Source organism: Geotrypetes seraphini, chromosome 1 (assembly GCF_902459505.1).
Source record: "Geotrypetes seraphini chromosome 1, aGeoSer1.1, whole genome shotgun sequence".
Classification (NCBI taxonomy): domain Eukaryota; kingdom Metazoa; phylum Chordata; class Amphibia; order Gymnophiona; family Dermophiidae; genus Geotrypetes; species Geotrypetes seraphini.
Window position 1 is genome coordinate 3,258,842 of NC_047084.1, and position 144,179 is coordinate 3,403,020.

The window sequence follows — 144,179 nt, forward strand, 5'->3', positions numbered from 1 at the left end:
GTAATGCATAGTGTTTGCGCTGCCATTGGGGGTGAGTGGGGGGTGCAACCCCCCACATTATAGACAAAACGGAACTTTTCCTGAAAAAATCTGAAACTGTTCCATTTTCTCCATAATGTGGGGGGTTGCACCCCCCACACCCCCCAACAGCAGTGCGAACACTGTGCATTAAAGTGGGGAGGGGGGTTCCCCCCCATACCCCCTGTTGGAGCTCTTAAAAAATAAATTTTTTGGCAGCGCGCTTCTGTCTTACGCTTATTTGTCAGCGCTGGATTGCTGGCGCGCTGATGTCTTGCGCGCCACTGACTATGAACCCCTAAAAATTATAAAAGAAGCAGCGACATGTCTCCCAGAACAGTCTCTGAAGCAGCAGCAGTGAGGGGCCTCCCGAGCATGCTGCCGGTAACATGGCGACTGCCGCGAAGAAGCACAGCGCTTGCTCCCCCCTCTCTCCCAGCTTCCCCTCCCTCCAGCTTTGGGTGACATCGCTCTCGATGTTAGCGGGGGACCCCCATCCCCATTGGAGGAGTTTGGGGAGTGGGTGGAGCAAGGCACAAGTGCCACCAATTTAAAATTTAGTTGATGCTGGGAAGCCCTGGTCTTTTCTCGGGCTCCCAGTGGCATGATCGCTCCCTCCTGCCTGCCCCCCAGTTACTTGTGTGTGCCCCTTTTGGACCTCATGTGGGCTCCCGCGTCTCCAGATGACATGCGCTACATTGCTGCAGGCAGAAAACTGAAGTTAGTAAGAAGTATGCCATTAAACTGTACTCAAGTGATTAGGAACAAGTTTTCAAGTTTAAGTTTCAAGTTTTATTCAATATTTGATTAATCGCTTATCGTAACTACTAAGCGATTTACATTTACAGAAAATACATAATAAAAAATTAACAATAATATAATAAAATCTAAAAATCAATTTAAAAACAGACTAGACAAATTTGGACAGGAAACATTGGGAAAGAGGGGGAAGAAATACAATTTGTAATAGGAAAGGAGGGATAAATAAGGGTCAATACACAGAATGGATGGGAAAACAAAATTATATATATATATAGCTGACTGAAGTGAAAGGGAGTTATAAAGAGTAATTGGCAATTCAATTAAGGATTAAAAGCGTCTATAAAAAGAAAGCTCTTGAGTTGGCTTTTAAATTTGTCGAGGTTTTTCTCCTCCCTTAAATAAAGTGAACGAGCAGGTATGCCATGTTAATTAGTAGGATGTGGGCCAATAAAATGTACTCTCTGCTGTTGCTGTTATCACAACTGTGGAGGCACCCGAGGCTGACATTTTCTGACAAATAACTGAGAATGGACTCTAGGGGTCAGAGCTTATCAGCCCTATGGACAAGAGATTGTCTGCCATTGCAGGTGGACAGAGAACTTGGGGACAGCTTTGGAACGGACTGATGCAGTGGCCTCGCTGGTAAGATAGCATTGTGGGCCACAAAAGGTGCTGAAGGTCCCCATTTCAAGGCGGGGAGCAAGACAAAAGGAATGAGACAGGTTCAGGTTCTTCCTAGGGTGTTTTATTTATTTATTTATTTTAAACCACGAATGTTTTAATAAAGTTGTGGCCTTTTGTTCCCATAACGTAATTGTTGCACTTATTTCTGAACAATTGCGTCTGGAGGTCCTAATGTATGCAGCATGCCTATGTTGGTGTTCTCTGCCGGTCTGACCTGCGCACTACGGGTGCGTTTTTTAAAATGACTTAGTTCTCACCTTTTTCAGTACAATTTGAAGGTGAGATAATAGTATTCTTACTTTGAAAGCGGTTGTGTCCATGAGTTGAAGGGGGGGGGGGGGTGGGCTGGTCCTTGTGCTGGGAGGGAAGGAAGGGGATTAGAGCTGGTGCTAGGTGGGAGGAGGGTTGGGAGCAGTGGCAAAGCGAGGGTGAGAGGTGCCCCACCCCCACCACTCCATCTGCTCCTTCCCTGCCCCCTCTTGCCATGTGTACATGCGCCCTTCCCATCTCCGTATCTCGTTAATGGTCACAGCGCAAGCAGCAACCCCACATTGCTGCTCGCACCAGTGTCGGTTCTTTCTCTGACATCACTGTTGAGGCGTGGGTCCATGACATCAGAAGTGCCTGGGACGGACCGCCTCCCCCCCTCCCACAACCCCTTTACTGTATCACTGGTTGGGAGAGTGATTTGCACACTCCATTAATGTGGGTTCCAGTCAATATTCAGCTGGGATGTACATAAGTAACTTATGTGATTCTTGGCTAGATATTGGCTGAACAGGCAAACAGAACACTTTGCCTTGGGATATAAGCAAACAGAAAAGCAAGGGAGGTGTCTTTTCAACCAAAGAGTGTGTTGTACTCGGTGACTACTGTCTAACCTCCTGTTTTACTAAGGTGCGCTATGTGTTTTAGCGCATGCTAAATATACGCGCGTGCTAACCGCTAACGTGTCCATAGACTACCATGCACGTGTTAGTGTTTAGCGTGTGGTTAGCGGTTGCTAATTAGGATGCACTAAAATGCATAGCGCGCCTTAGTAAAAGGAGCCCTAAGTGTCCTCTGAGGAAGGCGTTTGTTACGCACCGAAACTGGGACCCTGGTGGGGACCACTTGCTTTCAATAAAGACTCAATCATTGGTTGAAAAGACACCGCCCTTGCTTTTCTGTTTGCCTGTAGATATGGGCTGGGACTTGCATAATAGCTAAGTCCCTGACTGTGTTGGATATAACAGCGTCTGGACATTGAATATCAGAGAAAACCAAAAAAAAACTCTGTGGAGTGATGATGTTACTAAATGGACTCACCACACAATTGGACCCCTAAACATAGTAACATAGTAGATGACGGCAGATAAAGACCCGAATGGTCCATCCAGTCTGCCCAACCTGATTCAATTAAAATTTTTTAATTTTTTCTTCTTAGCTATTTCTGGGCAAGAATCCAAAGCTTTACCCGGTACTGTGCTCGGGTTCCAACTGCTGAAATCTCTGTTCAGACTTACTCTAGCCCATCTACACCCTCCCAGCCATTGAAGCCCTCCCCAGCCCTGGCCTTAGTTCAATATTTAATATTGTTTTCTGATTCTAAATCCTCTGTGTTCAGAAAATAATATTAAATATTGAACTAATGTCAGTACTGGGCAGACTTGCACGGTCTGTGTCTGTATATGGCCGTTTGGTGGAGGATGGACTGGGGAGAGCTTCAATGGCTGAAGAAGACTTTTTGTCGAAATGCGGACCGTGTTGGGTCCTGTATCCCTAGCGGACTAGGTCCTTTAAGGCTCTTATGTGGATGATTTATTTTTATGTGGATGAAATTATTTTATGTGGACGATTTCAGTGTACCTTTGGAACTTTGACACTTTCAAATAAAGTCCATTTAGGAACATCGTCACTCCACAAAGTTTTTTTGGTTTTCTCTGGATTTTCTTCTTTGTGGATATTTCGGGGTCAATTCCTTTTGTTTTTTTGCATGGAATATCAGAGCCTGATTCTGCCTGCAGTGGCCAGCATTAAAAAAACCAAAACCTGCTTTTCACCTCATGCTGAATATTGAGCAGATATGCACATTCTATTCCCTCTGTTTCTTGCTTCACAAAACTGTAATGAGATTTAATCTAATAAATGAAATACTTATGCAATTTGGGCCAAAAAGTAAAGCACTGACAAAAGATGACATATTAGGTTATTGCATGGATTCCTCTTTAAAGTATTTCTTGTAACAGAAATATTTAAGTACTGTAGTTGATATCCAGTGACATCTGCTGGAGAAACCTCTTATTCTTTCTGTACTCCCTTACACAGCAATCATTCTCTCGACCATCAAACCTTCACAGTTGTCACTTCCTCCACCATTTCCTGGACCTAGCACTGTAAATTTCTTCTCCACCCCCATCCCCAATATAAAATCAAAATCTAGAGTTAAAGAAACACACACACACACATACACACCAATCCCCAATATAAAATTAAAATCTATTAGGAAGACTTAATACTAGAGTTAAAGAAACACACACACAGACCAATCCCCAATATAAAATCAAAATCTAGAGTTAAAGAAACACACACACACACATACACACCAATCCCCAATATAAAATTAAAATCTATTAGGAAGACTTAATACTAGAGTTAAAGAAACACACACACAGACCAATCCCCAATATAAAATCAAAATCTATTAGGAAGACTTAATACTATTTAAAGAAACACACACATACACTACCAACTTTTTAGTTGGGGAATTCTAGCTTAACTGCTCTCTCCTATTGCTCATACTGGAAAAGATATTGCTGTGGATCTAGAAATGATGGGCTCATTTGGTTTTTACCATTTCTTATTGGCAAACAAATTTAGACCATTCCCTGTCAGCTTTGTAGAATTCAGCCCCTGGCTGTCGGGCGCTGTCCACCATCACTGGTGCTAATTTAACAGGTGGCAAAATTTAAACTCACAGACACGACTGCTTTCAAAGCAGGATCACTTCTAGGATGCCAAAGTGTTCTTCATGTTTTCTATTTGTTGATTATGATTTTACAGTAAGACTTTTTCACTCCTTGGATGTTTACAGATGATAACCGTTCCAAGTGATAACTATCCAGGCTTACCTTGTCTTTGAATTTAATGTCCTACTTCAATTTTTTTTAACGTATCTAACTGGGGCTCATTTTAGAGGTAGGCAATCTTCAATTCATCTTCAGGCCAAGATTAATTACTTGTTTTACTAAAACACTGTGCTCAGTCTAGTAGAATTCTGTTTATATTCTTTGTCAGATTTCCCGAGAACCCATTTTCTCACAAAAAATCTATCTAAGAAAAAGAACCATTAAAATCAAATCATTAAATTATAGAGTGCATGTTTGGGCAGACTGGATGGACCATTCGGGTCTTTATCTGCCGTCATTTACTATGTTACTATAAATGGAATGCATCCAGTATCTGTTGACCTTCTTATTATCTACGGTTATGTTAGAAGTAGGGAAACAAATACATAAATATAAGACGAATATAATAATAATAATAATATAAAATGTGGTCTACTCCCTCACAAACACCCTGCCTCCCTTCCCCCCCTTTTCTATTATTATATCTTTTCCTTATGTCTATGCTTTTGTTTTCCTCTTCTAATATAACCGTAAACAAGAAGGTGAACAATTCCCGAAACATTCACACCAGTTTTCTTTAAGCGCCCTTGAGTCGTGCTATAATTGTGCATAATCACGAATGACTATAGATAACACCGCACGGCTCTCAAGTGCGTGTAACGAAGACAAAAGATCTCATTCTCTCTCTCACAAACACACCCACTGCCGATTGTCAATTAGGGACGATCATCCTATACAAACAACCAGACAACCGCATGCAAAACCGGTCCGTGGTCTCTGTTGCACAGAGCATGTCCAAGCGGCTGTTTGTTCGGGCCGCGTTCCATTTCCCCCCCGACGCGCTCTCTCTTATTATAGCGTCAGCCCACGCCCGCCTTTGGGAATAGCAGCCCCGATCCGAGAGAGTCCGCGAGGCTCTGACGTCAGGGGCGGCTTTCGTCATTTTGACGCGTACATTTTCATTTGCGCGCAGGCTGGGGAAAGGCTCTTTTTTTTCTGCTTTTGGTGTTTTCACTCAGCCCCGGCTCTGCGCGCTGTGTCGACAGGTGGGAAAAGCCTAGCAACAAAGAGAAAGAGGCGAGCAGCCCCAGCACAGACCGCTGCAATGGAAAGGACACACGGGCACCTGCGCGGCGCAGTTTGGGCGCTCGTCGCTTCCTGCTGCGCAGTGCATCTTGCCGTTGGCGGCAAGCAGTATGTCAACGAATGGGCGGCGGAGATCCGCGGAGGTCCGGAAAAAGCGCGGGCGATCGCGGAGGAGCTGGAGTATGATTTCTTGGGCCAGGTAACGGTGCACTTTCCATGAAACTTGCTCATCCTCACTGCTAACTAAGCACTAAAAAAAAAAAATCTTATATGGATATTTTATTACATTCCGGGAATGCTATTTCTGATTTAAACCGACACCATCTACAAGTAATAGGAACGCACACCTTGGATTTCTATCCAGACACGTTTAGATCCTTGGGGGCATCCCAGTAAGGGGCTTTTTAGCATTCAGTTCTATTAAGGGAGTGGATCCCCTCTCCTCCCTCTGTGTGTTCCTAAAGTTGTAGCACTGCCGGAATGGTCTGCTCTTAAATTATTCACCTCAGTCTCTGCTGCCTGCGCCAAGCTCTCGCTGTTATTTTCCTACTTTCAAAATGGCAGCGCCAGAGCCTCTGGGGTGCCGAATATCTGCGCTGACATTTCAGTGATTGCTGGGATACACGCCGACTGCTCTTCCAGCACTGGGGATAAGTCCAAGGCTAGTGACTCAGGATAGGTTTAGGGTCACAGCACTAATTACCAACCTGTGTAAATGGAGAAAGTAAATTAAAAAGATTTCTAACTTTTCCAGGCATGGGGGCTGCCGTGCAATCCAACGTTCACTCAAAAAATAGACTTGGCTGTTATAATGCTCACAACCATAGTGATGTATTTATTGACCTGTAATTCATCTTAACGCATAAAGTTTTTATTTTCTTCCAACTGTGTAAAGTCATTCATATTTATAAATCGTGCCACATAATCACAGAAAAAAAAATGCACAGATTTTACAAATTCCAGCAAATTTGGGAGCCACTAATTACTCATTGACCTTTCCACTGTCTCAGATATATATACCACTGACTTGTCTCCTACTTAGTGTGCTCTGCCTTGACCTTTCTATAAGATTTACTCGATGGTTCCATATCTTGAACTTTAAATGTATGAATATGCTATAAGTTATCTTATCTCAGTATTTTCTGCATGTATCCATGCAATAGACTTAAGATTCTGTTATTGGATCATACTATTTCTGTACCTTATGCACCCGTGTACTTATTGCTGCCTGTACCATTAGTCATATCTATACTGGTTATACATATTTTTCATTATTGTTTTCTATTAAAACCAATAAAAATAAATAAATCGTGCCACATTTCTATTAAAATAGGTCATTTGCACTTGAATTAAGCTTCTCATTTCTCAGAATAGCATAACGCTAGTGTAGCCAGGGATGAGTAATTGGTTTTGTGCAAATATACCAGCATTAATGCTTGCCTTGGTTTATAAAAATAGCAGCATGTGCCACTTATTGCTCGGCACTGCTTGGAGACGACGAAATTGCAAGATAGCTAATCGCATTTTACAATGGAAGAAAATACATTATAGATGAATATAAAATGTAACCCAACCACCAGATAATCTCATTCTCAGCCACTTGGAAATCGAAAACCGGACTGTAAATGTTATAGCTAGAGGCAAAATTAAACTTTTGGAATGCATAAAAAAAGATGTGTCCTTCCTAGTAAAAAATAATTTTATTCCTTCTATATTCTTTTTGAATTACAGTTAAGGTCTGTGTATCATGCTAGCTACCTCTCTCACTGGGAACTTGAGTTCTAGCTTTTCTCTGAATCCTTCCAGGGTAGACTGGTTCACTATTTACTTTTTCTCTCTGATTACAATTTATAAAGTACAGTGCAGACCACGCTTGTGTCACTTCTCTGATATCTGGAGCAGGAAAGTAATGGTTACAGCAGTGGGATGTAAACCAGTCACAACCCAGCTCAAAATCCACTGCAGCTTGTTGTCATCATGTGCAAGTCACAGTAGGCTTTTTTTATCGCCAACCACGCCGGTAAAAGCTCCGACGCTCATAGAATTTCTAGGTGTGGCAAAGCTAATACCACCACAGCTGGCAATAAAAAAGCCTAACCCAGCTTCATAAAAGGGGTGGGGGGTTAATTCTCTATTGCCCCCAGTACAAACTTAGGGGTCTTTTACTAAAGATTAATGCATGTTATCTGCCACACAACCCATTTTATTCCTATGGACCCTGCTGCAGATAACATATGCTATGCGGGGTTTAAAAAAGGTTTGGATAATTTCCTAAAAAGAAGTCCATAGGCCATTATTGAGATGGACTTGGGGAAATCCACTGCTTATTCCTAGGATAAGCAGCATAAAATCTGTTTTACTCCTTGGGACCTAGGCTGGCCACTGCTAGAAATGGGATATTGGGCTTGATGGACCTTTGTTCTGTCCCAGTATGGCAGTTCTTATGTAATCTTTAGAAAAAGGCCCCCCTTAGATTGTAAGCCCTTTGGGAACAGTATCTTGAATGTAATTTGCCAACTGAAAAACTGCTTCCCTCTATAAGTTTACTTCAAGTTTAAGTCCTAAAAATAGCAACAACAGATCAGAATGGGCACAAGTGGGCTTTGGTGGAAACTCCAGTAGATGGATAGCTGAGAAGTAAGGCCAGTGCCAGGCAGACTTCTTCAATCTGTCCTGAAAATGGCAAAGGCATGTTAGGATCAAGTATACACATTTTGTTTGACATTTATGGTATTGTGGCTCCATATATAATTGCCTATATGTGATAAATTGCCAGCTGCCCTAGCTGTGATGCCAATGTGCAATCATAGAGGAGTGCCACCTCAACAAAGTGGCAAGTTGATAAAGAGGGGAAGCTGTCCTTTATTAGGGATGGAGGGGAAGGGGTAAAACGCGGATCTTAACTGCACATCCTTAAAAATCTTCATTTATTGACAGCTGAGGTTTCAGATTTCATGTCCGCAGGTCGGCGTTTTAGCCCCTCATTCCAACGCTGTAACTGTTGCCGTTTCCGACCCCACGGATCTGTGCTGACAGTTTTATTAATAATAATTAATTTGAGGAAACACTTCAGCTGCGTTTTACCCCAGAGCTGCGACAGGAAAATGTATTTTTGCTTGGTTCAAGCTGGTCTTGAACCCAGATCAGCAGTGCCCAAGACAGCTACCCTAACCTTCAGGCTACTTTGGTAGCTTGTGAAATAATAAAGTTTTGCCACATTTTGTCTCAGCATAGGTCATAGCTCTGACAGCTCTCCATGACACTTTAGTTTTGTCGGATCCTAATGCTTCTCCCTCCCTATGCTGAGACTAAAAGTGGCACAGACCTTAGAGCAAAAGTTTTGCCACTTTTAGTCTCAGCATAGGGAGGGAGAAGCATTAGGATCCGTCAGAACTAAAGTGTCATGGAGAGCTGTCAGAGCTATGACCTATGCTGAGACAAAAAGTGGCAAAACTTTATTATTTCACAAGCTACCAAAGTAGCTGTCTTGGGCCCTGCTGATCTGGATTCAAGACCAGCTTGAACCAGGCAAAATACGTTTTCTTGCCACAGCTCTGGGGTAAAACGCAGACCTCCCTTAGCTGAAGTGTTTCCTCAAATTAATTATTATTAATAAGACTATCAGCACAAATCCGTAGGGTCAGAAACGGCAACAGTTACAGCGGTGGAATGAGGGGCTAAAACGTGGACCTGCAGACATGAAATCTGAAACCTCAGTTGTCAATAAATGAAGATTTTTAAGGACATGCGGTTGAGATCCATGAGGTCCACGTTTTACCCCTTCCTGGCTGGAGATAGATTGTGAGCCCACCGGGACAGACAAGGAAAAATGCTTGACTGCCTGAATAAATTCATGTAAACGGTATAAAAAAATTGAATAAATAAATAAGTGTGGCTCCGGCTGCCTTGTTAGGCAAACTAGATGAACTAAGTAGGCCTTAACCTGCTGTTACATGCTAGGGAATTCTATTCGAGGGGGTGCTGAAAAGTTCTCTGCCCAACCAACTAACTTCCTAAATTCTGAGCGTTATTTTGCCACTGTAGCTGAAAAGAGTGTTATCTTGTTTTCTTAAGTGCCAATATGCAGAAACGCAATTCTGTGTTTTGACATTGTTTTTGATCATTGATTGATAAACAAGCAAAAAGGCAAGGGAGGCGACTTTTGCAACCAATGATCGGGTCTTTATACGGTCTTATAAAGCGTTAGTGCAGTTTCTCGCAGATCTGCCGTTTTTGACCCGTTTAGGTGCCTTCAACACTTTTCAGTGCTGAAAAATTAGAACAGAAATAGCACATAATGGTAGGTGCCATATACAAGCCCAACCATGAAACGGGTCAAAAATGGCAGATCTGTGGGAAACTGCATTTACATGCCAAGTTATAGAATAACATCTAAGTTTTTCCACATGGATCTAAAAAGGGGGCATAACGATGGGGGTTTTTTCCCCTTCTTCACAAGGCAGAGTAGTTATAGCTTATATTGGAAAATTATCTTTTCAAGCAGCTCCTTTGAGTCAGGAGTTGCTTCCATTTATTTGGTCAGCTTCATCTTACATGCACTTTAGGCATAGTTTGAAGACTTATTTGTATAGAAAATTTATGAAAGAACACTGAATTTTATGCTTGGATTTTTGTATTTGCACTGATTATGTTCTTTCTTTTTTTTTAAATTTGTTAACTGCATCAAACTGTTTGATGTATTGTGGTATATAAATAAAATATTAAGTTATGTTACATGGGTGGGTCAAGGAAATTTCATACAGAATTAGGGGGATCTGCCCCTAATTTGTGTAGAGGGATTTACAGTTGGTTTTAGTGGATATAAATCCTCATGCCCAAAGTTGGTTGTGGACAGTGGCGTAATAAGGGGGGGGGGGGCAAGGGGTGGACCACCCTGGGTGCCATCTTGGTGGTGGCAATGGGACCTCTCCGCCCCCCATACCTCACTCACGCACTCCCTTCCCCACCCCTGTACCTCTGTATAATCTTCACCAACGCAAGCAGATACTCTATCCTACTGATTGCTCTGGCCTGACTGCCTCTGAAATCACTTCTGGGTCGTACGGCCAGGATGTGACATCACAGGGAAAGCCAAAGCCAGTGTGAGCAGCAGGGGAGAAGCTGCTCGCATTGGTGAAGATTTAAAGAGGTACGAGGGTGGGAGGACGTGAGTATGGCATAGGGGTGCATAAGGAGTGGGAGAGGGGGAACACCCCTGCCCCTGCCCTGGGCGCCTCCTTCCCTCCCTACACCACTAGTTGTGGATTCTAATGTTACATGCTATTCTATAAAGGCACTCATCCTTAGGCACCCTTTATAAGAACATAAGAACGTAAGCATTGCTCCTGCCAGGTCAGACCAGGGGTCCATGGTCCATCGTGCCCGGCAGTCCGCTCCCGCGGCGGCCCCCTAGGCCCATGGCCTGTAAGTGCTTCTAACCTAAAACGTTCATACCCTATTCGTCTAATGTCCTGTAAGTAACCTTCTATCTGTACCCTGCAATCCTCTTCGCTTCCAGGAAGTCATCCAGTCCCTTTTTGAACCCCAGTATTGTACTCTGTCCTATCACCTCTCCTGGAAGCGCGTTCCAGATGTTCACCACCCGCTGAGTGAAGAAGAACTTCCTTGCATTCGTTTTGAATCTGTCTCCTCTCAGTTTTTCTGAATGACCTCTTGTTTTTGTTGTCCCCGCTAGTCTAAAGAATCTGTCCCTCTCCACTTTCTCTATGCCTTTCATGATTTTATAAGTCTCTATCATGTCCCCTCTCAGTCTCCGCTTTTCCAGGGTAAAGAGCCCCAGCTTGTCCAACCTTTCAGAATATTGTTTAGAACTGACTTTTTCAGTGCTGGTTTTTTTTGGGTGTGATACACTGACTTTAACCTTTACTGTGTTACTGTGTATTTTATAAGCCTTCACTCTCTGAAAGATTATTTCAAGTAGGAACAGCTAGTCATCTGTTAAAACAGTGATCCCATTAATATGTAACAGTGCGTTCTCTCTCTCTTTCATAGAAGACTGACATAATAGTGATATTAATAATGTCATATTTATTTGACTACAAATCATAAAGGAGTGAGCAGTTAGGAAACATATCGAGAGAATAGATGTTAAGTTTCCCTATTACTGTAGGGGTTAATGGTATATTTCACTAATAGATGCTTGGTTAGATCCTAAAAGCACCACACAATTGGACAAATTATTAACATTTCGAGAAAGGTACAGTACAGGAGGGATTATCGTAGCATGTATTATAACATCATTACCGAAGCTCATATATTGTAACATCATTATAGAAGCTCTTAAAACATAGCTCATGTATAGTAACTCATATATCATAACACCGTTATAGAAGCTACTGTAAACCGCTCTGAATTGACTACCAAGTCATTAGTAGCGGTATAGAAGTTTTCAATAAACAATAATGCAAGTCAAAAGGATTGAAACTCATCAGATATTTTAAGGGAAAATATGTATACCCAATAGGTTTATAGGCTACAATTTTGATTGTGGTTCAGCAGATCTGACTACAGTCCTCCTTAAAATATGACTTATGCTTATACAACGATCTGATCCAGTGGCGAGGGGAGGGGGGGCGGTCTGCCCTGACTGCCATCTTACTCAGGGCGCCGCTACCCCTCCTCCTCTCTGCCCCCCTTTCCACTCCTCCCCTTCCCTTCCCTTCCCCCATACCTTTTTAACTTCAGCATGAGCAGCCACCAACATGCTGCCCACGTTGGCTTCGGCACTCTCTCTGACGTTACTTCGGGACCCGCACCTAGGAAGTGACCTCAGAGAGAGCGCCAAAGCTGATGCGGGCAGTAAGTGGGCTGCTTGTGCCGAAGTTAAAAATGTATTGGGAAGGGGGGGCAGGGAAGATTGGGGGGAAGGATGCCACTGCCCAGGGCACTGCTCACCTTAGCTATGCCACTAATCTGATCCATTGATCATCATTACTTATAATAAAGACCAAATACAGTAAAACCTTGGTTTGCAAGTGTTTTGCAAGCCAAGCAAAACATTTTATTAAATTTTAACTTGATATACAAGCATTGTCTTGCAATCCAAGTACATACAGTTTACACACATCACAACTGAGCTGATGGTTTTTCTCTCTCTGACACTGCAAGAGTGTAGTGACTGTTCTAAACGAGCGAGGTCTTGCAATATAAGTACTTATAATATTTTGTGTTAAAGTTTTTGGGTTGTGGAACGAATCGTCTGATTTTCCATTATTTCCTATAGGGGAAATTTGCTTTGATATACGAGTGCTTTGGGTTACAAGCATGCTTCTGGAATGAATTATGCTCGCAAAACAAGGTTTTACTGTATTTACTTCATGGATTGAATAACATAGTTTGTTTCACAGTCCAATATGGGCCAAGTTTTTGTTTGACAACTATAAAGCAGGGTTTCCCAACCTATCTGGGAGACCCCAAAGCCAGGTAACTTTTCAGGATATCCACAATACACATGAACTAAATTTATATAGACTGCAGACCCAGTGGGGTGGATTCAGTAAATGGGGGACGTCGTTCTGATAGGAGACTTCAACATGCCTGATGTAGACTGGAACACACTCGCAGTGACAACTTGTGATAGCAGGAGGATATTAACGTCCATGAAGGGAGTACGGCTCAAACAAATGGTACTAGAGCCCACTAGGGCCCAGGCCATCCTGGACCTGGTACTTACGAACGGGGAAAGCGTCTCGGAGGTCTCGGTGGGAGAAACGCTAGCCACCAGTGACCATAACATGGTATGGTTTAACCTTAAGAAAGGCTTCCCTAGGTCACAAACAAAACCAAGGGTACTCAATTTCCGAGGCACTGACTTCGCACGCATGGGAGATTTCGTCCATCAGAAGCTGCAGGTTCAAGAAGTAACAGATAATGTGGAAGCTGTGTGGTCAACCTTGAAATCGACCCTTCATGAGGCAACTAAACGCTACATAAAATCGGTAACCAAACAGCAAAGAAAAAAGAAACCCCAGTGGTTCACTGATGAGGTCTTTTACCTCGTCAAAGAGAAGAAAAAAGCATTTCTCTCATACAAACGCACGGGGAAAAAAGAAGCAAACATTGAATACAGGACAAAGTCTGCAGCGGTCAAAACAGCAGTCAGGGAGGCCAAACTTTGAATGGAAGAATCTCTAGCGAAGAACATTAAGAAAGGGGACAAATCCTTCTTCAGGTACATTAACGACAGGAAAAAGAACACAAACGGGATAGTACGCCTTAGAACGCCAGAAGGGAACTATGTGGAAACAGATTCTGATAAGGCCAAACTACTGAATGATTACTTCTGTTCAGTCTTCACCTGCGAGGCACCAGGGCACGGGCCATGGCTGGAAGCAAAGCAAAGCATGGAAGACCCATTTCAGAATTTTGAGTTCACACCAACTGATGTTTACAGAGAACTGTCAAGACTCAAGGTGAACAAAGCCATGGGTCCGGACAATTTGCACCCAAGAGTGCTCAGAGAGCTATGCGGTGTTCTGGCGAAACCGTTAGCCATGCTCTTCAATCTCTCCCTAGGTACGGGGAGAGTCCCCCTAGACTGGAAAACAGCCAACGTTGTTCCTCTGCACAAAAAGGGTTGCAGAGCAGAGGCTGCGAATTACAGGCCAGTGAGTCTCACATCAATAGTGTGTAAACTCATGGAAACTCTACTTAAAGGTAAATTAGACACGATATTGGATGAGGGAAATCTGAGGGATCCCTATCAACATGGATTCACTAGGGGCAGGTCATGCCAATCCAATCTTATCAGCTTCTTTGACTGGGTGACAGGAAAGCTAGACTCGGGAGAGTCTCTAGACATAGTGTACTTGGATTTCAGTAAAGCTTTTGACAGTGTCCCGCACCGTAGACTATTAAACAAGATGAAATCAATGGGGTTGGGTGAGAAACTAACTGCATGGGTCAATGATTGGCTGAGTGGAAAACTTCAGAGGGTGGTGGTCAACGGCACCCTCTCTGAGACATCGGAGGTGACTAGCAGAGTGCCGCAGGGATCAGTCCTGGGACCATCCCTTTTCAACATATTCATAAGGGACTTGACCCGGGGGCTTCAGGGTAAAGTAGCGCTGTTCGCCGACGCCGCCAAACTGTGTAATATAGTAAGTGAAAGCAATCTCAAGGATAGTATGACGCAAGATCTGATCACATTGGAAAACTGATCCTCGAAATGGCAGCTGGGCTTCAACGCTAAGAAGTGTAAGGTCATGCATCTCGGCAGCAGAAATCCATGCAGAACATACACCTTGAATGGAGTAGCACTATCTAGGACTTCAGAAGAACGGGACTTGGAAGTAATCATCAGTGCAGACATGAAGGCTGCCAAACAAGTAGAGAAGGCCTCATCCAAGGCAAGGCAAATGATGGGATGTATCAAGAGAAGCTTCGTCAGCCGCAAACCTGAAGTCATAATGCCACTTTACAGATCCATGGTGAGACCTCATCTGGAATACTGTGTGCAATTCTGGAGGCCACATTACCGTAAAGATGTGCTTCGAGCCGAGTTGGTCCAGCGGATGGCCACTAGAATGGTCTCCGGACTCAAGGGTCTCTCATACGAAGAAAGACTGGGCAAATTGCAGCTCTATACTCTAGAGGAGCGCAGGGAAAGGGGTGATATGATTGAGACATTTAAATACGTCACAGGTCGAGTCGAGGTGGAAAACGACATATTCGTTCCCAAGGGACCCTCGGTCACAAGGGGGCACCCGCTTAAACTCAGAGGAGGGAAATTTAGTGGTGACACCAGGAAGTACTTCTTCACAGAAAGGGTGGTGGATCATTGGAACAAACTTCCGGTGCAGGTGATCAAGGCCACCAGCGTGCTCGACTTTAAGAATAGATGGGACATCCACGTGGGATCCCTACGAGGGTCGAGCTAAGGAACTAAGTCATCAGCACTCAGACTTAATGGGGTGGGTCAGTAGAGTGGGCAGATTTGATGGGCTGTAGCCCTTTTCTGCCGTCATCTTTCTATGTTTCTATGTTTCTAAAAGATGCCAGAAAGAGCTGCATGCTCTTTGCAGAACACTAGCTCAGTGTGGATCTTTCAGCTAACTTTTGGCACTGGATTTAAGCCTGCTGAAACCTAGTGTAAAACCAGTGCCCAGCTTAGGTGCAGATTATGACCTTATTCTGTAACATCGTGCCTAACTTCTGGGAATGCCCCCTGATCCGCCCATACTCCTGCCATAGCTACACCTCTTTTGGAGTTGCACACTATGAAATTTAGGCCCTCTTTTACAAAGGTGTGCTAAGTGTTTTAGCGTGGAATTAGCATGCGCTAAATCAACCCGTGTGCTAACTGCTAATACGTCCAAAGGATAACATTCACGCGTTGGCATTTAGCACGTGTTTAGCGCACGCTAAAAAGCTTAGCACACCTTTGTAAAAGAGGGGGTTAGCTACAGAATTATAAAAGAGTGACTAGGGCAGATGAGCATGCAGATTCAAATTGTTACCAATTAACTCCAATTATTGATTGTTGATACCCCGTTAACTAATTTGCTTGCCTCCCTGTCCTGGGTGCCCAAATTTAAGGGACCTATGAAAGGGTGCTGCAATGTTCTCAGCCCAACCAAGAAGAGAATGACATGAATACGGTTCAATCAACGATCTGAAGCACTGTCAAAACATAGAATTTTGTTTCTGCAAATAGACACTTAACGAAATAAGATAACACTCTTTTCAGCTACAGTGGCAAAATAACGCTCAGAATTTAGGAAGTTGGTTTGTTGGGCTGAGAAAATTTCAGCACCCTCCCCCCCCACACACACCCCACTCCATATATAGAATTGTGTGTGGGGGGGGGAAATAAACCTAGGAGAGGAAATTACTTTCTTTTCCAACTCAAATGTTAACATGATTTCTTTTTTTTTATATATATATATTTATTTATTGAATTTTCAATATAATCAAGCATAACTTGTACAGAAAGGAAATCCAGCATGAAAGTTAATAATTAAACATAAAACATCAAAAACATCAAATATAAGCTTAATCTCTACTCAAGTCCTCAAGTAGGATCCAAGGTGGATGATGGGCAAGTAATAAGAAAAATTAAATTAGAAAAATATACTAGTAGGCTGAAATAGTACACCCTTTTCTTAAACTAAGCACTCATGTTCCATCTTTCTCCAAACATGAAGTTGATAGAAAGGTTGTCAGTTGAGATGGCTCAAAGAAGACAAATTTATGTGAACGATAATTAATTACACATTTACATGGATGTCGCAAATAAAATGTAGCCCCTAGAGCCATAACACCAGGTTTCCTTAACAAGAATTCACGTCTCCTTCGCTGGGTCTCCTTGGCCAAATCTGGAAACATCTGTATTTTACAACCTAAAAATTATTTTTGTTTATTTTTAAAGAAAAGTCTCAGCAACCAGTTTTTATCTGGAACATGATTTCTGATAAGGGATGCTGCCTGCGTCTGAAATGAATACGGGATGGAATAAGGAATCTATTTAACCCCATTTCTTTTCCTATAGATCGGATCCCTTAAAGATCACTTCTTATTCAGATGTAAAGATCATCCCAGAAGATCTCGAAGAAGTGCAAGTCATATCACTAAGCGACTTTCTGACGATGACCGTGTAAGTATGGTTCATTCTCTTACCCATTACTTCATTTTCCTGTGCATTGGGTATGGTCGGATTCATGTGCATATTTTTGAATTGCTTGCTTTTTGTTATACTTGATTTTAAATGAGGACATACAGTGTTTGAATTTATACCCTGCTAAGCAAGTATGTACAGTGTATCACATGAGTTGTTGTTCCTTAGTATAGCACAGCTTTGTACCTGTACGGTGAATTGTTTTCAACTAATATCTTCACACCTACAGCTGATTTATTTATTTATTGGTTTTCTATCCCATCCTCCACAGGAGCCCAGAATGGTTTACAATTGTACATTTACAGTAAGTCCAAAGACATTAGACAACATAGGTGAATATTAGACAGGAAAATATTAGACAATATACAAGTTATTTGGCCAAGGCAACCGTATACATTAGGGATATACCATGACTGGCTATATAAGCGCCGAGTCTATAAAGGGCACCTAAGTCATGCCTAAAGTTAGGCATGCTTTAGGCATTCAATCTAAGTAGTCAATGAGCCAATCAAGGGTGATAATTGGTACTTAGGCATCCAAAGCACGTAGACACCACTTTGTAGACGCAGTCACAATTTCATAGACGCCCATGGTTAAACTCATGCCTAACTCAATAGGCGTTGGCGTGGAATGGGTGGGTTTGGGCAATGACTCAATTTCAGTGTCCTTTGATTCATTTACATAACACTGAGCGACATAGGGTGTCCATATGATGCCTATATTGTAGGCAAATGAAAACCAGGTCTACTTTTGAGCTTAGTTTGGGCTTCAAATAGATCTGAGTTCTATGGATGGAACTTAGGCACTCTTTGGACGTTCTTAATGCGGAAGATATTTTTGTTGACGGCTCTGCATGGGGAAAAGGAGTGTAGGACGATCGCTTCTGCCCTGCTTCACCGCTAGACCACCAGGTAAGGTGTGGAGAGGTCCGGGAGGCAGGAGGGAGATGGGGGTGGGTCAGAGTCTGCTAGGTTGCATGGGAAAGGTATAGCCAGTAGGAAAAAGGAGGTATTGATGGCCCTGTATAAGACTTTGGTGAGACCTCATTTAGAATATTGTGTACAATTCTGGAGGCCGCATCTACAAAAAAATATAAAAAGGATGGAGTTTGTCCAGAGGAAGGCTACTAAAATGGTGTGTGGTCTTCGTGATAAGGTGTATGGGGACAGACTTAAAGATCTCAATCTGTATACTTTGGAGGAAAGGCGGGAGAGGGGAGATATGATAGAGACGTTTAACTACCTACGTGATGTAAATGCACATGAATTAAGTCTCTTTCGTTTGAAAGGAAACTCTGCAATGAGAGGGCATAGGATGAAGTTAAGAGGTAATAGGCTCAGGAGTAATCTAAGGAAATACTTTTTTACAGAAAGGGTGGTAGATGCATGGTACAGTCTCCCGTAAGAAGTGGTGGAGACAGAGACTTTGTCTGAATTCAAGAAAACATGGGATCTCTTAGAGAAAGGTACAGATAATGGTTACTGCGGATGGGCAGATTGGATGGACCATTTGGCCTTTATCTGTCATCATGTTTCTATGTTTTTATGAATATTTTTAGTATGATTTGTTATAAGAGGGATAGTTCCATTGTTGGAGAATATGGAGTTTGTGATGCATAACTGGAGGTTCAAGGTTTCTACTGAGATTCTGAACAATCTTGTAGAGAATCCAGACTTTACTCCAAACAGAAAAATTTGTTGAATGTTTCTGTCTATTATAATGACAATTTTACCAAGTAGCTGAAATTAGTTGGAAGCCATGGTGTCTTACTAGACTAGAGATACCACTGACTACACCAGTGTTTCCCAACCCTGTCCTGGAGGACCATCAGCTAGTCGGGTATTTGGGATAACCCTAATGAATATGCATGAGAGAGATTTGCATATAATGGAGGTGACAGGCATGCAAATCTGCTCCATGCATATTCATTAGGGCTATCCTGAAAACCTGACTGGCTGGTGGTCCTCCAGGATAGGGTTAGGAACCACTGGACTACACTACAATTCTTCACTGATGTTTATTATTTATAAAGTCTATAAAGTTTAGATGAAATAGGGTGGCAGCAGTTTGGATCTTGCTAGATTTGCCTTAGAATTTTGTGTTGTCACACTATCACCCCCCTTCTTGCTCATACAATGGAGCACCGGAAGACTGAATAACAGACAGTCATCCAGCACTTCAGATGGATGATTACTGTTGTCTAATTATTGTTTTGGATTGTGTGCAACTTTGATTTTGTTCTTGGCAAACTCCCACGATCCTCTGAGGAGCAGGGGATTCTCAGTGGCAAAATGACATAGCAGGCGGTGGTATAGAGAGGGTGAGGGGCACCCCAAAACGCCCCATGCTAAAGAATAAAATTTAATTTGTAGCGTGCACCGAGCATGCAGCTAGCATGTGACACTTGAGTGTGTCACTAGCACCATTTTTAGAGGGTAGAAAACATGTGTCAGTGCTTACTGCAACTTAGTAAAAGGGCCTCTGTTTGCACGTAGCAAAACTAGTGAAATTTGTTTCTTTTTCTACAAGGCTTATTTGAATAATAGAGCATTTGCATATGAACAACTAAATAGCCTGGTCAAGTAGGTGCACTTTAAAGCATGAGTCTGTTTAGAAGGATGGTGGAATGGAGTAAGGATAATTTTTAGATGTCCTAAGGACCAAAACATACCTAGGTCATTGAAAATATATTTTTTTTCTCCTGGGTTTGTGGATGTCCTGCCCAAAACGTCCAACCTCAGACTTATACATCCTATCGAAAATGCCCCTCCAAGTCTCCTTCTCAGTCACCTCCTCATGCCTCTCTCTCTCTCTCACTCACTCTACCCTCTTTGTCTTACACCTCACCTAATCCCTCCTCCTCCTGTGAAACCATCACTGAAATGCTTTGATGTTTCACTTACATATACTGACCGCTGATAACATTTGTCTATTTCTGATCTGAGGAAGAGACACCTTCAAATGCTAATCAGACAATGCACTAAAGCAGAGGTAGGGAACTCCTGTCCTCGAGAGCCGTATTCAAGTCGGGTTTTCAGGATTTCCCCAATGAATATGCATTGAAAGCAGTGCATGCACATAGATCTCATGCAGATTCATTGGGGAAATCCTGAAAACCCGACTGGAATACGGCTCTCGAGGACCAGAGTTCCCTACCCCTGCACTAAAGGGTCCTTTTACTAAGGTGCGCTAGCCAATTTAGCGCACGCTAAATGCTAACGCGTCCATAGAATAGAATGGGCGCATTAGCATTTAGCGCGCACTAAATCAGCTAGCGCGCCTTAGTAAAAGAGGGGGTAAGTTAGTCCAATAAATAAGGTATTCCGCAGCACCCTTGGGGATTTCTTTTTCCAAATATAGTGTATAGAATTAAAAGAAATAAAACAAAACAAAAGGAATAAAGTGATAGCCTGTTTATGAATAAAGTTGGAAAATGTGTTTCTTTTCTTATCATAAATTCCATGCTGATAATCCCTCCCCAGACTAAAGACATTGAAAACAGACGTTACTTGTATTTTGAGATGGGATATATGATAAATATACAATTGGTAAATATTTGTAGGTGTCATGGGTGGAACAACAGTATGAAAAACAGCGAAGCAAACGGTCAGTGCTGAGAAACAGTGCAGAAAATTTCTTCAATGACCCTATGTGGAATCAGCAATGGTACCTGGTAAGAATTCATTATTTATACAGTAGCAGCATATTAAAGATAGGAAAATATTTACAATACAAACTTTACTGGGAACGCGTGGGCTCCAAAATGGAGAAAATCCTGTAGTATGTGTTGCTCTTCGATAACTATGGAAAATCCCCATGGAATCTATTATAGGTATAAAAAAAACTAAAAGTAGAACCAGAGTTATTTTGCAATTTATTTTTACATTTAATTTTGAAAACTTGCTAATATGGTTATCAGATGCAGAGGAGTCAGGCATGGTTTTATGTTCTGCAGTCTATTGAGTGCAGGATTCTGTATCTCATTTATTTTCATGAGACTGATCTGTTGAAAGTCAGGGCTGGTTTATTGAAAGTTAGTTAGGCATCTCATCACTCTGAATTATTGCAGTTTTACAGCATCGCAGGCTAATTTAGAATAGGCTTGCCCAATTACTATTAAGCGGTAAATGTTCTGGAGATCCTCATCATATATTCACTTGCCTCAGCTTAATTGAATTGGCAGATAAAATGAGCACATTTTTCTAGGCTCCTTAGCTTCCTGGCCTCAGATGACTCAGCTACATGACATCTGTTTTCTAAATCATCCAGATCTGGGTCTTCTGTTTTACAAGCAGGTAGAGGTGCATAATGATGATGTCAAGATTGTGCGTAAACATGTCTACTTGCTCTGAGCCAAAGCCATTGTAAGTAGGGTTTCTCTTCTTATTTTCTTAAACGTTAGGAATGAGGTTTAGTATGCAATACATTTTATCATGTGCTTTGCTTGAGTAATGCATTATTAAACTTAATTTTCCATTATTATTAAAGAGGAGTCCTCTTTACACCAAAAAATAGAAGATTTAGTATGCAATATATATATATTTTTCTATGTGCTTTGATTGAGGAACACAGAGGCCAAAAGAGGAACTGGACAAGTGTTGATGGTACATGTTTAATATTTATCCTAGAGAAATGTCTGCTTATGAATCAAGAGGATATAAGCTTGGCTTTCGAATTGACTGCTGTTACCCCTAGTCCTTTTCGTCTGACATTTGGTTTACTATCTGAGTGTGTGTGGTGCAGTGGTTAGAGCTACAGCCTCAGTACCCTCAGGTTGTGGTTTCAAATCTTTCACTGCTCCTTGTGATCCTGGGCAAGTCACTTAATCCCCTTGAGCCCACCAGGTCAGAAGGGAAATGTGATAAAGTAGCCAAATATAAATAATTAAAAGATAAATAAATAAAATATAATAGTAGTGTTTCTGTAAAATTGGGCTGCCTTCTGCTTACCATTTTACTGCAGACAATTTTAATGTAACAAACAGCATAAAATCACCATTTTAATGACATCATAATGCTAAAACATGATAACATTATAGACGTTGTGAAAACATCTATGCGACGTCTAAAAGGCTATTCTATAAAGCACGCCTAACTATATAGACACGCTTCAATTTACTGAGTGCTACTGAGCAAAATTCTCTATTGTATGTCTATGCTTAATAGAATCGCGCTGAGCGTTCTGCTGCTGGATGTCTAAATGACGCTTAACTTTTAGACGTCCTTGAGGAGAGTTCTAAATGAGCCTGAACAGAATGGCTGCTTAGATTAGAGGAAAGTTCAAAATTTGTTGTTAACATCGGGTTAACTTAATATATTCACTTCAATCTTTCTGGATTAATTAACTAAACTGGTCTCAAGCTGAGGATGTCTTCTGGAAAGCGGGTAAGCGTCCAAATCTGATTTGGTGTCTCCATCAAAACGTAACAGTTCTGAAGAGATTGGGAATCAGCTACAGATTATAATTGATGAGATCAGACCAGTTTAAGATTTGATTATGGAAGCAAAAGAAGACATTGAAGATATGAAGGAGGACATCAGAAATATAAAAATGGATCTATCACAGTTTAAGCAACAAATTAAAGTGCTAGAGAATAAGCAGTCAGCTACTGATGAATCTTTTCTCCTGATGATGGGAAGAGGAATGGAGTTTCCATATTGATACAAAAGCAGCCAGATATTAGTTTATCTTCTACAAATGATATGCATGGGAGGTGGGTTATGGCAAAAATACAGATTAAAAAAGAAGTATTAAATATTATCAATCTATATGCTCCAAATAATGATGATCCTGTTTTTTTTTGTTTTTGTTTTTTTAATTCATTAGCTGATTTACTTGCAGCTGAAGGTGATATACCTGTTGTCATTGGTGGTCATTTTAATTTAGTATTGCAACCATAGGAAATCCAATGTGAGATATGTAAAAAATAGATATTGGACCAAGTTGCAAAACATTATACAACATTTTAATCTTGTAGATCCTTGGAGACTTATGAATATTGAGGATAAGAATTATATATATTTTTTCAGCGCCTCACAACTCTTATTTATGCATTGATTATTTTTTGATATCCAGCTCATTAATGAAATCAGTTTAACATACTGACATATCTTGTATAATAATATCTGACCATGCAATGATTTCTATAGAGTTGAGTTCCTATATAATACAGAAAGGTGCATCATCTTGGCAATTTAATGCGTCATTACTAACTCGGAATTTACAGAACATATAAATAAGGCTTTTGAGGAATATTTCTAATTTAATAAAGTTGAAGACTCTGGCTGGGTTACTGTTTGGGATGCTTTCAAAGCATATATTAGAGGAGTGATAATATCTTATTCTGCAAAGTTAAAGAAACAACAACAAAAAACATTGAATATCTATACTATACTAAAGTTTCCAAGTTTATTAGTTTTTATTAACAAAATATCTTCCAAGAAAGGTGAAGCGTCTGCTTGGTATAAAATTTTGCAAGATAAATTTCCTCAACCGGTCGAAACTGAATCCACATGGTCACATAAGCTAAAAACAGAATTGTCTGACAAACATTGGGAACAAGTATGGTTCTCAATACATAAAGCTTTAAAGTCTACTGCCATGACCCAATCTATATATTTTGTTGTACATAAAACCATATGGACTCCATACAAATTGAGTAAAATCAAAATTAATGAATCAAATAAATGCTGGTCCTGTGGCGACTTTACAGGTACTTTAGTTCACTTATTTTTCCAATGTGAGCATTTACAGTACTTTTGGAAACAAGTTTGTTAATATTCAAGAACAACTAACCATAAATGTTATTCTGTTGGGCAGAATAGGTCTAAAGGCCCCAATCACATATGAACTGGCTAAATTATTGCAAATTTTACTAAATTTAGCAATAGAAACAATTCTTAGCCATTGGAAAGATTTTACGAGGATTGAATATATTACTTGGTGGGATTCTGTATGTCTCATAGCTAAATTTGAAAGGGCTTTTGCTGAAAAAAGAGGTAGTTTGCACACATATTGTAAGATATGGAAACCTCTCATAAAATATAGTGACGTAGCAGATTTATTTTGTTGAAATTTATTAATGCTATTATATGTTGATTATTGCTATTATCCATTGGTAGTTGCTAATGTGCTACCTTTATCTGTGCTTTGTTTTAATTCTGTATTATATAACTGTTATTGTATAGGACGATTGTTGGTTCCTATGTATAATGTAATCTGTTATGATTTGATTGCTTCTATAATATATTATATAATAAAAAATTTATTGAACTAAAAAAACTTTTAGACGTCCTTTACAGATTTTGCCCCTTTGTGCCTTGTTAGATTACGGTAGTATCATCAACATGTAAGAGGTGCTAAGAAATCCTATTTTACTAAAAAGGCCCCAAGTTTTCTTAATCATCCTAGCAAGTTATTTGCAACCACTAGTTGCCTCGTTCATGTTCCCACAACTGCTTAAGTGCTTTTGCAGTTGATTTTCAATGCTTCTCAGATTCTTCTTCTGAATAGATAACTAGGCTGTGTTATATGCTGGTTCAATCTCTGCATGAGGTTCTGGATGATTTGTCACTGTTTCTCAGCTCTCTATACTTTGGCAATCATTTACTCATGTTACTCAGCAACGTATACAACGGGTATTGAGCACTGTACTTGGTGTTTCCTTAAACCTTTCCAAATTCATACGGTTCAGATGGCTGGTGATGAGGTTGCAGTGCTTTTTATTGGTTTGTTTTTGATACTCCAGTATGAATTTCCTCCTTTCCTAACATGAGCTGGTGTTCAGACCTGTTCTGAAGAAATCTACACTCTAGCCAATAGTGCTAAGCAATAATGAGTTTATCTGCAGGTTGTCTTTCTTAGACAAACTGGTGAAGCAATTGGACTTGTTACAATTACAGAACATTTTAGATGCTCACAAAATCTTAGATAAGCATCAATATGGATTCAGTGACGTTCACGTCACAGAAACTTTGTTGATTTCCCTACTAGAGCAAGTCCTTTGGGATATTGGATCTAGTAGAAATGCTTGTCTTCATCCAGTGGCATAACAAGGGTTGGGGGGTGCCCAGAGCAGGGGTGCCCCCACCCTTTTCTCTGCCCTCCCCTGCTTCTTCCCCACCCCCGGCACATGTGCCTTCCTTCAACCCCGTATCTCTTTGACTTCACCGGTACATGCAACATCTGCAACCTGCTTCCTGTACCAGCCTTGACTCTCCTTCTGATATCACTTCCTGGTCCCATTACCAGGAAGTGACTTCAGAGAAAGAGCCAAGTCTGGCGCGAGCAGCAGGTTGGAGATGCTGCTCGCGCTGGCAAAGAGTTAGAGGTACAGTGGGGTAGAAAAGGGTGTGCATGCAGTGGGGGAGGGCAGTGGTGGGGGAAGGCAGGAGGGGCAGCAAGGAGGCGAGGTGCCAGTGCCCCCACCAATACAGCGCCCGGGGCAATCCACCACATCCCTCTTACTACGTCAGTGCCATTATCTTTTTACATGTCTCCAGCTTTTGATACTGATAATCATACTGTTTTGTTGTTTCAACTTGCTGAGATCAACATTGTTTCTGTGATGCTACAGTGGTTTATATCCTTTCTATCAGGGCACACTCAAAAGATGTGTGATGGTGCAGTGTAGTCCCTTTTATTTAGCATTTACAGTATATTTATATTCTGTGAACCATCCCAGCTAACACTGGTATCAATTATTGGTTTTATACTGCTGACATATGATTTTATGTTCCTGCTCAGCCCCAGTTTCTTCTAGTATGTCCTAAGTTGCTTGACTGCTTAATACCAGCTTCTGCTTGGATTTGAAAGAACACCCAGGCTTAACATGATCAAAATTGAAGTTTTGATATCAAAACCCCCAGTTCTTAAATCCTGATCTGAATTGATGGTGGACGGTGTTGTACTCTGTAGTTCTTGGCTTTCGATTGCTGACAAAATCTCAGATTAAGAAGATACCTGCCAGCCTGTTCCATAGGCTAAAACCAATCACAAACCCTCTTATTTTCAAACAGTATTTTAAGCCATGGTGTTACCTGCTCTTAATTTCTCCAATGTCACTTATTTCGGATAAATGACCATCACCATGAAGGTCTTACAACTTATGCCATACGTAGCCACACAGCTTCTAACTGGGTGTTCACAACAGGATCGTATTAGCCCAATATTTCTGCCTTTCGCTGGCGTTAAACTCACTAGTACATTCTTTTAAATTTGTTGATTGATTCTACCTTCATAGCTGGCTCAGTACCAATCAAACCACCCCTCCATTCTTCAGAGCAGGTACTTATAAATTGTAACATAGTAAATGGTGGCGGATAAAGACTTGAACCCGCACCATCCAGTCTGCCCAACACAGTGGCCAGAGCCACACTTGCCACTCCATGCAGATTACACTTGGGTATCACTGGATAGTCTGTCATTTAGATTTGTATCCATTCTATCTATTTTAAAGCACATCCTCTCGGTAGTCAACTCACAGGCTCATAATTCACATCTGTTAGAGTTACATTTGGAAATGAATATTATAAAATCGAGGTAGCTGCTTAAAGTACAATGTTCCCCCAGTCATTCGCGGTTCACGGTCCCGGTCATTCGCAGATTTTCCGACCGCGAATGACCGGGCAGGAGAGGGCAGCCGCAGCGGCAGGAGAGAGCAGCTGAAGCGCCAGCGAGTGATGGAAAGCACTCGCGGTATGCTCCGACCGCTGCTTCCTGCACTAAAGTCGGGCCTCACCAATTAGGAGTTGCGTTTCAAAGCAGCTTCTGATTGGTGAGAGCCCGAATTTAGTGCAGGAAGAGGCAGTCGGAGCATACCGCAAGTGATTTCCTTCACTCGCTGGCGCTCCGGCTGACCTCTCCTGCCTCTCCAGGTGCCCTCTCCTATCTCCCCCGCTAAAAACCGTATTTGCGGTTTTTCAGCATTCGCAGGGGTTCCTGGAATGGAACTCCCGCGAATATCGGGGGAGTACTGTACACTTATAACAGTGAACAAGCTAGACACAGAGAAAGTACTTGTGTACCGGTATACAGGTTTCAGGTTTATTAAAAATTTGATATACCACCTTATCAAATATCAAAGTGGTTTTACAAAGTAATATATAAAAGTAAAAGACACTAAAACAATTTATAATACAACAACAAGTAGACCAACAAACAGACAGACGATGACCTACTGGTACGACAGGTAAAGGAGCAGAACTACAATGTGTTGATAGGAAAGATTGGGGAGGAAAAAAAACAAGGGGGAAGGGGAAGAAGGCGCATTAACCCTGAAGACAAGGCTAATGAAAGCTTTAAAAACTTCCTTAACACGTCTTTAAAAGGACGATCATAGATCAAACGCATCTTTAAAAAGAAATGCTTTTAAACTTGCATTGAATTTATCAAGGGATGTAATCTCTCTTAAATGGCTCGGAGCCAAATTCCAAAGTGTAGGTGCCGTAACAGAAAAAATATTGGTTCTCATAGTGTTAATGTATCTTAATGAGGGGATAGACAGCAGATTTTGATTAGAGGAGCGTAGAGAATGTTGAGTCATGTGAGGGATCAGTAACCTGTTAATGAATTCTGGTTGGCCGGCAATTTTAGTTTTAAAAGTCAGCAACAATAGCGATTCGATGCTCAATGGGAAGCCAGTGAGCTTTGACCAGGTGGGGATCATGAGAGGAGCCACCGCGGCAGCTTTAAACTTAAAAATAACTCCGGCAAGGAACTAAGGGAGCCATTTTAGCTGCGTGGTGCTGGGAAGGAAAAGAAAGGGACAGGGGAAGGAAATACTGCTGCTGCTGCTGCTGCACACAGAAGTGGAGGGGGAGGGAAATACTGCTGCTGCTGCTGCACAGGGAAGTGAGGAGGGGGGAGGGAAATGCTGCTGCACAGGGAAATGGAGGGGGAGGGAAATCTGCTGCTGCGGCTGCTGCACAGGGAAATGGGGGGAGGGAAATGCTACTGCACAGGGAAATGGAGGGGGAGGGAATGCTGCTGCATAGGGGGCAGGGAGAAAGACAGACAGAAAGAAAGACAGACAGCGGGAGGGAGAAAGAAAGAAAGATAGACAGCGGGAGGGAGACAGAAAGAAAGGAAGAAAGACACAGGGGCAGGGAGAGAGACAGAAAAACAGACAGACAAAGGGGGCCAGGGAGAGAGACAGACAGAAAGAAAGACAGCGGGAGGGAGAGAGACAGAAAGAAAGAGGCAAGGATAGGGAGAGAGGCAGAAAGAAAGAAAGACAGACAGACATATATTCTAGCACCCGTTAATGTAACGGGCTTAAAGACTAGTGTGTGTATGTATATATATATATGATGATTATTTTAAATGTTGCTCTTTTGTACAGCAAGCAGATTTTGTTTAATTGGCTATATACAGTATTTTAGAAATAAAGGGTTGACATTCAAAAGGGTTTAGTCAGGCAGTAGAGGCTTATGCCCAGGTAAACCCCACTGAGCAAGCCAGCAGCTGATACTTCACAGCACTTAACCTATCAGCACCACTGAATGGTTAGGAATGGGCTGGGGACAGAACATCAACTTACTGTAGCTGATTAGCAGTGATTTTCAGTGCACTAACTAGCTAAGGCCCCCTTTCATCAAGCATAGGAATTATATGAGCGTCAGAGTTTTACCACAGTGGCCGGTGATCAAAAACCCTAATGCAGCTTGATAAAAGGGGGCCTAAGTAACCAAATAAAGGCCCCCCTTTTATGAAGACGCATTAGGCTTTTTTTATTGCTGGCCACGGCGGTATTACCTCCGACAGTCATAGAATTCCTATGTGCATAGGAGCTAATATCACCATAGCCAGTGATAAAAAAGCCTAATGCGGATTTATAAAGGGGGGGGGGGGAGATTAGGACAGCAAAACAGCTTTTTTAACTTTATGTGGTGAGTTATCTAGAATTCGTTCTGAATATTGACAGTTGACCAATTAACTTTCACGCTGGTGGACATACCCAGTTATTGAATACGGGGAGCTGTGCATGCCCCACCATTGAATATCCAGGGTTAGTTGAAAGCCACTTACTGCCACAGACTGAATATTGACTCTGAATTAACTAGGTTAGTTAAGTAGTAAGTGTAGTGTGAGATTTTTTTTCCCACTATGCAGATAATCTGTGATCTGGACTGTGATGTTACTTTGTAATGATAGTTTGATAGATGGTTAACTTTTATGTTATTGCTTAATATGTAATGAAAACAGAAGTAATATGATTAGGTAGGGAGCTGTGCATGCCCCACCATCCGCTTGTTTTTCAGTTTATGAAAAGACTCTTAAATTCAAAACCTCTACTCCAAACTGCCTCCAGTTATTTGGGATCTCAATGTAGTCCTCACCAGTCTGATGAAGCTGCCATTTGAACCACTGGCAACTACTCATCTTACGTTTCTCACTTGGAAAGTGGTCTTATTGATATCTATCACTTCTGCTCATCGAACGAGTGAATTGCAGGTGTTGGCTTGTGATCCACTACTTACGGTATTTCATCATGATAAAGTGGTTCTCAGAATTCATCCTAAATTCCTTCTGAAAGCAATAACAGAATTTCACCTGAATCAATCCATTGTGTTACCTGTGTTCTTTTGAAAGCCTCATTCTCACCCTGGAGAAATTGCTCTTTATACATTGGACTGTAAGCATGCCTTGGCTTACCACATACAGAGAACTAAGCCATACAGGTCTTCCCCTCAACTGTTCATCTGTTTGATCCTAACAGGTTGGGTCTCCCTGTAACCAAACAAACTATTTTCACATTGTTGGTGACTTGCATTTCCTTTTGCTATGCTCAGGCTGGTCTGCAGCTCGAGGATCATGTTACAGCACACAAGGTCCGAGCTATGGCAACATCAGTGGCTTTTTTGCACTCCACTCACATTGAAGATATTTGCAAAGCAGCTACTTGGTCCTCAATTCACACATTTACATCTCACTGCTGTATAGAATCCTATTCCAAACAAGATGATCGTTTCGGCCAAGCAGTTTTACCAAATTAATTTTCTTCTTTATGGCCAACTGTCCCACCATCCCATTCAGTAAGCTCGTAAGTCAGGAAGTCCTACGTGGGAAAATATGCTGCCTGTTTGTCCAAGGATAAAGCACAGTTACTTACCATAACAGGTATTATCCGGGGACGGATATTCTCACATCCCTCCCACCTCCCCAGGTTGGCTTCTTAGCTTGTTACGAAACTGAGGAACTGCAAGATGATGTTGGGCGGGAAGGCACACACGCTTGCATGGTGCGGACAGTCTCGAAGCTTCTTAAGAAGTTAAAGTAACAGTACACTTTTAGCACTGTCCATGGAGAATATCTGCTTGCTGACTCCAGATAACACTGGATTACCTGTGCTTTCAGCCCTTATAACTTGTGGAAGTACATTCCACAGCACTGGAGCCAAATTGGCAGAATACGGCTGTAAGATTGATTTATGGCCTGAGGACGTTTGATCATGTGATGCCTTGCTGCCACAAATTGCATTGGCTTCTAGTGGAGGCTCGGGTAATTTTTAAGTTGCGATGTCTATATTATAAAGTAGCCTTCGGACTTGCCCCACGATATCTTGTTGACAGATTTGATAATTTTGTCGCAGAAGAATAGTAGAAAATCACATGCTCTGTTTACGTTTCCTTCGGTTACGGGCTGTAAAAGTAAGAAAGATCATGAACACACTCTCGCTTATCAGGCAGCATATTGTGATAAAGATTTCTGACTACTATTAGTGAGATCTGCTTCATATGAGCTAGTTATCTCTGTATTTTTTATAATATCATTTGGGGTTTTTTTCATTAGTATAATTTTTTTTTAACCGCATCGAACTTACAGTTATGCAGTCTAGAAATCTGCTGTTAGGTTATGTTATGAACAGTGGCCTTGGGATCTGAATATTAATCTCTTAAGTTAAAAACAGACATTTGTTTATTTTTCAGCAAGATACAAGGACAACTCTATCACAGCATAAGTTGGATCTCCATGTTATCCCCGTTTGGAAGCAGGGAATTACAGGAAAAGGTGTTGTAGTCACTGTGCTTGATGATGGCCTAGAGTGGAATCACACAGATATTATTGCCAATTACGTAAGTTTCTTCTTTAAAAGCCTACATTGAAATAGTACACAGTCTATTAAGTGAATGGCAGTAACCACAAGCCAAGTGGAGTATCTGAGATGAGCCTATTATTTAAGATGGTTGAATGATTTGGAGGGGAGTGATAAGAGAGAGGGAAAAAGAAATTTAAGGATACATGTTCAAAGAGTCAGTATCTGTGTAAAAGCAGGACTTGAACATGTATTATTGACTGCCTAAAGAACCACCTAGAACTGGTTAGTCCAAATCTATCAGTGTATAAATAAATGTATTAACAACCAACCATAGGAAAGTAATGACCCAATAAGGCTATATTTTGGCTAGTTGCTTGTATCAGGGGAAAAATTAAGTTACTGTATCTCTTTTTAAGATAGATTAAATGTCATAAATGTATATTTTATGTCACTATACTTTTAATATAGCAACAATATAATTGGCTAATATCGTACTGGAATATCTATATACTGAACTGTACCATCAACTTCCAGTATTTTATTTTTTTCATATATATGTAAGTATTTTTTTTGATCCTCAGTGGGCTCCAAAAAGTGCCTTTAGGTTATGCAAATAATACATGAACCCCAATTGTCACTGGATCAATCTTATATATATATATATATATATATATATATATATATATTTTTTTTTTTTAAATTAAAATATTTTAAAGTCTTTTTTTTAATTCATATATTTTTCAATTAGAATATTCTTTGTAATTCTGACTTGTCAACATCAAAGTAGTACTTAGCTTTATCAAAATGATGATCATTAGGGGAGCGTCTCTACCAACATGTCCATGTTTCAATCTCTTTTCTTCAGGGTTGAGGCTCCCAATCATAAAATTATTAAACGTTTCTTTGAGATAGTAGCTAAGAATGAACTAAGAATGGCCTACAGATACCTAAGGCCACTTCTGGCACAAACCATGCCTACACCAACTATAGGCATCTGTAGGCATCCTTATGCACCTTCATAGGTGTGAGACAGGTGTCTAAGAATGACACCTGCATTAAAAAAGCAAAACATAACTTGCATCCTGTCTGCTTCGGTAGACGCCTACCGCTGACTAAATTTGGGATGCCTTTTGGAGAATTTGACCCATTGGCTCTAATAGTCAGTGGCACCTGTCTGGGTAGGAGTGCTTTCTACCTGGAAAAATGCCACTGATTTTCAGTGGCATTATCCTATGTGCAACCTGGATAGCACAGGGGTGGTCTGTGGGAAGAGCAAAGGAGAAACTGGAACTTATCTAGATAGCACTAATGTGTAGCAGGGGCACCCAGATAAGCATCTGGGTATTTTAGGACAGTAAGGGGGGAAATTCATCAAGAAGCCCCAACTGATTTAGTGTGCGGTAAATACTAAGATGCCCATAGGAATATAATGGGCTTCTTAGCATTTAGCACATGCTAATCATTAGCATGCACTAAATTGGTTAGCACCCTTTGATGAATTCCACCCTAACCAAAAGCTGGATGTTGGAGCATTTGCCGCGCAGCACTCAGCTGCGTAGCTTTGTTAAAAGGGTGCCTAAGTTAGCTGTTTTGTCCCATTGTTCTCCATTTCAAGGCAAGAGCATGCAGTTGGAGTGCCTCTAGATCAGGGGTGTCCAATGTCGATCCTCGAGGGCCGCAGTCCAGTCGGGTTTTCAGGATTTTCCCAATGAATATGCATGAGATCTATTTGCAAGCACTGCTTTCAATGGGGAAATCCTGAAAACCCGACTGGATTGCGGCCCTCGAGGACCGACATTGGACACCCCTGCTCTAGATGAAACAAAGATGCTGGATATTCTGTAACAATTTTTGCTATATCTGTAGTATTAAATATATTTATGAAGACAGTGCTTTAATATCAGGGTCAAATTTCACATTTTGAGGACAATGATTTCCACATAAAGCTCTCACCTTTAAAGATGCTCTACAAGCTATGGGTATTTCTGAGGTTGGAGTTCGGGTTGGGGAAGGGTTAGGACATAGGCACAAACCTTTAAAAAATTCAAACCTGTGTTTGTAGCTTAGGCTGACAGTATCGTATGCCCCAAACAGCAGATCAGTTTTCTAGGATAATTCTTTCAAAGTGACAGTATATACCTACTTTATCTCTGATAATCTTTCAGTTTGTAGACTGAAATTATCAGCAGGCACTTAATAATGCTGTCAGTTATTAAATTGATGTGCCTTAAGTGAATACAGTATATTTCCAGACCAATGGACTGTCCATTGTTCTGAAAGTTCATTGTTCCAAAGGCCGTCACAAAAATATCCACCCCTTCTCAAAGACCCCTCCAAAAGCATTCCCCTTTCCAAAGAACTCCCAAACAGCATCCAACCCTTCTCACCCCTTCTCATCCAACCCTTACTCACCCCTTGTATGGTCTCCAAGCCTACCTTAACAATGTCCAGGTGGAGTAAGATAGGACAGGCATGAGCGATCCCCACTATCTCCTGTCTCTTCCTACTGAAACTTCAAAATGATGGCTATGACTTCTATTGGTCATTGTATGTATTACTGTTAGGGTCCTGATCCCTAGCCATACTACCATGAGACTACCACTTGAAGTTGTGGCTGCCATTGTGAAGCATGAGCTGGTATGGCTAGGAGCGAGTGGGGATTGCTCCTGCCAATCCTACCCTAGACCATCAGGGCTTCAAAATTGTAAGCCTAAGGGAGGGCTTATAGGGGATGGGAGGTCTTTGGGAGGGGTAAATTCTGTTTGGGGGGTTCTTTGGGAAGGGGGAGAGCTTCTGGGGGAGGCTTGCCACTGTGTGCTGCTCTCAATATCTGTTGCTCTGAGCATTTACTGTAATGCTTGAATTTTGCCTCCTTAATGCATCTCAAATGACAAGATTATGTGTTATTTTGTAATATGTCAAATTAATAATAATAATAATAATTTTATTTTTGTATACTGCCATACCACATAATTCTAGGCAGTTCACATACAATAAAAATTATACAGACAGTGAGTAAAATACAATCAACTAAAAATCAGTAAGTAAAATTAAGGTACTGTGATCTACATAATAATGAGATGTAAAGCACGCAAATGAATGCAAAGCACCTCATATTTATATGAATTGAATAATGTAGCTTGTTTATTTTTGGAAAAATTGTTTTTCCAGCCCAGAAGCAACAGGCTGCTAACAAGAGGTTCAATGTTCCATGCTGTGATCTTAAAAGCTTGGGTAGTCAAGCAGGAGGCAGGAAAAGAGAAGGAGAGAAAAGCAGATGGAGAGAAATGCAGAGCAGAGAACAGGAGAGGGGAAGAAGGAGCAACAGAAGGCAGGAGAGAACACAGGAAATCGGCGAGAGGTAGCTCCGCCCACCCCCGGACATCATCCACCGGAACTCCTCCTTAAAAGGGGAGGGGCCAACAGTGCTCAGCCCTTTGGCTTGTGTCGAAGGCGAGCATTAAAGGCGAAAGGGCCTTCAGAAGGGACGAGCCACCGCTAAAGGAGAGCAGAAGGAGACCACAACAGGCACAGAGGACACACAACCAGGCAGACACAGAGGACACAGCAGGCGCAGAGGACATCCACAGCAGGCGCAGAGGACACAGCAGGTGCAGAGGACACACAGCCAGGCAGACACAGAGGACACAGCAGGTGCAGAGGACACACAACCAGGCAGACACAGCAAGCACAGAGGACAGCCACAGCAGACATAGAAGACATCCACAGCAGACCGGCAAGCGGGCAGCAATGGAAGCAGCAGGATGTTGAGCTACCCAGTTTTCTGCACCATCTGCCATATGTATGACTACCTCCCGTATGGGAGGTAGTCTTATGTATGCGCTCGATGCGGAGAACTGGAGAGCCTGAAGAAACAAGTCAGACTCCTGGAGGGCAGAATACTGGAACTGGAGGCACTTCAAGCAGTGGTGGAGGAAGACAGAGATGCAGAGAACATGAAGACAGAGGATGCAGAGAACATTAAGACAGAGGACACCATCATAGAAACATAGAACATGACGGCAGAAAAGGGCCACGGCCCATCTAGTCTGCCCACACTAATGGCCCACCCCTAACTACCTCCATGAAGAGATACCACATGCCAATCCCATCTTTTCTTAAAATCTGGCACGCTGCTTGCCTCAATTACCTGTTGTGGAAGATTATTCCAGCGATCAACCACCCTTTCGGTGAAGAAATATTTTCTGGTGTTGCCATGAAATTTCCCATCCATGATTTTCAACGGATGCCCTCTTGTTGCCGTGGGTCCTTTAAGGAAAAAGAGATCCTCTTCCACCTCGATACGGCCTGTGACATATTTGAACGTCTCGATCATGTCTCCCCTCTCTCTGCGTTTCTCGAGTGAATACAGCTGCAACTTACCCAGTCGTTCCTCATATGGGAGATCCTTGAGTCCTGAGACCATCCTGGTGGCCATTCGCTGAACCGACCCAACTCTCCGCACATCTTTTTGATAATGCGGCCTCCAGAATTGTACACAGTATTCCAGATGGGGTCTCGCCATGGATCTGTACAACGGCATTATGACCTCGGGTTTACAGCTGATGAAACTTCTACAGATACAGCCTATGATTTGTTTAGCCCTGGATGAAGCTTTCTCCACTTGATTGGCAGTCTTCATGTCTTCGCTAATGATCACCCCCAAGTCACATTCTGCTACAGTCCTTGCTAGGTTCTCACCATTTAGAGTGTAAGTCCTGCATGGATTTTTGCCGCCAAGGTGCATGACCTTGCATTTTTTGGCATTGAAACTTAGTTGCCAAGTCTTTGACCAATGCTCCAGCAGGAGTAGGTCCTGCGTCATACTGTCGGGCATTGAGCTTTTGTCGGGCACTGTGCTTTCATCTGTTGTGCGGTTGCCTACCATGTTGCATAGTTTGGCGTCATCGGCGAATAATGTAATTTTACCTCGAAGCCCCTCAGCCAAGTCTCTTACAAAGATGTTAAATAGGATCGGGTCCAAGACTAAGCCCGGCGGCACTCCGCTGATCACCTCTGTCATATCAGAGAGGGTACCGTTTACCACTACCCTCTGAAGCCTACCTCTAAGCCAGTCCCTAACCCATGCGGTTAATGTTTCACCCAGTCCCATCGAACCCATCTTGCTCAATAACCTGTGGTGTGGGACGCTATCAAACGCTTTGCTGAAGTCCAAGTACACGATGTCCAGGGACTCCCCTATATCCAGCTTTCTTGTTACCCAGTCAAAGAAGCTGATCAGATTTGATTAGCAGGACCTTCCCTTCGTAAAACCATGTTGATGGGGATCTCGTAGATTCTCCTCATTCAGGATCGTATCCAATTGGCGTTTGATTAGTGTTTCCATAAGTTTACTCACTATCGATGTGAGACTCACCGGTCTATAATTCTCCGTCCTGCATCCCTTTTTGTGGAGTGGAACGACGTTAGCCATTTTCCAATCCAACGGGACTCTTCCTGTACTTAGGGAAAGATTGAAGAGCGTGGATAACGGTTCCGCCAGGACGTCACTCAACTCCATGAGCACCTTGGGGTGTAGTTTGTCCGGTCCCATAGCTGGAGAAGTTCATAGAGAAGGCATACAGGGAGGCTGTGGAAAATCACCAGTAACAGTGGAACTGACGAGATACACCTAAAGAGACCACCCGACGGACAACCACCAGGAAGAAATGGGTGACACAGCAGTGAGATCTGGAAGCAGCGGAGGGAACCCACAAGAAGACGAGTCCGATGCAAGCCAATGCCAGGTTAAGAGAAAATGGATGGGAACGAAGGACACGGACCTACGGCTGGAGAGATGGACATACACCAGGGACATGGACCTGTGGCTGGAGAATCAAGAGAAGATAGAGAGGATAGCAATCATCGTGGGGGACGCCATCATCAGACAAGTCGACAGCCACATAGCGGGAGGAAGACTGGATTGGCTGGTGACCTGCCTACCGGGAGCCAAGGTAAAAGACATAGTGAGTCGCATCAACAGGATCATCGACAGTGTGGAAGAAGAAGATACGGTGGTGGTGATCCATGTAGGGACGAACAATGTGAGCAACAGGAACTACAACAGGGAAGTACTGAAGGACCAGTTCCAGATGCTAGGAAGGAATATGAAGACCAGAGGATAGCATTATCGGAGATCCTGCCGGTACCCAGAGCCAACGAGAAGAGGCAGATGGAGCTGCAAGCAGACAACGAGTGGATGCAGCGCTGGTGTGAGGATTCCACTTTGTGCGCAACTGGATGATGTTCAGGGGGAAAAGCAAGCTATTCTTGAAGGATGGACCACCTCAGCAGAGATGGAACGAGGCTACTTGCAAGGAACATCAAGAGGGAAATTGAGAAGTTTTTAAACTAGGAAGAAGGGGAAAGCAGACAGTCGACCGAGACAGTCGATGGTTCAGGAACCGGAATTTCCGGAGGATACTGTGCAGGAAGATAGAGGGGAAAACTATCATAGGCAAGACAGATCGAAAGGGACACGAGGGAAGGAAATGCAAGAAAGTAACAGGCTGCAAACTCAAGTGTATGTAAACGAACGCAAAGAGCCTAAGGAATAAGATGGGTGAATTAGAAACTATGGCACAAAAAGATAACGTGGACATCATCGGCATCACGGAAACATGGTTGGCTGAGGAAAACATCTGGGACACTCTGCTACCGGGATACAAACTATACCGTAGAGACAGAGTGGCTCAAAAAGGTGGGGGCATTGCCATATACAACAAAGAGGGAATTGAATCTACTGGAGAGAACACGCCACAACAGACAGATGTTAGAGACTCTATGAGTCAAAATTCCAGGAACAAATGGACTGGAAACGAAGATCGGCATCAACTCCCAACTCCCAGGGCAGTCCAAAGAAATTGATGGAGAAATGACGGATGAGATTAAACGCAACTGCAAGAGAGGCAACGCAGTTATCATGGGTGATTTTAACTATCCGGGGATAGAATGGAACCTAGGCACCTCTGGCTGTGCTAGGGAGACCAAGTTCCTGGATGCTGTAGGCGATTGCTTCCTAGAACAACTTGTCAAGGAAAATACAAGAGGAAATGCAATTATGGAATTAATTCTAAATGGACTGCAAGGACTGGCACAAGGTGTAGAAGTAGAAGGGATGCTGGGAAACAGCGATCACAACATGATCCGCTTCCACCTGGACGCAGGGGAGAAACATTGGTCCAGAACGACGGCCACGGCACTGAACTTCTGAAAATGGAATTACAAAGGGATGAGACTCATGGTGGGGAAGAAGATTAAGAAGAGGATAAGCACTGTAAAAACGCTAGAGCAAGCTTGGTCCCTTTTTAAGGGCACAGTCACCGAAGCGCAAAATCTATATATACCTCGTAGTATCAATGGATCCAAGAGGAAAAAGAACAAGGAACCAGCATGGCTCACTGTAGAGGTGAAGGAAGCAATAACTTCATTTAAGGAATGGAAAAGGTGAAGAAGGACGAAAATTGGAATAAGCACAAACAACATCAACGCAGGTGCCATAAGGCGGTAAAAGGGGCCAAAAGAGACTGCGAGGAAAAAATAGCCAAGGAAGCAAAAAACTTCATGCCGTTCTTTTGATATTTTAAGAGGAAACGACTCGCGAAGGAAATGGTGGGACCGTTGGATGACCATGGAATAAAGGGAGTGTTAAGGAGGACAAAGCCATCACTGACAAACTGAACACATTTTTTGCATCTGTATTTACCGAAGAGGATATACACAGCATTCCAGAACCCATCAGGCAATATGCTGGAAACGAAGATGGGAAAATGACAGTGTGGATGGTCAGTATAGAAGAGGTATGCAGGCAGATCAATAGGCTTAAGAGCGATAAATCCTAAGGACCAGATGGCTTCCATCTGAGGGTCATCAAGGAACTGAAAGGGACTATAGCTGAACTGCTTCAACTAATAGTCAATCTGTTGATCAAATCGGGAAAGATTCCAGAAGACTGGAAAGTGGCGAATGTTACGCCGATCTTCAAAAAAGGTTCGAGGGGAGATCCGGGAAACTACAGACCGGTGAGTCTGACCTCAGCACCGGGAAAGATGATAGAGGCGCTGATAAAGGACTGCATCATTGATCACCTTGAAGGACATGATCTGATGAGGATCAGTCAGCACAGCTTCAGCAAAGGCAGATCTTGTTTGATGAACTTGCTGCACTTCTTTGAGGAAGTAAACAGGCAGATAGACAAGGGTGACACGGTCAGCATTATATATCTGGATTTTCAGAAGGCATTCGACAAGGTTCCACATGAATGACTACTTCGGAAAATTGCGAGCCATGGAATCGAGGGTGAAATACTCACGTGGATTAAAAACTGGCTGCAGCATAGGAAACAGTGAGTGAGGGGTAAATGGACAATACTTGGACTGGAAGATCGTCACCAGTGGGGTGTCGCAGAGCTCAGTGCTTAGACCCGTGCTCTTCAACATCTTTGTAAATGATCTGGACATTGGTACGACGAGTGAGGTGATTAAATTTGTGGACGATATGAAGTTATTCAGAGTAGTGAAGACACAGGGGGATTGCGAAGATCAGCAACGTGACATAATCAAGCTCGAGAAATGGGCATCGACATGGCAAATGAGGTTCAACGTGGATAAGTATAAAGTGATGAATGTCGGTAACAAAAATCTCATACATGAATTCAGGATGTCCGGGGCGGTACTTGGAGACACCTCCCAGGAAAGAGACATGGGAGTTCTGATTGACAAGTTGATGAAGCCATCCGCGCAATGCGCGGCATCGGCGAAAAGGGCAAACAGAATGCTAGAAATGATAAAGAAGGGGATCACGAACAGATCGGAGAAGGTTATCATGCCGCTGTACTGGGCCATGGAGCACCCTCACCTGGAGTACTGTGTCCAGCACTGGTCGCCATACATAAAGAAGGACATGGTAATACTCAAAAGGGTCCAGAGAAGAACGACTAAGATGGTTAAGGGGCTGGAGGAGTTGCTGTACAGTGAGAGATTTGAGAAACTGGGCCTCTTCTCCCTTGAAAAGAGGAGACTGAGAGGGGACATGATCGAAACATTCAAAATACTGAAGGGAATAGACAGTAGATAAAGACAGATTGTTCACCCTCTCCAAGGTAGGGAGAACGAGAAGGCACTCTCTAATGTTGAAAGGGGATAGATTCCGTACAAATGTAAGGAAGTTCTTCTTTACCCAGAGAGTGGTGGAAAACTGGAACGCTCTTCCGGAGTCTGTTATAGGGGAAAACACCCTCCAGGGATTCAAGACAAAGTTGGACAAGTTCCTGCTAAACTGGAACGTATACAGGTGAGGCTGGCCTCAGTTAGAGCACTGGTCTTTGACCTGGGAGCTGCCGTGTGAGTGGACTGCTGGGCATGATGGACCACTGGTCTGACCCAGCAGCAGCAATTCTTATGTTATTAAAGAAGAATAGTACTTTCCTTCCCCCTGAAGACCTCCATGTTCTGCTGGAAGACTCCTCTCAAAGACTTTCACTATCCCATAACCTCTTCTGGACCAATTCAAGATTTCCACAGTGACCACCCCTCCCCCCCCCAAATTTACATGGCAACTTGACCCCAAAGTATGACTATTGCTAGGGACTGCCAATGTCATTTTGAACCTTGTGCTAGCAGGGGCAGGGATGACTGGAGATTTCTCCTGCTCTGTATTATCTAGGCCATCAGAGATTAAAGGAGATAGACCAGGGTAGGGTCTATGGGAGGGAGGAGAAGTGTTTTTGGTTTGGTAGAGGTCTATGGGGAATCTGGAGGGCTATAGTGTTTAAGTTTTTTTTGGATGGGAGTCCTATAGTGGGTTGTCAGGGTCTTTGTGGTAGAGGGAGATATGAAAGGGATCATTATTCTTCTTTTGAAGCTCAGCCCCTTTAAGAAAGGCTCTCTGGAATCATCAAGCTGCATATAGCAGCTGATGCTTCTGGGGACCTGAATAATGCAGCTTTTATATGGATAGTAAGAGGTCATGTGGAGGGGCATTTTCAATATGATGTTTAAATCCTAGTTTGAATGTTTTGCAGGAAAACATCCCAAAATCCAGTAGTAAACATGACCATTTTCAAAAATAGGAAAATTTCAATCTTTTTGTTTCAAAAATGGTCATTTCATAGATGTGTTTGTGCTCAGTGTGTCTATCTTTTTGAACTATTTTCAGGGGAAAAAAATTCAAAAGAAAAAAACTCATAAATCAAACCATTGGAATGTGGGAGGGGGGGGTTAGCATTCTTAGTAGATTGGCCATCCCAGGAGAGCACTGGGCAGCCTAGAGTGTACTGCAGTGTACTTCATATGAATAGTTCCAGGTATACATCTCACCATATCTCACTTATATTGTATAGTTTGCCCTTCAAAATCCACCCAAAACCTACTGTACCCAACAGTACACCACAACAATAGCCCTTATGCCTGCAGGTGTCATCTATAAGTACAGTATGTTTTGGGTGGGATTTGGAGAGCTCACATGTTCTAACACAACTGTACTAGTTACAGTGGGATATGGGCCTGGGTCAAACCAAAAAATGGTAACCTTGGTCGATTAACCGCTAGTCTGAGCACCTTAGTGATTTGAATGGCCCAATAAATATACTGTGTGATGGATACTGAAGAAAAGAAGCTAAAACTCTGAATGAAATCTTTAACTACAAATTTACTTAAGTATTTTCTTTTACTTAGGATCCAAAAGCTAGCTACGATTTTAATGAAAATGATGATGATCCATTTCCTAGATACGATCCAACGAATGAGAACAAGTAAGTGGCGATTACATTTTTCATTCAAAGATTTAAAAGTCCTATTTATTACTTGCTGACACAAGATGCAATTTTCAGTCTGAAGCAGAAAATGCTATTTTCATATCTGATCTCTGTGATAGTAGACTGAATTCTGAGATTACGTACATGCATTTGTGTCTGACTTAAGACACTAACTAAACCACTTTGTAGCCTTTAGAGAGAGGGAGGTTATAAATCAGACAAATAAAAGTAAAATGCTACATTCTATGTTCTCTTTCATGGGGGTAGTGCAGGCCACTTTTCAGGACAGCTTGGTAACTTGGTAAAATGGTCCTTAGGTTTGTTGATTGCTTTGCTATGTTACCAGGCTAGCTACATCCTTAGCACCTAACGTGCATGAAAAGTAGTACAATTTTATTACAGCACTGGCTCTTCTTCCACCTGAAGAATCTAAGAATAGAATGCTCTTATGTCATTATCTTTTATTCAGAGGAATTACAGTGCAGAGCTGAAATAGTTGCAGATTTCCACTGGTAAATTGTGGGTGCCTAGAGGAGACACCGTAGTTTTATTTGGATCCACCCACAGATTACCATCTGGTATTTTTTAGCACTCTATGCTATATTGGTGTGCAAGGATTAAAAACAAGCCGATTTCTACGTATTTCACGCACAGTGTCTGATGATGCAAAAATCCTCATATCCTTTTCAACATGCAGATTGCATTCAGCTTTTAACTTGCTTTGCAATATCATTCATCTAGTAAGGCTTAAGGCGTATGGGAACAGAGGCCATGTGAGCAGAATACCCATCTGAGCTGATTTAGCATGGTGATATTCTGCTAGGTCTCTTTTTTTTATCATTAACTGGATTTACCTCTTCAAAACTGTAACTCACTCTTTAAAGGCAGCTCTATAACTGAGAACTTGCATTTATAAGCCACTTACACATGTAAATGTACAGAATTATGAGCACTTTGACTTATATTTAGTCATTTATTCACAAAGGGGCAAATTCTATAAGAGGTACCTAATGTTAGGCACCTAACTTGTAAATTGGTTTCAGTTATTCAAGTACCTCATGACGTCACAAAGTGTATGGCTGTGATTCAACCAACAAGCATTAAAAGATTCAGTCAGCAAGTCATTTATGGACAGCAGAGCACTGGTTGCCATGCTGGTGTTTGTTTTTGTCTTTACAGCTGGACCCTCCTGGAGCTACCAATCCAAGTGGTATTACTCATAGAAACATAGAAATAGACGGCAGATAAGGGCCACGGCCCATCTAGTCTGCCCACCCTAATGACCCTCCCCTACCTTTGCCTAGTGAATAGAGCCCACGTGTCGATCCCATTTGGCCTTAAAATCAGGCACGCTGCTGGCCTCAATCACCTGCAGTGGAAGATTATTCCAGCGGTCAACCACCCTTTCAGTGAAAAAGAATTTCCTGGTGTCACCTCGTAGTTTCCCGCCTCTGATTTTCCACGGATGCCCTCTTGTTGCCGTGGGTCCCTTGAAAAAGAAGATATCTTCTTCCGCTACGATGCGGCCCGTGAGATGCTTGAACGTCTCGATCATGTCCCCCCTCTCTCTGCGCTCCTCAAGCGAGTATAGCTGCAGTTTGTCTAACCTTTCTTCGTACGGGAGATCTTTGACTCTTTCTTTCACTGTCTCTGACATTTTTTTTCATCCTTCAACTGATAAAGATAATCGGTTCTTTAAAATGCTCATCTTAATCTCCAAAGGACTCGCTCCCCACAGTTTCAGTTACCTGGCTGGTCTCTAAACCATGCATGTCCCAGGCCTTACACTTTGCTTCTCATAGGCTATTTTCCTTGCTCTTCTGATACCCTCATGCCCACATCTTTGGAACTCCCTTCCTCTTGATATGTGGCAGAAACCTCTTTTTCCAAATTCAAAAAGTAAGTCAAAATCAAGCTATTTCAAATGAACTCTGGGTAGATTCCCTCCTGATTAACTTCTCAGCACCCCCCCCCCCACCTTCCTCATCCCTTTCCCAGTCTTTTCTATATGCTTGGCCACCTCCACTCTCCCCATTCCTAACCCCTCATTTTTCCACTTGTTAGTAATATTTTCCAATGTTGACAGCTGCCATACACACAATTGTAACAAGATTCCTGAAAACACAAATAGCATCTTAAATAATATTATAACATCTAAATCCAATCTCGTCCTATCAGTTACAGGTTTTATGCCCCACCATGTCCCAGACCCTTGTTCCCCCGTCTCTTCGCATGCGTCTGATTCCCCCTCCTCAGTATCTCTTCATCCCATATTGTCAACTTCTTGTTCTTCCTCCTTTCACTTTCTTGTTCTCTCTTTCCTATTCAGATTTACCCTCCCTACCCTCACTTGGACTTTCATTGCAGTTGTTACCTTTCTCTTCCTCCTTCCTCACTTCTCTTTAATTAATTTTGCAGTAATTTTGCCTTTTTCTTTTCTCTTGATTTTAATTTTAACCATACTGCAAATGGTGGTATGCAGTATATAAATATAAATTGATATGCTAAACAATGATTATTTGAAGTCTAAAAGTGAAAATAAATTTTTGTTGTATCTATAATTTTTATTACATGTTTTTCTGTTTTATGTAGACATGGTACTAGATGTGTCGGTGAAATTGCTATGCTAGCTAATAACAAGAAATGTGGAGTTGGAATAGCATACAATGCCAAAGTTGGAGGTAAAGAAATGTCATATTAATTAAATGAACTGGTGTTCATAAAAAAATGATAATTAACAATGTGGTCAGCTGAACTCCAATAATTATAAGATTGAGGCCTACAAAGTCAGGAATACTAAGATTGTTAAAATGGAGACATATTGTTGGAAATAGCTGAAATAATTGCAAGGGGACAAAGGTGGGAAACCATTTGTGATGTTCAACACAGTATAAAAGGAGCTGAAATAAAGGAAATACATCTTGTTTGGAAAGTTAGTAAAAGTAAATGGAGAAAAGGAGATCAGTATGGTTTTGGTTTTTTTTTCAGATATGGCTGAAAAACTAAGATCAAAAACTTCTGTTTCCCTCAGACTTGCAGAACTCTACAGGGGCATTTTGTAATATGTATGTGTATTCAGAGGGGTGGACGTTAGACTAGCCAACTTCACAATGTATAAAAAAAAATTTGTATAACTGCTAAAGGGCTCTAGTGGGTGGGGGAAGACAGATGGCCGCCTGATCATTACAACAAGCAATTAAAGTCAACAAATTCAGTACCTTATTCTCAAATAAATCCTCAAATCCAATAGCACTCAATTTCTCACAATAAGAACAATTTATAGACAAAGATGTTAGATTATACGCAATTTTGAAGTTGTTTATTGATATATTCCCTTTTACTATTTAAGAATAAAATTTATGCTGAGTTTGACTCTCATTTTGTAATTCTTCATTAGGATGCTTACGCCATTTAAATTCAAGTCGCCAACTGGCACTACAAAAGAAATAATCCAGAATAGTGCCACTGATTTTTTGCAATAGAAGAATTGCAAAACCATTTATTTCTAATAAATGATCAGCAATGTTATGCAATGCATCATCCTCTGAATTCAGATCCAACTCTGTTATAGTTAACACAAAAGGTGAAACCACATCCGATTGCTACACATGGAATACTAACCAGTGACCTATGGGATAATATTTGCAGATCTTTCTTCATCCAACAGGTATTAGACTTGTATAAGACTCTGGTGAGACCTCATCTAGAATATTGTGCACAATTCTGAAGGCCGCACCTTTAAAAAGATATAAAAAGGATGGAGTCGGTTCAGAGGAAGGCTACTAAACTGGTGTGTGGTCTTCGTCATAAGGCGTATGGGGACAGACTTAAAGATCTCAATCTGAATACTTCAGAGGAAAGGCGGGCGAGGGGAGATAGGAGATAGGATAGAGATGTTTAAATACCTAGGTAATATAAAAGTGCATGAGTTGAGTCTCTTTCATTTGAAAGGAAACTCTGCAATGAGAGGGCATAGGATGAAGTTAATAGGTGATAGGCTCAGGAGTAATCTAAGGAAATGCTTTTTTTCAGTAAGGGTGGTAGATGCACAGAACAGTCTCCCAGAAGAGGTGGTGGAGACAGAGACTGTGTCTGATTTCAAGAAAACCTGGGATAGGTACGTGGGATCTCTTAGAGAGGAAGAGATAATGGTTACTGCGGATGGGCAGACTAGATGGGCCATTTGGCCTTTATCTGCCATCATGTTTCGATCTTGGACATTCATTCACCCAGATTGATAGAGAACCCATGAGGAAGAAAATCAAAACTGGCTTGCATAAGGAATTATTTCCCAAAAAATGACCAGGCTTGCATAGCTGGCAACAAGGATGTAACCTTGCAGTGTGACTAGGAATTCTGTGCAAACTGGATGGTCAAATTATAATAGTAACAATAATGGCAGAAAATGAATAATCTTTTTATTCCTCTTTGTTTATTCTCTCTTTTTCTGCACTGAAATTCTGTTTAATTCCATAGCACTTCAAATAGAGCTGGAAAGTATCCATGGCGAAAAGAACTGACGGACTCATAGACCTGCCTTTTGTATTTAGGTATCAGAATGTTGGATGGAATAGTGACCGATGCCATTGAAGCCAGTTCCATTGGGTTCAGACCAGACCACATAGACATTTACAGTGCTAGCTGGGGTCCAAATGATGACGGTAAAACTGTAGAAGGACCTGGCAGGTTAGCCCAAAAGGCTTTTGAATATGGAATCAAACAGGTAAGCTATAGTATTTAAGAATAAGAAGACTTGTATCTAATTTAGTTCATTGACAGCCAGTGGTTTGTGCTGTATGCAGTGAGTTGGTGATTCCAGGCTGGTTTCTAGTGGATAAATATTCATCAAATTACCATGATTTCAGCAGAGAAGTCAAGAATTGAAGTCACACTTAACCCAAAAACATTTCTGTGCTTGGATAATAAATGAATCCATATCACCAGGCTGAACTAGACCTAGATTTCCTTCACTGCACCTATAGATCCATACCTATCTTGGTGAGAGATGGGGGGGGTATCTTATACTGAAACTTAGCAAGTAAAATGAGTAATTACTGGTTTGTTGTGGCTGTTGAGCAGACTGGATGGACCACACAGGTCTTAGGTTACTAGGGGCTCCTTTTACGAAGCCGTGTTAGTGGCTTTATTGCACGTGACTTTTTATCACGCGCTAACCCCCGCGCTAGCCGAAAAACTACCGCCTGCCCAAGAGGAGGCGGTAGCGGCTAGCGCGGCCGGCAGTTTAGCGCGCGCTATTACACGCGTTAAACCGCTAACGCGGCTTCATAAAAGGAGCCCTATATTGTACTTACTGAAGAAAAGCAGGATACGAGTCTATAAATGCAAAAGAGATTGGGGATCATTCCAGAGCTGAAGATTTATATATTAATAAAAAAATCTTTAATTGCTAGTGTCATTGTTCTACGATTGTAATAAAAATAACATAAGACTGATTAAAATTTCAAAGCCAGTTTCTTTAAAGATAGGTTGATAAAAAATTTTTCTGTTGTTCAAAAGTAATAGAAATCTTTTTTTTCATGGAAAGGTTAACTAGTTGGGGATTTTGAGGTACTGAAGTGTAATTCTAGCAAATATATTAAAGCATGTAGGAACCCTTTTACTAAAGCTTAATGCTTGCTAATGGCTAAATTCTAAAAATGGTGCTTAAAAAAATTGGTGCTCAGTTAGGCGCCATTTATAGAATAGCATTTATGAGGAGATGCTGAAAAGTTCTCAGTCCAACCAACCAACTTTCTAAATTCTGAGCGTTATTTTGCCACTGTAGCTGAAGTGTGTTATATTATTTCATTAAGTGCCTATTTGCAGAAATGAAATTCTATGTTTTAACATTGTTTCAGATCATTGATTGAACCATATCCACATCATCCTCTTCTTGGTTGGACTTAAATCTTTCAGCACCCCCTCATAGTGCTGGGAATCATGCCTAACTTTAGACACAGGCATTTACATCAATTGAAATGTAGTAAAAATCCTCAAACCTAAATTAGGCATAGATCCCCCAGAATATGGCCATTTATATACTTTTATTCAATTAGAGGGCCATTTTCGATAGTGCATCTAGTCCAATTTGGAGCATCCTGAGAAATACATCCAAAATTCAGATATGCTCAAGGTCTCAGAGGGAACGACACAGGGCTTCCCCTTTCGTTTCACCATTGTGGCAGGTAAGGAAAGCAGTCAGAGAGCAAACACTACACCTCTTCCATCTACTAATTCATACTTTTTGTTAACTTTTGTGCATAAGAATATAAGACCATAAGAATAGCCTTATTGAGTCAGACCAATGGTCCATCCAGCCCAGTATCCCGTCTTCACGGAGGTCAATCCAAGTCACAAATACCTGGCAAAAACCTAAATAGTAGTAGCCTTCCATGCCACCGATCCAGGCCAAGTAGTGGCTCCCCTCATGTCTGTCTCAACAGCAAACTATGGACTATTCAAGTTTAATATAAATTTGATTGTTCGCTTATTCAGAATTCTAAGCCTTTTTTAAAAAAAAATGAGCTACATTAACCGCTTTTACCACAACCTCTGGCAACGCATTCCAGAGCTTACCTATTCTCTGAGTAAAAAAATATTTCCTTCTATTGGTTTTAAAAGTATTACTTTGTAACTTCTTAGAATGTCTCCTAGTCTTTGTAAATCTTGATGCAGTAAAAAATCAATCCACTTGTACCCGTTCTTCACCACTCAGGATTTTGTAGACTTCAATTATATCTCCCCTCAGCCATCTCTTTTCCAAGCTGAAGAGCTCTGACCTCTTTAGTCTTTCCTCATATGAGAGGATTTCCATCCGCTTTAGCATCTTGGTTGCTTTTCTTTGAATCTTTTCTAGTGCCGCTATATCTTTTTTGAGATAAGGAGACCAGAATTGAATGTAATACTCAAGGTGAGGTTGCACCAATGAGTGATACAGAGGCATTATAACATTCTTAGTTTTGTTTATTATCCCTTTCTAGCATTTTGTTTACTTTTTTGGCCACCGCAACACATTGGGTGGAAAGTTTCAGCATATTGGTTACGATGACACCCAGATATTTTTCTTGAGTGCTGACCCCCAAGGTGGACCCTAATATCCGATAACTATGATTTGGATTATTCCTCCAATGTGTATCACTTTGCACTTGTCCACATTAAATTTCATCTGTATTAAATTCCTTCTGTATTTCTGTTGTAAATTTAATAAAATTTAATTTAAAAAAAAATTTTCATCTGCCATTTGGACGCCTATTCTGCTAATTTCCTAAGATCTTCCTGAAGTTTTTCACAGACCACATGCGTTTTAACAACTTTAAACAGTTTAGTATCATCTGCAAATTTAATCACCTCACTAGCCATTCCAATTTCCAGATCGTTTATAAATAAGTTAAATAGCACTGATCCCAGTACAGATCCCTGTGGCACACCACTATTTACCCTCCTAAACTAAACTAAACCTTAAGTTTATATACCGCATCCTCTCCATAATTATGGAGCTCGGCACGGTTTACAAGAGCTTAATATAAGGAAGGAACAGCATAATGGGGTTGGAGGTTGAGTATAGGGGGGAAGAGAGCATTACATTTTTGTGAATAGTCTAGTTTTCAGGTGCTTTCGGAATAGTTGGAAGGAGCCCAAATTCCGTAGTGGGGCAGTAAGGTTATTCCAGAGCTCGGTGATTCTGAAGAAGAGAGATTTCTCTAATTTTCCTGCATAGTGGATACTTTTTAGTGTGGGGAAGGATAATTTAAGTTTTTGGGTGGATCTGGTGGAATCAGGACCCAAGGAGTTCCAAGATAGTGGAATTAGGAGAGGGAGGATGCTGTGTAGGATCTTAAAAGCTAGGCAGGCGCATTTAAAGTGAACCCTGGAAATTACTGGAAGCCAGTGAAGTTTGGACAGGAGTGGCGAAACATGATCGTATTTGTTTTTTCCTCTTCCATTGAGAAAATTGGCCAATTAACCCTACCCTCTGTTTTCTGTCCGATAACCAAGTTTTAATCCACAATTGAACATTGCCTCCTAACCCAGGACTCTTTAATTTTCTCAGAAGCCTCTCATGAGGAACGTTTTCAAAAGCTTTCTGGAAATCTAGATATACTTCATCAACTGGCTTGCCTTTATCCACATGTTTATTTACACCTTCAAATAAGTCAAGCAAATTGGTGAGGCAAGACCTCCCTCGGCTGAACTTATGCTGACTCTGTCTCATTAAATCATGTCTTTCTACATGTTCCAAAAGTTAATTTTTTATAATTGTTTCCACTATTTTGCCCAGCACTGAGGTCTGTAATTCTCTGGATCTCCCCTGGAACCCTTTTTAAAAATCAGCGTAACATTGGCCACCCTCCAATCTTCAGGTGCTATAGATGATTGTAGTGACAGGTTACATATCACTAACAAGGGCCCATTTTTTGCAAATTTTTTGCAAAGGGGACCTATGGAGGAAAAGCCTGCATGAAAAAGTCTGTATTTCTGTTTTTTGGCAAGTCTGCTTTTCAGGCCAATGTAGCATATTAATGCAAGGAGAACTTGGTCTTTGAAAATATTTGCAGTTTAGTGCATTGGCCTTTTCATTTTATTTGGTGAATCAAATTAAGTCCATGAGATCATAAATGTGAAATCCGCTGTGCCTTCCACATTAATCCATAATTGTGATTTAAAGCGGTATATAAACTTAAGGTTTAGATTAGATTAGATTAGATTTACAGGCTATGGACCAGGCATTCAAACAGAAACATAAGAACATAAGCAAAGCCTTACGGGTTAGACCAATGGTCTATCAAGCTCAATAGCCTGTTCTCACGGTGGCCAATCCTGGTCACTAGTACCTGGCCAAAACCCAAGGAGTAGCAATATTCCATGTTACCAATCCAGGGCAAGCAGTGGCTTCCCCCATGTCTTTCTCAATAACAGACTATGGATTTTTCCTCCAGGAAATTATCCAAACTTTTCTTAAAACCAACTATGCTATCCACTCTTAGCACAACCTCTGGCAACGTGTTCCAGAGCTTAACTATTCTCTTAGTGAAAAAAAAAATTTCCTCCTATTGGTTTTAAAAGTATTTCCCTGTAACTTCATCGAATGTCCCCTAGTCTTTGTAATTTTTGATGGAGTGAAAAATCGATCCACTTGTACCCGTTTAACTCCACTCAGGATTTTGTAGACTTCAATCATATCTCCCCTCAGCCATCTCTTTTCCAAGCTGAAGAGCCCTAACTGTATACGAGAGGAGTTCCATCCCCTTTATCATCTTGGTCGCTCTTCTTTGAACCTTTTCTAGCGCCACAATATCTTTTTTTGAGATAAGGAGACCAGACTAGATGGGCCATTTGGCCTCTTATCTGCCGTCATGTTTCTATGTTTGTAGAATTGAGCGCAGTACTCCAGATGAGGTTGCACCATGGAGCGATACAAGGGCATTATAACATTCTTAGTCTTGGTAACCATCCTTTTTTAAAGAATTCCTTGCATCCTGTTTGCTTTTTTGCCGCCGCAGCACATTGGGTAGAAGGTTTCATTGTATTGTCTATGATGACACCCAGATCCTTTTCTTGGGCGCTAATCTCCAAGGTAGACCTAGCATCTGGTAACTGTGATTCAGGTTATTCTTCCCAATGTACATCACTCTTCCAATATGTTTTCCAGAGGGTATACTGTTCCCTGAAATTAATGAAGCTGGGACAGTTTACAATTTAAATATTTGTCATACTTGGGAAAGTCCAAATAATTCCCAGTGACCAACTGATAAAATGCAAAAAATGTCCTCTTATTCTCAAAAAAAAAACCCCAAAACCATTTCAATGGATGAAGGTGATCTGCCAGCCATATACTGACCTATTCTTCTACTTGCAGAGTAAGAACCAGATCCCAAACTTTCCACTGCCAACCTATAAAATAACTCACTCCTTCAAAATCATGAATTAAGAGATGCATATTTTACATACCCATGCTCTAGAGCAGTGTTTCTCAACTCGGTCCCTGAGTAACTCCTTGCCAGTCAGGTTTTCAGGATATCCACAATGAATATGCATGAAAGAAATTTGCATATATGCTAATCAAGTTTAAGCACATTCATTGTGGATATCCTGAAAACCTGACTGGCAAAGGACTCAGGGACCTAGTTGAGAAACACTGTTCTAGGACACATGAAGGAAGCAAACATTAACGCCAAGTCTACAAAAAGCTATCCAAGCAACCCATAAAGAGGCATTCCCCTTTGGCATACTCATTTACTGCCATACTACGGTCATGATGCTGAGACAAGGACGTTCAGCTTTCGGCTCCACTCCCAATTCTTGAAGGCTATCAGTAAGTCAAGGTTTCAGGATGCCCCTAATGAATATGCACGAGATTTATTTGTATATAATGGAGATAGCTGGTATACAAATCTCTCTCTTGCATATTCATAAGGGCAATGATTCTTAGCTCAGTCTTTGAAGCATACCTAGTCCCATCATGTTTTCAGGATAGATTTACATACCAAGGAGGCAGTGCATGCAAATCTCTCTCATGCATATTCATTGTGGATATCCTGAAAACTCTATGGGACTAGGTATTCCTCAAGGACTGAATTTAGAAGCATTGAATTAGAACACTTGACCCACTGGCAATCCCGGAGGACTGGGAGTGAAGGTCACGATCATAGAGCCTCTAGCTCTGTAACTCTTACTGACCTTAGAATGCTTTTGCCAGGGGAGGGAGGACAACCCTAGTGAAGGCAAAACAATCTCTGATCTCCGAGCACATTGTGGCAGATCGCACAAGCACATTGGCCTGAGTTATAGTAGGTAAGAACAGCTTTTATTTCCAGTTGACTTGCTGGAATAAGCTGTATATGGAAAACATGCTACTGGGCATTCTTATTCTTGACAAATATGTGGAAAACAGATATGACTCATACCACATTTTGCAGATTACAAGTCTTTCAGTCCTACTGTGGCTTTGGTTTCTGATATTTTCTGCAGTCCTTGCTGGTGCCCTTTGTAGGATATCTGATTATGTTATTTTTTTTGGCAAATACATGGAAAATAATGCCACGAATCATCAGGCTGCAGTGTGGCATATCGCATGCATTATAGCTGAAGCAAGGAGGATGTAAGACAGAAAAAGAACGGGTCCCCAAACTTTGGTTAAGCGCCATTCATTATTATAAGAAAACAATACAAGTACAGAAAACAATAGACATCCTATATATCAGTGGTTCCCAACCCTGTCCTGGAGGACCACAAGCCAGTAAGGTTTTCAGGATAGCTCTAATGAATATGCATGGAGAAGATTTGCATGCCTGTCACCTCCATTATATACAATAGCTCCTACCCCCAACAGTAACCCACCAAGGAAAGTCCCAAATATTGTGAGGTGTTGGGGGAGAAGGTTAGATGATGCTCTTGAGGCAGGTTTGTCCTGTGATTGGAGAGCGGAGTGTGTGATTGGAGGGTGAGATTGTGATTTGTAGCGGGAAGGAGGGAGTCTAGGAGTGTGGCTGAGGGTTTCTGGTGCTTCATCAGCAATACATCTCTTTTGTTTGGGCAGTGTTCACACTAACTGCTTGTCTGTAGTGCAGATATACTTAGTGCCACCTCTTGAGTGAATTCCCCATTCTTAAAACATCCCGTCACTTTGTATGCACACAAGCACATATGTACCAGTGGAGTTTGTCATTCCAGCTCAAATTTTTAAAGTAAACTCTTTAAATGAGATTGAATAGTGAGAGCGCATGCTTGTGTATCGAATGGAGATAGACACATGCTTGCTCGCTCTTATTTTTCATATGCACATACACATATGCTTGTGTTTCAGATACACACACAAACACACTCTTACTCTTCAGGAACACACATGCACATAAGCACACGCATGTTTCCAAGTTTATTTAAAATTTGATAAAATCGCTTTGTAAGAATTTCAAAGCGATGTACAATATGTAGGGGAGACAAACAATTTATTGGGGGAAACACTGACTTCAAACGAGAGGAAAGTAATGGTAGGGACTACAATCAATATAGGAACGAAAACAAAGAAGAGATAAAACATAGGGGAATACGCTGATGGTGCCTTGCCTGCGTTAAGTGTTGATGTCAGACTAAACCTGGGATGAATTATTCAAAGGCGTCCCTGAATAGGTAACATTATAGTTTCCCTTTAAACTTGTCAAGGGTTTTTTCCTCCCTTACCAGGGCCGGTAATAAGTTCCAAATTTGAGGAGAAAAGTGCGTTACACCTGGTTTAATTGTTCTCACGGAAGGAATTGTGAGAAGGTTTTAATCCTTTTATCCTTTTTTTTTAGACTTCTGGTGTTGTGCAATTACTCATGTGCTCATTTAGTCCGTGCCCTCCCCTAGTCCCCATCAACTATCTTTTCCTGCCATTATAAAGTTCTTGTGTTTGCTGTCAGCTCTATCTCTCAGCCTGCAAAATTGTCCTCCATTCCTCTTACCTTTGTACCACTCTCAACAACCTTTCCCCCACCCCCTCCCCCCCACTCTAGGGTTACCATATTTTTCTCTGGGGAAACTCTGGACACATGGCCACGCACAGTTCTACCTCCAGCTCAGTCCCGTTCCACCAACAGCCCTGCCCCCACAAAGCCTCCTCTCTTCTTCCGGATGAGCTCCAGCCTTGTCCGGAAGGCCTGGAGCATGCGCGGATGTGTGTGACTCGTTTTTGTTAGTCTGGATGAGCTTGTGTTCGTTGTTCAGAGCTAAGGTTTGGGACTATAGTAACTTTTGAAAATACACCTCCAGTCTCATTGGATAAAACGGGACCTGTGTGAAAATAGCACAAGTTGTGGTATGTAAAATAGCCTGTCTTAACAGTAGCTCGTGCTGATAACTTTCCTCCTAAGAATCATAACTTTACAGTGCATAGTTATCAATGTGGCCTACTGTTAAGTTTTACCACTAACACATGCTATAACACAAGTCACATTTTATGCAATGTGCTAATAAGCCAGGGTAACAATAAAATAACCCATCTTAACAGTAGCCCATGTTGATAACTTTCCCCCTAAACCTCCTGAGTTAGTGGTAAAATATCTCAGGGCCCCTTTTACAAAGCTGTGGTAACAAACTTTCGACTGAAAACAGGTTGATTAGTTTAGCTGAAAGCAGAGAACAAATTCAGGCATCTAACTTAATGTGTGCTGACTAAATCATACTATACTGTATAGCTACAGCTTACTTGATAGATCTCAGTTTTTTGTGCTGAAAGCCACTGTAAGATGTTCCTATTCAGCCAACCCCTAATTCTGTAATCTTGGTGTCACCAGCCAGACTCTGAATTGATTGAACAGTTCCTTTAATAATGAAGCAAAAGCAAACTTACAATTAAATGGATTCAATGCAGTTTGAGCCTGTCACATATCTTCTTACTCTACCAGCATATCAGAGTTAAGCTGGGAGAGTCCACCTTGTAGAAATGGCACCATTCTCCAGATGTATAAATCTGTGTTAGGAGAAACCAACAAAACTGCAGACTATGTACAAGATGCAGGCAAATTTATTGTATCAAAATTAAAATGCAAAAAATAATATAAATAAAACCCTTTTACCAATCAAGGGACCAGACACGGTCCGTGTTTCGGACAAACCTTCGTCAGGGGTCCATGGTAAATAAGTTCTAAAACATACCACAGAAAAATTGAAGATAACAACAAAATGCCTTTATGTTATGTTTGCCGAGAATTGCTGTGGTATGTTTTAGACCTTATTTACCATGGACCCCTGACGAAGGTTTGTCCGAAACATGGACCGTGTCGGGTCCCTTGATTGGTAAAAGGGTTTTATTTATATTATTTTTTGCATTTTAATTTTGATACAATAAATTTGCCTGCATCTTGTACATAGTCTGCAGTTTTGTTGGTTTCTCCTGGTTGGTGTTTTTTCTGCAGACCAAGTTGGACTTTCTTCTTGTTTCTGAAATCTGTGTTAGATCATTAGAAATAAAGGGTGAAAAAACCTGGTGGGAGAATAATGCTACACTCAGGTTCTCATCTAGCCATGTGCCCTGCAATATGGCCACTGCTCTCCCACGCTGGAGAAACAGGTGGGCTTATGCTCTGTGGAAGCAGCCTAGATCTCAAGGAAAGCAAAGTCCTCTGGGAATTAAAATCCACAGAGTACACATTACCTATACATCTACTGGTATTACAAGCACTTATCTTGTTCTTATACAAGAAACTGAGCAAATGCCCACATTACATGGGGGCAGAACATAATGCATAAATTTAGCAGCTCAAGATTTATTTATTTATTATATATATTTTTTTGTAATATCAGCCTCAAAATATTTTTCTGAATTATTTAAAAAAAACATTTGAATTTATTTCCTGAATCCGATGCAGTTTGCTAGTTGCAGAAAGCTGAAGAGATTTTACACTTCTATTTTTCCTTCTAACAACACAACATTGCACTTCCTTAGGGTCGAGAAGGAAAAGGCTCGATTTTCGTCTGGGCATCTGGGAATGGCGGCCGCCAAGGTGATAACTGTGACTGTGATGGGTACACAGACAGTATCTACACTCTGTCTATAAGCAGTGCCTCTGAGCATGGTCTGTCTCCTTGGTACGCAGAGAAATGCTCTTCAACACTGGCTACAGCATACAGTAGCGGCGATTACACCGATCAAAGAATAGTAGGTTATCACTTTCTTGTTGCTGTTACCAGAATTATAGTACATTTATGTCTGAGGAGAAGTACAGTATAGCTTTTTATAAAATAAATTATATGTGACCTGTTTGCTGTCTCTTTCTGGAGTGTCACAGTGGCGCTGAATGCTAAAAAAAAATCTTGTTTTAAATTTCTCATTTTATTTAAGTGTACCTGGAGAGGGCAAAAGGGGCCATTTTGAAAGGTTCTGGCTGTAAGGTAGGAAGAGAAGCAGCTTCTTCCTGCCCTACTACTGGTAAGGTAGAAGAGAGGAACTTTAGGAGAGTGAGGGGATAACAGAGATGTCAAGCTATGGAAGGCCTCGGTGTCTAGCCATAGTGAGGAGTGGAGGAGGGATTAGGGTTGGGCAACCTATCTTCCAAAGGATAGGTGGAAGGGTGGAGAGAACTTGGGCTTTGACAGCAATTTACATTTCATTCAGGGTTTGGGGGGATAGGAGTGATTAAAAAAGGAGGCTTCTTGCACTTTTTGGGCTCCTTTCACTAAGGTGCTTTAGGACATTAGCGCGCAGAGTGGCATGCGCTACAGTGCCGCGCGCGCTGGACGCTAACGCCTCCATAGAGCTTACGTTAGTATTTTCGTCTATCGCGTGGTTTTGCACGCGCTAAAAACGCTAGCGCACCTTAGTAAAAGGAGCCCTTGGTCTTAGAAGGAGAATCCCCAGAACTAACCAGGGTTTTCCTTTCCGATCAGTTTGCAGAGAGGATTTTGGGCAGCAGCTTGTGTGTAAGGTGTACTATTTTTAGTTTCTTTTTTTAACTTTCTTTTTTTTTATTTCAACATTTTTTGTTACACTGAAATCAACAAGAGACCCAGCAGACAACTGTAGTAAATAGTTTCTGTTCACACGTCTTAAACATAAATAGCTTGCCAAGAATTCAATCTGCATATTGTAAATGCAATTGAATCCCATGCCAAGTGATGTTTTCTGGTGCTTGTTACGTTTTTATTGGCTTATAGTTTTAAAAGCCTTAGGGATTTTTATTGTATGGGTCTCATGGTCTTCCTGTTTTCTCACTTTCTGAACAGCTGCAATAACACAGTAAAATACGAGCAGGTGATGGCAGGAAAAGGCAATTGAGTTTGACAGTTTTCCTGTCTCCACTGCAAAGATTTGATGTAGAAGCATGATCACTTTAAGACATCGCTCCATATACAGCCAGTTTTGGTTTCTTCTTTCTTGGTTTTCTGTCCTCTGAAGTAGGTACATATGCAAGATCCCATACTGAAACCAACATACAATGTCTCACTCATGCTAACTTATATCCAAGTCCAGTAATAATTTAAACAACTACTAAAAAAAACCCAAAGAGGGTAGTTCGGAAATATTTTGATGTCAGTTTTTGCGCTTGTGGTTCAATTGCTTATTCTTTCCCAGTTAGACTACTGAAATATTTAGGATAGAAACAGAGAAACATGATAGCAGATAAAGGCCAAATGGCCCATCCAGTCTGCCCATCCACAGTAACCATTATCTCTTCCTCTCTCTAAGAGATCCCACGTGACTATCCCAGGCTTTCTTGAAATTAGACACAGTCTCTGTCTCCACCACTTCTTCCGGGAGACTGTTCCAAGCATTTACCACCCTTTCTGTAAAAAAGTATTTCCTTAGATTACTCCTGAGCCTATCACCTCTTAACTTCATCCTATGCACTCTCTTTCCAGAGCTTCCTTTCAAATGAAAGAGACTCGACTCATGCGTATTTACATCACATAGGTATTTAAATATCTCTATCATATCTCCCCTCTCCCGCCTTTCCTCCAATGTATACAGATTGAGATCTTTAAGTCTGTCCCCATATGCCTTATGATGAAGACCACGTACCATTTTAGTAGCCTTCCTCTGGATCGACTCCTTTTTATATCTTTTTGAAGGTGCGGCCTCCAGAATTATACTCAATATTCTAAATGAGTTCTCACCAGAGTCTTATACAGGGGCATCGATACCTTCTTTTTCCTACTGGCCATATCTCTCCCTATGCACCCTAGCTAAAGGGTTGTTGTAAAGATTACAAACTATGCAGAATACTGTGGTGAGGGTAATTTTTTCCATCTCTAAATATGATAGAATTGTACCATATTTCATCAAATTACATTGGTTGCCAGTAAATGCAAGGATTTATTTTAAGTTTTGTTTTATGATTATTAATATTCTATGTGGCTAGGTGCCATATTATTTAGTAGAATTGATTTAATTACTTGCAGGAAAACAGAAGCAAATTCTATCTTCAGTTTCCTTCAGCAAGGACAATTAGATCATTTGTTCAATGGAAGGCATCCTTCTTTTATCAGGCTCCTTTAATTTGGAATGTCTCCCTATTTTAATAAGATCAGTAGGTCAATATACTGTTTTTAGAAAACTTCTAAAGACATTCTTGTTTAAAAAAATTTATCTTGAAATTTGTTATCTTCTATTCTTAATGTTCTATTTGAATATTTGTCATTGCGTTATGTTTAACTAGGTTTTTTCCCAGTAATAGAAATATCCGCCGTGAACTTGTAAGGGCTTTGGCGGAATGTAAGTCAGAATGTAATCTGGCCTCCTTGGTTCCCTAAGCATTGCTGGACAGTGTCAGCCATGTTCAGCCTGTCAGTGCTGACATAATTGGGCCTAGATTCTGTATAGGATGCGAAAAAATTAGCACTGATAAAAATGGATGCTTAAGTGCTATTCTATAAATAACACTCAGAGCTGGGCACCTCTTATTGGGTGCAAGGATCTGTGCCCAGTTTTGAGCGACAGGATTTGCATCAACTAAAACCTGATGTAAATTCTCATACCTAAATCAGGTGCAGATCTCCCTTATTCTATAACACTGCATGCAAATTCCAGAAACGCCCTTCATCCGTCCATGCCCCTCCCACAGCCACACCCTCTTTTTCAGCCTACACATAAACTTGCAAGCAGATAAAGAGGTGCACATTCATTTAAATTAATGCCAATTAACGCTGATAAGAACATAAGAATTGCCGCTGCTGGGTCAGACCAGTGGTCTATCATGCCCAGCAGTCCACTTATGCGGTGGCCCTCTGGTCAAAGACCAGTGCCCTAACTGAGACTATCCCTATCAGGGTACGTCCTTGTTCAGCAGGAACTTGTCTAACTTTGTCTTGAATCCCTAGAGATTGTTTTCTCCTATGACAGACTCCGGAAGAGCGTTCCGGTTTTCCACCACTCTCTGGGTTAAGAAGAACTTCCTTTTGTTCGTACATAATCTATCCCCTTTCAACTTTAGAGAGTGCCCTCTCGTTCTCCCCACCTTGGTGAGGGTGAACAACCTGTCTTTATCTGCTAAGTCTATCCCCTTCAGTACCTTGAATGTTTCGATCATGTCCCCTCTCAATCTCCTCTGTTTGAGGGAGAAGAGGCCCAGTTTCTCTAATCTTTCTCTGTAGGGCAGCTAATTGGTTCATTTTTCAATTAAACTGTGTGTGAAAATCAGGTCTATGCCCAAATTTGTGGATGTCATTCTGAGTATCATATATAGAATTAGGGTGTTGTTTTCTGTGGCATTGTAGCTTGATGATGCCAACATAACTACCTCATGGCCTCAGGCTAACATGATAAGTGATGGCAGGAAAAAACCTGATAGGCATAGCCAGTGAACTAGTTGCATTTCTTCTACTTTGAATCGATACAAATACAAATTCATACTCAATCCAACACCATTTCTCCTTCTCAACCCTCACCTCCATGTCTTTTATCTGAACTTTAAGTTCCTTTCCTACCACATTCATCACATCAGTTTTGACCAAACCAAGGATCTGTTAAAAGTACTGACCTTACCACCCCCATTTCTGTCTCCTTCTATATCTCATAATACTACATAGCAAAGTAGCTGTTCAAACATATTTGGACAAGGCTTCCCTTGTCTGGCCTTTCTTTTCTACATACCAGTAATCGCTTCTGCCCTGGCTTCTGCTCTTGAGAGAATAAATTGTATATACAGTCAAACCTTGGTTTGCGAGCATAATTTGTTCCAGAAGCATGCTTGTAATCCAAAGCACTCGTATATCAAAGCAAATTTCCCCATAGAAAATAATGGAAACTCGGACGATTCATTCCACAACCCCAAAACTTTTAATACAAAATACTATAAGTACTTGTATTGCAAGACCTCGCCCATTTAGAACACTATTCTCATCCTGCAGCGGAGAGAGAAGAACCATTGGCTCAGTTGTGATGATATGATGCATGTATACTGTATGTACTCGTATTGCAAGACTTTGCTTGTTTAGAACAGTCACTACACTCCTGCAGTGTCAGAGAGAGAAGAACCATCGGCTCAGTTGTGATGTGTGTATTTCGTATGTACTTGTATTGCAAGACATTGCTTGTATATCAAGTTAAAATTGAATAAAATGTTTTGCTTGTCTTGCAAAACACTTGCAAACCAAGTTACTTGCAATCCAAGGTTTTACTGTATACTATTGTATATATGCAATATATACAATTGTATGCAATACTACATCTTCCCAAACCTTTTCCTACTAGTGTCATAGAAAATAGTAGACAAGAACTATTAAGCCTATTTAGCCTGCCCCATCTTCATCCTGGTTTGATGCCATAGATGCCAGTTGATCCTATCCTCCATTCTTTTATTTTAAAGCTCTTTTCCACTTTCATACAATACAAAGCCTGTCATACAAGCACAGTAATGCAAACCTCCGTTCCCTTCTGATAATTGATGGCAAGGTGTGCAAAAGAAATCAAGTTCATAGGACTGTTAAAGGGGTCACAATCTGTGATTTACTTGACTGGGAAATGTTATGCTTTGCTCATTTTGTACCTGCAACTAAGGGGTCCTTTTACTAAGGCGTGCTAGCCGTTTTGGTACGCGCTAAATATTAGTGCATGCTAAACGCTAAAGCGTCCATATACTATAATGGACGCGTTAGCGTTTAGCACGCACTAATATTTAGCGCATGCTAAAACAGCTAGCGTGCCTTAGTAAAAGGACCCCTAAATTTGTTAACTGAATTGTATCTTAAATGGTGGCAAATTATATCTTAAACTAGTCTTATAGCCCGTTACATTAACGGGTGCTAGAATATATGTGTGTGTGTCTGTCTTTATTTCTTTCTCTCTCTCTCTCTCTCTTTAGCTGCTTTCTGTATTTCTGTCTTTCTTTTTCCTTGGCTGTCCACCACCACCCCTTGCCTGCTCCCCCTGTCCATTCTCCCTTCATTTTACCTCCCCTGTGTCCACCACCCCTTCACTACTCCCCTTATCCAGCAGAAGCCCTTCTCCCTTTGTTTTTTCTCCCCCCTGTCCAGCAGCACCTCTTTCCTGCTCCCCCCTGTCCAGCAGTAGGCCTCCCTTTCTTTTTCTGCCCCCCTCTGTCCATCAGCACCTCTTTCCTGCTCCCCTTGTCCAGCAGTAGGCATCCCTTTTTCTGCTCCCCCTCTCCATCAACATCTCTTTCCTGCTCCCCCTGTCCAGCAGTAGGCCTCCCTTCCTTTTTCTAACCCCCCGTCCATTAGCACCTCTTCCCCTGTCCAGCAGCACCCCTTACCTCCGTTCGCGTCTGCCATGTCTTAAATGAAAGATATAATTTGACACGATAGAAATATTCACATATCAAAAGAAAATCATAAGACAAACAAATACATTTTGTTTCAAACTAGGCAGCTTGTTATTACTACCTTGATTTATGAAGCTGTAGTGCCAACAAGAGATGAACCTTTGCCAAGACATAACTAACACCTGCAGCAAAGCACCTGTTGCAAAGCTACAGCAGGCTAAGGAGGGCTGGATTCTGTTCACAAGCAACACTGTATACAGTACACTCAGAAACTACTACAGTAATGAAAAGACATGACTTTTTTGTGATTGAAAGGTTGAAAAACAGAGCAATTGTCAGGCACAGATTTAAACACATGACAAGCTTGCCAGATTCCTTAGCTAAACAGAAGCCCGATTCTGCTTGCTTTAAGTCAATGCATTATGATCTCTTTGGAAGAATCCTCCTCTTCCATTGTTGCCAACATCTTAAATCTAGCCCTGAATTCTATACATAGCACCTACAGAATTGGTGCTGAAAAAATGTGTAAGTGCTATTCTATAAACTGTGCCAAACATTAGCAGCCTGTTTTATAAAGCCACGCTGCAACAGCCCCGAAGCCCTTTAAATCTCTATGGGCTTCGGGGCCGTTACAGTGCAGCAGCCGCTAGCGCGGCTTTGTAAAACAGGCCCTAGGTATGGTTTATAGTAGGGGTCTCAAAGTCCCTCCTCCACGGCCGCAATCCAGTCGGGTTTTCAGGATTTCCTCAATGAATATGCATGAGATCTATGTGCATGCACTGCTTTCAATGCATATTCATTGGGGAAATCCTGAAAACCCGACTGGATTGCGGCCCTCAAGGAGGGACTTTGAGATCCCTGGTTTATAGAATAGTGTTTTATGTCTTGGAACTGCACCTAACTTTAGGCATGGCCGTTTGCACCAACGGAAACGTGATGCAAATCTTTGCACCTAAAATCAGGTGAGGATGTACCTTATTCTATAATTATGCACATAAATGTGAGGAATGACCTCGATCTACTCATGACCTTCCCATGCCACGCCCCCTTTTTAGCACCGCATGTAGAATTTGGGCATGGATCCCACACCTAAATTTACATGCATAAATTTAAATTAAATCCAATTAATGCTGATAATTGCTTGTTAAGAATCCAATTAGCGCTAATTGGCTTGTTATTTAAGTTGTGTCCACAAATTGGGTGTGTGCCCAAGTTTGTGCATGCAACTCAAAGCACCATATATAGAATTTGGGGATATATGCTGTGTTAGGATTAACATTCAGTAACTTCTCACACATCAGCTCTAAGGGCAGGATGCACAGAGATCCGGCAACCTGATGGAAAACTCCGGTTTGGGAGCAATTTCCATTTGATGGGTGATGCTCAACACAAATAACATGCAAATTATATGCATGCTTGTGTTGAGTACCGCAGTGAAAGGGTGGAGGAAGTCTGCCTGGCGCCTGCGCAAAAGAGCTGAGTGGTGGGTGGAGCTCTTGTGCACAACCCATTTTTGCAGCCTGAGTGTGAAACTAGAGAGAAGAGAGAGTGCTGTTGTAGTGACGTGGTTATATCTGCAAGGAAACCTCTATAGGATTTGCCCCTGATGCAGCTGTCTAGGCGAAATGGGTGTCAGGTCAAAAGCGCGCCGGGACAAAGGCGCACCCAGACAATTGAGCACAGCGCGCGCCGCCGCGCCGCTCTAAATTACTGTTTTTAGTGCTCCGACGGGGGGTGGGGGTGGGGGGGAACCCCCCCACTTTACTTAATAGACATCGCGCCGCGTTGTGGGGGCATTGTGGGAGGTGTGGAGGGTTGTAACCCCCCACATTTTACTGAAAACTTCACTTTTTCCCTGTTTTTAGGGAAAAAGTTCAGTTTACAGTAAAATGTGGAGGGTTACAACCCCCCAAACCCCCCATAATGCCGGCGCGATGTCTATTAAGTAAACTGGGGGGGTTTCCCAACAAAAACCCCCGTCGGAGCCCCTAAAAACTGTAATTTAGAGCGGCAGCGCGCGCTGCGCTCAATTGTCGGCGCGCGCTTTTGTCTTTCGCGCCGTTGTCTATGAACCGGCGAAATGTGGCTATGTTGGGTTCTTGTATTAATATAAGAATTGCATTTCTTCAACTTACGAGGTCTTGTGTGTTGTATAACAGTAGGTAAGAATTAAACACCAGCGGAGCTTATTTGACTAAAGACAATATTTAGTCTGCTCTCTGGATAACTTGGGCTTGCTAGAAGACTGTCATAAATTACCCAGAGAGCTTATTTGGATAGCAGATTTTATATTGCTACAATCTAGATGTTATTTATTTTTTTATATACCGCTTATAGCCTAAATGGTTTACATTCAGGTACTCAAGCATTTCCCCCCTATCTTTCCCAGTGGGCTCACACTCTAGCTCAATGTACCTGGAGCAGTGGGGGATTAAGTGACTTGTCCAGGACTACAAAGAGCAGCATGGGATTTGAACCCACAACCTCAGGGCGCTGAGGCTGTAGCTCTAACCACTACACCACACATTCCTCTGGTAATGATGACCTTATCTTGAATATTCAGCGCCGGCCAGTGTTCAGAGAGTGGCGCTCACCACCACAGTCGGCTTTTTTTTTTTTTTTTAAATCGCTGACCATGGTGGCTGAATATTGACCTCACAGCTTCTTGCTTCAACTTTAAGCCGAATACGGATAGCTTTGCTTTGCCTGCTGTTGTTTATTGATATATAGTTTGTATTGTGCAAAAGCGACAGCGCTCTGAATAGCTATAGTCAGGAAATCAGAAATCACTGTTAACACCCCTCCCAAGTAATGTTTGTCAGTTATATTATTCAGTGCTCCACTCAGAATAAAATGAGGTGCTATATGATTTGTATCAATAATTTCTGTTTATAACATATTGTTGTTAAACTATATGAAATAGGCTCTGTAGGTGTATCTCATTCCAGGAAAATAGTATTTTGCTTTTAAAAAGCATTATACAGCAGCAGACTGTTGACAGATTGTACATTAACATGCACTCAAGTTCTTCCATCAGCTTCCCGCATACGATGTCTTACTCTACTTCTATATGTTTTTTCTTCAGACGAGCACGGATCTTCATAATGATTGTACCGAGACCCACACTGGCACCTCCGCGTCGGCTCCCCTTGCCGCAGGCATTTTTGCTCTCGCCCTCGAAGCAAAGTAAGACTTTGCCAACCTGCTGAATTTTTGAATGACAGTAAATCAGCCTTAGTCATAGCATTAAACAGTGTGTATAATTGTCTGAGATAGAGTCAAAGGGTAAGGAAGATGGACTCAATTACTGAGCTTTGAGAATGCTTGTTGAATTGGTGAGTGTTGTTGGTCATGGTGATTAATGTGGTGACCATCAAATACTGTTTTGAGGAATGTAGATGTATTGGGGTATATGGATAGATAGATAGATAAAGAGAGAGAGAGAGAGATTGATGCATTTCTTGAACAAGGTATGAGAAAATGTTGACTCTGTTTATTAACATGCATTAACCAGCTAATGAGAATTAATTTGAATTAAGCACATTGGCAAGTCTATGACTGGGTACTACGAGGGGCCACTGAAAAGTTCTCAGTTCAACCAACAAAGCTGGGGCAGTCTCCATTGAGGACTATAAATTTAGTCCAGTGATTTTCCACTTTTTTCGTTCTGTTGGAAAAATACAGAATGAAAAAAGTGGAACATCCCCATGTAATTACACGCTAAGCCGTTTTATTCCACTCTGCCCAAACTCTATCCTTGAGAATACCAACTGAAAAGTATAAGCCATCAAATATTGGAAGTACTTAAAGAGCAGCTCATAGCCAGAATATGAACATTTAGGGGGCATATGTGTCTACCTAGAAGTGTATATGATAGAATACTGGCATTTAAACCCATTCTTGTCACCTAATCTAAGTAGCTTTCTATGCTCAGTCTATTGCTCACTTTGCCTGATGACAATCTTGACTCTCACATTACGTTATTTATTTATTTTTTTTTTTTGGGGGGTCAAAGTGAATCCCACTGGAAAAATAGTGGATATCACTCCATTAAAGTATGAGCTGCTCCCTACAGGGCTGAAAAATATTGGCATTCAAGGCATGGCAGTTAACTTGATTGAACCCTTCCTTGTGGAAAGGGGCCAGAAAGATAAGAAAGGGTCATCTCATAACCAGAGCAAATGAAGTAGGGTGTGTCACATCGCTGTCCATGGTGTACCTCTGCTCTTTGGGTAGCGTTGTTAGAGCTTTGGGAGGAAAGTATATTTCATTTGATCAACCCTAAATATATTTTCCATGCCATCTTTCCAGATTAGCCACATAAATCCTACAATTCTATCACTTTAATATTTTGTTTAACATATAACGCTCTTCCTTCTCCCTTTCTTCCTACCCTGTACTTCCTGAACAAACTATAGCCCAGTATAATTATTTCATAGTTATGGTTCTCTGTGAACCATGTCTTCACAATCATCACTAAACCCAAGTCAGTCTCTCCCATCACACCTTCTAGATCCATAACCTTATTTCCCATACTACAGGCATTAGTATGCATTGCTTTCCAGATGTTGCCCTTTCTTCCCCATTTTTTAGAGGTATTTAATGTTTTATATCCCCACATTCCCTCAGTCATTTTTGTCCCTGCATTCCCTCACCTATTTTCTTGCCCCCCATCTCCTTCATACTCTTTTCCTTGCTTCCGTTCCCTGCCATTCTTTTCCTTCTGATTATTGGTTCTCACATGAATTTGTTAGACTAGAAATGGTTTTATTATGCTCCACTGAACACAGAGTTATCATGGGTAGGCACATGATACTACAAGTGAAGCCTGAATCTGGCATAGGTAGGATGTCTGGGTAGCAATTGGAACATCCAAGCTGGGAAGCTCATGGATCCTTGAGTATTTTAAAAAATACAGTGTTTTGCAGTGTCTTTTGTAAAATACTGTTAAGCATACCTGCAAATACATGTGTATTTGCTGCAATGCAATGCAATGCAGGAACACTGATGTTGTAAACAACATTTTTTGAAAAAAAAAACACAAAAAAACAAAACCCCGAATCATGTGGGGCTTTACACATGTAAGCACCAGTAATTACACATGTAAGTTCTTATCTAGCTACAAGCATGTGCATTTCCTGGCACTTATATGTATAAGTGCAGGATTTTACAAGACTGCACAAACAAGAGGAACCAAAAAAGGAACCATGGGGCTGATTCTATAAAGGCAATCTAAAGTTAGGTGCCTAACTTAATTGGCAAAATAACCAAGAGTCGATGGTTCAGGAAATGGTATACCCAGAGGATATCATGCAGAAAGATAGCGGGGAAGACTCACCAGATCATAGGCAAGACATAAATCCTGACGGATCGAAAGGGACACAAGAGGGAAGGAAATGCAAGAAAGTAACAGGCCGCAAACTCATGTGTATGTACACGAACACACGGAGCCTAAGGAATAAGATGGGGGAATTGGAAGCTATGGCACAAAAAGATAGCCTTGACATCATTGGCATCATGGAAACATGGTGGAATGAGGAAAACATCTGGGATCCTGTGCTACTGGGATACAAGCTATACCGCAGAGACACAGTAGGCCAAAAAGGTGGTGGTATTGTCCTATACATCAAAGAAGAAATTGAGTCTACCAGAGAGAACACGCCAGAAATGAAAAATAAGGTAGAGTCTCTATGGGCCAAAATTCCAGGAATAAATGGAACGGAAACAAAGATCGGCATCTACTACCGACCCACAGGGCAGTCCGACGAAACTGAAGGAGAAATGACAGATGAGATTAAATGCAACTGCAAGGGAGGCAACGCAGTTATCATGGGCGACTTCAATTATACGGGGATGCTGTAGGCGATTGCTTCCTGGAACAACTCGTCAAGGAAAATGAGAGGAAATGCAATTCTGGACTTAATTCTAAATGGACTACGAGGACCGGCGCAAGGCATAGAAGTAGAAGTGATGCTGGGAAGCAGTGATCACAATATGATCCGCTTCAACCTGGACACAGGGGCAAAACATTGATCCAGAACAACGGCCACAGCATTGAACTTCCGAAAAGGAAATTCTGAAGCGATGAGACTCATGGTGGGGAAGACGATTGAGAAGAGGATAAGCACTGTAAAATCGCTAGAGTAAGCATGGTCCCTTTTTAAGGACACAGTCACCGAAGCGCAAAATCTATATATACCGCGTAGTATCAAGGGATCCAAGAGGAAAAAGAACAAGGAACCGGCATGGCTTACTGTAGCGGTGAAGGAAGCGATCAGAGACAAGAAGACTTCGTTTAAGGAATGGAAAAGGTCAAAAATGGACGAAAACTGGAAAAAGCACAAACAACATCAAAGCAGGTACCATAAGGCAGTAAGAGAGGCCAAAAGAGACTACAAGGAAAAAATAGCTAAGGAGGCAAAAAACTTCAAGCCGTTCTTTCGATATATTAAGGAGCAACAACCCGCAAAGGAAGCGGTGGTGCCATTGGATGACCATGGAATAAAGGGAGTGCTAAAGGAGGACAAAGCCATCGCTGACAAACTCAACACATTTTTTGCATCTGTATTTACCGAAGAGGATATACACAACATACCGGAAGCCGACAGGCTATATGCAGGAAACGAAGACGGGAAATTGACAGGGTTAACGGTCAGTATAGTAGAGGTAGGTATGCAGGCAGATTGATAGGCTTAAAATCAATAAATCCCCGGGACCAGATGGCATCCATCCGAGGGTAATCAAGGAACTGGAAGGGGCTATAGCTGAACTGCTCCAACTAATAGCCAATCTGTCGATCAAATCGGGAAGGATTCCGGAAGACTGGAACGTGGCGAATACTACGCCAATCTTTAAAAAAGGTTTGAGGGGGGAACCGGGAAACTATGGACCGGTGAGTCTGAACTCGGTACCGGGAAAGATAGTAGAGGCGCTGATAAAGGACCACATCATTGATCACCTGGTACAGCGGCATGATAACTTTCTCTGATCTGTTTGTGGTCCCCTTCTTAATCATTCCTAGCATTCTGTTCTCCCTTTTTGCCGCCGCACATTGTGCAAACGGCTTCATTGACTTGTCGATCAGTACTCCCAAGTTTCTTTCCTAGGGGGTCTCTCCAAGTACCACACCGGACATCCTGTATTCGTGTATAAGAGTTTTGTTACTGACATGCATCACCTTACACTTATCCACGTTAACCCTCATTTGCCAGGTCGCAGCCCATTTTTCGAGCGTGTTTATGTCACATTGCAGGTCTTCGCAATCCTTCTGCATCCTCACTACTCTAAATAACTTTGTATCATCTGCAAATTTAATCACCTTGCTCGTTGTACCAATTTCTAGATCGTTTATAAATATGTTGAAGAGCACGGGTCCAAGCACCAAACCCTGCGGCACCCTTGTCTATCTTCCTGTTTACTCCCTGAAGAAGTGCAGCAAGTTCATCAAGCAAGACCTTCCTTTGCTGAAGCCGGGCTGGCTGGTCCTCATCAGATTGTGTCCGTCTAGGTCAGGGATCTCAAAGTCCCTCCAAGGGCTGCAATCCAGTCGGGTTTTCAGGATTTCCCCAATGAATATGCATGAGATTTACGTGCATGCACTGCTTTCAATGCATATTCATTGGGGAAATCCTGAAAACCCGACTGGATGATCCCTGACCTAGACGGACACAATCAGGTGAGGATTGCAAAGACCTGCAATGTGACATAAACACGCTAAGGGACTGGAGGAGTTACCATACATTGAGAGATTAGAGAAATTGGGCCTCTTCTCCCTCGAGCAGAGGAGATTGAGAGGGGACATGATCGAAACATTCAAGGTACTGAAGGGAATAGACTTAGTAGATAAGGACAGATTGTTCACCCTCTCCAAGGTAGGGAGAATGAGAGGGCACTCTCTAAAATTGGAAGGGGATAGATTCCGTACGAAAATAATGAAGTTCTTCTTCACCCAGAGAGTGGTAGAAAACTGGAATGCTCTTCCGGAGGCTGTTATAGGGGAAAACACCCTCTAGGGATTCAAGACAAAGTTAGATAAGTTCCTGCTGAACCATAATGTACGGAGGTAAGGCTAGACTCAAGGCACTGGTCTTTGACTAAAGGGTTGCAACATGAACGGACTGCATGATGGACCACTGGTCTGACCCAGCAGTGGCAATTTTTATGTTCTTAAATAATAGAGAAAAAAAAATTAATTGGGCGATAGATACCTATCACATGGCACTTAGCAGAGTCTAATGTGTAAGTGGGCAGATTGTGACTTAGGCGCCACTAAGCCTGATTCTCCAAAAATGTAGGTGCTTGAAATGTAGGCCTTGTTATATAGAAAGTTAACAAATCAAAAAATCATGCACAGCACCTTACTCTAAGGGTTTTGAATTTTCCCCGGGTCTTGGGTCAATCAGTATTGGAAACTTTGAAACGATATCTGGTGGAAATATTGAAAATATCTGCTACCTAAGTACCACTGTTTAATAAAGTTTATATCCTCTCACATAAAGAACCTTCTCAAGAGAGCAGAAATGGTTTAGATATTTCTACAATATTAGAAACCTCCATGGAAGAAGTAGAGAAAAGATATACTCTCCTTGTCGGTGTTGTGCTCGAAAAAGATTTGAGTTATGCATCTTTACTTTAGGAAGGTAGGAAGGAAGCTACCTTATTTCTGGGACAGAAACTATGGATTTCCCCGGATGTGGCATGTTCAGCTTAGGAAAGGAGAAAGTTATTTCTCTCCATGGGCCAAAAAGCATTGGAACTTGGAGCAACTTTTTTTCCTACATTACCCTTGTAAATGTTTGATAAATTACCTTGGATCTAGATATGTTTTGTGAACCAGATCAACTATATTTTTTTAATAACTTAAAAAAATGTCTGTTTTACCTCAATGGCTGAAATGTTGAATAATGGTTTAAAGGAGGGCATCAGCTAAGCCTATTCCTGTTATGTTTTGCTTACTTTTCATATTAGAGATCTCTAATATTTGTAGGTCCAACCTTGGATGTGATTGTGGTCTAATGTTATTGGCTTGAGATATAGATTGGAATTTGCTGGTTTTCTTTTTCTCATTTTTTTTTTTCTGTTTCTCAGTCTTGTACGCAATAGTCGTAAAAATTTCCTAAGCAAGTGTATGCTTGTGAAAGTTGTGTTAACCAAATAAACAATTTAAAACAAACAAAAAAAGAATCCAGGTTAGTAAACATTAGACATAAGCACATCCTTGTTCTTCCCTCGGAAGGTTTTTAGTAGGCCCAAAGGCGATACGTTGCACTCAGGGATTGACAAAACTAATCCTTCTTTGTTCCTTTAACTTCAACAGATTTATAATTTCAGTTTCTGAAACAAAAACAGGATATAAGTACACAGATGCAACAGAGCAAAACTAGGCATGGTACAGCCTGTCCCTGGTGATGAACAGGAACCACCTTCTAATAGGGAATTTTCTTTTAGTGGGGAGAAATTGTTATAGCCACTTCTGTTTTGTGTAACTGTTGCTACTTCTTTGATGATGTTTAATTTGAAAAAGCAAAACTGAATTCCATACCCATTTGGAGTATTGCATTCAATTCAGGTCTCCTTTTCTCAAGAGATATAGCGGCACTAGAAAAGGTTCATTGAAGAGCGACCAAGATGGTAAAGGGGATGGAACTCCTCTCATATGAGGAAAATCAAAAATGGTTAGGGTTCTTCAACTTGGAAAAGAGATGGCTGAGGGGAGATATGATTGAAGTCTACAAAATCCTGAGTGGAGTAGAACGAATACAAGTGGATCGATTTTTCACTCCGTCAAAAATTAAAAAGACTAAGGGAAACTCGATGAAGTTACAGGGAAATACTCTTAAAACCAATAAGAGGAAATTTTTTTCACTCAGAGAATAGTTAAGCTCTGGAACACGTTGCCAGAGGATGTGGTAAGAGCGGATAGCGTAGCTGGTTTTAAGAAAGGTTTGGACAAGTTCTTGGAGGAAAAGTCCATAGTCTGTTATTGAGAAAGACTTGGGGAAAGCCACTGCTTTCCCTTTATTGGTAGCATGAAATATTGCTATACCTTGGGTTTTGGCCAGGTACTAGTGACCTGGATTGGCCACTGTGAGAACGGGCTACTGGGCTTGATGAACTTTTGGTCTGACCCAGTAAGGCTATTCTTATGTTCTTATGTACTGCTAACCTATGCCATTCATCTGGCATCAGAGGCTCAGTGGTAGAGCTATGTATTGTTATTGACTATTCCTTTAATGAGGGCTGCGAGTTGCTTCAGGTTGCAAAAATAAAGGCCATAGATACAGTAAGTTTGCACAAATAAATAAGGGATCCTTTCACCAAGCTGTGAGGGTCTTTTACTAAGGTGCGCTAGCCGATTTAGCGCACGCTAAATGCTAACGCGCCGATTATATTCTATGGACGTGTTAGCATTTAGCGTGCACTAAATCGGCTAGCGCGCCTTTGTTAGGTGCTAATTCATGCCTAAGGCAGCAAAAATAGACATGGTAAAGCATCATTTATTTATTATTTATTTAGAAAATTTATAAACTGCTTTAAATCAAAGCGGTGTACAAAATTAACATTCATAATATAGCAACAAACTACACATACATCCAACAAAATAACCTCTACATGGCAGAATTATCGAGATGGAAATTCTTACTTATTCTTACAAAATCCCTTCATTAACCCAAAGGGGCAATGTGATGTCAAATTATAGCAGTATACAATCAGTCCGTATTATATAAATGTATTGAGAAACAGGCAAGTTCTCAGTACCTTCCTGAAACATGCCTGAACAATACATATTACATAAATGTGTCAATAAACAGTTGAGTTTTCAATTGGGTTTTTTTGGGGGGAAAGTGAATGTTTCTTAGTGTTTGCTGTTTGTATGAGTCAGGCCTATTCTATTTAATTATGGAGTTCTTTTTATATTTCTTTAAATTGTTTTCTGTAAACCACTTGTTACCAGTGAAATGAACAAGCGGTATAATAAAATCATAAACCATAAAACATGCCTAATCTTTACATAGCCTCATAACCCCAGGGAGAGAGTTCCAGAGTTGTACTCCAACCACTGAGAACATCAAATCTCCAATTCTCTTATGGTGAATCCTGGTTTCCTTGTCATGGACAAGACTCATACATCCCTCAGATCTTAACCTACGGTTAGGATGGTAAACTTTCCAAAGGTTTTGAAACCATACTGAGGCAGTGAAATGTATCACTTGTTGTACATATGAGAGCACCTTATGTTAGGTTCATTGAGAGAATGGGAGCCAGTGCAATTTTTTTTAGAACTGGCGTAATATGCTCAAACCTGGGAGTATCATATATTAATCTGGCTGCTGAATTCATCATGTGTTAATTTTTCCATGCATGTATGCTAACCGTGTGCTTAGGTTGGTACTGAGGTATACCGCATGGTAAAACTCAAGCTAGCTGCTTAATGTAGCTCAGTAAACAGGCCCCTTAGATTGCACATGTACTGGATTCTGGAGAGAAGCATGATCTGTGGCTTCTGGCCAAGGAATATCACTGCAATGGCTGGGCTAGGTAGGTTATAAAAATAGGGGGGAGGGTGCAACCTAAATTTAATGTAGATGAAGTCTTCTGATATAAAAGTTCATGAAGCTTAGAAACAGAGAAACATGATGGCAGATAAAGGCCAAATGGCCCATCCAGTCTGCCCATCCACAGTAACCATTATCTCTTCCTCTCTCTAAGAGATCCCATGTAACTATCTCATGATTTCTTGAACTCAGACAAAGTCTTTGTCTCCACCACCTCATCCGGGAGACTGTTCCATGCATCTGCCACCCTTTCTGTAAAAAAGTATTTCATTAGATTACTCCTGAGCCTATCACCTTTTAATTTTATCCTATGTCCTCTTATTCCAGAGCTTCCTTTCAAATGAGACTCGACTCATGTGCATTTATGCCATGTAAACGTCTCTATCATATCTCCCCTCTCTCACCTTTCCTCCAAAGTATACAAATTGAGATCTTTAAGTCTGTCCCCACACGCCTTATGATGAAGACCACGTACCATTTTAGTAGTCTTCCTCTGGACCGACTCCATCCTTTTTATATTTTTTGAAGGTGCAGTCTCCAGAATTGCACACAATATTCTAAATGAGGTCTCACCAGAGTCTTATACAGGGACATCAATACCTCCTTTTTCCTACTGGCCATACCTCTCCCTATGCACCTTAGCATCCTTCCAGCTTTTGCCGTCACCTTTTCAACCTGTTTGGCTACCTTAAGATCATAACATGCAATCACACCCAAGTTCCGCTCTTCTATCATGCACATAAGTTATTTACCCCCATACTCTTCAACCAGATCTTTAAGATCAACAGAACAGCATTTGCTAAGTATCCCTTCTTTGAAAATAATAGGCTACAATTTTTTCAATCATAGTACCCCAGCTTTGGAACAAGTTATCAATTTATCTACGCGGTGAAACCTCTCTAGAAAAATTTAAAAGCACATTAAAAAGCTACCTATTTAAAGATGCATTTGAGTCACAGACAGGTTAATTCTTTTATCAACAATCTCGGGTTCAAATACTTAAATTTAATCAGATCTATATATAAGTCACAACTTCTCCCTTTCACTTTTAGGCCTAGCCTTATTTGTAAAACATTTTCAATTACCCTCCTGATGTTGTTTTTTTCCTTAAATGTTCTACTTTCTTTAAAAAATTGTAGTTCACCCCTCTTCCCTTATGTTTCGCTAATTGTGTACATAGATTGTATGTTTACTTGTATAAATTGTTTTACTTTGTTCCCCCCCCAAAAAAATTTTTTTTTAAAATTGTTATACGCATTGAAAATATTTGACACTGCTTTTATATCAAACTTTTAATAAACTTGAAACTTAAACTGTACTGTTCCCTCGGGTTTTTGCAGCACAAATGCATGACCTTGCATTTCTTAGCATTAAATTTTGGCTGCAACAGGGCAATCCTGACCACTAGATGGTCTAGGCCACAGTTCTTCAACCGCCGGTCCGCGGACCGGTGTCGGTCCGCAGAAAATTTCTGCCGGTCCGCGCAGGGCCAGCGAGATCAAGTCGGCAGTTAAATTTCCTGCCGACTGCGGTTCCTGCTGATTAATGTTCCTCCCAGCCTCAGGCGATCAAGATAGGCTGCCAACGTCGGGGCCTTCCCTCTGTGAGTCTCGTCTGTTCGGAAACAGGAAGTTGAAACAAAATAGGCGGGACTCAGAGAGTGAAGGTCCCGACGTCGGCAGCGTGTCTTGATCCCCACCCCTGCCGAGTTGCTGAAGAGGGCCGCGGGGAAGTTACGATTAGACCGGAGAGAGCTGCAGATTCAGGTGCAGGTGGAGGGAGATGGTCAGCGTGTGCAAACAAGATCCTGGGGAGCCTTCACAGTGGCTGTCTCCCCTCCCACCAGCTCTCCAATTTGCCAGGGCAGTGATTTACCGGCAAGTACCGAGAGCTGCTGGAAGGGGAGGAAGCCACTGTAGTAGGCTGGGAAGGTCTGGAAAAGGGAGAGCTGTTACTGGACTTGAAGGGAGTTAGAAGGAGAGATGCTGCTGGGAGGGGAGCAGGGAAAGGGATGGGAAGAGAGTTAATGTTGGATAGAGGGAGGAGGGAAGGGAGAAGAAGGAGAGACGCTGCTGGGAGGGGAGGAGGGAAAGGGATGGGAAGAGAGTTACTGTTGGATAGAGGGAGGAGGGAAGGGAGAAGAAGGAGAGACGCTGCTGGGAGGGGAGGAGGGAAAGGGATGGGAAGAGAGTTAATGGTTAGAGGGAGGAGGGAAGGGAGAAGGAAAAAAAGGAAGGAGGGTAGGGAGAAAGAAAAAAGGAAGGAAACAGCTGGCAGGGAGATTACAGGAGGGGAAGGGGGTCAGGGTGGAATGGAGAGATCAGATGAGAGAAAGGGGAGAGAGAGGAATGAGAAAATAGAGAGACATTGATGCTGGAAAGGGGGTCAGCAGAGAAATAAGAGAGGGATAAAGTTGCTAGATCTGGTGTAAGAGAGATAAAAATGAAGAAGGCAGTGAAGCTGGAATGAATGATGTAAAAAGGAGAGGAGGATGGACAAGGAAGAGGGGGCATAGAAAGAAGTCAGATACATATGGAAGGGGGAGAGGGCAGACATTGGATGGAACGGGCAGATGCTGGAAGGAAAAGAGTGAAAAGAAGATGAAAGCAGAAACCAAAGACAACAAAAGGTAGAAAAAAATAATTTTATTTCTATTTTGTCATTAGAATATATCAGATTTGAATTATATATCCTGATAGAGACATAACTGGGGATTGCAGTATTCTGTTAGCATGATATTTTTCTATGTAGCATTCTATAATAACTTGGCTTGTTCAGTTTTCTTGATAGTAGAGGGGATATATGTGAAGGAGAGGGGAGACAGGGGTTTTGTTGGTTTGTGCTCTGTATATTTGTATTTATAAAATCACAATTGTTCAGAATATTGTTTCTTTTTATACTTTAATAAAATACGTTCAATATAAAGTCATAATTCCGGCTTGTGCAGATGGGATCAGATGGTTTGCGGGGACCAAGCTCGCGGAGATGGGGCGTAAACGGGGTTTTTAAATTTTAGTCCTAGTAGTTTGCCGGTCCACAAAATAATTATTTTATTTCTGCCGATCCACGGGTGTAAAAAGGTTGAAGAACACTGGTCTAGGCAATTGCCAGAGCTAGAGTGTCTGCTGAAGATCCATTGAGGCTGGCTTGAGGACTTGAGCATGTGTGCCTTCTAAACTTTCAAGCCCTGCACTGGCCATAGTGAGTCTTTTTAGGCATGCTACCTGTCATTCCAATGCCATCCTGGAATCGGTAAGAAAGGGAGGGAAGGTGCTGAACATCTTGGCTGGGGGAGGGGAGTGATGGGAAGGGGAAATACTGAATATCTCAAGGAGAGAAGGTAGGAAAGGGGAAATGATGGACACCTCGGGAAGGAGTGATTCGATATTCGATTTTCTCACTGTGGTGCAGGCAGTACTTATTTCAAAATTAGACTATTTCAATGCCCTTTATCTCGGGATTACGACCATACAATGTAAAGCTCTGCAAATGATTCAAAATGCTGCCGTGGTTAAAAAAGCGTCATTGGCTGCCTATTTAATCACGTATTATTTTTAAGCCAATAGTGTTGTTGTTCAAGGTCATTCACCAAGGGATCCCATGTTATTTGTTACAGGCTATGGCACTTTATAGGCCACTCAGAACATTGCGATCTGAGGGGGCAGTATGATTGTCACTGACAGGTTTCTCAGTAGTGCACTATGAGTGTATTAAGTCCTCCGCTATCTTTTTCATGGGAATAATACTGTGGAATAAATTGACTGGACCACTAAGAGCTCTTGTAGATTTTCAGAAGTTTAAGAAACTTCTGAAAACTACATTATTTGTAGAAGCATTTCAATAAATGTGTTTTTTTTTCTGGATTATGAATGTTTCTGTGGCCACCATGCCCTCGCCTAGGCTGATAGCGTCCTGGGTGTCTCACAAGAAAACTGCTCTGGCGTGCTTCTCAATATGGAGACAGTCCCCACAGGCAAATTCTCAAACAAAAAACAGTCAAAAAGTAAGCCAGGCAATTAGTCATAGCACCATGTGGTGCAATCACTCCTGGTCAGATAATGGTTCAGAATTCTTTATTCCTCACTGGTGCAAAAAACAGAATGTCTAACAAGAAACAAACAATAAAAAAACCTCAAAGTATAAATCCTGCTACAGCTTTAGCAAGTTCAGCACAGCTTTCTGAAGCTAGGCCTCGCCTGGGCCTAGGCCTTACTCTGACCTTAAAATCGGGCCTTGCTCAAAAAAGGAGCTTTAAATCCACTTATCACAGTGCATTAATGTACATGGCCTTGTTTTCCCAAAACATCAATTGTAACACAAAATGTTCAGGAGGCCCTCAGCTCTGTTCCTGAGCTGGGGCAGGAGAACTGTCAAGTTTGTCTTCAAGCAAAACACAGCATTCATATAACCCACCCGAGATCTTTACAAACTTCTCCCACTTAGAACAGTTCTCAGTCCCTGTGCATTACTGCATTCAAACCAAAAAAATATAGTTCCATAAAGCAAAACATTTCTCAAGCAAAACAAACTGAGAAAGCACCAGCAACAGTCCTTTATGAAACATCAGAAAAGAGCCCTGCCCCCACCTGGGGCCTTGGATTGGGCCTCAGCGGTGCTATGAGCCCATGTAGCAAAAAGGAAAAAAAAATCAAAACTCTTTCATGCTAGGCCACAGGCTGTAACACAAGTCCTATTAATTGCCCATACAAAAATCCAAGATAGCATTAAAAAAAAACCCAAAAAACCAGTTCAGTGCAGAGCAGTCAATAGCTTTAGAAACTTCCCACAAAACACAGCTTTCCAGTTAGTGAACTTTGCAGGCAATACCTATTTCCATAGCTTCTTGTTCTGGAAATACCTGGTCCAAAACCTCCATTTCTTCCTCTTGAGGCATGGCCACAGCTTCCTGGCATGGAGCTAAATTATCCACTTCCATGGGCTCCAGATTATTAAGTTGCTCTGGTCTGGCTGGCTGCTGAGCACTGGAGAGAGGACCCTTTCCCTTCCTTGGCCTTTCTAACTCTGAAGAGAAAGCAGCTGGCTTTTAAGTGTGAGAGCCCCACCCTGCTCTCAGTGTGCCTGCACTGCTCTGAGGCTCTCTTGGGATCCCCCTATGGATGGTCGGGTAAATGCAGGGTTTTCTTACAGGGGCATTTTGCCTAAACCTAATATTTACAGGTTTGGAGACAAACCTTGCAGAGCTGGGCTGAGTTTTCATCTCCTCAGCTTCTGAATGGTCAGAAAGAAACTCTTCTTCAGTCAGATCATCCCTAGTGTAAACAGGGAACCTAGTGGGCTTTACGGGGCTTGGGAACAGCTTTCCTAGTCTTAGTCCTGCCTCTCCTGGGGTTTTTCCCTGTGAACATGTCAGACACGGAGCCTGGCTGGTCACAATACGCTGTCGAGTGCTGTAAAATATGGCTTATATGAAGGACCTGTTGTTATTTGTATAATATGTGCTGTATGTTTCTTATTTTATATAATTGTTGTTGTTTGGTTTGTTTGGTTTTTTTTTTTTTTTTTGTAAAACCACCTAGTTATAGGCAGTTAAGAAATCTTTTAAGTAAATAAATTGGAAGGAATAGATGTGCTGAATATCTTGGTGGAGGAGTGGAAGGAGAGAGATGCTAGACAGCAGAGGAAATGTTGGACATTTGATGGTGGGGAGTTAGAATAGGAAATAGTTGCTGAATATCTTTGGGTAGGGGAGTAGAAGGGGAGAGATATTTGACACCTCAGGGGAGGGGAGGTAGCGAAGGTGAAATGAAGGATATTTGAGGGAAGGGAGATAGGAAAGATGGTGGACATTTTTGGAAACAGAATTAGGCAAACAGAAATGTTAGATTCCTTGAGGAAGGGAAGGTAGGGAAGGCGAGAGATGCTGGACACAAGGGGGAATTGATGCTGGACTATGCAAGGGTAGAATAGAGAAGGGATTGAAAGGAAAGGGGTGAGATGCAGGATATGGGGTGGGAAGAGGCTTGATTTTCTTGGCTCAAGCTGAGGGTTCACCTAAGGTGTTTGATACTCTTAAGGCAACGCTGGCTTGCAATCCAGGAGGAACTACAAGGCACACGAGGAAACTGCTAAGAAATAAATATCATTCCTCCTCCCAAAAAGAAAAATAAATTGTCTTTTTAAAAACCGTTTCAAACATTCCTTAAACATTCACTTATGGCTTGCAGATAGACTTAGAAGTATAGAAGCAGCTTTTTATATATAGGAAATGTATTGTTGTGTGTTAAACTTATTTTCTGATTTTTATTGGATGGAAAAAAAAAACACCTTTTTAAGCATTCTATTAAAAATGTGTAGCACTTCAGTATTAATTAATCAGACTTTTCTTATTAGCCCTAACCTAACATGGCGAGATCTCCAACATCTGGTAGTCTGGACATCTGAGTTTGACCCATTGGCCAACAATCCAGAATGGAAGAAAAATGGAGCCGGACTAATGGTGAATGACAGATTTGGGTATGGTCTACTCAACGCCAAAGCACTGGTGGACTTAGCAAATCCTAAGACCTGGAAGGGAGTCCCAGAGAAGAAAGAATGCATGGTGACAGATAGTGAATTTAAGCCAAGGTATTATATGACTTTGCACAAACATGTGATACAATTTTGCTTATAAAATTGCTTTCTTATTGTATTAATAGGCCATACTGATGAAGGGCAGTTCTGCAGTTCTGCACACCTTATGCAGTATGTGCTGAGAAAATTGGCACAAACACTATGTTATTGGCACAAACACTATGTTATTCTATAATGGCAATAAATCAGACCACAGAGAATGTGCACTCTGCACAAATCCCAGGAAATCCAAAGAAGGAGCAGAGTGAGTCAGGTCTTTAAATGAACCACACTTTAATGGAAACTAATATAGCATGTACAAAGTATCATCTAGATTAACAATGGACTCGACACGGGTCGTGTTGCGGCAAATGTGCCTGCATCAGGAATCCTAAAACATACAATCTTAATAAAAACAATAATATAAAATTCTAATGGAAACAATAAAAGACACATTTATATAACACAAGCAATAAATGAAATACAGTCAATACCATGCCAGATGCAAATGAATGCTTCTGAATTTAATCAATGTCCATATAGATGATGCCAATAAAATATCATAAAAAGGAAATGTAGAGAGTTACATCAAAATCAATACAAGGATGTTATAAATAAGTTCCAAAACACAAATGAAACAAAGGACATAATGGTAAAAACAAGAACATGTGAGTATGATGGATCTTGCTAAGAATAACAGTAATGCCCTTAAGCCCATGATTCTTTTTTTTTTTTTTTTAATTTCTTTATTCATTTTTAAACTTACATCAAGTGTACAGTAAATATCTAACAATTATAATACAACATCACTTGAAAAATCTTCACTATCATACACCAAGAAGATTTAACCCCCACCCCTTCCCAAATTCATATACAACTAATATATACCACATGAAAATATTATATCTTAAGACAATCATATATATATTCTTAATGGAAAACCAAGAACACCCCCCCACCCCAAATCCACATGTGTATTAAGATTGGGAAAAGTGTAATTTATTCATTACTATAATTTAATAATGATCCCCACACATCCTTAAATTTATTATAATAACCTTTTTGAACAGCCAACGCTCTTTCCATTTTATACACATGACAAACTGAATTCCACCAAAAACAATAATTCAGTCTTCTACAGTCCTTCCATAATTCTTCTAATAAAATTAATGAGAGCCAAAAATGAAAATGATTATAATCGCATACTTCAGGCGGCACTTGTGATGTGGTAAAGTAAGAATCATGTTAAAATAAAAAATACCAGAAGAGTCACTTGTGCCCAAAAAGTCACTTGTGGCAAAATGCGAGTAGTATTGCGAGGGTCAAATTAAAAAGGATACATTTCTGATTCTATAATGGCACACATAACTACAAGGGGTGTGCATATACCTCTGAATTCTGTATATGGCACCTTATATTATGTGTGCAACTCAGTGCGCATAATTGGCAATTAACATCTCATAATTGCCGATAATTGGAATTAATTGGAAGTTACATGCTCAACTTAGTATGCACACTGCCCAAAATGCTATGCATTTTGCCTGAGCCTGAAAAGGGAGCGTGGTTAGAGGCAGCTCGTGGGCGTTCTTTATACACACGTTTATAGGTTATGCGCTAAGCACACGACTTAGGCACAGGCAGTTATGCTAGCTTTTCTTTGGCCTAAATGGCTGTGCCTAAAAGTTATGATGCATACCAGTGCTAAGTGTGATTCTATAAGGTGGAATAACTTTTACAGAATCGCGCTTAGTGCCGCACTAATCAGTGCTAACTTTTTTGTTTAGGCATGATATAGAAAATCAGTCTCATAACTTATTGAATACTAATGAGTTATGTGTGTTGCATGGCACACTTAGGCATAAGCCTGCCATTGGCCTGATGTAAATAATTGCACCCACTTTAGGTGTGCCAATATGGGGCTAACTTGTAACCGCATCTTAGCGCACAGATGCTATTAGAGAATCGGTGCTCACTGTGCAGCATTGGTGCACCTCACTGGAGGTGCCCATAGGAGCCATAAGAACATAAGAATAGCCTTACTGGGTCAGACCAATGGTCCATCAAGCCCAATAGCCTGTTCTCACGGTGGCCAATCCAGGTCACTAATACCTGGCCAAACCCAAAAACAGTAGCAACATTCCATGCTACCAATCCAGGGCAAGCAGAGGCTTCCCCCATGTCTTAATAACAGATTATGGACTTTTCCTCCAGGAATTTGTCCAAATCTTTCTTAAAACCAGCTACGCTTTCACAATGATTAGGGGTGCTACACACAACACCAGTGAATGCTCCCTCATTACAAATGGAGTTTTCTCAACATTGGGGGTATGGCTATGGTTATTTTTATACTGCCTTTCTTCCAGAGATATCAAAGTGGTTTACAACACATGGACTAGTAGGTACTCTAAGCATTTTCCCTATCTGTCCTGGCAAGCTCACAATCTAACTATAGTAGATTGCTTAGCGCATAATCTAACTATAGGGCAATGGAGGTTGGAGTGCCATGCCCAGGGGTACTAGGAGTGGCACTGGGATAAAAACCACAACCTCATGGTGCTGAGGCAGCAGCTCTTAAATGCTAGGCCACTCCTCTACTCAGATAGCCACAGCATCCACAGAGCTGGTACCTATATAGGTGCAAGTAATAGAATTACCCCCCTCAAAGTGTTTTATTGTGTCTGTCATAATCACGTTTGGTTCATATGAAATTGAAATAGGAAGTTACCAGAAGTTACAGAGAAGCCAAGAGAAATTAAGCATCCTATTTGAAGATATGATAGCAGGTTTGCATTCCGCTATTCCAGAATCTGATTTTTCTCAGATTCAAACACTAAAAAAAGAACTGGGAATGCTGGCTAATCTAGATTAATTTATCAGGTAGAATGACTGTAGTTTAGATCAAGTTTCAAGTTTTATTAAATTTTGTTATGTACGCTGTATCAAATGCTTCAATGCGTATAACATTTTTAAAAATGGGGGGGGGGGGGCAAAACAAAACTCTTTTATACAATTACATACAAATTCTATACATTCTAATTCATGACTGGTACCGAAGTTGAAAGGGTTGAACTACAATCTTTAAAGAAAAAAAGGAAACATTTAGGGGGGAACACATATGGTGGGTAACACACACAAAAAAAAAGATAAATTTATAATCGACGCGTAAATCTGATTAAGATCTAAGAAATTTGGTGATTTGTAAATTATGTTGTCTATTTTCCAAATGCGTCCTTGAACAAGAAACTTTTTAAGGAATGCTTGAATCTTTCTAAAGAGGATTCATTACGAATATATATTGGTAAATTGTTCCAAAGCTGGGGTGTTATAACCGAGAAAATAGTAGATCTCCTGGTCCCTATTATTTTTAATGAAGGGTTAGTCAATAGATATTGTTGTGCCCAAAGATCATTTGAAGTGAGCTGAACTTGGAGTCATGAGTTTTTCCATTTAAGCTAACTAAGATCCAGAGGCATAACTATGTTCTTAAAATATTAGGGGCTCAGTCAGGCTCCCAATGAGGTAATATTGAGCACATGCCATTAGCAGGGGGGGTGGGGGGGAGATGAGGAATGCTGCCCGCCATAGGCTTTTAAAACCTGGATATTCAGTGCTATGCCATGCCTGGTTGCCAGTGCTGACTATTTTTATTTATTTATTTTGTTATATATCCTGTCCTCCCCAATGAGCTCAGAACGGGGATTTGTTTTTTTGCCGCCCTAAATTTATCCAGATAATTACTAGTTAGTGCACTGAATATTGCTCCTAATCAGGTAACTCCTGGCTCCACCCAGACTCCAACCTTGAGCCACCCCAACATGCCTGAAGCGCTGAAATGATCTGATCAGAATTTCAGCGGCACTATCCAGGTAAGTGCCGCTGAAAATCTGGGTATAACCCAGTAAGTGGAACTTCCCTAGGTAGGAACCTCTCCTACTCAATAAGTCCTGCTGAATAGTGCAGGACTTACTGGAGGAAGGAAGCGGCCTAGGGGTTAGAGCTACAGCCTCAGCACCCTGAGGCTGTGGGTTCAAACCCTGTGCTGCTCATTGGCTTTTCTCAAAAATGTAACACTCCCTCCTCCTCTGTTATCCTAGTCCTCTAAACATTCTTCTTTCCTCCGATCTTCATCCTTTCCTTGGAGTTCCTTTCTCATCCCAATTCCTGTAAACCGTGCCGAGCTCCATGACTATGGAGATGGTGCGGTATACAAACCTAAGGTTTAGTGACCTTGGGCAAGTCACTCAATCCTCCATTGCCCCAGGTATGTTAGATAGATTGTGAGCCATTAGGACAAATAGGGAAAATGTTCGAGTACCTGATTATACACTAAGATAACTTTGATAGACATTTCCCCCTGTCTGTCCTGGCGGGCTCACAATCTATCTAATGTACCTGGGGCAATTGGGGGGGGGGATTAAATTAGTTGCCCAGGGTCACAAGGAGCAGCATGGGTTTGAACCCACAACCTCACGGTGCTGAGGCTGTAGCTTTAACCACTGCGCCACACTCTTCCCTGGAGGAGATGTCTGCTGCTGTTCCCTTCCTGTCCTGCCAGGTGTTGAATGGCTCTGTGTTCTGTGGTAGAAGTATTACTCTCTTCTTACAAGACTACAACATTATTATCTGCATCATGTGCTGAGCATGAATCAAAGAATGCAATAACAAAGTAATCAGCACAGAAAACTAGGGCAAAAGACAGATATCGGGGTCCTTTTATTAAGGCGCGCTAACCGATTTAGCGCATGCTAAAGATTAGCGCGTTCTAAATGCTAAGTTGCCCATAGAATATCATGGATGCCTTAGCATTTAGCGCGCGCTAAATCAGTTAGCGCGCCTCAATAAAAGATTTTTTGTATTTTTATTAGAATGGTTTTTCAATTTGTTTTGTATGATTTTATCGGGAAGAGTGAGAATGGAGTTGCTAGTTATTTGGAATGTAATAATATTCAAACTACTATCTGAATGACTAGCTAGAAAAGTTAAGATAGAAACATTGCCATGTTAACTGGACTTCTGTCTGGACTGTGGTTTGAACATTGCTGCTATCCAAAGTGTGGCAGGACCTTTAGGTTGCATGAGTATTATGCATCACTCACTATCTGGATAGTGGTACTGCGTACCCATTAAAAATTTAAGGCCCTCTTTTACTAAGCCACAGTAGAGGTTTCTACCGCAGCCCAAGGTACTAGATGCTCCGATGTTCATAGGAATTCTATGAACATCAGAGCAGCGTTGGGGCATTTAGCGCTTCAGGCCAAGGTAGAAACCTCTAGCAGGCTTAATTAAAAGGGGGAGGGGAGGGGGTAAATGCTGTAACCAACATGTAAAATAAACGCCAACTGCAGAGTTGATGTAAATATTGACTGCATTGCCCTTTTTTGTATTTGCAGTATTTACAAATTGTTATGAATGTTATTATTGACCTATTGTAAATTGCTTTGGGCAGTCCTTCAGGACTGAAAAGATGGGGTACAAGTGAAATAGAAATCTAAACTTGTTAGACACATAACTACAGTAGGCAAGATGGCCAATCCTTGCTGCTTAGTAAGAGAACATGGAAACAAACAATTTTTTAGATGAAACGCCTTTTGGATTTGGAAATGACAGTAGCATTAGATTTCTCGATGCAAAATACTAGTTAATAGTTGATCTACATATTAGTGAAAGCTTGTACTCAGGCATTACTCTATATAAAATCTTGAATGTTAAACAGCACAATTTATATAAAATTCTCACCTCCATCGGAAGCCATTATGATCTCTGCTAAGATAGTGTGAGGGGTCCGCTGAAAAGTTCTCAGCCCAACCAAGAAGAGAATGATGTGGAGCCATGAATCCTTCAAGTTATTCCATACTTTTTCTTGACACTTTTTGATTCAATGACATGAAATGAAACAAAAAGCGTCTAGAAAAGTATAGAATAACTTGCAAGTTTCATAGTTGGGCTGAGAACTTTTCAGCAGCCCCTTGTATTCTGTAAAGGGTGCTCTACACAGAGCGTCCTTTTTAGAGTACTACCTTGGCACTCTTCTTGTCTCTAACTTTCAATGTGGACATGTGTAACATAGCATAAAATCAACTTATAGACCGCATAACCATGAGGATCTATACAGTTTACAAAAGATTAACCTAAGTCACAAATAAAACTCTGAAGAAATTAATTACCCAGAAATCTAAAGAACAAATAAGTTTTCAAATGCCTTCTAAAATCCAAGTATGACATGGATAGAAAGAATAGTTGCTTAAAATCTTTGGCCCAAAGGGCGGCCTGGTAAGACAGTGTATGTTCGTGATATCTTTTAAACTTGTATGTTTGCTAAAAGCTGGAGTAAATGCTTGCAGCCACTGATGGCAGTTAGGCCTGCAAATCCAGATATTCTATAACTTTTCACCTAATTTTTGGGAACACCCCTGACCTGGCCTTGCCCCTACTGTGGCCCTGCCTTTTGAGTTGTACGCTATGAAATTTAGTGTGCATATTAGAGAATAGGGCATAGGGCAGATCCACACATAATTTCTAATTAGTGTCAATTAATTAGTGCCAGTAATTGATTTTTAGTGCTTAATTGACTAAATAGTTTATGCTTGGATCTGGGATCTGTCCCCAATTTGGGTGATCTATGCAGAATTTTGAGACAAATGTGCAAAAAATTATGTGCTATGATGGTTTCCATCCTCTTTTTAGTGTGCAGTTGTCAGTGCCAAAATTTAACCATCGTTTTGGACCAGTTGTTAATGTTTTTTCAACATGAACATGATTACCAGCAGATATCATTATTGTTCCTAAAGACAGAGGTGATATAATTCTTCTTTTTTCCTCATATTCCTTCTAGGACACTAAGATCAGGAAGTCAGATAATCATTGAAATTCCCACACGAGCCTGTGAGGGTCAGGATAGCTATATTAAGTCTTTGGAGCATGTGCAACTTGAAACAACCATTGAATACTCTCGCAGAGGAGACCTACATATTACTCTCACCTCCCCTTCAGGTACAGTATGGGCATTTAACCCATTATGAGGCAAAGACAAGAATATTGTGTATATTCAAAAGAGATAGTGGGAATGGGAATCATTAGTGATAGTGAAGTAAGGTATTACCTTATCAAGGAGGATGCACAGAAAAAAAAGACAAGAAACTATTTCCCAGAAACAATTTGATCATGAAGTCTTGTTGATGATTGCAGAAGATATGATGCTGATTGCAACAGTTGAACGAAGTGGCTTCAAAATGTTTTGCCAGCGATGTACACCCACTGTCCAACTTCCAAGTAGACACAACCTAACACAAAGCTTAAATGAACTGTATGCCATTCAGAAGAACTTGCTTATTACAGAATTACAACAGGTCGAATATGTTTTTATAACAGATCTGTAGAACAGCCAGAAGCATAATTTTATTGGAATGACAATAAACATGGAAACATTTATTACGCTATTCCCTTGTTTTGGCTATTTGAAGGCTTAAACATTCCTACACTGGGGAGAAGATTGTTGAAATATGGCTGATCTGTTCACAGAGTTCCATATGACAACTGAGATTACGGTATCTGCAGCAAATATTACAAAAGCCTTGTGTCTTCTAAAAGACATTTGCACTGGTGGTAATGAAGACAATGGCAGTTCGTGCTCAAGAGTCCAACTATCAGTCATTTTCCAAGTCAGATGGTGCTTACATTTAAGTGGCAATGTACAATTAGTTGGCTAGTTTCTCTTTAACTCCAGCATCTCTACTTGACCACTTTCCCAGGTCGTGCATCTCAGTTATAAATTACTAGTTTCATCGCCTGTAGTTGCAGTCCATCACTACTGCTGTCATAGATCCTTCACCAGGTATACCCTGAAGAGGTATACCCTGCAGAGAAAGGATCACAGATGGATAAATAAGACCAAGACATGAGATTTTCTTTTTGAGAAATAATGCATAAAAATGAACATACAAAATGGATTACATGAAACACAGTTAACAAGAAGTATAATTAGCTCAAAGTTTTCCACAGCCATCAGAGAGCAAAAGAGGCATATGTGAATATAATTGATTCTTTCTTTTAACAACAATTGTATAAGAAAATAAAAACAGATAAGTTATCAGCCAAGATTGTTATGAGGGGAAAAGCTAGAACAATAAGGAAGAAGACAGAATAGGAAAGATAAAGGAAGTGAAAATAAGTTGAAAAGGCAAGGTCTAAGAATTGTACAAGCAATGCTTTGCATGACAGTGGCAGGAAAAAATTAAAGGGCCCATTGGTCCAAATTGGAGAACCCTAGTGCCCCTCTCTTGGGTGGCCTCCAATCCATGGTGGTTTATTAGCCTTCCCTCCCCTCCTTTCCCAGCTTTGATACAGGGTATAATTAGAAAATCAGTCCCCTTCCATCAAAGCCTCACCTCTTTTTTCGGGCCAATTTGTGTTCCCTTACCTCTTGTTCTTGTCCCAGGAACTTCAACTCATCCCTAGAAGCAATGGGCAGGAGCAATCCCCACTATTTCCTGTCCTGGTGGTTGTCTATAAAAATATGGCATTGGATGATCTCTAGCAGTAGGCTTGTGGTATTACATTAGGATGAGATCGCCAAATAAGGGAACACATCCTTATCTAGAAGTGTGATCACTAGCCATTACGAGAGACTATTACATGAAATCAGCTGGCACAATATTTGTACAGGAACAAATGTGTTTGCTCCTGCCCCCATTGCCCTCGCACTCCTAGGAGTGAGTAAGGGTCCCAGGGGGAGAAAGAGAGAGCCAGGCTGAACTAAGGTATAAAATATAAGAGTTGGGGCATCAGAGCTAGGGAGAGAGGAGAGGGAAGTTTTCTGGACCACCAGAGGTCATAGATCTCCTTGGGGTGTGTCCAGAGGAGCCTCTAATGGGCCAGTGGACCTTTTACTTTTCTCCTGTCATAGTGGTAGTTCAGGTCAGATTTTTACTGGCATGCGCTGGGGTCACCTGTTGGCTTCAGCCTAATTTACTTAGAATACATGTTTGCACATACCCAAGCAAATAAATGCATACAGGTCAGTGATGCAAACGTTGAAAAAGAAGATGGGACGGTGGGGATCAGTCTCCAAATATTTCAGCTTTCAGCAACTCATCCCATATTCTGATCAGTAAGGCAATTTATATGTATGAAAAATATTTTTTCCCCTTCATGTTTATAATTACTGTTGTTCAAGACATATAAAATTCACCACCAATTTCATTTTTCCTTTCTTAAGAAGGTATCAGAGCATTTTGGAAAAAAAGCAAACATAAATTGAACGCAGAGGAAAGATTTTTTTTTCCCCCAAGTTTTTTTTTGACAAATCCTTGTTATTCTTTTGCAGGGACTACTGCTATCCTCCTCTCTGAAAGAGCAAAAGACACATCACTCAGAGGTTTCAAAAACTGGGACTTTATGTCTGTTCATACATGGGGAGAAAATCCGACAGGCACCTGGGTTTTACAAATCACTGATGTGGTATGTACGGCTATACACCGAATATTGCTTTCTGTTAACACTTTACTATCATAATGTAGAAAATCTTGCTGGGGGACGACGACTTTTCAAATCCATTAATGGGATCATTTTATAAAGCAAGTTCCACATAAAAAGCAATTTTTACATGAGGAAAATGGCTGAATATATTATGTTATGTTTTATATGATCTCATATTCTGCCAAATCCTCACAAAATGGAGTTCAAGGCAAGTTACAAACAGTATTATCACTACACAAATATAAGTGTATAGATGTGTGTGTTCAGACATACACGCGCACGAGAAACATTCCCAGAAGCAGTGGCGTAGTGAGGGTGAGATGTGCCTGGGGCGGTGCTGCCCCCACCCCAATCCACTCCTTCCCCACCCCCCATCCTGCCATGTGCGCCCACGCCCCTTCCCTTCCCCCCATATCTCTTTAACGTTCGAGGCGTTGGCTCTTTGACATCATTTCCTAGGTGCGGGTCCAGGAAGTGATGTCACAGGAAGAGCCTACGCAGGCGCGAGCAGCAGGTTGAAGTTGCTTTTCGTGCCCATAATGTTAAAGAGGTGCGGGGGAAGGGATGCATTGTAGTGGGTGGTGGGGGCAAGAAAGGAGTGGGGCAGGTGGAGAGAAGGACCCTCCCCCCCTTACTTCAACACTGCCCAAAAGTATAATTTGGGCATGCAGGGTTGAAATAGCTATGTGTGTGTTCTGTAGGGTTCTTTTAGTAAACTGCAGGAAACACCAGGGTGCAATTGCTGCGAGTTAAAATTCTAATTGCAGGACGCACTCTGGCATGTATAGCACTGTGAAAATAATTGGATTTTTCTGCACAAGGTCATGTCTGGGGGTGGGTGGAGAGTGGGCATGACAGCTTTAATCAATTACCTCATGGGGCATTGCTATGTGCAGTGGCATATCAAGGGGGGGGGGCGGTCCGCCCTGAGTGCACGCTTCAAGGGGGTGCACAGCCGGCTGGGTCCGGAAGCTCCCGCGCTGCTCAAAACAGCACCTCAGCGCGGCTGCCATACATATTTCAGAGCAGAGTCAGCAGCCGCGCTGAAGTGCAGGAAGTTCCTGCGATGACTACTTCTGCTGCCTGTGCTCCGGAAGAGGTAAGTAATGTAATGTAATGTAATTTATTTCTTATATACCGCTACATCCGTTAGGTTCTAAGCGGTTTACAGAAAATATACATTAAGATTAAAATAAGAAAGGTACTTGAAAAATTCCCTTACTGTCCCGAAGGCTCACAATCTATCTAAAGTACCTGGAGGGTAATAGAGAAGTGAAAAGTAGAGATAGAGGAAAAATAAAATAGATAAACATTTTAACAAGACAGCTTTAATCTAGATACTTTGGAAGGTAGAAGAGAGGAAAGAAAGGAATAGATATAGAAGGGAGAACCGTTGAACAGTAGAATTCTGAAGAAATTTAAATGATAGAAATAGAACAAAACAAAGATAAAAGGCAAAACAATAGGTAAGATTAAAGATAGATCATAAGCTGGAAAGAAAAATAAAAATAAAACTTTGTCTTCAATCCACGGTTTCTGCATCATTGATGAAGTGGAGCAAGTAAGTTTAGGAGGAGGGATAACGTTTCCAAAAAAAGGGCTGACAGTACCAAGATTCCTACCCTGTTTCCCCGATGGTAAGACACTGTCTTATTTTTTTTGGAAGGCCAAAATATGCTCTAGGGCTTATTTTCGGGGGGATGCCTTATTTACCCATGAAGAAGACTACAGTACACAGTTATTGTTGAAAAAAAACAGAATTTTATTACCTGTATTGGATGTTCTGGCCGTGAACAAACTCCTGCAGTCTCCGTTAGGGAGGGATGAGGGAAGCTGCCTGTGTTTCCTTGCGCGGAGTCACGTGCGCGCGCTGCAGTCCTGTCACTTCCTCCTCTTCACTTCATGACGAGGCGCGGCATGCAGCCATGGAGGCAAATACGGTAGACGGAGGGACCACACGGAGTCACCCACCGTACCACCCGATTCGGGTAAGCGCAGGTATCGGTGGGTGGCTTATTTGCGGGGGGGTGCCTTATTTTACATTTTTTTCTAAAAAGGGGGGCTGTCTTATTTGATGGCCCTGCCTTATCATCGGGGAAACACGGTATGTCTTCTCCCCTGCGATGGTCTTCTATCCATTTATTCCTTCCCAGACACACTGTCCGTGTCCCAGCTGCTCCAAGGAAGTTGCCCCAGATGAGGTTCACGGTAGTTGCAGGATTTTCTCCTCTGCGGGAAAGCCGCCCGGATCTGAATGTCTGTGTGCTGATGCCGCTGGAAGCTTGGCAGGTGACTCTCGGTGTATTTGTAGGCCTAAGACAATAGGGGCAAATTGCAGTACGCAGCCATCTGCACATCGGAGCAGAGGATTTAGACCAGGTCTTCCACTATCTCAACCAGGACAGGTCTCTGTCCGGTTTCTCCCAGCTGCCACCATAAAGTCTATCGAACTACGAGTGCAGGGCCCTTCAACTGCCGAGCTGGATCTAACGGTCAAATCATTAAACAGTAAGTAATTTGAAAAAAATAAGTATAGAACAAAGGGAAAGAAACTCAGAAAAAGAAACTAATATCAAAGATAAAAGCAAAAATTAGAAATCAATAACAAAAATTATATAAGACAAAAGAAAAAAACCAAAAAAGAACAAAAAGTAATCAGGAGATGGAACAGTAGATGACTTAACTGTCCGCCATCTTGTTAGAATAGTGACGCGTCTGCCGGCCCAGTCCCCTCTGATGTCACTTACCTCTTCCAGAGCAGAGGCAGCAGAAGTAGTCATCGCGAGACCTTGCTGATTTGGATGGAGAGAGAAAGGAGCATAGCAGGGTGGTGAAGGGAGAGAAAGGAGGTCAGGGTGGTAAGGAAGGTTGTGGAGGGTGAGAAAGGGGGTCAGGGTGGTATGGAAGCATGGTGAAGGGTGAGAAAGGGGGCAGATGCTGATGGAAGTGGGGGGAAGGGAAAGCAGAGAGTGAAATACCAGACCATGGGGGTGTGGGAGAGGGAAGGAGAGGAGAGAGATGCCAGACCATTGGAGGAGGGAAAGGAAGAAGATGGATGCCAGACCAATGGGGGTGAAGAGAGGCATAAAGTTTCTGGAAGGGGAATAGGAGAGAAGATGCCATATAGAAGGGGCAGAGAGAGGGTAGACAGTGGATGAAAGGAAGAGAGTGACGAGAAGATGGAGAAAGCAGAAACCAGAGAAGACAAGGTAGAAAAAAATTATATTTATTTATTTATTTTTTGCTTTAGGGGAGATGCATCGCTGTTTCTGTGGTGTTGCATTGTATGCAGAGTCCAGCTTCATGGTGCTTTAGTTTAATCTTTGTCTACGTATTTTTATTCTATCACCCCATTTACAAAACTGTAGAGCGTTTTTTAGCGTTGGCATCTGAGCTGTTACCACCATGGCTAAAAACCACACTACAGTTTTGTAAAGGGGGAAGGGGTTAGTTTGTGATTACATACCAGGTGAAGGTATTTTTCTGTGTTCTGTGTGTTTGAAAAGATATGTTTTTCTGTTAGGATTGACTCTGTAAGATTGATCTGTACTAGTCTGGCTTGTTTAGTTTTACAATGGGTTTGTTGACGTACTGCTTACTGCATTATATAAGATGCTGCCTTTTCCTAGGTACTCATGTGTGATGTGTGGATTGTTACTAAAAATCATGTTTTTCATACAGATGGGGGAGGGTGTCAAAAAATGATGGGCCCCAGGTGTCATCTATGCATCACAGCCTCTGGCTGTGTGCTAATTGATTAGCATGAAGTTAGCAAAAGGACCCTTACTGCCTGCAAAATAGGAGGTGATAGAGGCTCTTGCAGTAAAGGGTATGTAAAGGGTTGCAGAAATGATACAGGAAAATACAGACTAGTAAGCCTGGTGTCAGTACTAGGCAAAATAGTGGAAACTAGCCACCCCCCGGCTTTATAATAGCTATGCACTAATGGCAAAATTAACACGTGGCCGTTAATTCAGAAAACTGGAAAATCAGCCATTTATCCAGCCATGGGAAAAGTGGCCTTAGTGCACAGGAAAGCCCCTTATAAGGGGTGACTTCATAAAAACTGGCAATTTTCAAATAGGCCCCAGAGTTGCAAACAATGCAAGTACTTTTACCAAATGCAATTGCAGGAAATTTTTAAAATAAAACCACTGAATTAGTTTCTTTTAGCAAAAAAGAGCCAACATACAAGTACCTGCATAAAAAGAACCTATGCATTTTGCACCTGCTATTAGTTTTTGCAGCTGAAGTGGGGTGAAGGCAAAAAAGCACATGTACCTTTAAGAATCCCATGCCTAATGATTAAAACAGAGGGCTGTAACCATGGAAACCTATAGGAACATAAGAGTTATCCTAGGGGTTTTGAAAAGTTTGGTAAAAAAGCAAGTTAAACAATGTTGTCTTCATTAAGGGCTATACACTTAGTCCAGCGAGTTTCTAGTTTTGTTGTAAGCTATTTTTTTCTACGATACAAAAAATCTGGAAACTCACTGGACTAAGGGGCTCATAATAAAAAAAAAAGTACAAAAAGTGGCCTAAATTGGTACTTGGACGATCAAAAAAACAGATCGTCCAAGTACCGATAATCAAAGCTGAGGCCTTTATCCTGCTTCTGAATGTCTAGAGCGAAAGGAACATTTTTGGACGTGGATAGGGCGGGAGGTGGGCCGACCTAGACTTATTCATCTAGCAGCCATAGCCAAAAAGGTTTGACAGGTTGCCAGACGGAACTTATATGCTTTGACTTAGACCAAGTCAAAACAGGTATAAGTTCTGAATAGGGGCCGCTGAGCTGATCGTGGCTGCTGCAATCAGCTCAGCAGCCTCGGCAACCTGCCCACCCCCCACCGCAACAATTGCGGCAGGAGAGATGCCTAATCTCTCCTGCCACGATCCTTGTTAACCTCCCCGGCAGGAGAGATACCCAATCTCTCCTGCCGGCATTCCCCCCTGAACTGACACAAACTGGCAGGAGGGATCCCAAGCCCTCCTGCCGGCATCCCCCACCCGAACCTGCAATCAGAGCAGGAAGGATCCGGCACCCCCACTGAAACCCGCAATCACAGCAGGAGGGATCCTAAGCCCTCCTGCCGGCACCCCCACCCGAACCCACGATCGCGGCAGAAGGGATCCCAAGCACTCCTGCCAACACCAATACCACCAAATACCAGCAGGAGAGAACCCAAGCCCTCCTGCTGAAGGCGCACCTCCCCCCATGAATACCGGCAGGAGAGAGCCCAAACCCTCCTGCTGGAAGACCAATCCCCCCGGATCCCCCAAACCCCCGAATGCGCCCCCCCCCCCACTATCCACGGACCCCCCTACCTCTAGGTAACATCAAATTCGAAGACGAAAGCATAATGTCCTAAGCAGATGACATTTTTCTCCTTATTCCCACAACCAAAAATCAATCAGACTTATCCAACAAAATTTCACACAATATAGAAAAAATCCAAAATTGGGTAACAACCAACAAACTAAAACTAAACACAACTAAAACCAAATTTCTATACTTCCACACAACTCAGCAAATGGCACCAACAAGCATCACCCTTCGATCAGGCGAAACCCTCTCCATAGACGAATCCTCCAAAATCCTAGGTTGCATACTGGACTCCACTCTTACCATGGAACCTCAAATATCTAGTCTCTGAAAGAAGTCCCTCTACAACCTGAGACAACTAAGGCTAATCATACGTACTTTCACCAACACCACTTTGCCTTAATCGTACAGTAGATGATCCTACCACAACTGGACTACTTCAACTCCATCTACATGGGAATCAACACTACTTTAATTCACAAAATGCAACTCATCCAAAATACGACTCAGTCACACCCTTCAGTCACTGGCTACCCATCCCATCACGAATAACATTCAAAATATCTTGCATCATTCACTGCATAGTTTATGGAAACTCTGCGGCCCCACTCATCCAGCTCTTCTCAATAGCGTGGTCTACTTCTCGCAGAATCCTAAACCGGATGCTACTCAATCTTCCATCCACAAAAGATCTTCACTACAAACGAGTTTTCCACTCCATGCTTACCTTTCTAGGAGTAAAACTTGGAATGACCTTACAGAAAGAACCAGAACTGAACCTTGCCACATCATCTTCTGAAGAAAGCTGAAAACCCATCTGTTCGACACCTAATCTCCTTTACCCTTCCATCTCTCCTACCTATCCACCTCCCTCCTCTCCTCCCTCCCCATTTCCTACCTACCCACCTCCCATCTCTCCCTCCTCTCCTCCCTCCCCATCCTCTCCCCTCTTGCCTCTCTTTATAGTCGCCTTGAGCCTGTATAGGTATGAGCGATGCACAAATAGAAGATTAGATTAGATTAGATCCAGCTGTTGCTGGATGATTAAATTGTTTTGAATATTGACCAGTTTGTCTTCTGTATGATTGAAGTGAAGGATTCTGCTGTATATACCGTATTTTTCACTCCATAAGATGCACTTTTTCCACCCAAAAAAGTGGGTGGAAAAAAGGATGTGTCCTATGGAGTGAATACCCAAATCCTCCCCCCTCCCCCCGTTACCTTATTTAGACTGCCGCCATTACTCGCCTTCCGCCGCTGCTGCTGGTTGCTCACTGCAGCCGAAAGTAGAGAAAGGAAAAGGCCAGGTGGGTGCAGCGATTGCACACCGCCAGCCCAGAAGCCTTACCCCCGACGTCATTGGCTGGCCCGGACCTTCTCGCAATTGCTGCACCTGCCTGGCCCTTCCTAGCAACTCCTTCTGTTCTGGGTGCTGCATTGCTAAGCCAGGAGCCCCCTCTCCCCTCCACTGCTGCTGCTACTTCGTCGACATGTCCTCACAGCAATAGCAGCTGGAGGTAATTAAATCCAGCGGGCGGGCAGGCTTGTGGGGGGTGTCAGAAGAGGACAGAGGCTGGAAGGCAGTGAGGGGAACAGGAGGAAGGAAGGGACAATTGTTGGGCCTGAGTTGAGGGGAGGAGGAAGAGGACAAAGGCTGGAAGGCAGTGAGGGGAACATAGGAGGGAGGGAGGAAGGGACAATTGTTGGGCCTGAGGAAAGAAAGAAAAAAATCACCAGACAACGGGGAGGGAGGAAGAGGAAAAAGGCTGGAAAGCATTGAGGGGGACATAGGAAGGAGGGAGGGAGAAAGTACAATTGTTGGGCCTGAGGAAGGAAAGAAAGAAAGAAATCAATCACCAGACAATAAAGGTAGGAAAAATGATTTTTATTTTCAATTTAGTGATCAAAATGTGTCAGTTTTGAGAATATATATCTGCTGTCTATATTTTGCACTATATTTATCTTTTTTTCTATAGTTGTTACTGAGGTGACTTTGCTTATTTTAAAAAGTCATCTGCCTTGACATCTGTGCCCTATCCCTGCCTGCCCTATGCCCTGTCCCTGCCCACCACTAGACCACCAGAGGGGAACAGGGTACAGAGCTTGGCAGGGAAGGGGGGACAGGGTGCAGATCCTGGCAAGGAGTGTGGGGTTGGGTGCAAAGCCTGGCAGGGAGAATTTGTTTTTTTTATTGTTTTCTTCTTCTAAATCTAGGGTACATCTTATGGTCAGGTGCGTCTTATGGAGCAAAAAATGTGGTAGTTTCTGTGTAGGGATCTGCAGCAGTCTGACATGTTCAGTTTTTTCCAGCTGGAGGTGTATTAGTGTTCTAGGGCTTGGTGTATTAGCTGCAGTGCTGCCTTTTCACGTGTAGGGTTGGAAGGCTGTTGCTGTTTGAGTTCTGGATGTTAGTCATGGTTTGGTAGGGCCGCTTTGCTATACATGTGTTAGGGTTACCAGGCATCCGGATTTCCCTGGACATGTCCTCCTTTTGAGGACATGTCTGGGGGTCTGGCGGCTTTTCAAAACCCGGCACTTTGTCTGAGTTTTGAAAAGCCTCCTCTAAATTGCATCAGGCAGAAGGAAATCCGTGCATGCATGGATGCCACACAATGATGTCATCACGTGGCATCCACACTTGCGTGGATTTCCTCCTGCCCAATGAGAGCAGGCAGCAGGGGTGGGTCTAGGGCAGGATTGGGGGCGGGACTGGGGCATAATGTGGCGGGGAAGGGTGGAACTGGGTGGGTCTAGGGGGTCCAGATTTTACTATGGCAACCCTATGCATGTGTATTTACATTTAGGGCCTCATTCTGGAAACAGCGCCTGCCATGGTAGGCACCTGCAAAACAGGCACTCACTACATGCCAATCACCGATAGGCACCGTGTCCAGAATCACAGATGCTTTAAAAGTAGACCAGCATTTTACACACTCGTAGGTGTGCCTAGATGTCTCCAGACATAAACAAAGGATGCCTACATTGTAGGTGTCCTTCACCCCATCGATTTTTTAAAAAAATGTGTGTCATGGTTAGATGTGTCTGTTAGATGATGTTAGGGCGCTTACCGCCACCTACAATTAGGATGCAATTTTTAGAATCAGGCCCTTAGAGTTTTATATTTCAAAAGAAAACTGGGATGCTGAATGCAAGAACAAATACCAGGTTTTCTATTTATTCTGGATTGCTTGTCTTTCTGTGAAGTGGTGGTGCTAAGATTTCTGGTTGACCTCTAGGGTGGAAGACCAGAGAATGAAGGTCAAATTGTGAACTGGAAATTGATTTTGCACGGGACCCCTACACAACTGGAGCATATGAAGCAACCTAGAGTATACACATCTTACAACGTTGTCCAGAATGACAGACGGGGTGTGGAAAAGATTGCAGACTCCAAAGAGGTATGATACCAATTGCTAGTTTTAACATTTTAGCTTTGAGTTAATTTGGGGAAATGGAAAGTTTAGTAACGAGCAAAGCACAATGGTGGAATTATGTACAGGTTTCTTAATATTCCCTCCCTCATCCCAAAATGAAGGCACCATATAGCTCTAAGTTTCAGTTTGTTCTGCCGATCATGTGTCAATCACGCAACGGTGCTGGGTACAGAATCGCACCTCAGGCAAAGGTAGGTGCCAGAAATGTAGGCCAGGTTTTGCCTGGCCTACATTTCTGGCACCTAGCTATGATGTGAATCGTGCCCCATAGGTGTTGTAGGCCACCTTTTGCCACTTCCAGTGTTAGCCATGCCCACAGTAGCATTAGGTGGCCTAAAGCACCTATGGAGGCACAATTCCTGCATCAGTTTTTTTATGGGACCAATAGGCACCTTGAATCTCAGTTAAAATGTTGTTTCAACGGTGGCTTTTACTAAGTTTGGGCGCCTACCAGCACCTAAAAAACCAGTACCAGTTAGAGAATCTGGGCGTTTGTGAATAATTATATTCCCAGTGTGACAAATACTGGGTTATCCTTTTCTGTTAAATGAGTTTGCACTATAAAAGTAAACCTTACTTGGGCATCTCCAGTTAAGTTCCTCAATCAAAATTAGGATTACCAGATTTTACTACTGTAAAATCTGAACTCATGGCCCCGCCCCCAGTTCCACCCAGCCCAGCCCCATTCTGTCCACCATGCCCTGTTCTACCCCAGCCTCACCCCTTCTCCACCCCCCTCAACCTGTTCTTGTGCTCGGAGCCGCGATGGGAGGGCATCTGCGCAGGTGCGAGGTGATGAAATCACATGCATGTACCTATATGTGTGACATCACTACGTTGCATCCACGCATGAACAGATGCCTTCCTGATGCCATCACAAGCTGGAAACTTTTCAAAACCTGGACAAAATGCCAGGTTTTGAAAAAAAATGCCAGGTTTTCTATAAAAAAAAAAAATAGAAACATAGAAGATGACGGCAGAAAAGGGCTACATCCCATCAAGTCTGCCCACTCTGCTTACCCACCCCCTGTCTATGCCCTAATGACCCAATTTCCTTATCTTGACCCTTGTAGGGATCCCACATGGGTATCCCATTTATTCTTAAAGTCTGGCACGCTGTCTGCCTCGATCACCTGCACTGGAAGCTTGTTCCAATGATCAACCACTCTCTCTGTGAAGAAATACTTTCTGGTGTCGCCATGAAATTTTCCACCCCTGAGTTTGAGCGGGTGCCCTCTTGTGGACGAGGGTCCCTTGAGAAAGAAAATATCATCTTCCACTTCGACACGTCCCGTGAGGTACTTAAATGTTTCGATCATGTCTCCCCTCTCCCTACGTTCCTCAAGAGTGTAGAGCTGCAATTTGTTCAGACTCTCTTCGTACGAGAGACCCTTGAGCCCCGAGATCATCCTGGTGGCCGTCCGCTGAACCAATTCAATTCTGCGCACTTTACTGTAATGTGGCCTCCAGAATTGCACACAGTACTCCAGATGAGGTCTCACCATGGCCCTGTACAACGGCATTATGACTTCAGGCTTTCGGCTGACGAAACTTCTATTGATACAACCCAATATCTGCCTTGCCTTAGATGAAGCCTTCTCCACTTGATTGGCAGTTTTCATGTCTGCACTGATGATTATTCCTAAATCTCGTTCTGCTGAAGTCCTAGTTAAAGTTTCTCCGTTCAAGAAGTACGTCCTGCATGGATTTCCGCTTCCGAGGTGCATGACCTTACATTTCTTAGCATTGAAGCCTAGCTTCAGGTTGGCAAAGTAAGAAGCAATGTATTTTGCAGTTAAAATAATATAAAATTATTAGTCTAAGATAGTAAAAAATGTTTGACTTTTATTTTAAAAAACAATTTAGCTTATGAACAGAATTTCCCAGCAATAATGTCTCCTGGACCATTCCCTTCTCAATCGCGTTTCACATAGGGTTACCAGATGTCCAGATTTCCTTAGACATGTCTGGGGTTCCGACATGTCCGGTTGGCTTTTCAAAACCTGGCACTTTGTCCAGGTTTTGGAAAGCCTCCTGCCCGACCAAAGCAGGCAGCGGGGAGCGGAGCTAGGGCGGGAATGGAGCGGAGATGGGCAGGCCTTGGGGTGGGTCTAGAGTGTCCGAATTTTACATTCGTAAAATCTGGCAACACTAGTCTCACGTGAAGGGCCATGAAATGGGTCAGCCCTCTTGTATAGGTGATATGGACCCAGGTTGATGATGTTTCCTAGCAAGGGGGTGGGGCTTCACCACTGCAGTTGGCAAGAGGGTAATGGAGCTTCAATATTTATTCATGCCTTTATTTACCAAAGTAATTATCCAGTTTATTAAACCTTTTCATTTCTTGGCCTTCTAGCTTGTTTCTGCAAATAGGAACAATCATCACAGTATACTCTGTTTCTCCCCTCCTCCTCTCTTTGAATGCCATACAGTCTCTTTTTTTCTTTTTGCTTTTCATATCCTGAGTCCTGCTTTCTGATTTTGAGAAGCAGCTGCAGTTCTCGAGTGCTTAAGCAGGGCCACAAACAGCTGATCTTTGCTTTTGCTATTCTTTTGCGGTGGTCTCTTAGCTAGTGTGGGTCCCTCTGAACTGTCACCCAGCAGCTTTTGATCACCAAGTTGCCTCTCCTCTGCTGTTCGCTGCTGTGGATCTGCAGCATGCGCACTCATCTGTCCAAAATCTCTACTCCCTCCAAAAGACATGTGTGTGGGAGGGGTGTTATTCTATAAAGAAGGTGCTAATATTTATGTGGCAAATTTGTGCATAAATGACCACAATACTGGCTTTACATTTTGGGGTACCATCTTATTTATTTGTTTATTTCAGTTTTATATCCCGTCCTACCCAGGAGCTCAGAACAGGTCACAGAAGTACAGTGGCGTACCTAGGGTATGTGGCACCCAGGGCCCATCATTTTTTGACACCCCCCCATGTAAAAAAATATTTTTTGTAATGACCATGAAACGGAATAAATGGTCAGAATAGAAACAGGCAGTGAAAATTTTCTTATATTCCAAACATAACATGACATAAATTATGTCTGAATTGTCATGACATCAGAAGTACATATGGAGTAGTTGCAGGTGATGCTTGGGACAGTTCTGATTGTGTTAGTTCGGTTTTATGTGTTTTTTGAATAGAAGGGTTTTTATTTCTTTTTGAAGGTTTTGCAGTCTGTGGTCGATGTCAATTGGTTGTAGAGTTGGGGGTCGAGTGTTGCAGCTCGAATGGCTAGGAGGTTGTCGAACAGTTTTTTTCTTTTGACATTTTTGGTTGGAGGGTGTGTGAATGGTGCCTGAGTTCTCCTATGTCTGTTTGAAGTGGATTGAATTATTTAGCTGAAGAAATTAGTTACCCCCTCATCCCACACACATTAATTCTCTTTCATTATAAAAAAAAACATTGATAAGTTCCCAGAAAAAAAATACATTAAAATAAAAAGTGAAAACAAAGGCCCCTACAGATGAGAACATAACAAGAATAGCCTAACTGGGTCAGACCAATGGTCCATCATGCCCAGTAGCCCATTCTCATGGTAGCCAATCCAGGACACTAATACCTGGTCAAAACCCAAAGAGTAGCAACATTCCATGCTACCGATCCAGGGCAAGCAGACACTTCCCCCATGTCTTAATAACAGATTATGGACTTTTCCTCCAGGAATTTGTCCAAATCTTTCTTAAAACCAGCTACACTATCTGCTTTTACCATAACTTCTGGCCACTTCATTTTTAAGTTTAGATCTTTCCTTTCAAACAGAGACCTTGCTAGATGTCAAATACAGCACAAGGTAACTTCACATGGACTTAGCTGTGCAGGAAATGTGAATCTCCTCATACACCCACCATATAGTGCAAAAATGTGCAAAGGTCTGTTTTTTTTCTTTCGATCACTACATAGCCTAATGCCACACAAGCAGCACTGTTACAAACATATTCTGTAGGTCAATGCTAAGGATAACAAAGTTTCCTTCCTTGGACCAGAAGGAGATACTGATAAACCACTGGAAGAGATCCCAAAACAACACCCAAAGACCCACTCAGTGTGTGAACCAGTTGAGTGGAGTGGACTAACTGGGGGGTGGAAATGGGCCCGGAGTTTGCTCAGCAGAATTTCCCAGACCACCTCTTCCTCTCAACACATTGACATGCTGCTGCCACCACCACCACTAGGAACACCTCACTGGGTAGGCCAGCTATGCTGTTTTATGCTTTATAAAACACGTTATTATATTTTCTAATAAAGCACATATTTTAACTGAACTCTCTGACATCCTCAGCCTTTCAATTCACAAAAATAGAAGGACGAAAAGTTCCCATTTCCTGCTGTCTCATGTCCCCGGCCTATACAATATTTTTTTTCTGCAGACCCTTCAAAAGTCTGACCAACTCCTCGTTTCACTTGCATTATAAAGTACTGAGGATGCAATCTCTACCCAATCCCAGGTCCTAAAGTCTAAGACAGTAGCGCAAACTAATGCTGCCAGATTCAAGAAAAAAAATTTTGATTCGATTCAGCCTATTGAATTGGTTTTTCAATTCGATTTTCCTGCCCAGTTGGGTGATTTTTTTCAAAACTCCTGGTGGGTTTTATAGCTTTTTCACGCCCTTTGGCTTCTCCTAACCACACTGGCGCTATGGTGTAAATAAAATAAAGAAACAAAAAGGACTTTTCCTCTCTCTGTTAAATCCTAGCTCACGTTTGCAGTCCAACACCAGCTCTGGCAGGATACACATTTCAAATCTGACATATTATAATCACAAAACAGAAAATAAAATTAATTTTTCTACCTTTTGTTGTATGGTTATATTTCAAATCTTGTTGGTCCAAGGCTCTGGTTTTCTTCTGATAACTTGCTTGCCAGGGTCTCCTTCTTTCTTCTTTCTGCATGCTAACCATCTATCTGCCAACTCTGTCCTTCCTTTCCATTTCCCTTCCCTCCCCAGGAAGTCTGGTGTCTTTCCTTTTTTTCATCTCCCTCCACAGATCCACCTTTTCTTAACTACCCTTTCATCCGGCATCTCTCCTTCCTTCCCCACCACCCCAGAGTCCACCATCTCTCCCTTTCTTTTCCCAATTACCCTCCTATCCAGTATCTCTATCACTCCTCCACACCATCCCTTGTGTCCAATTTCCCTCCCTTTCTGTTCCTTCCCTCCCTAAATCCCATGGTCCATCATCTCTTTCCCTCTCCTCTATTTTCAGAGGAGAGGGCCTCCCCCCCAAAGTTTGGCATATGCACGTCTCTTTGAACACCCCCTTCCCTTCTTGTACTTCTAAACCAGGGTCCCCCCCAAAGGCCTGTCCCCCCTTAAAGGCCTGCACCCCCCTTGAAGGCCTGTCCCACCCCCTTGTAGGCCTGTCCCCCCCTTGAAGGCCTGCCTGCCTGTCTCCCCCTTATAGGCCTGTCCCCCCTTGTAGGCCTGCCTGCCTGTCCCCCCCCCTTGAAGGCCTGTCCCCCCCTTGAAGGCCTGCACCCCCTTGAAGGCCTGTCCCCCCCCTGAAGGCCTGTACCCCCTTGAAGGTCTGCACCCCCTCCGAAGGCCTGCACCCCCGCTGAAGGCCTGCACCCCCCTTGAAGGCCTGTCCCCCCCTTGAAGGCCTGTCCCCCCCTTGAAGGCCTGCACCCCCTTGAAGGTCTGCACCCCCCGAAGTCCTGCACCCCCCCAAAGGCCTTTCCCCCCCTTGAAGGCCTGTCCCACCCCCTTGTAGGCCTGTCCCCCCCCCTTGTAGACCTGTCCCCCCCTTGAAGGCTGCCTGCCCCCCTTGAAGGCCGGCCTGCCCCCCCCTTGAAGGCCTGTCCCTCCCCCTTGAAGGTCTGCACACCTCCCCGAAGGCCTGTCCCCCCCTTGAAGGCCTGCCTCCCCCCTTGAAGGCCTGTCGCCCCTTGAAGGCCTGCCTGCCTGCCTGTCACCCCCCACCCCCTTGAAAGCCTGCCTGCCTGCCCGCCCGCCCCACCTCGAAGGACCACTCGCCCCCCTGGCCTCCCCGCACCACCTATGAAGCAGCACTACCTATGCTCCCGGCCTTGCCGTTCAGTCCCCCCCACCACCCCCGAAGGACTGTTCGCCCCACTGACCTTCCTGCACCACCTATGAAGCAGCCGCAGCAGGATCGCAACGCGATCCCTGCGCTGCTTAGGTGCTGCTTCCTGTGCCTTGGTCCAGCCCCTCCTCTGATGTCAGAGGAGGGGCGGGACCGTGGCGCAGGAAGCAGCACCCAAGCAGTTCAGGGATCGCTGACGCTGCGGGCTGCTTCACAGGTGGTGCAGGAAGATCAGTGGGGCGAGCGGTCCTTCGGGGGTGGGGGGGGACTGAACGGCAAGGCCGGGAGCACCCCCTCAGGGCTGGCACCTGGGGCGGACCGCCCCTCCCGCCCCCCCCCCCTTGGTATGCCACTGCAGAAGTATATTCACAGTGTTTGGGGTACAGGGGTATTGGTACATTCTATATTGTAGGGTAGAAACAATATAATTATAGAGGTACATGGTAATTGTGTGTATACAGTAAACTGCTGGGAGGGGGAAAGACAGAGGGCATTTACAGTGTAATGGAAAAGCATTGGGAATATACATCAAATGTTGTGGGGGAGGGTGGAATGAGCACACACTCGTGGCTAGGGGCATTAGGTTTGAAGCAAGGACACTAGGTCAATATCGGTGGTAGCCATGGTATTTAATCCTGATTGGATTTCCCAGCAATAATGTCTCCATTCCCTTCTTATGCCAGTCTCACATGAAGGAATATGAAATGAAAATGAAAAAAGAACCAAAGCAGCCTTCTTTTCCTCTTACTTTTACTTACTTGCCTCACAAAAAGGTTTGTTGCTCTTGCAATTATTCCTTTCAGTTTTGCCCATTGCATTTCCACTCCTTCTAGACGTTCCCATCCAGACAACAATTCCTTGACGTAATCCCCCATCTGAACAAAGTTCATTTTTTAAAAGTCTAGAACCTTTGCTTTTGAATGAGCCCTCTCTATACCCATTTTAATATTAAACTGTACCATGCAGTGACCACTGGATGCCAGATGATCACCCACTATAACATCAGAAACACTTTCCCGTGTGTAAGTCCAGTATGATCCCATCCTACGTGGGTTCCATTACCAACTGATGGAACAGTTCTCCTTGTAGAGAATCCAGGATCTCCTTATTTACAGAAGACCGCGCAATAGGGATACCCCAATCAACATTCAGCATGTCACAATCACCAATTAGTAAAACTTCCTCTTTTTTAGATATATTCTGAGGCCTGGATTCTAATTTTATACATAGGATGCCAACCCGGGCATTCTATATAGAATCGGGCTTACACCCGCCCAAAGTTAACCCGATTCTGTAACCAACGTCCATGTTGCAGACGCCGGTTACAGAATCAGGTTTAAAATGCCCCAACCCCTTCCCTGAACCCCCCCAACGCCACCCCCCATGAAGATCACCGGCAGGAGGGTGCCCAAATCTTCCTGCCGACAAAACCCGCAATCGCCGGCAGGAAGGTGCTCAACTCTTCCTGCCGACAGAACCCATCCCCCTGAAGATCGCCAGCAGGAGGGTGCCTAACTCCTCCTGCCGGACCCCCAATAGCCCCCACCCTAAGATCGCCGGCAGGAGGGTACCCAACCTCTCCTGCTGGCCCCCCCAATGGCCCCACTTCCGAAGATCGCCGGCAGGAGGGTGCCCAACTCCTCCTGCCGGACCCCCCCAACGGCCCCCCCTAAGATCACCGGCAGGAGGGTACCCAAGTCCTCCTGCCAGACAACCCCCATCAAAAGTCCCCACCCCAGAACCCCTCCTTGGGCTTACCTCCAATTTGGCCGGACGGCAACTCGCACCATCCAGCCAGCAGGCCCGCCTCCATTCAAATGAGGCGGGCCCACCCTTTCACTGCCCAACCCACAGGATCCTAGGGCCTGATTGGTCCAGGCGCCTAAGGCCCCTCCCGCTATAGGAGGGCTGCCTAGGCTCGCTTAAGGCTACCGCCTAGCCTTAGGCGGGCTTGCGGGCCTCTCTAGGCTCCCTGGCGGTGCCTTCAATATAGGTGGCCTGCCTGGGGAGCATTTTTTTTTTTTTTTTTTTTTAGAAAAAGTGCTTCCCGATTGGCTGATTAGACAGCTGTAGGATGCCTACAGCTGCCTACAATTGGGAGCACTTTGCAGAATCAGGGCCTGAATGTCTACTATTAAATCTCTGTCCACTTCTTCCATCTGTGATTGGTATATCACACCAATGTAAATATATTCACCATTCCCTCTTTCCAAATTGATCCACAGTGCCTCTTCCTTGCCCTGCAGATCCCGCAGTTGTGTGGCTTTAATGTGATCTTTAACATATAACGCTACTCCCCTTCCTTTTTTCCTACCCTGTCTTTCCTGAACAGATTACAGAGTCAAGTCAAGTTTCAAGTTTTATTAAAAATTGATAAAACGCTAATCATAAATACTAAGCATTTGACAATAAAAATTTAAATGGGGAAAAATAGGAACTCTTAGACAATTTTGATTTAGGGAGTGTAGGGTGTTAAAAATTTACTAAGAAATAATGGGGTGTCAGTGGAACAGATTTTAAATACTAATTGGCGTAAGCTGTAACACCGGCTCTAAGTCTGGTGGAAATGCTCACATCAAAACCATCTGCAAGTATAAACCCAGTTACACTGAAATTCACTAGAAGTGTCCTCATAATGACATCAAATGAATGCAAAAATATCAAAAATGCCTAGAATACATTGCAATAGAAGTCATATTCATACCTTCCTGGATAAAAATTACAAGTCTTTCCCCACATGATGATGACCAAGTGGTAATAGATGTAAAGACAGGATCTGACATTCAAAAAAATGATAAGGGATAGATTCAGCAGTAATGGTGAATTTTTATTTTAGCCACTGACATTATCCCTAGGTATTCAGTGCCTGGCCATTTCCAAGCACCAGCATTGAATACCCCAGGTTTATCTAAGGAAATACTTTGTTAAAGAAAGGGTGGTAAATGCGTGGAATAGTCTCCTGGTAGAGGTGGTGGAGACAAAAATTGCTGCAAAATTCAAGAAAGCGTAGTACAGGCACGTGGGATCTCTTAGGGAGAGGAGGAGATAGTGGATGCTGTGGATGGGCAGACTGGGTGGGCCATTTGGCCTTTATCTGCCATCATATTTCTATGTTTCTATGCAGCTGACCACTTCTTATGCAGTTAAGTGCGATATTCAGCATTTAACCAAGTAAGCAATACTACATAAAGATAGGGCTGTGTGTTGTGCAGTCCAATATGGCCACTTAACTTAGGGCTCCTTTCACATAGCCACGGTATGAGCGTCGGAGAATTTGTCTCGCCAGCCCGTAGTAGAAACCTCTACCTCAGTTTTGTAAAAGCCAGTGTTAGTTAAGTGCTGAATATCGGCACTTAACCGACTAACGCCCCACTCCGCCCCCAGATCACCCATAAAATAGTTGGCTTTCAGTTTAGCAGTCAGTGCTGATTTTCAGCGGCACTAACAGATTACATGCTGCTGAATATCAGAGGTGATTTAAGCAGCCAGGACTCTGTAGAGAATGGCACAGGGACAAACTTTGTCCCGTCCCTGTGGATAACTGCGGGAAAACATCCTGTGCCATTCTTTAATATCTACCTCAACCTCAGTCCTTCTACACCAGTATTCTCCAATGCAAGGCTTGAGGGTCAGTGGTTAAGAACATAAAAATAGCCTTACTAGGTCCATCCAACCCAGTAGCCCGTTCTCACGGTAGTACCTGGCCAAAACCCAAGGAGTAGCAACATTCAGTGGCTTCCCCCATGTCTTTCTCAAAACAGACTATGGACTTTTCCTCCAGGAAATTGTCCAAACCTTTCTTAAAACCAGTTACGCTATCCACTCTTACCACAACTTCTGGCAATGCATTCCAGAGCTTAACTATTCTCTGAATGAAAAAATATTTCCTCCTATTGGTTTTAAAAAATATTTCCCTGTAACTTCATCGAGTGTCCCTAGTCTTTGTAATTTTTGACAGAGTGATAAATCGATCCACTTGTACCCAATCTACTCCACTCAGGATTTTGTTGACTTCAATAATATCTCCACTCAGCTATCTCTTTTCCAAGCTGAAAAGCCCTAACCTTTTTAGTCTTTCCTCATACGAGAGGAGTTCCATCCCCTTTATCATCTTGGTCGCTCTTCTTTGAACCTTTTCTAGTGCCGCTATATCTTTCTTGAGATAAGGAGACCATTCATACTCTGATTCTTCCTGCTTTCCATAAGAATGACATGGGGATGGTTTTCTGTGGTTAACCGTAGGGACAGGGACAAATTCTGTCCTCATGTCATCCTGGCTGCTTGAATCATTTTGAATATTGACCTGGTAAAGTCTTAAATTTATGCTCTAACGTTATGATCCTACATTTATGCACAATTTTCAACCAGAACTAGAAGTCTAGATTTTCAGGTGAAAGTAAATCTTAATTCAGGATTTTAAAGTTATGCTTATACTGTATATTTTGGCCTGCCATTCATTTTCCGAGATTTATGAGCCTAATTTATGAATCTGGTGCTAAAATTCGGCGCTCAACTCCTAACATTTTTCATTGTCCTAAATCTGCCCCCGTCTATTTGATGCTGCTAAGTGTAGGCATTTAGTGAAATTTCACACAGAAACATCGAGATATAATGGCAGATAAAGGTCAAATGGCCCATCCACAGCATCCACTAGCTCCTCCTCTCCCTAAGAGATCCGTCGCGCCTGTCCTATGCTTTCTTGAATTCAGACACAGTTTTTGTCTCCACCACCTCTACTGGGAGCCTATTTCACGCATTTATCACCCATTCTATAAAAAAGTATTTTTTTAGATTACACCTTTGAACTTCATCCTATGTCCTATCATTCCAGAGTTTCCTTTCAAATGAAAGAGACTCGCTTCATCCACATTTACACCATGTAGGTATTTAAACGTCTCTATCATATCTCCCCTCTCCCGCCTTTCCTCCAAAGTATACATATTGGGATCGTTAAGTCTGTTCCCCATACGCCTTATGATGAAGACCAAATACCATTATAGCAGCCTTCCTTTGGACTGACTCCATTCTTTTTATATCTTTTTGAAGGTGCGGTCTCCAGAATTGTACACAATATTCTAAATGAAGTCTCCCCAGAGTTTCACCAGAGTAATACAGGGGCATCAATACCTCCTTTTTCTTACTGATCATACCTTTCCCTATGCAACTTAGCATCCTTCTAGCTTTTGCCATCACCTTTTTGACCTGTTTGGTCACCTTAAGATCGTCACATTCTATTGCTCTTCTTTTGTGCACAAAAGCTCTTCACCCCTTAAATTGTACCGCAGTGGCGTACCAAGGACGGGGCGGGACAACTAATGGCGAGAATGCTATCCGATGGCATCACAAAGGGGGCGGAATAGAGCCAGATCGGGAGGGTGTTCCTTAAAGTATGGTTTTGCCCCTCCCGCCGGCTTCTTAGCCTTTTTGAACCGTAGCAGTGGCATACCAAGGGCGGGGGTGTGTGTTGAAAAAATGATGGGCCGGGGGGGTGTAAAAAATGATGGGCCCTGAGTGTCACATACCCTAGGTACGCTGTACCATTCTCTCAGGTTTTTGCAGCCCACTTTCATGTCTTTAAGCAAAGCCCTCCCTTCCTCCGACGTCAGCGCTGACATCAGGAAGACTTCCGTTCGGCTGTGTGCTGCGACAGGGCAGGTAAGGAGAAGGAGACTACCCTCGCGGCTCGACCAACCCCGCTGCGATCCAACCCCGCAGGAACCCCGGAAGGATGCAGCTCGGGCGACTTCGTTGTGTGAAACGAAGTCCGTTGTACGAATCAAGACAAAGTTCGTTGTGCGCAGCGTTCGCTGTGCGTTCTTAGCATTAAATCTTAGGCAGTCAGCCCTAGTACATTTTCGAAGAGGCCAATTTATGACCATAACTCTGAAAGTTAGGAGCGTAAACCCTTTTAATATCGGACCCACAATTTTACAGAGTAGTAAGGGAATTGCTAATTATGAGAACAGAATTTAAAAATCATATCAAACAAAATCCATCTAAAAAAAAAAAAAAGCTTGGACTGATCTGCCATGTTAACATTTAAGTCCAAAAAAATAAAAAATAAACCCAATCCAACTTGAAATGTAGAATTCCTTTCAGAGAAGACTTATCTCCAAAATCTTAGAGGTTGATATTTTAGCTGGCAGTGCTCAGAACTTTGTGACCACTGCTGACGCTAAACCCATAAATTCAATGCTGGATCACATCCAAGCTTCAACGTTGAATTTGCAGGCTTCCAGAGCCAGCTGACTCATAGCTGGTTAAGTGCAATATTCGGCTTTTTGAGTTACTGCCTCTGTTCCCTCTAAGCTGAGAAGAGGGCTACACTGCATTCCTGCTAGTGTAGAGTTACCAGATTGCCCTTCCCTTTTATCTTATTTTCTATCTTGATGTATTTTTTTAACCTCTCCACCCCCTTCTCCCTTCTGTTCCAGTTAGTACATTTGGTACGTATTTCCCCCCCATGATTTTATTTACAATACCTTTTATTTGGTTTGGTTTTATTTACATTTTAATGCATATTTCTTAATTGTGAACCGTTTAGGTATATTTTTGATAAATGGTATATCAAATAATGAATAAACTTGGAAACTTGGAACTCTTTTTTTTTTTTTAAAAAAGGGCACCTGGCTCCACCCTGCCTTGATCCACCCCAGCCCCACCCCTCCAGCTCCGCCCTGTTCTGCTCTCAGTCCTGCCCCCGCTCAAACCTCCGGTCTCCTTCCCTGAGCTTGGAGCTGCGTCTAGAGGGCCTCAACGCATACGCAGATGTCGACATGATGACATCACATGCATGCGTGTGTGACGTCTTTGCATAGACGGCCACACGTGCGCAGAGGGCCTACAGATGCGGCCCCAAGCATGGGGTCTTCCAAAACCCAGACAAACTGCTGGGTTTTGGAAATCCCTCCAAGCACCAGGATAGTCCTCTAAAAAGAGGACATGTCCAGGTTTTGCCGGATGTCTGGTAATCCTATGCCAGTGAAGGGTAGTGCTTTAATATTGTGTTTTCTAAAACTAGGGATAGACATGACTGCAGGTGGAGGACTGTGTAAAGATAGAACTATCATGCGGTCCTATATATGCAGTTAACCTCTTCTTCTGCATCTCCCATTCTCCCACTTTGGTGTAGTCTGTCTATTTTTCCCTAGCCCTTTCCTTATGCCCTTTCCTTTTCCCCCACTCTGCTTATGCTACCTCCCTAGGGTGGTCTGCCCTGGCACCATCTTTGCATCCTGTTCATTTATTTATTTACTGGTCAATATTCAGCCAGCAACAGTCAGGTTTATTTTTAATGTTTACTGTCACCAGCTAAGTGAGATCTGGGTGTTCATTACCAGGCTATATGCGGGCACTAGGATTGAATATCCAAGCCTGACCAGATAGGAAACACCCTCTGGGACCCACATAAGGGTATCTAGCTAATTCCTGCCCCCCCCCCTGTGATTCTGATCCACTCTCCCTCCCTCTCACACCCAAGAAGAGTAACTGATTCTCCTTTTGATTTCCTTTCCTACCCCTGGAGCAGCAACTGACCCTCCACAAGATTCCCCACGCCCTGTAGGCCCTCCAGAGCCTATTTTTCTGATTCCTGTTGTCTAGCAGAGAACAGGTAGACAAAATAGCTGCTGTGATCTCTAGTGTCACTCTTGCAATACTTCTGGTACTACTTTGAGGCTAATGATAGAGGTCATGGCAGCCAGCTGTGAGTGGGCAGATATGAGTGGACATCACTTCTGTCCGTTCTCTGCTAAACCAAGGATCGGGAAGGTAGGCGGGGTAGGAAGCTATAGGGGTGGGGGGCATTCTATGAGAAAGTCATTTGCAGTTCAGGGGTAGAAGAGAGGGAGGGTGGATTTGAAGTGGGAGAAAATTTGATGTTTCTTAGGGGGGGGAGAAAGGGAGGGTTGCTATTCTGGAGAGTTAGAGGGAGGGAGGGGGGATCAGAAGAGTTTAGGCTGGTACCCATAAGCTAAGCGGGTGCCAACTAATATTCAGTGCTTGCAAAATGCTCACCTCCATTGGCTGAATATTGACCATCCAGGCTTTCTGTTTTTCAGTAGCATGGAATAGTGGACTGCCACATATATCAGCTTAGCTTCCTCTCTCTCTGTATGCTTGCACCGTTTTCACTTCACCTCCGGCGAGGAATGCAATAATGTGTTTTCAAAACAATAATTCACAGGATCCATTTTTCTGGATTCATGTTATGCTAGCTTATATATATTTTTTAAAAATAATTCACAGGATATTACATCAAAGAGTTTATAAATGCAATAGCATATAGACAAAGTAAAATATAAGTCAATACAATCTGTGTGCTCAGTTTATGCATGACTGAGTTATGAATTTCCTGAGGCTTGAAAGGCAACAACTTCCTGGTTCATATTACGCATTATCTGAATATTGGACTTCTTGTGTAAGATACCTTTTGGAAATGGTTTTATGAGTTGAGCTAATCTTTTACAGATAATCTCTCACTAGCTATGCCAAGTGATTATTAATATAATGATTATCTTGTCTGTTTTAGGACCATACAAGCCTTAGTGAAAACTCAGAGACCACAGTAAATACTTCAAGCACTACAAAAACCGGCAATGAAAAAGCAGAAGAGGAAGCCATGCTTCATCTACTGCAAAATGTTTTCGGCGTGCAGAAGCCCCAAAAAACGGTATCAAAGTCAACGCTTACAGAAAAGTTACAAATTCCTTATGAATCTTTCTACCAAGCCATGAAGAAATTAAATAAACAGTCACAGTTACCAAATTCAGAAGACAACATGTACGGTGACTACGCTGACCAGTTTTATAACAGCAAATCCTACAAGCATAGAGATGACAGACTGCTGCAAGCCTTACAGGATATCATCAGAGAAGAAAGCTAAAACTGAAACTATGCTACTGAGTTGGAAATATTCATGACCCTGATTTTCGTATTTCTCTTCCTTGATCTGTATGATTGTGATGTCATACAGAGGTACACTGCAAATGTTGAAGGGCAACACTTAAAGTGACTTATACATAATCATCTAATTCCCCTGTCTGTGGATTTTTAGCTCCACTATATGGATAGTGCTACCTAAGGTACCTCTAAAAGCCCTAGTTCTATCTGCAAAGAGCCAGAATGTAGTTAAGGTAAAACAAGGATGTTCTGCCTAACTATACAGAGAGTAGTCATATTTTGCCTTAATCCATAGAGCAGAGCAGTTTAATTTAGGAAAATGAAAAGGTTTTCCTAATTATACCACTTAGCTATATGTATAGTAGCTAAATATTGCCATTAGGGGGCAATTCTATAACAAGACACCTTGCAGGAACCTATTCTATTGGGGAATATAGATGACTACTTTCCTTTATAGAATACTAGCATTTAGGAAATTATCCAGTCTTTTTTAAACCCCGCTAAGCTAAATGATTTCACCACATTCTTCAGCAACAAATTCCAGAGTTTCCGTAACTGACATGCATGAGTTTGGGTCCAGCCCCATGCTCTGTTTCTGTGTATGCCCCATTTGCAAATATGTGCTCTGCAGGTTTCACAAGTGTGTTTAGGCAGCATAATTTATTTATTTATTTTAAAAATTTATATACCGTTTAAAACTGAACGGTTTACATAATTTACATACACAGTATTTAAAATGAACATATAATAAAAACAAATACATAGTCGAATAAACATATAGTAAAATAAACGTAAAAACAATCTTCAAGGAAATAACATAAAGTGGATAAAAAAGATCATGGATAGTTCATCATATTTATCAAAAGTAACTATAGCTGCATCTTTAGTAATTTTCTAAACCTACCCTTTTCATAGCAATTTTGTATCTGACCCACCAAGGAGTTCCATAACTTAACTCCTGCGCAACAGAAAGTCATTTTACTGGTCTCAACAAGTTTTGGGTTCACAGACGTCGTCAGTAAAGCTAAATTTTCAGAACACAAAGATCTTTTTAGTATATAGCTGAGTAAATTACTTTTAAGCAATTCTGGGATGTTTCCTTACATAAATTGATGGCAAATCATCACTGCTTTATACTGAACTCTCAAGGCGACTGGAAGCCAATGCAATTTTTTAAGAACATAAGTGCCATACTGGGACAGGCCAGAAGTCCATTAAGCCCAGTGTCCTGTTACCAGCTGTGGCCAACTCAGGTCACAAGTACCTGGCTAGATCCCAAATGAGTAAAACAGATTTTATGCTGCTTATCCCAGAAGTAAGTAGTGGATTTTTCCCAAGTCCATCTTAATAATGGATTATGGACTTTTAGGAAATTATTCAATCCTTTTTTAAACCCTACTAAGCTAACCGCTTTCACCACATTCTCTGGCAACAAATTCCAGAGTTTAGTTACATGTTGAGTGAAGAAATATTTTCTCCAATTTGTTCTAAATTTGCTACTCAGTAGATTCATTGTGGGTCCTCTAGTCTTTGTATTTCTGGAAAGAATAAACAAGTAATTCACGTCTACCATTTCCACTCCATTTAGTATTTTATAGACTAGCATTTACACATGTAAGTACAGATTTATGCACATAAATGCTAGTATTCTACACATTTACACATGTAATGCATGGGTAAATGTTAGCACCTAGTCTAAAGAATTGCCTTACGTATACTCACCACCAGGCAGTGGTGTATACATACATTCAGTGTATACATACATTCACCACCAGGCAGTGGTGTATACTGACTACATGTATAGTGGTACTGAATATACATGTGTTTATTTTTTATAACACTATGGCTGGCATTTGCAAAAACCAGCCAACTATAGGAACTGAAATTTGACCTGTGAATTAATAAGGGTGGGAAGATGGACAAAATAATGGTCATTTATCATTGTTAAATTTCACATATTTATTAGTTTTCAGTTTACTTCTGAAGTGGTTTAAGAGTCAGATTCTATAAATGGCACCTACATCGGTACACCTAGTCAAATTCCGTGCACATCTCCAAATTGTTTAATTGACTTTAATTAGCATTTTAATTGAACATGCCATTGAAAGTCAATTAAAGCAATTAATTTAACACTAATTGAAGTTGCGCGCAGAATATAATCCGGCGCCTTCCGGTGCCTACCTGAAAAGTGGGCATGGTTAAGGGGTAGAGAATATACCAGCACCTAACATTGGGATGCCTAGCGAAGCCTAAGTGAGTTACGCACCAGTAGGCGTGATTCTGTAAACAACACCTAGCAGGTGATTGACAACTGCACCGATTGGTGCCTTGGAGTTAGACAGCGTTAGCCATTGTTTATAGAATCTAGCCCTAAATAAGCATTTACCACTAGCTTTTAACTTTTATGTCCTATTAACACCAAAAATAAGGGTTTATTTTCAAATACTTTTTGTGCATGCATTTTGGTTAGTGAAGTTCATATTTAACATTATAAGTCTTACCTTGTCATACTAACCTTTACAATTAGATTCATTCCTGTAACTCATGAATATTTCCATGAAATTTTGCCATCTTTCTCCATTCTTCCTTTCTAATGTTTGTGTATATTATTTCATCATGCCTGTTCTTTTGTTCTTTTAGTCTTTCTACTCTCCCCTCATTTTAAGGCAGTCAGTATCCTAAGAAAGAGCAGCAATGAGGTATTTGATCCACCTCAACTGCTACAAAACACCAAACATAATCTGCTGCCGTGTCCATCTCATATCAGTTCAATTCCTTACAACCTCAGCAATCAATGGAATTAAAGGTTTTTTGTAATGAACATAACATATATGTTGAGATAATTCAAAAGTGCTCCCTTAGCTGATGTCATGATTATTTCAGCTGAATGGATGGTCCTGCATCTGTCTTTGCTTGATCGACGTTTCAGCCATTTTGAGTCACCCTGAAGAAAGCCACAGCAAGATGGCTGAAATGTCGGTCAAGCAAACTCAGACACAGCATCAACTGGACAGCCTCAAGAACCATAATTCAAAAGTATTCTAATATAACGCACTTAAAGCTTGATTCACCCAAATGAAGGACTTTTGAAAAATATATAGCCACATGATATTCTCAAACTTTGTCAAATAAAACTAAGTAGATTGGGCTGAACTGGCTGAGTTATTGGTAGTGCTGCACATTGCTATTTCAGAGACCCAAGTTCAATTTTCAAGCCCAAATTTTGCTGCTGTATATAACACTGGGGAATGAGGGAAGGGACATAGAATGGCACTTTACTATCACAGATATGTACACTCACACTTTCTCTTTCTCAAAATATGCTTGATTTTAAAACAGGAAGCCTGTGTGAAAAGTCCATAAAGACGCCAATTTTAAGCCTATGTTATTTAAATTATGAATTGTGTACGTAAGTCCATGTTAATATAGCACGAGTCTATTACTTTCCATGTAAATTTACAACTCCATACTTCTGTGGAATGTCCTTTATGCCATACCATACAGTTTCTTATACCCTGCAAATTTAAGCAGGATTCAATGCGGTTTACAGTATAGATTCCCTCAAAATTAGGTTTCACAAGTTAAGCAGATAGTCAAGAAAGATTAATTGAAAAGAGGTATGTCGTTAATATTTTCCTAAGTTGATAATAAAACTCAGTTTGATGCAAACTTGAAGGTAAACTGTTCCAGACTTTGTGTCCTTGATATTCAAAATTTGATTCATATAAGTGTTTACAACAAACATTTAAAGGAGAAGGAAAATTACATTTGAAATGCTGCATTGATCTTGAATTATTAAAAGATCTCATAATATTAATATCAGAAATTAACCCCCTTGAATTTAATCCATATATAGCCTTATGAACCATACAAATGATCAAATCTAATTCTCTTTTTCAATGGTAGCCATTGTAGCTCTTCTAAAAGTGTGTAGAAAGTGTGCAGAGTATAGGGGTGATCATATGAAGTTTGCAAGAATGAAGGTTTAAGTCAGAGATAGTGTCAAGTAATGACTGGAAGGCTTAGAATAGAAGTGGTGCAATGAATATTATTGGTATTTTAGACTATTTTAGGGTTGTTTTTTTACTGTACTACTGCCCTTCTACATCAAAGAAAAGAATTTGGGTGAATCAATCTCATCAATGTGTTTCCCAAAATCTTCCATTCATGTTATAATGCTTTTGAAAACTTGTCAGGTGCCTTCTGTTTTCATTCTTCATAGTGATACAATTGCTGTGGGTCAATTATTGGAAAAGATTTTGTTTACGGGATGTGACGGACTGTGTTTCACTTAAATGTATCACTTGCTGCCAAATCCTTATCCCTAATGGAATGGGCTGAGTTATACATGAAGCAAATATTTGTGCCAAAGATCTTTTTTTCATAACTTTTCAATGATATTGAGACTCTGTTATGGTCTCAGCTGCTTCCCATCTGAGGTTTATTACATAGGTACTCTATGGAAGCTGTAATGTCAATGTATTGTTCTCCTGGATCAATACTTGAATAGGTAAGAAGTTAAGTTATATAATTAATGTATTAATGATGTTATATAGCATGTGTTCTACATGAGCTGAATCTCACATACTTTATCATTCCAAATATAATACAGAACCGGTGTCTGCTGCATGTCAGTCACTGACAGGCTTGGCGGGATCCTAGGAGCTGGAAAGGCAGGCCAGGGTTTCACAGGCCTACATTTCCAACGCCTAGGGTCCCATCAGAATTGTGGCTAGCGGTGCATAGTGACACCAAAGTCTGGCATTGCCCCTAACTATGTCCATTTCCAGGCTTCGGTGTTACTATTCACTGCTAGCTGCCAGGGACTTAGGCACCAGTCTTGTAATTACATTTTAATTGGTTTTACACAACACGGTCAATTACCATGTCGTGTAGCACCAATTAAAACAAGTTAGGCAGCAGTAGGCCTAATTGATTAGAGCAGGAATAGTGCATTAGCCCTTACCACCTACAAATTGGGTGGCAGTAAGTGTTCACATGGCAACATAGTACATCACCATTTACACAAAAAAATAGAAAATTGGTCATTTTACGGCTGCAGTAAAAATACAGTAGCCTTAACATGTATCAAAGACCTGGCAAAGGTGCACTAAGATCATTGTTCTTGCCACAGCTCAGTAAAAGGACCCCTATAATGACATTAATCCACCTTAGACAACCAAGGAAGGTGTTCAGTGTTCAAAAGCATGTAAGAAGCCAGCATCAGGCATTGACCGTATAAGTGCTTTGCTTTAAGGTGATATGTTTATAAAGGATTTTTTTGTGATTAAACTTGCTTTTATGCACTTAAAAGGCTTCATATGCAATTACTCTATAGGTTATACATGTTAAAATATGCAGGGTGATAAAAAAAAAAAGTACGTACTTGAAAATAACCTGTGTTAGAGGTTGGCGAAATGTCAGTTTGAATTTCGCACCCTCACCTCCATGATCACTCTCTGTTCAGTGCCCTCCTACTGGCTCTCCCCAGGCCTCCCTTTAGAAGTCTTACTGATCTAGTGACCTCTTAGGGGCAAGATTTATCCTCATTCGCTGCTGCTCACGCCGGCTCCAGAGTCAACATGGTTCCTACCACATCTCACGGCAATCTCCAGCTTGGACCCTTCCCCAGGCCATCAGGATAGGCTTAGGAATGCCCAAGGAAGGCTACAGGGGGTGTAGGGAGGCCTAGGTCTTTGTCACCATAATTGGGGATGAGAGACAGCAGGGCTTGGCCTAATACATTGATATGTCTGTGGTGAATGGGGGTATTTTCAAGGGAGGAGTGAAGAGGGAGAGTGAGGGGCAACTTCTGTTTTCATGATTTTTCAGATCCACCTGAGTATTGGGCCATTTGTTAGCAACCCAAAGTTCCCGGGCAGAATGAATAATGTAACTTGTGAGGTTGATTGCAAGATCCTTATTTATGTACTGTGGGAGTCACTGACCTGTAATACTGAGACACTGCAAGTTAGTGATTCCTGTAGCAAATCTACTGCACCTTAGTAACTACCCCTGTATCACCTTCAAGGAGGTTATTCACTGCCAATAAATGTCCTGTCCTATTAGAATCACTCTTTTAAAAACATAACAACAACAACAACAAACTTTAGCAAGTTTTCTGGTGTGTTCCTCAGTATCCTGAGGACTCCAGCATCTTAACACAAAATATTTGGCCTCCATCACTCATGAAGCACTTTAACATTTAAGTTATTGGAAACTGTGAGACTCAAAAAAATATTTTAAAAGGCTGAAGGAAGCATTCAGATGCTCATGATAAGCTTTCTGGCTGGGCACAGCAGTTGGAACAGGTTTCTCTCACTTCTCCTCGCCTCTTCTTTTTACCAGCTCCCTCTGTTGCGTTCAAAGCTTAAAGAGTGAACGTCTGAAGAGCTTCCTCCTTCTGTTCACCAGCAAGAAAGAAAGAAGTGGCAAAGCAGTAGAACTGCTATGAGTGAAATGGGAAGCCAGGTGACACAATTAAGGTGTACCACAAGCCCATGAGAGTCAAGGGCCCACTGTCACCCTTGGTTTATTCTGTACAAGGAACACGCCACTCCTTGTGGTCAGTTTGAGTTCATTTTACTATCTAGAGCAGTGGTTCCCAACCCTGTCCTGGAGGAACACCAGGCCAATTGGGTTTTCAGGCTAGCCCTAATGAATATGCATGAAGCAAATTTGCATGCCTATCACTTCCATCATATGCAAATCTCTCATGCATATTCATTAGGGCTAGCCTGAAAACCCGATTGGCCTGGTGGTCCTCCAGGACAGGGTTGGGAATCACTGATCTAGAGCCACATAAATGCTGCTTTGTTTAAAGATCCACTGCCTGTGGCATTTCCTCCTAAAACTTTGCCATAATGATCTCCTTCTTGGAGAGGCATGTAGGATTCTGGGGGCAGGCTCTTGTTTACAATGAGATGTTGTTTGTTAATAGTGCACGCTTTTTGCAAATGAGTGTGCACCATGTGTGAAGAGGTTACAGTCTTCTTAAAAAGTATACACTGTCCCCCAGATCCTAGGTAGGGCACCCGGCTTTGCAGCCCAATTTAGACGTGCTCCTGAGATGCGTGCGCAAATTGAATATAAGCTCATAACCATCTCAATAACTGTGCTAACAACCAATTACTGAAGTTAATTGGCACCAATTAGAATCTGCATAGGTAGGCCCAGCAGGGGTCTTAGGGGGCAGGGGCACCAATTACTGCATCTGTCTGCATACTATTCTATAAGACTGAGTGCTTAACTCCAATAGGAGAAAATTCTAGAAACGGCACCTAAACCTAAGTGCCAATTGGCACCCTACCAGCACCTAAGTTAATTGACATACACAGTTTAAAATGGCAAAAAACAGCAAAGTTAAAGTGCCCAATGGCACCTAAATAATACGCAGTGAAATCATGCCTATGTAGGTGCTTTAAGTCACTTAACGCCACTATAGGCGTGGCTAACACCAGAAGAGGCATTAGGCACCGTAAAGCGCCTATGTAGGTGTGGTTCATGACAAAGATAGGCTTCGGAAATGTAGGCCTGGAAAACCACGGCCTACATTTCTGGCACCTATCTTTTTCCAGAGGCGAGATTCACTATATGGCACCGTTGTGTGATTGACACATGATTGGCAGCCTGTTTTTAGGCAGCCACCAATATTGACACCATATAGAAAATCTGGGCCACAGTGCGTATCTCAAAAGGGGCATGGCCATAGGAGGGCCACTAGCAAGTTGGGGGCATCCCCAAAAGTTGCACTTGTAGTTATAGAATACTGGGCCAATGTACCAACTTAGGTGCCAGCAGGCATAAGTCTGACATGGGAATCGGCAATAAGCATGATTCTATGAAAGGCATGCACCATTTCTAGAATCGGGCTTAGGACTGGACTTTTCTGGTTCCCATTTTTGAGCGCAATTTATAGAATCAAGCCCACAGTGCACACTTTATTTTATTTTATTTTTTTTGCAAACATTTAATTACATTACATTTGATTACATTTATCCACAACAACAAAAATAACAATTTGGAAATCAACATGAAAAATTGGTGGCTGCCCATCCCTAGAATCTAAATTCAGCTTCTGTGATACACTGAAGTATTTGAATATCAAACTGCAGCTGTCCAAGATAAATCAGTCAAATGTCAATTAATGGTCACCATAAACTGACAAAAAAATATGCTACATGGATGTTTCCAACCCAGAGAGTATACTTCAAAGATCTAAAATTCTTATGTTGTGTGAGTCTTTGTGACATTGTGAATTTTGTGAACATGTGAGGAAAAAAATAATATACAAATTTTGTCTGAGAATTTTAAAGTCTATTTTCTTTACAGGTATTTATAATATGTTAACACTTTTATCAAACAACTCAGAATTTTGAAGGTACAAATAAATTATATGAAAGTATCAAAATTTTCTTGACAGAGACCATTTCATCCAATAAAAGTATTTTTAATGGGCATGTTCCAAATTCAACATACAATGTATGTGATGTGATGTGATAAGTAATTTCAGTTGTCTTATTGAGTATAATACAGTATGTTAGCAGAGTCCCAAGTGTGTGGTCTTAACATTTTTGAAGAAAACAAAGTATAGCAATGAATTTGTAATAATTCTTGGAAATGAGAAGTTAAACATTGAGGGGTAATATTCAGCCCATGATGGTAAGCAGCTTGTAAGTCACTCATAGCCACAGGCTGAACTAAGCCCAGATATTCAATGCAGCTCCAGACATTGAAGGCTGATATTCAGAGTGATTTAAGCAGTCCAGAGAGGATATGGCCTATTTAAATTGCTGATCAGCAGTTAAATGCCAGTATTCGGTGGCACTAAGGAAGGCAGTGCTGCTGAATATTGGCTTTGACTGGCCCTATGCCCCCTCCTACCCTTCCAAGAATCTCTCTTCCCTCCCACCCCTCCCTACCAGGGTCAAAGCCCCATCCCCAAACTGCCCCCTTCCTAAAGTGTAGGTAGGCCTCCTAGGTCCAGTGGAGATTTTCAAGGGCAGGAGTGCAGTCCCCTCGCTCCTGCCCCTGTGGCAGCCATTCAAAATGGCTTCTACAACCTCTCATGGCCACTCATGGTACATCCTGTAATACTGCGAATTGCCATGGTCATGGAGACAATTTTGAAAGGTCACTTGATATGGCAGGAGTGAGGGGATTGTGCTCCTGCCCCCGAAGACCCCTGCTGGGCCTACCTACACTTTGAGAGACAGGCAGGGTGAGAGGGGAAAGAGGAAGCATTTATGGGGGTTGGGAGAGGGCACAGGGGTTAAAAAAAAAAAAGAATAAAATACCTATATGGACCTAACTGAATATTGTCCAGGCCTGCATAAGCTTTGGGTGACCAGGCCACCTGAAAAATGCCCCAGTATTCAGTGCCAGTGCCCATACATGGCCCAGCACTAAATATCGGAGCATAATTTAGCTGGCGATGATCAGTGCTAAAAAAAATGCTGACTGCTGTTGTCTGAATATCGGGGAGTAAATGGGTTTGTGTGCTAAATCAGTAGTTAACTGGGCACCAGCTAACATTCAGACCGGTGCCCGGTTATCTTGGTGCATTAAGTTAGGACAGCATTTCTGCTGTTGAAAGTGAAACTTCATTTACTTACTTAACCAGTTAGCAAAGTGATTATCGCTGCTAACTGGCTAAGCTGTGGTTCCACCCAAACTCCACCCCTTGCTTGCCCCTATCCTAGCCTGTTAGAGAACGACCAGTTAACAGAGATATTTAGTGGCACTGTGCAGTTAAATTCATTGAATATTGGTGATTGGCCAACTCAGCAGGATTTAACCAGGTAGGAGCCTCTCCTGCCCAATTAAATTCTTTTCAATATTGATCCCTTAGGCTACAGAGAAAATGAGGCAATCATTTAATTATTCTAATTTTTTTTGTATGTGTGTGCCAGACATTTCTTCTTGCTCCTTTGGGCTTCCTGTTCAATTAGACCTGACTTCCAGCTTTCATTCACAACTGTCCAGGGTTTTCTCATACTGTAAGAACCCACTTAGCCTAAGACCAGACAGTAGATATCACCATTGTATGATGACTTGAGACTTCCTTCTGCTCTGTAAAGTAGAAGTCAGGCCTAGTCCCTCCAGCCACAAAAGCCTTCAAGCTAATCCCTGAGTCATGGTTTGTGTTGACAGCCAACAGGACATGGTTGGTGATACAAGTAACACAGAAAGAAATAATTCAGAATGACTGAGCAAGTGGATGTTATAGTGCTACGACACCATATCATAAGGATTACAGACAGTCAAGTAAGATACAAACGTGTATGAAACGCCTTGTGAACTCAGAATAGAAATGTCGTGTGATAGAGAATAGTACGAGGGGCCACTGAAAATTTCTCAGCCCAACCAAGAAGAGAATGATGTGGAACCATGAAACCTACAAGTTATTCCACACTTTCCTTGACACTTTTCATTTCAGTGATATGAAATCAAACAAAAAGTGTCAAGAAAAGTGTGGAATAACTTGTAGGTTTCATGGCTCCACATCATTCTCTTCGTGGCTGAGGTGAGACCTTTTCAGCGGCCCCTTGTATAGCAGTTGGCATTTACTATTTCAACTAGACTGGATGTTGAAACAGACTGTGAAACACTAACTTGTTAGATAGACTAATACAAGTAGAAAATCAATAATGCAAGATTTCATTTATTTCGGTATTGTCTCAGGGCATGTCAGAGAAGTTAAGTTTCTAAATACTATAAATGACTGCTTCATGCAACAGCTGGCCCTGGGATCAATAAGAGGGAAAGCTACTGTAAATCTCAGAGGACTTCAGGATCAAGTGATAGTGGGAATGGTGGTAGAGATTTTTGGCACTAATGAACACAACATTACTGCAGTAGTATATTGATGGATTGGGTGATTGAATGTGTGCTAGTTTTAACCTTTCCTATAAGACATTGGTGTTCATTTCATTTATGTATGAGTGGGCGCTGAAAAATTCTCAGCCCAACCAACCAACTTCTTAAATTCTGAGCGTTAATTTGCCACTGTAGCTGAAATGAGTGTTATCTTAGTTCATTAAGTTTCAATCAGCCGAAACAAAATTCAATGTTTTTGACATTGTTCCATATCATTGATTGAACCATATCCACGTCGTTCTCATCTTGGTCGGGCTGAGAACATTTCAGCACCTTCTCGTACAAGCACTATTCCGGTTTAAGAAGTGCATAAACTGGTGCATAAAAGTTTATCTTGCCCAAACCTCTTAAGTCCCCATTTTGCAAAGCCAGGGATAGGCACATTAGACCAATTTTTAAACTCAATTATCTAAGAAAAATTACCCTGATACAATTGAATGATCAGGAAAGGAATAGAAAACAAACATAAGAATGTTCTAATGCCCTTGTATTGCTCCATGATGCAACCGCACCTCAAATGCAATTCTGGTTACCACATCTCAATAATGATAGAGCTGAATCAGAAAAAGTACAGAAAAGGATAACAAAAATGATAAAGGGGATGGGTTAGTTTTCCTGTGAGGAAAGGCTAAAGAGGTTAGGGTTCTGTAGCTTGGAGAAGAGATAGCTGAGGGGAGATATGACTGGGATGGTTTAGATGGGCTGGAGTGAGCTTTGACTTCGGTAGATGGAACCTAAGCACAGTACTGGACAGAGCTCTGGGTTTCTGGTCCAGAAATATCTAAGAAAAAGGACAATTTAAATATTGATAGTATTTCTAAAAATACTAGGACTAAGAGGCATGCAATGACGCTACTAAGTAGTAAACTTAAAACAAACCTAAGAACTATTTCTTCACCCAACATGTCATTAGCATGGTAGAAAAAAAAATTTAGATAATTCCCTAAAAGTCTATAGGCTATTATTAAAATGGACTTGGGAAAATCCACTGCTTATTTCTTGGATAAGCAGCATGAAATCTGTTTCACTCTTTTGGGATCTCGCTGGGGTTCTTGTGACCTTGATTGGCCAGTGTTGGAAACATTATCCAGGGCTTAATGGACCTTCAGTCTGTCCCAGAATGGCAACTCTTACATTCTTATGTTCTGGGGAGAGAACATCTCGGACCTTCATAGAGGGAATTAAAGTAGTCAAGATGATTGGTCTCATTCATCCGAATTTAACATCCATTTTCAAACAAATGCCCATTCGGTGTATGTAAAAAAAAAAGAAAGAAGAAAAAAAGCAATAACCAAGGAAATGCAATGGCAACCACAGTATTAATTCATTTAGTACCAAACTGATTATCAGATTTTGTTGTTTTGTGATCTGTAATGTGTGTTGTCAAGTGAAAAGAAAAGAAAATGCAAAAATACATATTAACAGATAACGAATGATAATGATTTTATGATAACAATAAATATATGCTGCCATTTGCTCTCCAGCTGTGTTGTACTTGCCTACGTCTGAAGTGGGCATAGCAACACATAATTAACTTTCTCTTGTGTGCCTGGTTGGAATAGCCTACAAGAGACTTGGCCTTAATTAATGGCATTGCACACCACACATGAGGGTTATTAGCTATGATAGTTTAATAATGCAACTGCAACCATGGGACCCTAGCCAAGCAGCTAGGAGATCGACAAAAATCACAGTAAAATCCATCCGAATCTGTATTTTAAAATCCATTACAGATGTCTTTGTAAACCGCTCTGAATTGACTCCCCAGTCATTGGTAGCGGTATAGAAGCTTCCTTTAAAGATAAAGATAAAGCTAATTCAGAATTCAGATCATTTAACTAAATGGTTGCTACAACATAATAACATAGTAGATGATGGCAGATAAAGACCCAAATGGTCCATCCAACCTGCCTAACTATACACTCTCTATAAATTAATGATTTCAATTGTTCTTTTTCTTAGATATTTCTGGACCAGAAACCCAGAACTCTGCCCAGTACTATGCTTAGGTTCCATCTACCGGAGCCTCCGTCAAAGTTCACTCCAGCCCATCTAAAGCATCCCAGGCATCGAAGCCCTCCCCAGCCCATCCTCAACTGAATGGCCATATACGGGACACAGACCATGCAAGTCTGCCCAGTACTGGCCTTAGTTATTCAATATATACCATTATTTTCTGATTAGAGATCCTCTATGTTCATCCCAGGCTTTTTGAACTCTGTCACCGTTTTCCTCTCCACCACCTCCCTCAGGAGCGCAAGCCAGGCATCAACCACCCTCTCTGTAAAGAATTTCCTAACATTACTCTTGAGTCTACCACCCCTCAACTTCATATTATGCCCTCTGCACACTTTTTTCCTGACTAGAACATAAACCCTCATGTTCTGACAGTAGAAAAAAAAATGTCAGGATCTCCAATAACACCTTGTTTGGAGCCGAGAATCATTACCACTGAAAGTTTTCCTAAAAGACGTTTTGGTGATTGCATGAGAGAGTACCTGTGAATCTTTAAACGCTGACTCCCACACATTATACCCACATATTCAGTACCAGGACCTATCCAGATACTGGCACTGACTATATGGGTAAGTGAAGAAATGCAGCAGCCTCAGAATGAGGGGAATCGGGTTCAATTCCCACTAGAGCTCCATGTGACTCTGGGAAACTCGCTCAATCCTCCATTGTTCCAGGTACAAAATAAGTACCTGTACATAATATTTAAACCACTTTGATTGTAACAACGGATAGGCAATATAGCACATTCCTTTCCTTTTCTTCAGCAGCGTTTGGAGGTTTTGTGGGTATGGTTGATATTCAGTGAGGTGTCCACACAACTAACTGGGCAAGGTTAAGATGCCTTTTAAGCTGGCACTAAATATCACTGGTCCATGCATAACTCCCTAGCTCCGCCCATGGACCATCCCAGCATTAACTGGCAAGTGCCATAGTAACCACATCAGATTTTCAGTGGCACTCTGTGGTTAAATGTTGAAGAAAATCCATCAATGGCCCACTTACCGTGATTTACAGGGCCGTAGCAAGATATGCGTGAGCAGTGCGATCGCAGTGGGTGCAAGAGAGGCAGGGGCACTAAAACTACTTGACTGTCCCTTCACCCAAGCACACAGAGTGGACAAACATGTTAAACTCTGGCCCGCGGTGTAATAAAATTTGGCCCACTGGACAATTACAAATTTGCATTTAAGCTGGCCTGCCAGCAGACATTTTTTTACCCAATCAGGTACAAGCGCCACATCAGCTGCAGGTTCACGCGGCTTTCCAGTCTCACATTAAAGCAGCCTGCAGAGGATCGCTGGTCGGCTGTAGCGATCCTAGCAGGCTGCTGTAACCTCAGCAGCACGCTCCCTCTGCTCTGGTCCCGTACATCAGAGGAAGGGCGGGACTGCGGCAGAGGGAATGTGCTGTGGAGTTTAAATCTTTTAGTTGTATTGAAGACACCAATCCTAGCACAATTTTCCAAAGTCTCAAAGGGTTTAAATTCAACATAGCAGCACAATGCAGGCAAGTCGTTCTCAAAGCCATAGCAAGAATAGAAAACCAAAAGCACTTAGCTTGCTCTGGCTCCAAACTGTCATCTGCTGGTCATTCAGTGACTGTTTCCCGTGGCATCTTCACTTCAAACCGCAAGTCTAGTTTTCGTATAGAGACAAAAGCAGATTCAGGAATCTACCACATCCAAAAAGAGACAGTCAGAGCAGCCAAATTTTCTACAAGATTTAAACTGTGTATGTATTGGGAGTTTTTTTGGTCTAAGAAGCCCATCTGAGGTCTTTTTTCTCACAAATATTTTTCTAGAAGGGTTTCATAAGAATGTTAAGCAGGAGTGAAGCAGTATTACAGTGCTAAACTAGACTCCTGTTTTGTATGTAGTTAAGTTAGTGGATATTATTGATTTCAATTACCTCAAAATGGTGCTAGGGAGGTAAAATTCCTAGACATCATAAATGACTGCTTCTTGGAGCAACTGGTCCAGGAACTGACAAGAGGTGGAGCTATTTTTGATTTGGTCCTTAGTGGAATGCAAATCATAGTACAGGAGTTAACTGTGTTGGGGCTTCTGGGAAACAGTGATCATAACGTAATTAAATTTGAGCTGATACCTGGAGTTACATCGCAAAAGAAATCTACTGTAGAGGCATTTAATTTTCGAAAGGGTGACTATGATAAAATGAGGAAAATGATTAAAAAGAAGCTAAAAGGATTAGTTGCTAAGGTTAAGGCGTGGATGTTATTTAAAAATACCATCGTGGAAGCCCAGACCAGATGTATTCCATATATCAGCAAAGGTGGAAAGAAGAGGAAACGAGAGCCGGTGTGGTTAAAAGGTGAAGTGAAAGAGGCTATTAGAGTAAAAAAAAAATCCTATAAAGAATGGAAAAAGGATCTGAATAAAGAAAATAAGAAGATGCACAAGCACTGGCAAGTTAGATGCAAAGCATTGATAAAGAAAGCTAAGAAAGAATATCAAGAGAAACTTGCCAAAGAGGCAAAAACTCATAACAATTTTTTTAGGTATATCAGAAGCAGAAACCTGTGAGGGAATCCATGGGACTGTTGGATGATCAAGGAGCAAAAGAGGCACTCAGGGAGGATAAGGCCATAGCGGAAGACTGAATGAATTATTTGATTTGGTCTTTATGGAAGAAGATGTAAGAGATTTACCTGAACTGGAAATGGTTTTCAAGGGTGATGATGCGGAGGAACTGAAAGAAATCTTGATGAATCTAGAAGATGTGCTAAGCCAAATCGACAAGTTAAAAAAGTGATAAATCACCTGGACTGGATGGTATAAAAGAACTGAAACATGAAATTGCTGACCTATTGTTAGTGATCTGTAACCTGTCGCTAAAATCATCTGTAGTACCTGAAGATTGGAGGGTGGCCAATGTTACGCCAATTTTAAAGAAGGGGTCCAGGGGAAATCTGGGAAATTACAGACTAGTAAGTCTGACTTCAGTGTTAGGCAAAATGGGGAAACAATTATAGAAAATAAAATTGTGGCACATGTAGACAAACAAGATTTAATGAAACAGAGTCAACATAGGTTCAGCCGAGGGAGATCTTGCCTCACCAATTTGCTTGACTTCTGTGAAGGCATGAATAAAGGTAAGTCGGTTGATGTAGTGTATCTAGATTTTCAGAAAGCTTTTGACAAAGTTCCTCATAAGAGGCTCCTGAGAAAATTAAAGAGTCATGGTGGCAAAGTTCAGTTGTGGATTAGGAATTGGTTATCAGATAGAAAACAGAGGGTAGGATTTAAAGGTCATTTTTCTCAATGGAGGAGAGTAAACAGTGGAGTGCTGCAGGAATCTGTACTGGGATCGGTGCTATTTAACTTATTTATAAATGATCTGGAAATTAGAATGATGAGTGAGGTGATTAAATTTGCAAATGACACTAAACTGTTCAAAGTTGTTAAAACGAATGCAGGTTGTGAAAAATTGCAGGCAGACCTTAGGAAAATGGAAGACTGGGCATCCAAGTGGCAGATGAAATTTAATGTGGACAAACAAACTGATGCACATTGGGAAGAATAACCCAAATCACAGTTACCGGATGCTAGGGTCCACCTTGGGAGTTAGCGCCTAAGAAAAGGATCTGGATGTCATTGAAGATAATATGATGAAACCTTCTGGCCAATGTGCAGGGGCGGCCAAAAAAGCAAACAAGATGCTAGGAATTATTAAAAAGGAATGGTTAACAAGACTAAGAATGTCTTTGTATATATCTATGGAGCAACCTCACCTGGAGTATTGCATTCCATTCTGGTCTCCTTATCTCATGAAAGATATAGCGGTACTAGAAAAGGTTTAAAGAAGAGTGACCAAGAGGATAAAGGGGTTTGGAACTCCTCTCATATGAGGAAAGACTAAAAAGGTTAGGACTCTTCAGCTTGGAAAAGAGATGGCTGAGGGGAGATATGATTGAAGTCTACAAAATCCTGAGTGGGGGACACTCAATGAAGTTATCGGGAAAAACTTTTAAAACCAATAGGAGGAAATATTTTTTCACTCAGAGAACAGTTAAGCTCTGGAACGCGCTGCCATAAGAGCAGATAGCATAGCTGGTTTTAAGAAATGTTTGACAATTTCCTGGAAAAAAGGTCCATAGTCTGTTACTGAGGCCCACACCCCCCGTCGGAGCCCCTTAAAACACTATTTTTCTTCGGTGCGGGCTTCCGCTTTGTGCTCAGTTGTCTCAGCGCGCTTTTGTCGGCGCGCGCTTTTGACCTGTCACCGAGGCAGACATGGGGGAAGCCACTGCTTTCCCTGGATTGGTAGCATGGAATGCTGCGGGCTGCTTGGCTAGATGGACTATTGGTCTGACCCAGTAAAGCTATTCTTATGTTCTTATATTAGCAAATCAGAAAGTTCAATGAATTAGTTTGTGATTCACTAACCATTCTCTATAGTAATTTGCTTATCCCTGGAGGGAGTCTATATCCTGTCAATGTGAATATGTGGCAATACTGACCTCTTGTGTATAAAGTCAGTATCATCAATGTGATTTTTCTTCACATCCAGATGCTAATTTCTAGGGTTAGTTGTTTTGTCTCCTAACCTGATTTCAGTTGGTGTCAGTGTGTTAGGTTGGCCTCGGATGGATCTGGAAATGCTTACTTTGCAAATCTGGACAATTCCATTTTTTACTCTGCAATAGCCTGTGCTTCAAAAGTTCATATGGCAGCATATGTTAGCTTGCATCATTATTTACCCCCTTTTACAAAACCACGCAAGAGGTGTTTAGCACCAGCTGGCATGATGAATGCTCTGTGGTGCTCTGACGCTCATAGGAACTCTATGATCGTCGGTGTTAAACTTTTGAGAATCTTGGCCTTCAGTGGCAAATATATCTTAAATCCTCCCATGGGAGGGGCCTTAAACAACTTGGGCCAATCAGAGATTCAGGCCCCTCCCCGAATGCATCAGGAAGGGTCCTAGGGCTCTGATTGGCCCGGATACCCCATATGAGGAGCCAATCAGAGCCTTAGGACCCTTCCCAGTGCATCTGGGGAGAGGCCTGAGACTCTTAATATACTTATTTATTTATTTATTCGATTTTTTAACCCGTCCTCCCAAAAGAGCCCAGAACGGGTTACAATGAAACATATACATGTTGGATCCTCCATAAAAAAAGGTTTGGATAACTTCCTAAAACAAAAGTCAATAAGCCATTATAAAGATGAACTTGGGAAAATCCATGGCTTATTTCTAGAGTAAACAGCATAAAATCTGTTATACTCTTTTGGGCTCTTACCAGGAACATGAAACCTGGATTGGCCACTGTTGGAAAAAGGATACTGGGCTTGATGGACCTTCGGTCCCAGTATGGCAACTCATGTTCTCATTAAAGGATGTTTTATTTTCAGACTGTAGCAGCATCCAGTCCTTTTTTAAATTTGCCTTTCTGTGTCTAATTTCTGCTAGTCTTTCTAATATTTAGAGGACCCAGATGAAAGCATGGATCTCCTCCCAAGCCTTTAATGGAGGAAGCAACTAATTAGCTTGTCACACACACACAAAAGGATTAGCACCAGCTGTACATCCTGCAGCAGGACTTGCATATTCACTCCTACCATAACTGAGATTATTCTCATGCACTGATTTGACTTCATGTACAATTTTTAAAATTAGCCTTAAATTCTTCGCTCCCTGATGATTGACTAATAATGGGGATACATAATAAACCTTTTTCTTTTAAAAATTAATCTTGCAAAGTTTGAAGTTTTTTCCCCAAATATACCTAAACTATTTATATAAATAGTATTATAATAATCTAATTGAGACAATATAATCAATTGTACTAACATAGTGAATCATTAATGGCCCTTAACTGTTTCAGTCTGTAAAAACTGATTCCTAAAGACAGATCAACCTCTCAAAAGAGTTACTGAGATGTGACTCTTTTGAGAGGTTGATCCATCTTTAGGAGCCTGGATTCTTCTGGAATTTTGAGGTCCAATTGGTAAAAGTTTTACTTTGTTCTGAGTTGTCACTGGTCACAAAACTAAGTGGACACATTTTTGTAATATTTTTTACTGGAAGTTGACGTTTTCTTTTTGTGCCAAAAGGTGATTTAGATCTGCTTCATGTAGCTCTGTAGTAGAGAATGACATGAGGACAAAGTCTGTCCCCACCGCCACTCCATCCCCACAAACTCTGTCCCTGTCTCCACTCCATCCACGTAGGCTCTATCTCCATTCCTGCCCCATCCCTGTGTGTTCTTCTAACCAATGTGTAGCGGCAGCCAAAAAAGCAAACAAAATGCAATGAATTATTTAAAATGGGATGGTTAAAAGGACTAAAAATGTTATTTTGCCTCTGTTATTATGCCTCATGGTGTGACCTCACCTGGAATATTGCATTCAATTCTGGGTGCCTTATCTCACGAAAGATATAGCGCAACTAGAAAAGGTTCAAAGAAGAGCGACCATGATGTTAAAGGGGATGGAACTCCTCTCGTATGAGGAAAGATTAAACAGTTTAGAGCTCTTCAGCTTGGAAAAGAGACAGCTGAGGGGAGATATGATTGAAGTCTACAAAATCCTGAGTGGTTTAGAATGGGTACAAGTGGATTGATTTTTATACATCAAAAATTAGAAAGACTAGGGGACACTCGATGAAGTTACAGGGAAATACTTTTTTTTAAAACGAGGAAATATTTTTTCACTAAATATCTTTCATAGGCTTTTGATCCCCCAATTTATGGTGAGGGTCCAGAGAAGAGCAACAAAAATGATAAAGGGCATGGAGAACCTTTCGTATGCTGAGAGATTGGAGAAGCTGGGGCTCTTCTCCCTAGAAAAGCGGAGACTTAGAGGGGATATGATAGAAATTTACAAGATCATGAAGGGTATAGAGAAGGTAGAGAGGGACAGATTCTTCAGACTGGCAGGGGCGACAAAAACTAGAGGGCCCTCAGAAAAATTGAAGGGAGACAGATTCAGAACAAATGCCAGGAAGTTGTTCTTCACTCAGAGGGTGGTGGACACCTGGAATGTACTTCCAGAGGAGGTAGTAGAACAGAATACGATTTGGGGTTTCAAAATAGGACTGGACAAGTTCCTGAAGGAAAAGGGAATTGAAGGGTAAAAATAGAGGGGTACTATACAGTACAAAATGCTTTAGAGTAATAGATAACTTACAGGTCATAAAGCATTCAAATATAGGTTGGAAATGAGTAATAGATAACTTACAGGTCATTGACCTGGGGGGCCGCCGCGGGAGCGGCTGCTGGGCACGATGGACCTGTGGTCTGACTCAGCAAAGGTGATGCTTATGTTCTTATGTTTTGTAGTTTTGTTTTCCTGACTGCGGATTAGTTTTTCCAAGTGCCTGTTTCATTAATATATACTCTACCAGTTTTTCTATTCAGCATGTGAAGAATACATTTTTTTATTGCAGTCGCAGTACTTAGATCCCCTGAAGAAGCAACTTGTGAAAAGGGTCCCCAACGGGATATAAGATAAGTTAATTTTGAATTTTATGAGTAAATTACATGTTATGCTTAATTATACATTTCATATAAGAGTTTAAAGTGATGGAGGTTTTTTTGCTTATATAAGATATCTATTCCAATGAAGAGGTGTCAGCATATATTGCCTGGTAGCAAGGCATCACCTATGGACTTCTGAGGCTTTTTACCTCCATTTTTTATATGGTGGATAGAGGTCTTATTTAGTGGATATTGCCACACACTAATTTACCCATTAGTGCGTGACCATTGGCACAAGAGCTCTTAATACCATCTATTTTGTAGGCGGGCCTATGCTAATGTTTATGTTTATTAAAAACTTTATATACCGCTTAACAGTGAAAAAGGATCCAAGCGGTTTACAATATATATTTCACATCCATTAAAAAGGAACTCCATTCAAAAATAGAAAAGGAAAGAATAAAAACAAGAGGATTATTTTTTAAAATTCATAAAATTCTATAACAATCAAAATATCAATAATAAATCATAACTAATTGATACAAACTGAAAATGTTTCTTAAAATATCAATCACTATGTGAATACTGATTGCAATCCCAGTCTCATTTCTTCAATTTGAAAAAGCCAATTGAAAATATGTGCTTATATTTTATTTTTTAAAATTCTTTATTGATTTTCCAAGCTTCAGTATTACAATACACAAATATATAACATATAATAAGTCAATAAAGCACTTTCAACTTACAAATATGCATAACCAACCATTTTCTCCCGCCCACCCACCCAATGATTATTCAATAAAACACAGAAACATATATTTTCCCAATAACCTTACCCTATTCAAATTAATAATATCCTCTCAACCTCCCACCCACCCAAAGTGTAAATACTCAAAGGTCAAAATTAGGACAGAAATAGCACCCCCCCCTGGATGTGTACGAAAATAAACAAAAACTGACTCATAATCAAAGACCTACTTTAGTGAAGTAATATAAGATATCAACGGGCCCCAAACCAATTTAAATAAATTACTTTGCCCCAAACTATTGGCATTCATTTATTCATATCTATATCTGGAGCACAGATTTGCCCACCAGAAAGGGAAATGTAGACGATCGTAATTCTTCCAATTTTGGGTTACCATCTGCATGGCTATCCCGGTCATGATAAGGAAAAGATGGCATTTATATCGATCCATAGGGGGTAATAATGTTCCACATATGACCGCCTCATACATCAGTGGAATTGATGATTCCAATAAGTTGTTAATCTTACCCCATATTGACCTCCAAAAGTTAAGTATCTAAGGACGATAGAACAACAGATGATCCAGTGTCCCAATGTCTAGATGGCAGTACCAGCATCTATTAGATTTAGAACAGTCTAACTTTTGTAACCTAACTGGGGTCTAAAACAATTTATGCAACAAGAAAAAACATGTTTGTCTCATAGATGCTGATGCTGTACATCTCATCCTCCAAGTCCAAATACGTGGCCATTAAGTTGAAAAAATATACTGCTTTATCTCAATGCTCCAAATGTCTCTGAGTGGAGTTTGGTTTTTTATTCAAGGAATCAGATATTAATTTATACCACTGGGCAGCTTGATGTCCTAAAAGATCTGTCTGGAAGGAAAGGACCTGCAAACTATAATGATTTTTTAGATTTTGCCAATCAGGGACCCCCTTCTGAATGGCTTGCTTCAACTGCAACCACTTACAATTTTGAGACTTAGCAATACCAAATGTTTGTTGCAGTCATGAAAAAATCAAGCATTTTCCCATCTGATGTAACATCTTCTAATGTACGAATGCCTGCCTGCATCCAATGCTTCCAGAAGATGTGCTTTTAAATGTCTTTTCAAATTTATATATGATTCTTCTCTTCTCAGTTCTATGGGCAAATTATTCCATAACCGTGGAACTAAATATAAAAAAACACACAATCTCTAGTTGAAGCAAGATGTGCCTTCGAGATATGGGGGAACAACTACCCTATTGTCATTCAAAGATCATAATAAACGCCTTGGGGCATAAAATAACACCAAGTTAGAAAGAATCGAAGGTTGTAACTGAAATAATATTCTATGTGCCAGCATTTAGCTTGTGGCAAAGCCCCTGTTTATTGTTTATTGAAAGTTTCTATACTGCTACTAATGACTGATGCACCCCTGCACTGCCTGCACCCTGGGCAGATCGCATCCACCGCCATATCCTTGGTACACTACTACAGTGTAACTTTTATTTTAAATGATGATCCTTCCAGAAACAAGGAAATACTTATTGTATTTGAATGTGCACCATACCAGTAGCCCTCAGACTTGCAGGTATCTCTAATATTTAGGTACAGTAAGTATATCTTGTTTTTGTAGGGCTATATTTAGGGCTACCATATTTTTTAAAAAGAAAATCCCGGACACATAACACCACCCAATTCCGCCTCTGGCCCCGCCCTATTCTACTTCCAGCCCCACCCCCGGCAAGCCTCCTCTCTTCTACAACCAGTTCCAGCTGCATCCGGAGGGCCTGGAACATGCGCGGATGTGTGTGACGTCATCCGCACATGCTCAGAAGCCCTCTAGATGCGGCCGGAACTGGTAGGGGCTTTCCAAAACCCGGACAAATGCCGGGTTTCGGAAAGTCCATCCAGGAGCCCGGACAGTCCTCTAAAAAAGAGGACATGTCCGGGTTTTCCCAGACATCTGGTAACCCTAGCTATATTGCCTGATAGCAAGGCATCACCTCTGGACTTCTGAGGCTTTTTTCCTCCATTTTTAATATGGTAGATAGAGATCTTGTTTAGTGGGTATTGCCACACACTAATTTACCCATTAGTGCATGGCCATTGGCATATGAGCCCTTACTGCCACCTATTTTGTAGGCGGACCTATGGTAATCAGTTAGCGTTTGGCAAAGCCCATGTACTAACCAGTTAGCATAGTCACACCCACTTTCTGCGCACCCCACAGTAGTACATTTTAACCTGTAGTAAGCACATGCTAGTGCTTACCGCAGCTCAGTAAAAGGACCCCATACCTGCTCAAGAGCAGCCGTAAATGTTAGCCTTCACTTTACATACGTGTCCATATTCTACCCAAACTCCGCCCGTGAATATGCTTCCTATGCAAAATATGCACTTTTAGGTGTGGGGACACAGTATTGTTAGGTGACTTCAACATGCCTGATGTGGATTGGGTCACGCTTTCCTCTGCTTCAGGCAGCAGCAGGAGGCTATTAAACTCCTTGAAGGGAGCAAGACTAAGGCAACTGGTGTTGGAACCAACAAGGGATCAGGCAATCCTAGACCTGATACTTACCAATGGAGAAAGTGTCACAGAGGTCTCGGTGGGTGACACATTGGCCTCCAGCGATCACAACATGGTATGGTTCAATCTCAGGAAAGGTTTCACTAAGTCTACCACACTGACCAAGGTCCTTAAATTCAAGGACACAAACTTCAACGACATGGGGAACTTCGTTCACCAGGCGCTACAAAGCCAAGCAGAAACCGATAACGTGGAAGAAATGTGGTCAACTATGAAAGCCACCATACAGGAAGCAACAAACCGCTATGTTAAATCGGTAAGTAAACAGAGTAGGAACAATAAGCCACAGTGGTTCTCTGCGGAGATCTCGGACCTCATCAAGGAGAAGAAAAAAGCATTCATCTCTTACAAACAATCAGGGAAACAGGACTCCAGGGAAATCTATCTGGCCAAGTCAAAAGCAGTCAAAACAGCAGTTAGGGAGGCCAAATTCCGCATGGAGGAGTCTTTAGCAAGGAACATAAAGAAAGGAGATAAATCCTTTTTCAGGTATATCAGTGACAGGAACAAGAACTCAGGTGGGATAGTACGCCTCAGGAAACCAGAGGGAGACTATGCAGAAACGGACTCGGAAAAAGCCCAACTGTTAAATGAATACTTCTTCTCAGTCTTCACCTGCGAGGCGCCGGGACTTGGTCCTCAGCTGCAGCAAGGGTTGACTCAGCTGATCCGTTTAGTAATTTCGAGTTTACGCCCAGCAGTATCTACTGCGAGCTGTCAAAGCTCAAGGTTAACAAGGCAATGGGGCCTGACAACCTACACCACAGGGTGCTCAGGGAGTTGTGTGATGTCTTGGCGGAACCGCTATCCGCGCTCTTCAATCTCTCCCTTAGTACAGGTAATGTCTCGTTGGACTGGAAAATGGCTAACGTCATTCCACTTCATAAGAAAGGCTCCAAGATGGAGACAGCAAACTACAGACCGGTGAGTCTCACATCAATAGTGAGCAAACTAATGGAAACTCTAATCAAACGCCAATTGGATACGATCATGAACGAGGAGAATCTACGGGATCCCCGTCAACATGGATTTACTAAGGGGAGATCCTGCCAATCCAACCTGATCAGCTTCTTTGACTGGGTGACGAGAAAGCTGGATGTTGGGAAGTCCCTGGACATCGTATACCTGGACTTCAGCAAAGCATTCGATAGCGTACCACATCGCAGGTTGCTGAGCAAGATGAGTTCTATAGGATTGGGAGACACGTTGACGAAATGGATTGGGAACTGGCTTGAGGGTAGGCTTCAGAGGGTAGTGATGAATGGCACTCCCTCCGAAACGACGGAGGTGATCAGTGGAGTGCCACAGGGCTCCGTCCTGGGCCCGATCCTGTTCAACATCTACATAAGAGACTTGGCAGAAGGGCTCCGAGGTAAAATAACATTATTCGCTGATGACGCCAAACTAAGCAATGTAGTGGCCAAGAGTACAACAGACAAAAATTCAATGCCCGAAAACATGATGCACGACCTACTACTACTGGAGCGCTGGTCTAGGTCCTGGCAACTCAGCTTCAATGCCAAAAAATGCAAAGTCATGCACCTGGGCAGCCAAAATCCATGCAGGACTTACACCCTAAATGGCGAGATCCTAACAAGAACTGAAGCAGAACGTGACTTAGGGGTGATCGTCAGTGAGGACATGAAGGCTGCCAATCAAGTGGAGCAAGCTTCCTCCAAAGCAAGGCAAATCATAGGTTGCATACGCAGGAGTTTCGTCAGCCGTAAGCCTGAAGTCATTATGCCATTGTATAGATCCATGGTGATACCACACCTGGAGTACTGTGTGCAATTTTGGAGGCCGCATTACCGAAAAGATGTGCTGAGACTAGAGTCGGTCCAGAGAATGGCCACCCGAATGATCGCGGGTCTCAAGGATCTCCCGTACGAGGAAAGGCTGGATAAGTTACAGCTCTACTCACTCGAGAAACGCAGAGAGAGGGGAGACATGATCGAGACGTTCAAGTATCTCACGGGTCGCATCGAAGTGGAAGAAGATATCTTCCTTCTCAAGGGTCCCACGGCAACCAGAGGGCACCCGTGGAAAATCAGGGGAGGGAAACTGCACAGTGACACCAGGAAATTCTTTTTCACTGAAAGAGTGGTTGACCGCTGGAACAATCTTCCACTTCAGGTCACTGAGGCCAGCAGCGTGCCTGATTTTAAGGCCAAATGGGATAGACACGTGGGATCTATTCACTGAGTTAGGTGGGGAAGGGTCATTGCGGTGGGCAGACTAGATGGGCCGTGGCCCTTATCTGCCGTCTATTTCTATGTTTCTATGACCTAATTTTATATGAGGCCCTTTCTGTTTGCATATCAGGTCTTAGGCATAAAAAAGGTTGATAACATTACCTCCTTAATGTGGAGTAAAAAGTTGAAAAGGGACTTTTGTTTTCAGACAGTCCTTGGAGACATGAAAAGATGGCTATTTTAAGAGCAGAGTCCTCACGTCTATTTATATAGCAATTTTATGGTTGCCCTGTTTTCACAGTATGCTTTTATTTTTATAAGCAGTTCATTCTAGCATGATTCACAGTATATTCAGCAGTTGTTTTTCAAGGTCAGCTTCTTTTTTGTGTGTGCCATTATTCAGTACAGCTAAATCAGACCATGACTGCAAGCGTGAAGAAGAAAAAGAAATCCTGCAGAAATGTGCCATACCAGGAGCAGCGGAAGGCTTTCTTATTTGTGGGGTGCCCAAGCTCCACCCCAGACCCCACCCCCATAATAGTAGTACTAATTGCAATGCCATTTCTTCCATCCATTCTTCATATATATCAATATAATCTTATTAACAATATATAATGGCACAAAATTAAACTATGCAAAGCGCACAAACATCTGCATTCTTTAATGCCATGTTCTGAAAGGAGTTTTTCCTCTCTCTCTCTCTCTCTCTCTTAAAGCAGCTAATACAACAAGGCTAATTGACATAAGAACATAAGAATTGCTGCTGCTATGTCAGACCAGTGGTCCATCGTGCCTAGCAGTCTGCTCACGCGGCAGCCCTTAGGTCAAAGACCAGTGTACTATTTGAGTCTAGCCTTATCTGTGCATGTTCTAGTTCAGCAGGAACTTGTCTAACTTTGTCTTGAATCCCTGGAGGGTATTTTCCCCTATAACAGCCTCCAGAAGAGCGTTCCAGATTTCTACCACTCTCTGGGTGAAGAAGAACTTCCTTACGTTTGTACAGAATCTATCCCCTTTTAACTTTAAAGAGTGCCCTCTCGTTCTCTCCACCTTGGAGAGGGTGAACAACCTATCTTTATCTACTAAGTCTATTCCCTTCATTATCTTGAATGTTTCGATCATGTCCCCTCTCAGTCTCCTCTTTTCAAGGGAGAAGAGGCCCAGTATCTCTAATCTCTCACTGTACGGCAACACCTCCAGCCCCTTAACCATTTTAGTCACTCTTCTCTGGACCCTTTTGAGTAGTACTATGTCCTTTTTCATGTACAGCGACCAGTGCTGGATGCAGTATTCCAGGTGGGGGCGTACCATCAGTGACGTACCTAGCATATGTAACACCCGGGGCCCATCTTTTTTTGGCACCCCCCCCTATCTGTATAAAAAACATGATTTTTAGTAACAAGCCACACGTCACATATGAGTACCTAAGAAAAGGCAGCATCTTACATACTGCAGTGAGCAGTGAGTACAACATCAATACACCCATTGTAAAACTAAACAAGCCAGACTAGTACAGATCAATCCTACACCATCAATCCTAACAGAAAACCATGTCTTTCGAACACACAGAACATAGAAAACACCTTCGCCTAATATGGAATATGTCATCACAAACTAACCCTTCCCCCTTTTACAAAACTGTAGTGTGGATTTTAGCCACGGTGGTAACAGCTCTGACGTTCATAGAATTCTGAGCATCAGAGCTGCTACCACCACGTCTGGCGCTAAAAAATGCTCCACAGTTTTGTAAAAGGGGGAATAAAATAGAAATACATAGACAAAGGTTAAATTGAACCAGCAAGAAGCTGGACTCTGCATATAATGCAACACCATAGAAACAGTGACACATGTCTCCTAAAGCAATTAATAAATAGAAAATTTTTGTTCTACCTTTGTCTTCTCTGGTTTCTGCTTTCCTCATCTTCTCATTCAATTCCTTCCATCCACTGTCTCTCTTCTCTCTGCGTCTTCCATTTGCTCTGTTACTGTGCCTCTCCCTTTCTCCCCCCTTCCAAATTGATCTGGCACCCATCTTCTTCCCTCTGCTCCCCCCATAGTCTGGCATTTCTGTCTTCTTCCCTGCCAGCGTCTTCTCCCCACTCTCTCTTCCCCATGTCCTTTTAGCGTCCTCCCCACTCTGTCTTCCCCATGTGCTTTCAGCGTCCTTCTCCTCCCTCTGTCTTCCCCATGTACTTTCAGCGTCCTTTTCCCCACTCTGTCTTCCCCATATGCTTTCAGCATCCTTCTCCCTCTCTGTCTTCCCCATGTGCTTTCAGCGTCCTTCTCCCCCCTCTGTCTTCCCCATGTGCTTTCAGCGTCCTTCTCCCCCTCTGTCTTCCCCATGTGCTTTCAGCGTCCTTCTCCCCCCTCTGTCTTCCCCATGTGCTTTCAGCGTCCTTCTCCCCCTCTGTCTTCCCCATGTGCTTTCAGCGTCCTTCTCCCCCTCTGCCTTCCCCATGTGCTTTCATCATCCTTATTCCCCCCTCTGTCTTCCCCATGTGCTTTCAGCACGTCTTTCTCCCCACTCTGTCTTTCCCATGTGCTTTCAGCGTCCTTCTCCCCCCTCTGTCTTCCCCATGTGTTTTCAGCAACCTTCTCCCCCCTCTGTCTTCCCCTTGTGCTTTCAATGTCCTTCTCCCCCCCCCTCTGTCTTCCCCATGTGCTTTCAGCATCCTTCTCCCCCCTCTGTCTTCCCCCATGTGCTTTCAGCGTCCTTCTCTCCCCTCTGTTTTACCCATTTCCCTTCAGCGTCTTTTCCTCTCCACCCCACCTTTCCTCCCTTTCTCCCTCCCTGCCCCTTACCTTTGTGGCACTTTCTTCCTCCCCCCCAGACAACAGGCCCAGTCCGACAAACGTCCCTGCCCTGTGGCCAGCGACGTCTAAACTGCCTTCGTACAGCAGCCAGCTGCTGTATGGCTGCCGTAAAGGTCGTCTCTGATGCAACTTCTGGTTGCGTAAGAGATGACCTTTACGGCAGCCACACGCAACTCCAGCTGCTGTAAGAAGGTAATTTAGACTCACAGCCACGAAGGTAAGAGGCAGGGAGGGAGAAAGGGAGCTGTTTCAAATTCACCACTGAATTTTCTGGACCTGGCCGGCTGTGCACTCCCCTAAGCCTGCACCTGGGACGGACCTCCCCCCCCCTGGTATGCCACTGCATACCATGGCCCAGTACAGCGGCATGAAAACCTTCTCCGATCTGTTTGTGAACACCTTCTTAATCATTTCTAACATTCTGTTTGCTCTTTTCGCTGCCGCCACACATTGCATGGACGGTTTCATTGACTTGTCTACCAGTACTCCCAAGTGTCTTTCCTGGGGGGTCTCTCCGAGTACTGCACTGGACATCCTGTATTCATGTATAAGATTTTTGTTATCGACATGCATCACCTTACACTTATCCACGTTAAACCTCATTTGCCATGTAGCGACCCATTTCTCAAGCGTGTTTATGTCACGTTGCAGGTCTTCGCAATCCTTCTGTGTCTTCACTACTCTGAATAACTTTGTATCGTCTGCAAATTTAATCACCTCGCTTGTCGTACTAATCTCTAACACCCTGATCATCACATAAAAAAAGCCTCTTCTTTCTGAGGTCCCCAATGTCTGCTGCTTTAATAGAAATTCCATCTACTAGTTTAACAATATTTAATTCAGCTGCACCATTCCATATCTAATTAACTCAAAAAGGTGCATGCGCCACCTGAAAAAAGAAAAAGAAAATTGTCAAAGTACTAAAATATTTCTTTTACTACTGATAATGGGCTATAAACAACATCTGGAACAGCCCCCTTCATGCTCTATAACCCCCCCCCCATGCTTTCCTTTACAGCTCCCCTCCCTGATGCTCTACTCTACAGCCCTAACCCCATGTTCTCCAGCTTACACCCTGATGCTCTTCCAAGAAGCCACAGTGCAACACTGGAGAAAGAGGAAAAATGACCCAAAATATAAAGATAGCAGAAGTAAATTACAAAAACTGATATATTACTATCATTACGTTATATGTTAACTGAAATGGTGTGGTGACCGTGTTAGTCCACTCTTCAAGGTAATATGTAGAAATAAAACAAAATCATTAATAGTAATATCTTTTTTATTGGACTAACTTATCCCCCCCCACCCATGTAAGGCTTTTTTATCACCAGCTGTGGAGGTAAAAGATTTGACACTCATAGAATTCCTATGAGCATCAGACCTAATACCGGTAGGCAATAAAAAAAAAACCTAACATGGCTTCATAAAAGGGGGCCTTAATAAAGTTTATGATTAGCTTTCGAAGATAACCCCTTCTTCCTCAGATCAGATTAACAAATACAAATAAAACAAAATTTGGGCAATATGATACCATTTTATTGGACTAAATATATTTTTCTATTAGTTTTTAGAGGCCAAAACTTTTTTCCTCAGGTCAGGACAGTGTATAGAAATTATGGTACCCTGTTCTCACATGAAGGAGGGTTTAGTCCCCAACATTAATTAAAAAAATTGTATTAAAATTAGTTCAATAAAAAGTTATCATCTTATTTCAATTTTCATTATACAGTATATTAACATTTATTAACACAGTTACCACACTACTTTATCCTAAACGAACAATAAAATTCATTTTTTCTAACTTTGTACTTTTATTGTCTGGTCATTTACTTTTTCTAAATATGTTGGTCCAAGTCTTTGGCTTCTGCTTTTCTTGTTTTCCGCTTAAATCTGTTGCCAAGATTTTCTGTCAATTTGTCATTTTTC

At 42.0% G+C, this 144,179-nt stretch overlaps 1 protein-coding gene across 1 annotated transcript; it reads left to right on the forward strand.

The window, feature by feature from the left end:
• Window positions 1-5,647: 5,647 nt before the first annotated feature.
• Window positions 5,648-114,799, forward strand: PCSK1 (proprotein convertase subtilisin/kexin type 1). The gene is made up of 14 exons (XM_033929194.1): window positions 5,648-5,856; window positions 17,167-17,271; window positions 20,855-20,965; window positions 31,221-31,367; window positions 42,004-42,080; window positions 44,676-44,764; window positions 46,634-46,806; window positions 56,506-56,718; window positions 65,364-65,464; window positions 80,185-80,418; window positions 87,236-87,393; window positions 89,726-89,859; window positions 98,440-98,601; window positions 113,214-114,799. The coding sequence occupies exons 1-14, from the start codon at window positions 5,677-5,679 to the stop codon at window positions 113,565-113,567; spliced, it is 2,238 nt and encodes a 745-aa protein (XP_033785085.1). The 5' UTR covers window positions 5,648-5,676; the 3' UTR covers window positions 113,568-114,799.
• Window positions 114,800-144,179: the final 29,380 nt, after the last annotated feature.

Bases quoted from the DNA above. Each gene is read 5' to 3' on its own strand.
- PCSK1 (XM_033929194.1), top strand. From the start codon at position 5,677: ATGGAAAGGACACACGGGCACCTGCGCGGCGCAGTTTGGGCGCTCGTC. The intron at 80,419-87,235 runs GTATTATATGAC...TATTCCTTCTAG, and splicing joins GATAGTGAATTTAAGCCAAG to GACACTAAGATCAGGAAGTC. The intron at 98,602-113,213 runs GTATGATACCAA...TGTCTGTTTTAG, and splicing joins AGATTGCAGACTCCAAAGAG to GACCATACAAGCCTTAGTGA.